The following is a 124769-nucleotide window of genomic DNA, read 5'->3' on the forward strand; positions in this document are numbered from 1 at the left end:
GACGGAATTGAAAATATCAACGGCTATAATTATGATGCTGGTGGAACTCGCACAAACGGCTCACACTAGTACACACGGCTGATAATAATCTTCTCAACCCCGCACGAAATGTCCTCCTCACTTGCAAATCCTCAAATCATCTTAAAATGTCAAAACAGGCTTTTAAATGCTGGCATGAGACGGCTGTTGACTACTATAGATGCACTAAACAGCCTTGTCCAGCTGGGGAGGCAAAACCTCAGTAAAGTGCTTGTGCTTGGGTTTTACACTTTATCAAAGCCTCTCAGACATGTTATTTTATATAGTTGTACATGTGTAATGTACATCGGAAAGTCTTTGTATTTATTTAGTTTAAATTGCGGTCAGGGCCACCAGCGGTCAACAGAGGCCACTGGGTTACATCACTGGTAGATGTCATTAGGATGAATGGAGGCACTGGAGCAAGCTGATATCTTTGGAGTCTCCACTCCCTAATGTGTTTTTCCTACAGTTGGATATTTGAGCTTCACTGTACAGAATGATGCATGTGGAGAGTTTGTTTTCACATTCATCTGCTGAAAGAGGAAAGTTTCTGTTTTTTAAGGGCTGGACATACAAACATGATTCCAAATAGTTTGGAAGCCAATTCTGGTCCAATATTCAGCTTACACAAGTGTGATGTGGAAATTGAAAGCCTGCAGTGCACAAACACTGAGGATGAACTTTACAGTGAAGTAGGAGACATCTTGTGTCCAGCTGTTAAACTTCTAAAATGAAATATATTTGCATATTCATAGATTCTTTAATGTTTAATATGGGAGAAGGAGATGTCATTTTAACATGATAATTTAACCTTTTTTTGTGTGTGGATAAACCATATGAGACACATTATTCAGAGTATTTTATATACATCTTAAAACATGCCTGGAGGGGATCTTTAACTAGAATAGATTCTAGATGAGAGGGCAAGAAAGAGGACTGCAAAACTGATGTAACTGTCTGCTTGAGGCAGCCGGTGACAAAAACGAAGGCGGAGAGGAGCCAGATTGGAGGAAAGAGCTACAGTGGTGCTCAGAATGCAACAGTCAAAATGTGGAGCAGACAGTGCACTAGACCGTGGCTAACATGATGTTAAAGATCTCACTGTGCTGCAAGCAGAGTGCAGCGTGCAGAGCACCCCGGGCTTCTCTCGACAAGAAATGAAATCATCAGCTTCCTCTTCACTGCACCCCCGGATCAACTGACACATGCACAATCTGCACCTCGAGAGAATGAGAGATGCTTTGGATGGGTTTCATAATGAAATGAGGCCTGATGTATTGAATTGGCGTTCAGCTGAAATCACTGACTGAGTCTCTGCCACTGCTCTGGTGGCTAAAAGAATTCCCTTCATGTCACAGGGTAAAGGTGCAGTGCATTTCAGATTAGAGCTGAGATGATTGCATGTAACAGAAGCATACAGCTGCATCTAGATGGGCGAGATCACCCAAGGCTAGGATGTCACAAAGGACAAATTGCTCATATGGCCATATGGGTGTTTTTCATGTTTTGGCCCATATATTACAGATCAAATAAGCATACTGTACTGTTTTGAGTGCATTTTTCCCCTTGTGACTCCTGTTTCAACACAGAACTGAAAAATCTAGTCTTTAAAGTTGCTTCAGACAGCCGATTCGTCACAGTGAGTAAGATCATTAAGGATATGAACAGCTCAAAGCATGGCTTTTCTTGAAAGGATGTTGTGCTTGATGAGCTGTTCCGTTTTTTCTTTTTTTATGACATTTATGTTTTCGAAGGGTTGATTTTAACCATCAGAGCTAATGACTGCAGCTCTCAAATACTGGTGTTTTTCTGAAAGGTTCCCACAAACACAGAACCGCCATTCACAAACGACAAATCAAATCTGCACTTTCAAAAGCGTTAACGAGCAACAGCAATTGTGCCAATAATCAAGGCTCCTCAGGCATTCACTGCAGTGGTTTACTCATCACAGGAAAGTTTCAAGTCTGCAAAATGATTACCATACTGCACTGAATAGTGTGGAAACCACCGGCTGCCAAGAGGGTGTGAAGTTGCTTTTATCAATCTCAGAAATACTAGTGCTTTGAAAAATGGCTCCACAGTGTTTGAAATAGCAAGACAAAATCAATTCCGTCTCTTACTAATGAGCTGAATTCATAAGAAATGTAGCAATGCTCTGATTCGTACACTAGCATAAAGTGGCTAATGTTGAGTTAGCTGACTGAACATATAACTTATCATCTCATGCTATTACAGTACAACTTACTAGGTCACAGAGAAACATTTAGTCACAAAAGTAAAATAAAACATTTTACATCACATTTGTACCAGAAATAGAGGGAAATTCAATGTGTCGTCCTGTAATTACCACTTGTGGCCATAGTAGTGCTGTTTTGCAGACTTGTCAGTGATTTAACTACCCACAATTTGTATGAGAACACCAGTATATTCCCTTTGACAATGCCACTGATGCAACTCAACCCCAAACCAGGCTCACTAATTATCAAGAAAAGCAACAGCAGCTTGAAACTGAAAATGTACTATGTGCAACAGTTGCCACCTACAGGCAAAGAAAGGAACTGCAGCTGAATTTTTGATACTCCACCTAATTGTAATTTTGGAGGCCCACCAGCTATAGAAAAGGGGGAAAAAAAGTCTTACGGTTGGCGAGTGTAAAACTGTTCTGATGATGAACCGATTCCTCTTGTGGAGAATCTGCGAACTGCTAAACATGAATAAGTGAGTTTGTGAATTTTTGAGCCGCTTACCACACAGGTGTATGAAGTATGTCTAAAAATATACACCACAACGGATTCTCATTTTTTAATAATTGCATTTTATTAATTGAAAACAAAACAAAAACAAAAGAACAAAAAACAAATGCAAATTTTAAAAAAAAAAGAGCAAAAACAAAAAAACAGTATCATTAGGTAAGACAAGGCGAGAGACACTTAAATAAGAAGAGTTCCACGTTGGTGAGGACAAAGGTGGAGGTGGGTTGATGTGGGAAGGGGGTAAGTGAGGGGGGGGGGGGGGGGGTTGTTGGATGTGACAGGTTGTATTATGTACACTGTTTCTCACTGTAGGACTGGCAGGCCCCGGAAAAGGGAGGAGGGGTTGGGGGGATGGGGGGCTCAAAGTAGCAGGTCGGAGACACTGAAACACCAGAGAGAAAGGCACTATCCAGAGAGAACAAGAAAACAGAAACCATTAACACAAACACGGTAAACAAACACACAAACACACTGGACCAGAGCAGAAATCAAAATGTTTGACACAAAAGGAAAACAAAGAAAGAAAAAAAAGTGCTTTAACACTAGCCACATTGGACAAAAGAAAAGAAAAAAGGGGGGGGGGGGGGACGACAAAAATCTTTTACATCGTTTAAGCTGATCTCTCAACTTTTAGCATAAAAGACAATCTCTCAGTTTTCTGAACTGTTAATCTGTGCCAGTGGCAGATCTGCACTGGTGATTACACAACGTGATTATCCAAACTCCGCCTCTTTGCTACGTGCAGGTATAACAAAGGAGGCGAGCATCTGCGTATGCATGCATGTAATGAATGTGTTTGAATATGCATGTTAACTACCTGTACATTATCATCATACACCCCTTTATGAATGAATATCGACAACATTACAATTTCAGCATGTCTTTTGTGTTGTTCTTTTTGTTAAATCCCTTGCATGGTTGTGTAGTTCAGTTCTCCGACCGTGCTTCCCTCATGTTAATGTCTACGGACTCAGTCAGCTACATTCACTGGCCAAGTAAAATGGCTGCAATAAATACATTGGCTTTGAAACAAAAAGGTGGCTGACCTTACACAGGGCTTCGTAATACAACAGCTCTTTGCAGCATTCATGGCTCTACATGCTGGTCAACGTTAGCTTTCTGACAGACCTTGTTTCTTCTCAGAGGACCCACTGGACTTTTCTCGCATCATAAGGCGAGAGAAGCCTTCTCCAAATGGAATTCATGACCCCTTAAATATCATGCTGTTATTATCTGAGAGCCCTCAGATAGATTCAGAAAAAAAAGAAAAAAGAAAATTGACTGACAATTCAGCACATTCTAGAGCTACTAGGTCTTATCCAGACAAACAAAAGATTGAACATAATTTACAAATGGAGAAAAAAAAAAAAAAATACATTTTGTGATGAGAGGTAAAACAGACAAACACATACAAATATATAATATATATTCTTAAAAAATGGATTCTCTCTATAGTTGATTTATTTATACAGCCAAAGGCTGATGTACAATGCTCACGTGCCAATGATCTTACACATGGAAACTTGCTTGTAGATGGCATCGGGTTTTTTTCGCTCTTCTTTTTTTTGTACATTTTTAAAACCACTTCTTTTTTATCTTTTTTTCAATATTTTTCTCTCTTTTTTTCTTTAAAACAGTTAGGATTTACCGGTAGGCATTTCATTTAGGTGATTAAAAACAACATGCGGCAACGAAAAAGAAAAGAAAAAAAAGAAGAAAAAAAACACAAAAGAAAAAAAAAAGGCAGAATGTTAAGAAGTTAAAGGAGAAGACAGAAGCAGCTGTGGGACTTCTAGCGGTTGAATCATTTGGTTATCTTCACGGTTGGTGCACTACACTTAAGTTTCTCTGCATTTACATTTTCCCTCAAAAGACAGTTCAATCCTCGCCGAGGCGTTCACTGGGGAGGTGAACGTTCTCAGCGCGAGTTTAAAGTTGATTTTTTTTTTTTTTTTTTGCTCAGCTGCCACCCACACAGCGCCGCCTACGACAGCATTACTCCTGTTTTATCTCTCTCTCTCACTTTCAGTTGTTTGCGTTCTTCCTGTCTGCTCCTGTTATCGTGGGATGGCCGAGAGGAGGGGAGGAGGAGGAGTAGGGGGTGGTTGGTTGGTTGGTTGGTTGGTGGGGGTTTTGGATGGGGGGCTGATGAGATCAAGAACGATAATGATGATGGTGGTGATGGTGATGGTTGCTGTTTGTTGTTGTTGTTGTTTACATGGTCTGACTGTTTACATGTTCCGATTGACGGGTGTGACGTAGTTGCGGGGGAACATGCCCGTCTGGCCGTGGCAACCGCCTTTCCACCAGTTGGGGTCGGAGTTGTCCAGGACTTGGATGAAGTCACCGCGTCGGAAACCCAGCTCTCCTTCCTCCTGGGGGTCGAAGTCAAAGAGTGCCTGCACGTATGTGGGATGCTGTGCAGAATGAAACAAGGAGAGAGAGGGTTAACAGGGGTTAGAGAGGGCGGAATGTGAGTCATGAAAAATAATTCACAAGTTCAGATGCTGACTTTGAAATGTCACTGATTCTACGGAGGCTGACACTGAGCTTAGAAGATTTATACAATAAGTGACTCTTCTCAAGTTGCCTCCATAGTTCTCTCTCACTTCTTCCTTCACTTACATGTTATATAATAAAACCATAACGCTGATAATATAGTGCAGGTGAGGAAGTAAATAATGCACTTCTGTGCCTGATGCAAATAATTAGGATAATGTACCTGAGCAGTCTGATAAAATGTGAACATTTACTTTATTTATTTTAATTCGTTGTGACATATTTTTTCATTCTGAGGTCGAATTTGAACAAAATTAAAAACACTGTTACCACAATCAGACTAGTGGATCATGACAGTTGTTCATATGAACTTATTAAGAACAACATTGTGGGTTTGCTTCAGTCACTCAGATAACACTGAGGGTTTTCTGATGAACAATAATAATAGCATCATAGTATCAGTGGAAGCATCACCTGATCAGACACAAAGATCCTCACTTTGATTAAAATAAATCAAATCTATACTGTATAAGTCTCACCTGTTTATTTTCTCCTAGTTAATACTTGAAATGTTAAGAATACACTTAAACTGATCGAGTATGCTGTTGGCCTGTGTTGTCTTTTAAAACTTCAAGATGAAACACATTAAAAGGAGTTCGGCTGAGAGTGGTTTTAAGTGTGAGGGAGGAAGCATTGATTGTGCGTCTCTGCTGCTCACCGACCACAGTTGAGACTAAATGTGGCCAAAGACATTCTTGCAAGACGTGCTGCTACAATAAGCTAACATGTGGTTAAGCTGACAACCAACATGCTCTATTTGGTGTGATCGCCTTTGCCACAAGTGATCTCAACTAGTGTGAAAGGAGCACATCTATATGAGCATGTATGATTATCAGTTTGAAAAGTACATCTGGGTATTTCCTCTTAATGAGTTCCCTTTGAAACAGTTGTGTTCAGTGTTAGGGGGTGTAAGTCTTACCTGGGGGACCTGCTCTATGTCTCGCAGAAAGATTTGCTGATTACGGGAGACTGAGGTGGAGCGGTGGTAGTCCACCAGCTCATTGAGCGAGTTAAACTTCACCACCCATAGGAAATACTTTCCGGCCCCGTCACGAAGAACCTTGAAGTGCTGGACGTCATTTCCAAACCTGCAGGAGGTCACAGAGGAGGAGGAGGGGGGGGGTGAAACTTTGAGAAGGTGGGATCTTCAGAAATATTTCGGACAGACGTATCAAAGCTGTGGTTGAAAGCGGTTGTGCAGATTTAAACAAATGTAGTGGAGGACTCAGACGTTAAGCTCACTTATCAAACGCATTAGGCGTGTCTGTGACAGACTGCTAAGTGTTTAATCAAATGAATCAGTCACAGCGGTAACAGACTGACATTATTACCAACTGACTGGAGTCAGGACGGTCCAGACAGTTGTTAAGATCCATATCTTTACAACTTTACATGTAACCTGCTGTGAACCAACGTGTATTTTGGGAAGGTCAGAGCGGAAAGGCAGAAAAGAGGAAATGAGCTCTTTTACTAAGTATTCAAAATGCTGATTAGGAAAAAAAACACAGTGGTCAGGAGAGGGCAGCACTGAGACTTCACAAGAATAAGGAAGTGGCTGTGCTGATGACTCAGACAGTGTGGAAACTCATGAACCTGATCAATTGGCAGGAAACTGTACACTGATGTAAAGATAATGTGAAACTGTATTAATAGACGACAGTGTGAGTGTGAATCATGTGTGTTTTTTTTTGTTTTCTTCCCTTGAGTGATACATCTCTGTGGTGCTACTTACTTCACAGAGAGGGAGAAGTCTCCTGGTGCACTCTCGCTCTCTCTAATGAGGAAGGCCCCGTCGTGCCTCTGTTTGTTTAGCATCTCCTCTGCTTTGGCCCGGGGAATCTTCCCGAAGAACCACCTGGAAGGAGGAAGGAAAGAAACAGGTATGAGTGAGAGTCCACCAGAAGCCGCCACTTAACTGCCTTTATCTTGCAAACATCTGGCTGGATTCATTTAAAATCGATCAATGGCCGACACTGTGAGACTGTAAACACTCTAACTCCTGCACACAAACACTCACATTACACCTAAGAGCTTCAGAGTTTCACTTCAGCTCACGTGTCAGTTTGTGGATTATGAGCATGAAAATATCACACTTCCTGTTGGCCGACACGTTTGAAGTGAGGAGACGGTGCTAACCACGGATCCACCAAACTGCCCGGGGTTGACGCGACATAAAACGTAATGCAGCATTTACTCTGAGTGATGCAAATACAATGAGTACACAGCAGGAAGGAAGGAAGGAATAAATGACACCAGTATGTTGCTGTGATGAAGCTGCACTGTCCCATCTACATACAAGGAAGTAGATTAGTTATTAACATATTATATTATACATTTTGTTCTGTGATTCTTCAACTGTGCGCTGTGAGTTCAAGTCTAAAAAGTGAGCGGCGTCATCTTCAAAAGAAAAAGATCAGATTTCAGATTGAATCCAAACACTTTTTAAGCAGCGTCATTTGCATACTTGCGTTGCGACTAAAACATCAGTGAAAACTCTGACAGAGGGAATAACAGAGTGATGAGTACCGACGGAGAGGAAGAGACGAAGCCGCTGAAAGCTCTTTACTAGTGTTAATAATTAAAAAGTTACAGTGAGCCAAAAAGATGACATCTTGGCTCCTTTACACGGAGGTGAAAAATCAATAATGAAATGGCCGACTCTTAATCTGCTCTGGATCTGTGCCTGACAGCGTGGCGGGGCCCAGTCTCTTTCCCTGTTTGATTAAAAAAAGTGATAGTGGAGCAATTAATGGAGCCAAGGAAACAAAACAGGAGGAGGAGGAGTAGGAGGAAGAGGAGGAGAGTGACATGGCATTATCATCAGCCACACACACACACTTTACCTCAACAACAGGGAACGGTCTAAATCATTCATGTTGTTAGCTCTATTGCTCAGATTGGCAAAGCATTAGCCTCAAAACTCAATTGTGGCCTGATGACTGTGGGTGTGGAGAGAAAGAGATATGTGTGTGTGTGTATGTGTGTGTGTGAGAGAGAGAGAAAGAGAGAGAGAGTGGACTCTGACTTGGAGCCGAGCCACACTGTATTGTGGCCCTGCTGTATAGCACAGCTGTGGGTGCATGGGTGCAGGAGGGCTGTGCGGGTGCCTGGTGCTTTCGGGTGGCACTTCATTGTCACCACAACGGGAGACAAAGGCACTTCATTGCCTCGTGACCATTACTGTGCTAGATAGTTATCCACTGTAACTTCAACACCTTCTACCCATAAACTACAATTATTTCACTAAATCACCAAATCATATGTTTAATGAGCTAATTAAAGGAGAGTTTCTAGAAGAAAAAAACAAACAGGGGTGTGGACTCTCTCAACATGAGACATTGGTCTTAGTGGAAAATTGTCCTGCCTGTATCACAATAAATCATCTTTGCTGGAAAGCTTTTATCATGACGAGCAGGTGCTGGAAGTGCATGAGTTTACATTAAGAGCTTAATGCATCAGCTAAATCTATATATTTTTAAATTCTACTCTGATGTTAAAGTGCATAAAAGAAAGCCGTTCAGAGAAGTGCATGCGAGCACACTAATTGGAATGAATGGCTTGATTAGTTCTTATAACTGTGTTTTCACGGCTGCTCTGCATATTGCCTCGCTTTTTAAACATTTTTCCTTCCTCCAACTTCCTGGCGTTGTTCTTTATTTGTGACTTGCCAGCTGGTGGGGAGCAAAGACATGATGCAGCATTCTTTACAAAACAACCACGCACGCACAGAGGAGCCCGGGGAGGGAAGGGAGGGTTTTGTTTTTTTCTTTTCCTTTATAAGCAAAAAAAGCTTTGGGACACATGACATGAACCGTAAGCACGCTGACAAACTGGATGGTAATGAGCATATGAAGATGGAGAGTCAATAAATAGTTTTAAAAAGGTGCATCTGTCTAAATTTCTAAATATTCAAAAAAAAAAAAAAAAGTTAGCATCACCCTTTCATGAAACACAGTAGTTGCAAAACTTAGCAGTATTTCACTACGTAAGTGCCAGCGTACAGGAAGAAACATTAAGCAGATCCCTTGTTGTGTAGAAATGTCAGATCCTGCACATACACAGCCTGCTAAATGCCACAGCTGTTCCTGCACTCTTTGATGTGGTTGGATGAGTGGCAGGCAGGAAAATTAATCCTAAACCTCCGATGAGGAAGTAATATTAAAGTAATGGTCAAATTGAGGGGTGAAAATTAGGCGGAGATAACAGCTCAGCACAAATCTCTTTGTTGGGAGTGTGATGACGATGGACCGCAACATGACAACATGTGTGACGCATGGTCTGCTAATCAGATCCGTCTTTTCAACTAATCGAATTCGATCGTTTTAATAGCCTGTTTAACATTAGACAGGCTTGTAAACCAAGGAACAACAATGCTGCCCTGAATACTGTGTTTGTATTGATATTATTGAGCCAAGAAATCCAAATGATTCAACATGTTTGAGCTGTAACACATCAATGCGAATGTTAATACTGACAATGATGCCAAATTCTTAAAAAAAAAAAATCAACATTTCATGGGTTGAAAATAGACTCAACACACCATCTACTGTTTAAAATCAGCCTGAACCCTGTAAGACCAATGCTGACATAGAGTCGACTGTTTGGGACTTTTCTACATCATGAAATTTATTTAAAAAAGAATGTTAACAACCTAACGGCTATGTACTGATACACCAGAGAGCCTCTGGTAGCAGAGCTCAGTAACAACAAAGGTACCACACAGTAACTCTTACAAAAGGGACAAGGATGTGTGTCTAGGGACAGTCAAAGCTGTGGCCGACTCCAGCGTGGACATATAGAGTCTCACAGCAGCTGTTCATGGTACCAGCTCTTCATCCATGTGGCTATTCATGCTAAACTGAGCGGCGGTCAGTCGGTGTCTCCTCCCGTGTCACACACTACTCAGCCACGCTCCCTAAAGTCTGCTGCTTTTTAAAAATATGCTGGGAGGGTGGCTGTGTAGCTACTCTTTAATATTTTGGTAGATGCTATGCAAATCAGTGCTAGCTTTCTTTTGGGTTGGGCCGATATAAAAAATGTCAAACTTGTTTTTGATATTAAGCCAAATACTGGACTGGAGCGGTAATACCAAATTTTACCACAGGTGTCAGATATGACTCAGCTTCTCCTGAGTGGAACGTAATGAGAGCCCATATAAGAGCGTAATGGCACCACATTTAGGACAACTGAGTGCTTTTATTTCTCACAACAGCCACTTAATATAACTTGTGTTCTTGTGCCTTGGTACTGTTGTTTAACCAGCATGGCACAGCAGGACTGTGCTAGGGATGCTAGCCATGCTAACTAGCTGCATGCCGCCGAGGAGGCTAGTAGAATGATCTGTTGCGTCCCTTTGTATCCATAGGTTGTTTTCAGAGGTCTGTGCCGTTAGCCTGGGTCAATCTACCTCCTCCAGCTCGTCTTTGCCAGCAGCTAAGTGAACAGCAGTACCTGGCCTCGTCTGTGTCAGAGCCTCCGTGTGCAACGGTTAAGACGTCTCATGATGTCAAATGCCAGTTCAGTCGGTTCTAGGGCTAGGTATCTTTAAAAAAAATGACGATACCAGTATCAATCCCTTAGGGTGATACCGATACCAGTTGAGTACTTCATTCAATACCCATTACACATTTTGTGCACTTGCTTTTATCTGGCATAACAGGTATGTAGTGTAGACACACTTTAGCGCGTTTAGGTGGCATCTTGGCTGCTGAACTGCTAAGCGCGCTAACTCAAATTCACCACGACTTCACCGCCACAGACGAGGTGTAGCTGCTGTGGCAGTGGGCCAATCACATGTCGCATTAAATCAAAGAATGTTTGTGTTGATTGGCTGTGAGCAAGTCCGTATAAATAGTCATATTTTCCAGCTCTGGGTGGTAAAAGGATGGATTGCAGGTATTGTTTGACGTTTCGATACTACTTGGTATCGATTTATTTCGGTCGATAGCTTAAAAGGTATTGAGTACCGAAACCCGGCCCTAGTCAGTTCGCATAAAATCAAACCAGTTTAAAATGGTACACAGAAATAACGGAAACCAAGCCAGCTTTCACATGTGCATGGATATTAATTTGCAGGAAATATAGTATTAATGTGTTGAACGCTTAATAAAACCTTCATTATAATGATTATGAGAGGTTCAGTGTTACAGATGTGTGAAACCCAGGTGAATATTGATTCACATAACCATAATAAAGACTGCAAACACTTAAAATATCACTACCACACTGTTACAAAGTGGAGGCAATAAAAAAACGACAAAAAAGACACTAGAAAGCTCAACACAGTGACATCTCCCCGGAGAAAAATAAAACTACATCTGACAGCACCCGAGCAGTGATGCAATAAGGTCAATATTCAATTAAGCGCAAGAGGCCTTGAGCACATTAATAAAGAGAGAGCTAATCTGGCACCGAGCGCAGGTCCAGAGGTAATGTCCTTTAAGGATGCTGCCAGGCTTTCTCTAAAGTGGTTTAACACACACTTACACCAACACACTTCACCCTAAGCATTGCGGACAATCAAGTCTCACAAGAGTGGACAGGACGGCGAGTAGTTTGAGCCTTCTCAGCACGAGCAAGTTCACATGTCCGAATGAATGTTTAAGTTCAGACGGAGTAGAGTACCTACCTATACCTCAAGTACAGTATAGAATAAGTAAACACTGTTTCCTCCTCTCACTTAAACACTCTGTTACTCTAATGGATGTAGAGGTTCAGATCCATTAGAGTAGCAGAATTGATATATTGTATGGCCTGTATGTAGCACACTTTGATAGATACACATGTATGTACACGGTTATGCAGAATACTTACGGATGAGCTTTCATCTCTATGTAATTCTTGGGGATGAAGCCGTCTTTTCCATTTAGCTCTGCCTTGTACCAGTTCTGATCACACTCTTCATTTAATACCTGGTGTTGACAAAAAGAAAGAGAGAGAAAGAGGAGACAATCATGTTAGTGCCATATAAAAATGTCAACAATCAAACCAAACCAAACTACTAAATTTAGCTTCAGAGCATTCAATTTAATTTCCTGTGACTTCGGGGGGTGCGTGTTCTGCATGTTAGATAACATGCTAGGTAAATATAAGAGAGTAGAGCGGCAGGCAGATACAATTACATGAATTCAGTTTGAAATGACGGCTTCTTATTAGCAAAAGGAACAAATAACGTGCCCGTATGTGAACAGAGAAGTCGAGGCTGTACTCATTTAATCAGTATGCTTGAGTGACACAGAGACAGCTGTGAGGGTGTTCATGTGTGAGACGGTGCAGGTGTATGGGGCCAGAGGTGCATCAGTGTGTGTCCAGATCAATATGACTGCCGGTATGACCTATGTGTGAATGTGCTTATAAGAAGAGTTTAACCTCCACACTGCAGCAGCTGATTTATTTAGATACATCTCAAATTCATAATTTGAGTATGTATTGGGTGATTTATAAAAAATGTGTTTTGGTGAATGTCACGTCACCCTGTAGGTGTTTGTATTACTGGCAGAGAAAGAGAGAGAAAGTGTGGGTATATGGGTCAATGACGTTTTTTTGTATCCATGTGGTTTAGGCAAATTTAAAGCGGTTAAAATTTGCAAATAAGTGCTGGAATAACTTGCACACATTCTTTTTTTGTGGACCCAGCATAACATTTCTGCTTTTAATCCATTTTGAGAAAATATATGGCAAAAATGTCTAAGTGGTGTAACCATAAAAACTTTATACCAAATAATTAAACCTGCTTTAAAACACTAAATTCTCAATAAAATACCATATCAACTAGTTTGGCATGATCTTACATTATACATTTTTATATTAAGTAAAGGCAATGGAATACAATTGTTAAATTTTATTTAATCTGGGGAATCATGGAGATCAGGAACCATTTACAAGTCCACTTAAATACACTGTAGGTGGATAAAATATTTAATATTTATCTCTGGTGTAAACACCACTTAAAAAGAAGACGAGGGTTATAAATCCAGTATAATTATTGGATTATTGGAGGTTAAGTGTGTGATTGGGTTATGATGCACATAACTGGCATGCTGAACGTCTCATAGTGCGTAATGTCTTGTGGGAAATTGTTCCATTTCTGTGTGTTTCTGCAACGTCTAGGTCTGTACACATTTCTGAGGAAAACTAAGCAACGGCACTTAGTCATGTAACCTCCATCTGAGTGATATTGCAAAAAAAAAAAAAAAAAAAAAGCAACCAAAGCCCATTCGATGTTTTGAGCCACCGCAGACTGGCACCATTATAAAACCTGAAAAACACCACACACACACACCCCAAAAAAAAAGATACACATGTTGCACCACCAAGCTGTTGGAGGAGTCTGCATTAAAGCAAGGGTTGGCATTAATCTGACTCCTCAGACAGACAGACAGACAGACAGACAGACAGACAGACAGACAGACAGACAGACAGACAGACAGACAGACAGACAGACAGACAGACAGACAGACAGACAGAGTCCTGCAGTGAAGAATGACTCAGTTTTACTCAGACAAATTTCATGAGTCAAGTGTGTTAACGTTTCTTTTACTAATTCACATCCCATCTGCATTATTAAAAGACACTTTTTGTTTGGGGGGGGGGGGGGGGGTTAATGCAGCATCACTACAGTTTCCTGATGACAGCTGACAATCTTAATCACATCACACTAAAACTTTTTCTTATTACATCCCTCAATTTTCTCCACTATTTCACCCCTTTCCCTCTCCCCTCAAATTTATAATTTCCCTCCGTAGCCCAGCCCGAGACAGCTGTCCGATTGGCCCGTGTGCAGTGCGAGTGGCCTGGGTTTATTTGCTCCAGTGAGCTTGCTGAATGCCAGCTGTCACTGGCCTTCCCCCCAGCTGCTAGCCCCGCACCAGACCAGCATTACGGGGCGAGGGAGCGGCTTTGGCCCGAAAACGTGAGTTAGTGGGAATCATCCGTATGACACACAGACACCCAATGACCAACACCTTAATATGCCTTACTGATACCGTGAACTCCAAATGACCTCTTCGTCCCTTCCTGCCAACCCACGACACACACGTGTTCTCCGTGTATCGAGCATTTCTGTCACATAAAGTGTTTGATTCAATTAAGTCCTGCATGTGTTGTGTGTTGTTGTGGCGCTAACCGCTGACTCACAGGAAAGCTCATTTGGTAGACGCTAGAACAGCGCCCCAGGCTCACAGTCATGAGCTGCATGTGATGGTAGCGAGTGACTGATTTGCTTGATCTATGTACGCTGGAGTAAAACAGATCCAAAGGAGTCAGGCTCACCGCACAGTGTGCTTGAAACCCCCCCCCCCCCCCCCCCCCCCCCCCCGGGAGGCTTTAAGTGGAAGGACGAGGTGGCGTTAAGTTACAGTACCCACTTTCACAACTTGTAACTGAGATACTTTAAAAACAAATCTTAAAATCAACAAAAACTGTGGGAGTAGAAAATATGCTTCTTCTGCAGTATTGTAGGTTGCGGAGTTGCTGAGCAGTCGGAGACAATGCTTCATCCTCGCAACACCAACCCAGGTTCAAGCCCACTTGTTGGCAAGCATCCACTCCTCCCAAGTGCCCTTAAAAAGCCGACCAGCTCCGGCGGCTCTGCTACTTGATGCTGCACTCTGACCTTCCTCCAGAGAAGCAAACAACTTCTTAAACTTGATGAATTATCCTCAGGAAAATTGACAACAAGTATGCACGATGTCATAAAGCAGAAATGACTTCTCTGGAAATAAGAACAAGATGTTACATTTCACAACATATCATTGTATTGTAGGGGATGGTGCTCACTGATCAATAGAAAACTGTAAGGGAACCAGATGTTATTTGTCAGTCTCTGGCACCTTGAAAATGTTGAAGACACTTAGGGTAATATTAAAATTAGCTACAATAGGAACAAATCAATCACCAGCATGTGCACGGAAGAACAGGGGCCAAAAATAAGAGAGGAGATAAAGTCCGAGTGTTGAATCGACTGACTGAACAGAAAACAAAAATGATTAAAAAAAAACACAAGCCAGATGTTCAAATGCATCTTGGAATACAATACATTACTTACCAAGAAGATTAAAACACACTGTCTATTATAATCTATGCTTAAGAATAGATATGCAGACAAAACAGCAGCAAAGCAGGAGTCAAAACAGAGATGGCACCTCTTTTCAACCCATCAAGGTCTTAAAAAAAAAAAAAAAAAAAAAGGAAAAAAGAAAAGTGAAACAAATGTTCTGCTAGTTAATACAACATCAGCGTTATATCTCGCGCTGCTTCCCTGTTGAATCATAAACCTGCAGGAGAGACTGTTTGGCAGACAGCACAACATGAACTTGGGTAACCTTCCATAATTACTCCGTCTACAACCAAAGTTAATAATAGAGCACAGCAGGTGCTGCATTATTCTGTATGCCTAAAGCTTATATGAATTGCTAAGATGCTTATGTGAAATTTCCAGCAGATTGAATAACAGCCGCTGTTTGCGTCGGGGGTATTCCAATCAAATTTTGTCAGTGTTACTGATATCTGAATTAGAATCACTTATTATAGATGCTTGAGGCCGGTTATTGTAGTGCACAGTGAAACTTAGCTGAGTAGGTTAAAGTAGTGTGTGGCTGCTAAAGCTCTGTTAAAGAAGTATGACACTCATCCACATGTATGAACACGCAATCAATCCATCAAAGTTAGAACTTCATATATAAAACGTATCACTCATTCTTTGTATCAAACGTGGGAGGAATGAAGACAGGAATGAGGACCGCATTTCGTAAAAATATTGGCTGGAGCGCGTGTTCGTTTTGGAAGGGAGTGAAAGAAATACTGTTTTCCTTTTGCAACCAGGTAGCGTATCTATTTGTGGCTGTGTAAGATGAATAATAGTAATACACCTAGAGTACACGTCAGCCAAATCCAGTGATGCTGCACCTTTCTTCTGGCTGGTGTGGAGGTGTGGGCGTCGGAACAACAAAAATTGCTGTGCTTTGCTGGCTCTCTTCATTCACAGAGAGAAATGACCTCCCTTCATCTTAACGCTCCCTCATGCTACTTGTAATTTAAACACGGGTGGGGAATCTGTGTATACGTATGTCACAGAAGGAGGAGCACAAATAAGAACATTTATATGAAAGTGCATTACCACCTTCACATTTCCTCCTATGACAACAGGAAGGGTTGTGCTGGGGCGATGTGTGAAAGCACATATCTTCCACTCAACCCTCTTATTCTTAAACATTTTCACAACTGTGGTGCCATTACTCGAGGTCCTTCTTCTTTTTTTAACCTCCAGCTGCGCTTTAATTAAAAAGGTGTTTCAGTGAGCCTTAGCTCAAATAAGTAGTTGCATAATTAGCTCGACTGATGCCGCCTTTTTAAGAATATCATCATCATTATCCGTTTGCTTTCGGTTTCCCTTTCGAGTCGCGTCTGGCATGTTCGGAATGCACGGACTCGAGACTCAAACCTCTCTCGTTACTCAATAAAGCGCTCTTGCCAATTGTGGCAACAGATTTGAAGAGATGTCTTCTTCTTTTTTTCCCTTCCATGTGTTTAAAAAGATAAGGCAAAAGCCAGAAAGTATATTAAGTAAAGCTCAGTGAAAAACGGTTGGATTTTCAGATTATATGCTCACAGGTCTATCTGGTGGCTCTCTAAACTGAAAGAACCGCAGCCCGTGAGAAAAAAAAAGAAGGAGAAATTAAATATTTGCTTGGCTGGCAGTTTAAAAAAAAAAAACGTACAGAAAAGGAGACAACCGCAGCATTGTGCCCATCAGAGCTTGGACTCTGTGTGTGTGTGTGTGTTGTTGCACTACTGTGGATGATATGTGTTCCCTCCCTCTCACTGAAGACTTTTCTTCATTTTTTTTTTGTTGTCTTTTTAATCTGATTGAGCCACAATAGTTGTAGGAGTTTCTATTTGAGAGGCTAAGGTCCAGGCCGGGGATTATCTCCTCCACAGCTGCCACTGTAGATACTCTCCTCCCCCTGTGTGTGTATGTGTCTCTCTCTTACACACACACAAAAATATTAAAGCACTTACACCCACAAACTCTTATGTGACACTAAACACGGATAGCTGTCATTGACACGAAACCCACCCCCTGACATTAATTCAGCATGTCTGTGTTAAACCATGAAAATCATACAATACTTTATAATTCCCTCTGATGAACTGATGAACTGATGAACGGAGCTGCTGAGTTTCAACGTCATTATTAATCTTCCTGGCAATGCTGTCTTTAAAAGTAGAGATTTATTTAGGCAGATGTGGAGAGACAATGTGATTTCTTCTCCTTTATTCTGACATCTTAGGAAAAGCCAACTCATTTTTTATAATCATGTTGGAGTAATGTTTTCATTATTTAACAGAAACTATGGCTGAAAAAGATAGGAGTTGCTGTCGCCAACTACCAACTATTTTTTTTATAATAGTATGAACTGATTTTAGTTAACTCTCTCCTTCATGACCACCTAAAAAGAGAATATCTTTTGCATAACAATACATTTCTCAATAAAATAAATAGTCCTTATTGGATACACATAGATATACAGATATAGGACTCATTCATGGAACAATGCCTGACATGAGATGGGAGGTAGTAAGTGAGGTACACATGGAGAGCGACAGCGGGGGCAGAGAAACAAAAAAAGAAAAAGAAAAAAAAGATGCTATATAAACCACGTTTGCACAGTCCACATGGGATTGTGATAAATCAGGAGCAGGGATTACACTGGAGTGTGAGTTAATCTGAGCGTGAGGCAGGTCAGACAGAGAGAAAGACAGACGAGCTAAAGCTTCAGCAGAACCTCGCAGGCCAAAAAAAAAAAGCCTGTTGGGTATGCCACTGGTTTTTTAATACACCTCGAATATTCTGCTGTCTATCTGCACACCAGACGGTAACCGTGACGACATCAGACACCGATCATCTAAAATCACACCACAGAAAATGACCAGTCATAACAGTGTACTTGGTAATATGTAGGGACTTACTGATACTGGAAAACGTAAAAAAATTTCTGCATATTAGACAACATATACGCTAATACTGATTGACTAATAATGACTAATATCGACCAAGCGGTGTATCAGTCAGGCTCTAATAATGTGGAAAGTAAAAGTCAGCAAGTGGAAAGAAGAGAAGACTAAAGCTGAGAGGAAACATACGTTTTAAAAAGGAACCAGAGCAGCACACACTACACACTCTTCATCTTTAACCAACAAATTTGGTTAACAAATTGAATTTAAAAAGGTTAAAAAAATAAATAAAAATCTAACGCAATTCGACAGACTCAGATAAGGAAGTGGTTTTTCGTGCGGTTTCTCAATCTGCCCCTCGGTTCATGTGCAGGCACACACTGAGGAAGGTGAGAGACGTAATGAGTCACCTGAGATGGCACGAATCTAGCACCTATTTCTGGCAGAGAATGAAGATGTTCAAAGACTTCAGAGTTTGTGAATGATCAAACGTCGGTGTCTGTGTGGAGGCAGAGAGGTTGGTCAGTCCTTAACAGTCTAGCAGATATCACTGAGCCATCATGTGGGCCTGGCTCACACCCCAGAAAAAAAAAAAAAAATGAAAGTTGTAATAACAGATGCCTGGGCACGTCTGTGTGCGTGTGTGTGTATGTGCGTGCCAAACGCGTAGCTGTCCTGCAGGAATGGAATTTGAGGCCTGGTATTTTGACATACTGACGAAAGTGGTGACCCCTGTTGTGGCACCAGGTTTTACACGGTGGACAACAGCCCTAAACAGCTCGGTACAGTATGCAGGATAGTACGCAGGGACTGAGGAATCGAACAAAGGACGAAGTATTGAAGTATTGATGTAATGATTTAGGTAACCCTCATAGAAGTGAATAACTGTATTGCCTTTAACAAATGATATGATGAGAGATTTGAAATCACAGCAGGTCTGGGGGGGGGGGGGGGGGTACGCTGAGGTGAAGGGGGTGCATGGTGTAAAGACCCAGACAAGTAAGCTTTTTTAAATTGTTGGTTTTAAGTAAAACAATGCTACAAAAACAAATAAAAGCGCCACCTAAATGTCTGTGACCTCCTTTGCTCCCAGCAGGGAAGCAGCAGCAGCAGCAGCAGCAGCAGCGGCAGACTTGCTTCGGGACAGACCCAGAGCCAGAGAGGCAGCCAGCGCCGCCCGGATTCAGAAAGACACAGAGGATGAGATTAGACTAGATTCCAGTAAATGAAGCCTCCTAACGCTCTTCTAATTAAAATAATGCTCCGGGGCCGTGACCACATGGGGAGCCTCCCCCTCATAGAGCACGGGCTGCTGTTTCTAAACACACAGTGCACCTCTGACCCAGGAGACCATGCAGAGGAGGCTGATCATGGTGCTCAAACGTGAGGTAATAAAGTAAGCCCCCCCCCCCCCACTGCTGGAGGCATAAACACGCTGAAAATACATTTAATGTCTGCATTAAAAACACTTGAACCATTCTGTGTAACATGTCTGTGAGACTCACAAGTGGGCCACACTAGTTGATTATTTCTTATAGAAGAAGAAAGCTGAGTAGTGAGAGTTTACATGAATTGAGAGCATTATTTTAATCTCTTTATAATGCAATTTAATATACTGAGCCGCTGGAAAGGTTCACATTGTACGTAAGTAATAATGTATTTATGATGTGCCGTTTTTAAAATAACTACAGTGCACAAACCAAGCCAGACTGAGTATTTTAAACTACACAATCAGGGAAATTGGATGCAAGTAGTATCATAATTAATCAATGAATCAAAATTCTGCATTTCACGCTTCCAACTAAAAGGTCATTCCTGTAAGTCATAATGCCTGAGAAAAAAAAGAAGAAAAAAAAAAAAAAGGACCCAGCAGCCAAAACAGACAGGTGGTTAACTCTAATTAAAACCGAGTGTGATCACTGATATGGAGGATAATGTTGGCACTCCTTTCTTCTTCCAACATCAATTTGACTACAGCAGCTTGGGGGGAGGGAGGGATAGTGAGTCCTCACTTACATCATGTTGTTGTTTATCACAGCTTGACTTCTCGGCACAGTTTACTTTGGCAAAACCCTCTAATGACTCCGGCTTAAAAACAACAACAACAATAATACTTTGTAAAAAAAAAAAAAAAAGCGACAAAATCTGTTGTGCAGTAAACAGATGTGGAAGTGTGTGTGCGTGTGCGTGTCAGTGTGTATTGAGGAACAACTGTTGCGGTCGTGCCGCCTGATTCCACTGTGAGCTCCGGCAGCTGTTACTGAAGATATTAACCACCTCTATGGAGCGTGTGTTTCTGCTCGGAGTGCCACTAAATCTGCTCTATCACCTTCTCACTTATGTCTAATTGATATATCAGATATGTATTTATGACGTGCTGAACACTCGTACGCTGCGCAGAGAGATAACTGGAGTCTAGTAGAGAGAGACAGAGAGAGAGAGAGAATGATAAGGTTTGGTTTAAATTCAACTGTCAGTGTCTTTATGGCACATCAGGAGGGAGTGGTGTGAAGATGAGAAGCAGCGAGACCTAATTACAGCTCTCTGACACAAAACTCTGCTACACAGGCAGAGAGGCAACGAGAAGAGAGGCAGAGGGAGCCAGAGAAGAAGGAGAGAGAACAGTGACGGAGGACAGATTGAGAAAGAGAGAGAGAGAGATGAATTGCAAAAGCGACAGAAGCTGCGAGAGAGTGAGAGAGAGCGAAAGAGGGAGGGAACGAGAAAAAGAAGACAGAGATGCACTTTGAAGAATCACACTCTTTGTGATCAGCTTAGGAAAACTCCTTGAGGGCAAATAACATAAAATGAGGGCATCTCTTTTTCAGAGGAGCCAAACTAGCTATGTTTTATTCTGTGGAGTGCACTGTCCTCCATTTGCGGTAGCCGGCTAGCTAAATGAGCCTTTTTTTTTTTTTTATACCCCTCCATCAATCCTGCTCCCATTAGAAGCAACATCCAACCTGCAACCTTTTTTTTTCCCTCTCCCTTTTATTAGGTCTTAATATCTGGAAATGACATACAAAATTTGGGTTGCCTCCAGATTCAGAACAATCACAAAGTTTGATCTCTGACTTGTGTGAGTGTGAGTGACATCGATCAGGATGTTTATGTCCGGAGATGGTGAGAGATTAAACAGGAAACATGGAGATTACAGATCCTAATTCCTGCTTTTAGATGGCTGATTTAATGAGTCTCACAGCCTGTCTGCTGTCACACAAACACCCGTCATCTTTTAATGATTAGAGAAGCGTTAGGAGGAAAGCCCCCCAGAAGCTCTGTCAAAACTGTACTTTATACTGTAAGCTTTATCTAGGGCATCTACGTGCCAGTTGACAGGTCTAAGAAAAGAAAAAAAACCCCCAAAAGAACCCACTATCTCACACCATCACCCAGCTCAACTACCTGTACACAAGCTGTGAGCATCACCTAAACTGGAAAACAGTCGCCAGGAAACATCTCACCTTCAATAATATTGTCAGAAACTCTGCCCTGAAGTAACACTTGTTAATCACATTTCTTCTCTGCGCCTCCATTTCTCATCTCAATAAAAAGACCTGAAAAAGAACCTGAGCGCCCACCTGTACCGCTGCTACTCTTTCCCTAAGAGTCTCCAGGCCGACCCCGGACACAGACTACTTTCTGCTCTAACAAGCTGTGAGCAAACAAAGCCACGGGGGCATATATATATATATATATATATATATATATATATATAGAGAGAGTGTGTCAATTTAAGAGGGCATGTTTTTCTAACTTCCGCTGACATATTAAACCTTGCCCGGTTAAGCAGCTATTAAGCTCGGAGTGGATAAGTTGCCGGGATAAATAAGTGTGTGCCTGCTCGGCCTGCTGCCGCTTGTTGACTTGAAGCCGGTGCCTCAAACGTGCAAACAGGCGTATGAAATAGGACAAAAAAAAAAAAGAACGAGAAGAGTGGGGTTCATGCAAACACACTTTCCTCCGTTTCTAAGCTAAGGCAATATTTGCAGTTTCCACATCTCCTGCCACTGGCGCTGTGAGCAGAAGCATGCTGGTAGTGGCGTCACCGGGTGGTGATAGAAAAAAAAAAAAAGGGTTGCAATTCTTGCTATTTGAAAGAAAAGGCTACTACTGCTTTTATGAAAATCCATCTACGAATGCAGGTGACCACAAAAGCGACACGTGTGTTGCAGGGATATTACATTAGATGACTGAAATACTGCGGTACACTTTAGTCTGGCTGACTTTTAAAGTTGCATGTAGTTCATTGTAAATCTCTGCTTCCTGCTCTGTTTAGAGCCCACGTTTTACCTAAAAAAAGTACCTACCTTTAGGAGGTTTGCACTATTTACAGTCCCTCATTAGTCATAACACAATCATCCCAAGCGTCCTCTCATCTGATTTTGTAGGAAAAGTCAGCATGACCTGTTTTGTGTAGATGCTTTGCACAGTCTATACTTATTTTTTCTTATATATATATAAAAAAAAAGGACACACTGTTTGAGTTAGATTAAAGACAGAAGATGGAAAAAACTGAGTCAGAGAAATGTACTTATCTGCGCTTTCTCTCCAGAGACTCAGCCCTTAATTAGAAAATGAGTGCCAATCAGCTGCTATGCAAATGTGACTGGAACACACACACAGTCTGACTGCAGTGATCTTATAAGCCTCTGGCAGTGTAACTACGGTGAGTCTCAGATGTGCTGCACAATGAGCAACATAGCAGGGATTTATTGACCCTTCAGCTCCATGTAGTACATTGCAGTGCTGCTTTTCACATGGCCGAGACATCGGCAGAAAAAACGCTGCTGACTTGAACTCGGGAGTGTTTGGAAGTTAAAATCAAAACAATGAGGTTTGGATCTGGGTTTGGAGCTCAGAGAGAAGTCCTCAGCAGCTCTCGTGAGAGGCTTACAAGTCTTTCAAGTCTTTCAAGTAAGGTTTGCATTTTCAAGATGTTCAAGGCATCACAAGGCAGCGCTGATAAAGCTCTTCCTCCTCGCGGTGGGCAAGTGGATGAAGAGAAATCAATACTCAGAGCAATAATGGGCGATGAGGGAGCAATTAATCGGGGGAGAGGTGGGGGTGGCTAAAAGCTCTGTGCTTTACTTGGAATTTAAAAAAGAACGTGATCAGGTTATACACAATAAATACAGCTGATAAGATAACACTTCAACTGAAATGAGGAAACAAGAGAGAGAACGTCACAAGGTGAGTTCTTGCTGAAACCTTAATGATTTTACTGCCATCATATTCCAGTTGTCTAAAAGGACGGGGCTGAGTAAATCTTAGGCTTCTCTGTGTGATTTCACTGCTGTAGCTTGGTAGGTGCAGCCTACAGTCGCTGGAGTTTGCTGTGGAGACACAGGAAGTTACTGGGGGGTGGGAAGACACATCAAACAGGATGTGAAAACAGCTAAGCTGTGGCATTAAGTTAAGCGCACACAGATACAAGGACACCCTAATGTTGAGACAGACTAGACAACTTTACCGCACGTTCTGGGCCCAGTTTGACTCTGGGATCGAGAGAGGTTTGGGACAGCAGCAGGATGAGTGGGTGGTGGTTGGTTACACTTCTGCCTTTTTTTTCTCAAGGAAAAGGCTTGTCTAGTCGTTTTGCACTTTACGTCGTGTCTCGTGTTCACATTTAGTTCCATCGAGAGTTATGTCAATAGACCTTTTTCCATGAAGACATGTCATGTCACAGCAGGAGCGAGTACAAATAATAAAACAAATGAATTCCATGTAGCTGCTTTGCTCTCAGGGTCCTGGTTTCCTGCATGCACTGTCAGGACTTACTGGGACACTTTAATAGAACAAAGCTTTGTTAATGTGATCAGTCACACCTGGGATTATCTCATATGACAAGCTGTGAAAAAGACCTTTCTTAAGTTTGAGATATTTTTGTTTTATTAAGGAAATTTAATTAAGAGACTAACTGAGACTGAATTTAAGACCAAAATCTCAATATTTGGTTTCATCAGTCTAACCAACTTTTACCATTCTGCAGCTATAATATTTTCTAACCCCTGCAGGCTTTCAAAGTTTTAATGTTTAATAAAGGTTTTCAAGCAGCTACATGAACCATCAGGCCTGCGTGTCCTGTCTAAAATCGTCTTCTGCATTTCATTCAACTGCGCCAAAATGTTTTATTTTTTTAGCCATTTCTCTGTGAGACATTATTTCATGTCTTAGCGTAGCACTAGCTAACACTTTCTCTTTTATGAGCTGACATTTACCTCCCATAATGTCGACCGGGCGTCTTAATGCTCCACAAAGGCCAAGCTTCTATTGGCGATCTATTGGCAAGCTCTTACTCAATTCCTGAGGTGACTCTAAATTCATGTTTTATTGCTATGCTATTTCATTAATGGCTGCAGTATAATATTGACAGAGCCAGTGTGACTTCAACACATTTTGTACAACAAATGCTTTCAATCTGCAGGCAGCAGTCTGAGGAGTGAGGTGGAGAGGCGGATCTTAGATCATGCAACATGGGCAGAGTTCAAAGATCTGTTGATGGGAGCTAATTCTGCCAGCTAGCAGGCCTGTTAATCTTTATTTATTTAAGGAGGAAATGAGAACAAGTGCACAGCGCTCTGGGCAATGGCCAGGCTCTAGTGTGGCCTCCACATGCCTGCCGCTTTGCCTCCAGATCTGCTTTCTGACACAGAAAATGAGCAAAATAAGACGAGATTGTGCTACTATGGCATTGGTTGGCCATCAGAGTTACTTGGATAGATGGATGAACTACAGAAATCAAAGAGGACACAGAAATAGCATTTTGCAGCTTAGTGGATTAAAAAAGTTGGTAAAAAACAATGTGATCCATAACAGGAGCAGCTACATGCATATTGCTGTTGTAGATTCAATTTAAGACCTTATGTTGAATCATTTGACATATCAATCTACACATTTCGGCCGAGAAACAGCTGTGAATATGATGAATGATGATTCTCATAGTATCATACTGTCTGCCAAATGCAACAGTACCAGGTCATGTGAACGAGACTCTCATACTCCTGAAACTCATTTTAACAATAGATCAGATCCTCAAACACAACCAAGGACAAACATTAACATTACTGTTTGAAGTAATGTGTGCTATTCCTAAGAATCATGTGTGTGCCTGTCACATGTTGAGACTGAGGTCAGGATTCAAATAAAAGAAAGACTTTTCATAAGAAAAAAAATCTTCTAACCACCAGTTGCACCTTCCCCTTTTCCCTTTTTGTCTATGCATGATGGGAAATTGCTTTGTGAAACTCGACTAGTCTGCATTATGCAAATTTGTCATGGGCCCACACTCCACACTCGTACCGTAAGATATTTACATGTAAGTTGTCAAATGTTTTGTTTTTGTCGGCGTCTAACAAATCTGGCTTTATGTTTAGGTGAAGAAAAAAAAAACTGTTAAAACTATTTGAAACTGTCTGGAAGAAAACAGGAAGGTAGTCACAACAGCTCGGCATGTCCTTAACTGATAAGGAGCAGAAAGTAGAGTTAAGGCGCGCACACCTTATTCTAACTTAGATATTATTATATTAAATCGGTGTGTACACAATAAAACGCCTTTGACAATAAACTGACGCTGCAAACCGCTGCTTAAAATATCTCAAATGAAGGTAGGCCGCTGTGACGATGTGACACTTTGCTCGGCTGCTCGTGAAGTGGCAAATGAGAGAACTAAATGTTGGTGGATGACTCAAGGCTGCAAATTAGAGAGGAGCCTGAGTCTGGTCAGCCAGCTGTGTGAGTCACGGTGACACAGTGCCTGCGTGCCGGCTCACGGCGGTGGAACCTGCTTCCCTTACGTCTAATAAAATGTCCCGTAACTATGCTGTAATGTTATGAATGAAAGCAGCTGAGAAGAGCGAGAGAGCTAAAACATGCGTAGGGTGAAAAAAACAAGAAAAATCAGTGATCAGTGAGTCAAATTAAAACACAAACAGTTAGTAATCACTTCTCAGATGGATTACACATTTCTCCTGAAAGATTTGCACACGAATTCTACTGTTCGGGGCAATCCTTATTTGACATTTAATAAAAAAAACCCACCGTTATCTAGTTCTACTTATTTGAGGACAAACTGTAATCTCCTATTTGTAATCGCACACTTTTGTGGGTATTATGACAATTGATTCGATTGAGGATATACACATATTGGATTGACTGGATGGACGGGTGAGCGCGACAGGGTTTCATGTCCCAGTAACAACCTTTTCATCCCCTCGGTGGCAGACCATTAGATAAATGCTTACATAAAAAAGCCTTTCTTTTTCTAAAAGCAAGTGCAACGAGGAAGAAAACTTCTGTGTGGCTGCGTGGCACCGGGCCAGAGACGGAGCTGCCTAATATTTGGGCTTCGACTTCATAGTGAGTTTAATGAGTCACTCTGATTGTCGCTTTAGCTGTGCTGCTGCTGGTGTCTCCCATACGTGTTAGAGAAGATTCAGAAGATGCAGGAATTATTGTTTTTAAAAAAGGTATTAAAATTGCTGCAAGATCAACAAAAGTGCATTAAATCATTCATGAATTCATCCTAACCTTATGTGGTAACAGATATTGGAAACGTGGAAAACTGAGAACCTCAATATAGCAGTCCTGAATGGCAGAAGGAGAGCTGGTGAAAGTATAGGATGCTCAAATAAGCAAAGGCTGAACACGGGCCTTCTCTCTCATGAGAGGGAGCCTTTGTCCTGAGAGCAGAGCTGTTTAGTATTAGTATCAGCAGACAAGACAAGACAGCACTGGCGATGGAAGCAAAAAAAGGAGCCACGATTAACACACACACCCACACACAGTTTGTGTTTTTTTTAGATATACTACATCAAATGGTACTGCTGTCAATAGTGATGAGACTTTAGTTTAGTATTACTGATGTTAAAACAAGTGTTACGTAACCGCAAAGATTCCACGGGTCTAAAACGCAAAAGAGTGCAAAGAGCAAAGTGAAAGAGGCTAAATTGATGGCTTTATTTAGCGCTTCAGCTCTTTCAAGTTACTAATGCAGAAAAATAACCAGATAGGCAGGGAACACACAGCTGATACCAGGCTAACCGCGGCACATTTTTGAGGTATCGGTAAACTCTCCCTCACTAACCGCTTAGCATAAATATGGCTAATAAATTCCCAAAATAACTTGAAACCACAGCCTTTGGTTATAGGTTATATAAAGTGTAACATGGGTCCACCTGTATACTAGTATTTATCAGCTGGGTGACGGGAGCTTGTTCCATCCTGTTCCTCTCATATGTTACCTGAGGGCAAACATTCAGACATGAGACTAATGTATGAGTTCTGTGAGGAGGAACAAAAGAAGAGGAAAAACAGTATAAAAGAAGATGAAAGACAAAGAGGGAGCCAGAGAGGAAGGGTGGGTGGTATCTGACAGTGGGACAAACATCATGCCGATTAATTTCGTCTAAAAAAAAAATATATATAAAAAAAAATAGTGAAATAGTTCTGTGTGCTGAGCAGCCGACACAAGTGATTCAGATGAAATGTGTGGCCGGTGCTGGAGGCCACGCTCATGCAGGCTATCCTTCCCCATTTCAGACTTGTTCTCTGTCCAAAAATAAACTGCAAAGCTGTTTTTTTTCTTTTTTCGGCAGCTCTTAAGACTGTGCACTTACAGTATGTTACCCACTAGCCAGGTCAAATATGGAGTCAGGATAGATGTATATGAGAGAGTCAGATATCAGATGATTTCAGGCTATAGGACTATAAAGGCATAAAGATTACAACAAGTATTACTGATATTACATCAATCTGTTTAGTTTCTGTTGAATCTCACTGCCAACTAGATCTTCACATATGTGATAAGACTCAGCTGATGCCTCATACTTTGCATGGGACCAGACAGCTCTGGTGGACAGAGCTTCTGTATAAAAATTTAAAAAAGAGGGTGTAAAAGCAGTTTTTCAAGGAAGGAAGGAAACCCAGAAATGACATATGGGGAACAGAAAAAGTTCAGTTTTAGATTTAAAAGTAGAAGTAACTCCAGAATAATTATATAATACTGAGAATTCTCAGCTGCAGAGACCAGCGGGCACTTCCCATCTTTAATGATGTCAATTAAGAGAGGGAACAAAAATCTTTGGTATTTCCCATCAACATGTCGGCTGAAACTCTGCCATCTAGAATAAAAGCTTGAACGTTTTCCATCAAGACAGCCTGCTGTTAAAATTAGAGGAAATGTACATCACTTTCTCCTCTGATATGCAAATTTAATACGAGTTCATATTTAGCTCTGTGTTTCGTGAGCAGTCTCTCGCTCTCCCTCTCTGTCTCACTCACCCCCCCCCCCCCCCAAAGGCCCCCCTGGTGCGATAAGTCTCTTCAAAAACTCCCCACTCAAATCATTTATTCAGGGAGAAAACCACAGCATGCATCCTGTGATAGCACTGGCAACTTATCCATAACAGCTGACCTGTATATTATACATACACAAATGATTACAAGTTAATTAATCAAGGTGCTTGCATGCTGTGAAGTAGCAGCACAGGGTCACTCTCATCTCACATGGAGGCTCTTCAGAGTTAAAATCTAAATTCTGTGGGAGGAATGGCTGTAAAACTATGTGGAGTATGTATTTACTAGTCCCAATTGATCCTTTATTATTAGCTACAGTTGTGCTATAAAGTCTTCTTTTATTCCTCTTCGCAGGTAGTGCAGGTAATATGACTTATGAGCAGTAGTGGTGACAAAACTCATAGTTTAGAATATGTATTTTCTGAAGTGGATAATTGACTTAGGACAATTATATGATCATATTATTGACACACATGTATGTAATGTTGCATCACAACAATTTTCCATCTACCTGCATGTCAAAACAAAGCTGGTGTTGCCCATGAAAACAATTTATTATTATGATCATAACAGAATGACAGCTAAGGCTAAAAATACACAAAGTGGTTCTTTTTAGAAATATATCATTCACAAAAGAGGCTGTTCACTCTGTAATCAGCCAGCAGCCCTTTCTAGAAACATCTCTTAGTAAAATACTGACTGACCTTAAAGCCGGAGGGGGGGGGGGGGGGGGGGGGGGGGAAGAATACTTATAGTCATGTATTATGAGATGGATGTTTATACATCGTACTCTGCAACAACCGTTTTCCTAGAATATGGCAAGAAAATATGAAGGTTTATCTGGATTTCTGCACAGTCCCCTGAGGCTGGGAAATAAAATGATCTCAACTATTTTCATGGTAAAATCTTCCAGGATAACAATGATACATTTATGAGATTTATATTTAATAGTCATTTTTGAGTCTGTTTCCTCTACAAGAACAGCCAAGAAACAAACAACCCCTCCTACTCACGATGACCACCTGTGTGGAGTAGGCCACTATTAGGAAAATGAGCTGCTGTGGGAGCGAAAGTGCAAAGAACGTGAGAAGGTAATGAGGGACCACTACAACCTTAAATGCTTAAAACCTGCTCTGCACTACCCACACTGTCCATCACGACCAAAGGCAGAGCCTGTTTTCTGTTTGAGAGGCCACTAGCTTAGGTTTACCTAATGAGGCTATCTACATCCGTTTATAATGTCCCAATTGTGTTTTTTTCTATTTATTAAGTTAAAAAAACACAAATAACAGTCAACAGATTAGTCTTTCCTGTTAGAAACTTGTAATGACGTTGCCATCTGTTTGTTCTGGTAAACAATTGTATATTATAAACCATAATCAACCTTCTGGTTTCTTTAGGTTTCTGTCCTGAGGAAAATACTCTTCAAACTGTATTATTCATATATGACGTGATAATTAGTGTTCGACTATCTCATTAAGATTGGAGGTGGGATGTATGAATTTCAGACAACAAGACAGCATCTTGTTTCACAGAGAAAAACTTGAAACAGTTCACAAGAGCAAAAAATCTTTTCCCCTCTTTAATACTTGTGCTTTTTGCTTTGTCACATAAACATTGTTCATTTAGAACAACATATTATCATACAATGAGCCAAAGCATCTAGGCCACAAGTCTTGATGTTCTGTAGCGTACCATCGCATGACGCAGTCGTTTGTTTTGGCTTTTTGTCACAAACTTGCTGATATTTTATTGTTTTCCTCGCTTACGCTTCTAATACAAATATGTAAGATGTCTAACATTGTGTTTGGCACCTTGTTTCTCTCACTCACTGTTGACTGCTGGGAAATGTGTTTTGGTCAACTGAGGCAGCTAGCGGTCTCATTAGCTGGAGAGCTAATATCTCTGTTTGTGTGTGTGTGTCTGTGTGTGTTTGGGGGGGGGGGGGGGGAGAGGGGGGTACTCAGATAGCACTGTTTTTGCTGAGTTGTATTATTATGCCAGTTGTTTGTTGACATTAGTGAGAGAGAGGTAAGGCACTCAGGAGTGTGCAAAAATGTCACAGCCCTTTGGATTTTAGCCAATAACCCGACTGGGTCCTTCACATAGAGATCAGTCCACAGACTGTTACAGTAAAACCAAAACAGTTGCAGAAGGTCTCATTTTTTGACGTTACAACCCGTTCACTCATTGGCAATAAAAAAAAATGAATGCATAAGCTGCTTTGCATTTTTACACATAGAACCTTAAAAAAGGCGTGTGAGTGTGACTGATTAATCTAGAAAGTGTATTAACAATGTAAGATATGAATAAAAATAAATGAATTTTCTTAATCTACAGAATGTAGGTGATGGTTTGAATCCCACAGAATTCCTTTTTAACAAAAACATTTCTGCCTGGAACTCATGACTTAATATTGATGACACTTTGTTTCAACACAGGAACATTAATTACACCGGAAATAAACTTAGAGCAAGAAAGAATTTTCAGGCATTTCGTAATTATAATCATGAGTAATGCAGACAAGCCTTGACATTAAATGATCAAATGGTTTAAAACTTACCTTGAGGACTTCTCCACGCTTGAAACTAAGCTCATCATCAGCAGTGGCTTTGAAATCGTATTTGGCAATGGCCTCCATGGTGCTGGTTGCGTGCCGGAAAACTGCTTGGCTGTAGTTGTGTTTCGGGGACTGAATAAAAAATAAAAACACTTATCCAGGCTGCTGTGGCCAGATACTTTTCTCCGAGTCTCTCCTCCCGTCTATGACCCGTTCCTTTAGGGCTTTGACCTCACATAAAGGTCACAGTAGGGTACCTGCAGCCAAGAAAGAATAGGAAATGTAGAGCACGTCTATTGCACAGGGGCAGGATGGTGTGATAGAAAAGAAATGCTGTTAATTTACCCTGAGACATGAAAATCCTCATATAAAGCATAAAATTTGATTAGGATGGCCCAACAAAAAAAACACTTTTAATCTGATCCTTTTTCTGTGATGGTTTTCCTGTAATCACGAGAAAGTTATTAAGTGATCTAGGCATCACAATCTTGTTCTCTTTAGATCTAACAATATCCAAAAAAAAAAAAAAAACTCATGTTCTCACTTCTCCTACTCCCCCAAAACAGAGAACAATCACAGATCAACAAGATACTGGTGTCATTTTTGATCCTTTAAGTTAACCACAGTCCATGACAGTTCATACAGACTTTCTTGACAGCTACCCACCTGACCAGAGCAGAGATAAGTCTACTTGAGCAGAGCTGTAAGTGGCTAAACCTACAGTTGCTGGGTTAAATGGATAAAGCTACGTTATCTCATTAGGGTTATTTACTAATATGCTGCCATACCGTACAGCTCTGAGATGTTGACACTAATACAACTCTAGTCTAATAAGGCCATTAAATGTGACGGCTAACAGCCAGATGACAGATAACAGAAGAGTAACGCAACTTTAAGCAAATGATGTCCCCAATGCAAACTTTACGATTTCATTGCTTTATTTAAACAACAATGAGTCCTCTTCGTCACGGATTATCCCGTTCATGTCAGCAAGAGTCGCCGATGAGGACACTTTTTCCAGAAAAGTCTTTCTGGTCGGTAGCGACACAACAAGTCATAAAAATATGACTGAAGCCATTGTGTTTACAGTAATACAACTGACACCGACTCAACCCCATGACCACTACACTCAAGACAGGCGAACAATAACGCACATCTCTGACAGAAGTAGTAAAACAAAGTCATGAAAAAGAGGGAAGCTGACTGTAATTATCCTCTAGGAGCTAACTATAACCTCCTCCTGATGTGATTCGCGTCTGATTTCAACATCGACTAAAATGCCACTTTCAGCACAAACCGCATTTTAACCCGTTTTTTCACGCCAGCTGGAGTTGGACCGGATCGATCCCGCTCCAGCAGACAGACTGCGCCCAGTGTTGACCGCTCGAAGCTAGCACACCGGCTAACGGTCGGGTAACAATAACTGCGATGCCGAGTGATTATAAAAGTTAACCCGGGTAATGTGACACGAGTGGTAGAGGAACGCTGACATTTCTCAACACGAGAGCTCACTTCCAGATGAACACGAGATGTGTATTGAACCCTCGAGGCCTACCAGCAAGCTTCACGTTGGCAAATGTGAAAAGGAAGAAAACACCTTTTTTTTCATAGCACAAGCTGTTGTTGCTGCTAGCACCAGTTAGCCCCAGCTAGCTTTACTGAACTTGACTAGCCTGCGTCGCGAAAGGAAAACAGTACACAACTTTTATGTCAAGAGAAAGCGTCGGGAAAACTCACCACTCGAGATATTCCGTTTAAGATGTTGCCACCGTGACAAACAAACCCCTCTCGTGTAATTATCCACTCCGTGTTTCCTCTCGAGAGGCAACAAACGATGTATGTCTTGTGTCGCTTCCACCCCGTCCTAGGAGCCGAAATCTAGCTACTAGCAGAAGGTTTGCGACGTTTATTTCCGCTTCCTTCCACAGAGCTGGGAGGGACGCCTTATTTTTTTTTACCCACCCGCATTCCGTGAAGACCCGTCCTACTCTGCCTGCCATTGGATAGTACTAGTTCTCATCGTCGTTTGATTGGTTAGCTCACAACCAATCAGAGACAGAGTAAGGAGGGTCTTCGTTGAATGCGGGTGGGAAAAAAATAACGCAGCCTGCTGCTGTTGTGACTGGAGCTCCTCCCTGTCAGTCTGTTCCGCTTATCTGCCAAACCCACCATATAACTGTCACCCACAACTGGCTTTAATTATCCATGATTACCTATGCTATTATAAGAATGAATAATAATGTAATTAATAATATCTATCTATCTATCCAAGTTAATTCAAAAGGGCTTTACTGGCATGGTAAAGACATTTACATTACCAAAGTGTGTAAAAATTTTTTTTTAAAAAAGTAGCCTACATTAACAGAATAATTAGTTTGCTGTTAGAAATATATAGCCTAAATACAGATACGTTAAAAAAAAAAAAAAAAAGAATACTCAATTTATCAGCTATTCTATCAATGTCTTTTTTTGGAGGTTGTAATCTGTGGTCAATGTCTATCTATCCATCCATCTAGAGCTTGTTTACTGGTTGGCTGCGTTACACACAAAAATGTATCTAATCTTAATATCATCTCAATCTATCTCCATCTCATTAAATATTTAGTTATGGTAAAATAAATTGAAATAGGACATCAGGTAAAACACTCCTGTTAAGGCACACCCCAAGATTTATTAGTGTAAAATAATCTCAAACTGTTGCCTATAGGCTATAATAACTGACTTTACTGTGCAGGTGATAAAAATAGACGGGGTAATGCCTGACAGTGAGCCAGGTGAAGCAAACTGCCTGATGAATGTGCTGATATGCTGCTTACTTCTCAATGACGCAATGAGGTTTAAGTGACTTCAGTCAGAAAGTGTGCTGGCTGGATGAATGCTGAATAAAAAAGGCTTTGTGTATTTCATCAGAGACTCTGCTGGTTCTTCTCATTACAAAAAAATCACATGCTATTAAAAGATGTGTGCCTGGATATGTCATATGCAAAGCAACCAAATCACACACACACACACACACACACACACACACACACACACACACACACACACACACACACACACACACACACACACACACACACACACACACACACACACACACACACACAAAATGTAATCTAAATTATTTTTTCTCCACACTTTCTTCACCTTTACTCAAGTACAGTACATAGCCCATTATTTGCCATTTGGCCAATGTGTGGGATATCTGCTCTATGTTTGTTTATTCTTTTTTTTGGGGGACATCTGCTTTTACTGTAATGTTGTCCGGTATGTGTGTGACAACGGAGACAAATACCTTGACAATACTGCCATCTAGTGGACATATTTAACATTGTGGAATCAGCGTTTAAAATGCTACATAGAGAGGATGACTGTAACTTGCTCTACTGTTCAAGCAAAGCTGCAAATTATGTCAAAAGTTCCGATTAAATATAAAAAGGATATATAACAGCATGTCTTAATTAAAGGCAGTGTTAATATGAGCTATCTATAGGCATGTCTTAAAAAATACAGATAGCAGTGTCACTAAAAGTTTATAACAGGCACAAAGTAAGGTCTATATTTGAGATAGAGAAAGCATGCAGCTAAACAAAAGTGGAAACAAACTAACAAACAAACTAACAAACCATTATCCATTACCTGCCACACTGACAGACAACAAGAAGCGCTACCTTTATCCTCTGGGAATGAAAACTAACGCACGACAAAATATCTCTGCGTGCTTGACTTGGAGCGCACGTACTGCCTCCTTTAGTTAAAGTCATAGAGGAGCTTGTGTGGCCAGTTTTCGGACTGATAGTGAGTGACGAGTGTGTTATGACTCTTTTAAAAGGTTCGTTTAATTGTTAATTGAAATAAGCTCTTTTTTTAATCGACCTAAAGTTTTTCTGTTTTTCTTATGGGACCGTTTTTCTAATTGCACTTTATTTTGAAATTTGAAATAAGATTATTTTTCGCAGCACTTTGTTTCAGAGAAAGACTTTCAAATCGATCTGGGATGGACTTTGCCTATATTTCAAACTCATCTTTTTCATCCGTCATTTCACCCGAGAATGAAGAAGATGGTAAGTTGATTGTTTCCTCTTTCTTTTTTTCTTTTTTTTTCAAATTGAGTGTTAGACGAGGATACTTGAATTTGCAGTACACGATGTTAGTATCATGTCAAAGCTGTAAAATTATCATTAAAAATAAGACAGACACATCAGGTAATGTGCTGTTGTGAACTTTTTTTAGTCATTCATATTTGATATTAATCACTTGTCATTATGATCTTTACCCCCCAATATCCACTGGCTTCAACATAAAGGTATTCATGGAGAGCAATCAAAGACATCAACATATCTGTTATATTTGACAATAGCATTCTGTTTGTGTCTTTTTTGACAGATTATGAGCAGTACAACAATGTGCTCATGCCAAGCATCTATGGTGTCATCTGTTTCTTTGGGATCCTTGGAAACGGCATTGTTATCTACACCATTGTGAAGAAGACCAAGTTCTGCTCCCAACAAACAGTACCAGATATATTTATCTTCAGTTTGTCCATTGCAGACCTCCTCTTTCTCCTTGGCATGCCTTTCCTCATTCACCAACTTGTGGGAAATGGCTCCTGGTGCTTTGGAGCCACCATGTGCACGGTGCTGACAGCACTTGACTCCAACAGCCAGACTGTCAGTACCTACATCCTGACTGTGATGACTCTGGATCGCTACCTGGCCACTGTCCATCCCATCCGCTTCAAGCATGTTCGGACCCCCTTCATGGCAGGGGCAGCAGTAGCGCTGGTGTGGGTGTTCTCTCTGGTCTCTATCACTCCTGTCTGGATGTACACAGGACTCATGCATCTCAAGGATGGATCAGTTGGATGTGCCCTCCTGCTGCCTAACCCAGCCACAGATACATACTGGTTCACCCTCTACCAATTCTTCTTGGCCTTTGCTCTGCCTTTGATGGTCATCTGCGGGGTCTTTTTCAAGATTCTTCAAAACATGTCAGCTACAGTGGCTCCACTGCCCCAGCGCAGCCTGAGGATGCGCACACGGAAGGTGACCCGCATGGCAGTGGCCATATGCCTGGCCTTCTTCATTTGCTGGGCCCCTTACTACATCTTACAGTTGGCCCACCTGGGAGTACAGCGACCTTCCTTTGCTTTCCTGTATGCCTACAACATTGCTATCAGCATGGGCTATGCAAATAGCTGCATTAATCCATTTATCTACATTATATTAAGTGAAACATTCAAGAGGCAGTTCATTATAGCCATTCGGCCGTCCCACAAGGTCTTCAGAGTTGCCCCAGCTCTGGCTGATTGCAGCATGAGTCTGAGGATGGCACCAGAAAGCTCTCATCCATCTCACCTACAGTCATCGAGAGAACTACCGCAAAACATGCTGCCTGTCACTGTGGCTGTGCACTGAGATGGACAGTCTACTGGTCATAACTGCCAACCACTATCAGCAACAAACTGCCATCTGCCACTACTGACTGATACTATTTTCTCTGTTTACATAAAGACAAGAAGAAGAGTGATATTTGAACTAAACAGTACATATATAAAAGGAGTGGTCATTTGAAATGAAATTTAAAAGCATGTTTAATGTGAGTAATAGTGATCTGTACTCATTATTTAATCAAAAAGAGGAAAAAAGGAAAATTAAATTACATGTATCTGGTATGTGACATTTTTGGTCTCAAATCGGAGAACCAGGTCAACCATTTTCAACAATGAAGTGCAAATTACAGACTAAATCACAAGAGAGCATAATGAGTGACTAGGTAAAGCAGACTGGTGTTTAATGTAGGCTAACATCATGTTTAATCATTCTCATACCTCTGTATAATTTAGTTTTTATGCATATTTTTGATTTGCATATGAAACAGCCATGGCTGAATATAGACTTTATAGTCGCTTTGGTACATTTTTTGAATCATCCTTAACATTTGTAAAACAGTAAGAACATGTCTTGAAACAGACTACACAATGTACTGTAGTACCTGCAAAGGCTTCCTCCTTTGTTTTGCCCCCTTTCCCTTCTCCAAGCAGCCTCACTCCTCCTCTTCTTCCCGGGCTGTTGAACCTGTTCAATTCCTTGTTGTCCATCCACTGTCAGTGACTGTAACACTGTGTTGTGCTCTGTCTATATACTGACCAATTGAAGGTTCATGAGATGCACCTTTGAGGTCTTTTAGAGAGCTGGTTCATCATTGGTTGATCTAACGCTTCAAACATTCTCCTTCATCAGTGAAAGTCAGGATTCACCTGAGAATAATCCATCAATACAGGACAAAAAATATGTATATACTTTATACCTGACAGATTATGACAACTGGTTCACATGACATAAGCAATTGATAGTTGGGGAAACAGCATGGTATGGAGATTGAACAATTAGTTCAGAGAATTTCAATACTGATTTGAGAAATAGATGAAAATGCTAATAAAAGTAATAATAGTAAATTACAAGGTAGAGCAGAGTTAGTCCAAATCTCCATCATGCACAATTACTACGATTGTTTCATTTATATGTTCAAAGTGTAACCTTGGTTTTACACCTAAACATTTGCATTTTCATGACCTGAAATAACATTTTGAATATAAACTTCAAAAGTAATTAATCTTGTTGAAGGTTTTATGTCATTATCCTTCTTTGTTTATCTGCACACAGTACTATCAGATTACAGAATGTACTGCGCACGTCATTCTGTTTGTCTATCATACAGTTTAACAGTCATTTGATAACCACACCACTAATAGCCAGTACAGCAAACACATTATCTGTAGTAGTCTTGTATTTCATTGTGGAAATCATCAGAAACAGCTGACATTAATACACTCCATGTGCGTGGCATTTATTGCATATTTATAGTGCTGCAGCTTTTTCAAATGTTGTAAATAATTGGCTTTTATTGTTGCATAAAACAAAGTGTTCCTGTTAACAGGCTGTTTGCCGAGTCATTGCCTGCATATTAACACGTCGGAAATGTCAAAACAGTTGTATTCAGCAGTGGCGTGCCATTAAAGCGAGCACACACAGCTGTGGGCGTTGCATGTAGTAATTACTGAGAGTGTAATAATTACAGAGTGAAAGGGCTCTGCTAGTGGCCCTCAGAGGAATCGCAGCTCCTTACACACCATGTGATCGGTGTGTTTTTTTAAACCAAATTACCGACTAAGTGAAGACAGATTGCACACTTGCTAGTGATGACAAAAAGTCTGCATTACATAATGACTGCAATTTAAATGTAGATTTGTTTTTCTATAGGAAGTGACAGTCTATAGGATCTGCTTTTATGTCAATATCAAAGCCAGTCTCATTGGTCGCATTGCTCAAAGTGACATTTTACTATACATATGTGTCTGTTTGGCTTGTGATGCTGTGACAGTTATTTATCTGCAGATATTCATTGTTTATCATGTTATAATATTGTACCCTGCTCTGTACCCTCTTTACTGGTTAATTGTACTTCTGGATACACAGGAGACTGTGTTTACCATGCTCAAACCTGAAGGACTTGTCTAATCAGGAGGTCAAAATCAGTTCACTCTTAATTAAAAGGTTCATGCTTAAGATAAGAGAAGACTTTATTGATCCTCAGAGGATTTTACAGTCTCTGCACTCTACTGGAGGGATGAACACCATCTTTCCAAAAAGATATTCCCTCATTTGGTGTTTTGATGATGGTGGTGGAGAGCACTGCCTAACACATAAGTCAAAAATCTCCCATTGGTCTTCAGTTGGGTTGCGATGTAGTGATCACAGTATATGAATCACATTATTTGTATTCTCATCAAACCACGCAGTGACTCCTCGTGTCCTATGGATGAGGGCATTGTAATCCTGGAAGAAACCTCTCCCATCAGGACAGAAATGTTTCATCATAGGATAAAGATGATTACTCAGAATACTGTATTAATTTGAGTGACTCTTCCCTCTAAATAGACAAGTGGACCAAAACCATGCCTGCAAAATGCCCCCCAAAGCATAACAGAGCCACTAGATCCCCTCATGGTGTATATATGTATTATAGATTTTGGCTATCAATCTCTAGAATGACATTTATTCTTTTTAAGAACAACAATTGCTTTGTAACATTGTGTCAATAAAATGTTACATTCCATAGAAATATCTCCATTCAACTGTATTCAAGGTTGTATATCAAGCCGGAAACATTTCAACCAGACATGTATGTTGACAGATATTTCTGGTCAATGATTTTTCCTTCAGGCCTATAGAGTGAGATAGAAAAGCAATTATTTACTGTGTGAGATTACCTTGAAGCAAATTTAGTGATAGGACAAGGAAGCCCTGATCATAAAAAAGCTTGACGTCAATGGCAACATAGGTTCAACATTATTACTTTTAAAGCTGGAGTCTTTTTACATTTAAGTTTCTTTACGTCTTGCATTCAATGTGAAACTATATGGTATGAGTTCTTCTACACCACAGGTTACAATGAACATAATATAAATGTAGGTTTTTGACAGAATTGTACATAAATGTCAGGGACTCTCGCTGTGCAAAGTCCTGAAATTTCCACCTTTGAATCTGCAAATGCTGATGTTGATGTCAAGCACAATGAACAGTAGCCTAAGTCATCAAACAGTCGCTGAGCAGAGCTTTAATGTTCACGGCACATGAAGACACATAATAAAAGTGTAAAACCTAGCAGAAAAGCCCAAGGCACTGATGTAGATGTGCTTTTTAAAATATACAGAAAGTCTGCTATAAATAATGCACTGTGGATTTACAGCACATAAACGACAGAGAAACACAAATTCACTTTTCTGCATTAGGAAGGTTAGAAAAGACAAAAACACTGGTGGAGGTTAAATGATCATAGGCATCTACCTGTTAATGATTTGAAATATATATTTTACTAACTCCCCAAATTTGATTTTTATGATGAAGGATTTAAGATGTGATCTTCTTGGCACCACTATGTGTTTCACTTCCATCAGTTTATGCAATTTCCTCTTGTTCTCTCAGCATTGATCGGTAGTTTGTGACTGCAGTCAAGCTTTGCACAATTTACTTTCTTTGCTGATTTCTCTACAGGATTGTCAATTTTTATGTCGAATTTCCTTTTGAAACCCCCCCCCCCCCAACAAAACAACACAATTGAGCACATCCCAGATGATCGATAAACATAGAATTAGTCCTGCACAATGTTGCCCACCCCCCATTGACATGCCATTACCCATCGTCATCATTGGAACCCCCGTGATGAGAAATGAAAAACACAAAGCAAAGACACACGTTTTCTTTATGAAGATGACATCAGAAAAAACTATAAAAAAACAATAAAGCCTAAGGATGGCATTTCACCTGAACGTTTAGATGCCTGTTGAAGCTGATTGAAATAGATGCACGGGCATCATACTAATAGGAAACACAAGCAGGTGTCCTACTTCCCTCTGATTTTGAATGATGACATCCTTTGGTGATGGTGACAAAGCGGCAACAGTAATGGCCTCAGGACAAATAAACACCAGCCAACACAACAGATCTCGGCATGAGCAAACACAGCAATTACCCCTTTTTATAATGAGTTTGGTCCAAAAGGCAGAAACCAGTCTCCAGTTCTCAAAAAAACCAAAAAACCCTGAGAACTGTTCATCATGCTGACAATAATCATAACACTGATGTGCTTCCACCATGTCATTTTGACGAGTAAATGATGAACTCCAATCACTGCCAATCACCAATCCCTAACATGTGGAGTATCATTATAATCAACAGCAAAAAGAGTTTTATCTTCTTTCTGTCTACTTTATTGCACACACAGCTCCCCGGTGTGTATTATTCATTTGTATGTTTTTATGTTATTTTGTTGTGTGTGTGTGTTAACAAGCTGCTCCTAACAAATTGCCCCCAGTGGGATTAATAACGTTGTTTGTATTGTATTGTATCCTTAATGTAACATGAGGCACTATTTAATTAAGAAAACATTTAAACTCCTCAATATTCCAGCAGCAATTGTGTAGGAAATGACTGAAAGTCTGGATAGGAAGACTGGAAACAGCTGGTTTGCCTCTGTCCAGGGGTAATCAAATCTTCTCATTAAACTCTTAACAAGACAGTGACTAAGCGTATGTTACAAAATGTTGAACTATTCCTTTAAACTCAAACTTTTAGGTGGTTTTACACACAAATAATATGATATGATTGATTTATAGATTACAGACACATAAACAAAAATCCAAGGTAAAACAAAGACTTTCAACAGGAAAACTAAACAATGCAATCATGAAATACATAAAAAACCATCAGTACAATTTAAGAAATAAAAAAACAACCACATCAAAAAAACAAGGATGGCTGAAGTTACAGTGTCATTACAGTTTTCAGTATAAATCTGTGACTCTGCTCTATAAATAGGTCCTAATTTTACTTCTATAAACTGTCATTGTCAACTTGACATTAACACACACTGGTCCTGGTGTTATAGTTATCCGGAGTATGGACCATTGTATTGAGTAAAACCATTTATACCCTTCTAAATATTTAAAAGCACAACCAACCCTCATCCATATGCATCACTGATGTGATTGTTTATGTTGAAGGAAGCCCAATGATCAATGCAGTGGTTGAGGTGATTCACCCTTCATCTCAATGGAGGTCACATAGATAGAATTACTTATCAGCTTGAACTCATCTGCAGCCATAACATAAAACTAAAATTATTATTCTGCACAAGTTGCCCGGAAGTGGTATCAACTACATGCAGGTTGATTAAAACCTAACATAATGATTTACAATGCATGTGATGCATTCATTCTTAGGTATTAACAATACGTAGATATCCTCAGTTTTCCGCTTAAGTCATGCATTGGCACATGGAATTTGTTAATTTGATTATTTCATCATACATTTGGAGAAACAGACAATTCCTCCAATAGTTAAATAAAGAAGGGGCACAGAATTGACATCTTTTCGATTTATCAATCACGGTTACATAGAATAATTGAAAAGGGCATTACAGTGCAGAGAAGAAAAGGGAAAGCAGAGATTAAAGTGGCAGTACTGAGAAATGGGATTCCGGGAATTAACAGAAATGACATGTGTGGTAAAGTCAACTTTTCACACTGCTGCATAAAAGTGAATCCTATGTCATTAAATTGTCCAAATAGTCAACAAGGGAGACGCATTTTTAGCAACAAATCGACTGCTTTCTCCACTGACATGAAATGATGAATATGTTGCTCTAGCACACACTCTTCTTTTGTTAGGTTTCCATTTTTCTGAAAGGTCCTGAAAGCAGTTTTTACTCAATATTTACTCACAGGAGAATTGTGACTATAAAAGTACATAGCCTGTACTTCCTTTAACGACTTACCAAAACAAATATGTACATAGCCATGTTGTAACAATATATGGGACCTTCAGCATTATGTTATTTCTACCTGCGTCCGTGTTATTAGAACACAATAACCTAAGAACAGGTTGAACTTTTTACTTGCACAGCAGGTTTTCCTTATGAAGAAAACGATCTGATTAGATTTGTTGCACCTTGCAGCATAAATTTGCATATTAAGAAGGATCTTCTTTAAAATACCCTCTTCTTTTGTTTGTGTGACAAATAAGTAACCAAGTAAATAAGAAGTACAGAGACCCCCTGATTTCATGTAATGACTGACATTATAGTCTGATTAAATGACAGACTGAGCCTCTTAAAAGCTTAATGGTTTGGCTTGAGTACATTGGACCAATCGCCCAATATGCATTCTGTGCAGAAACTGCTGATGGGCAACTGATGATCTGCAGTACATCATTTACACTGAATGTGAGCAACAGTCATATAAAGCTTAGTGTAATATGTTTGACGTCATCATGGTGATTGATTCGGGAGCTCATAAAAGAAATTGAGACAATTAAAATAATGACACAACACAGCACCGCACTAATTTCTGTTCCCTACCAGTTGGTTGCTAAAGAGGAAAATCACACTGCAGCTGCTAGTAACTGCAGTAGGGAAACAATTTGACAGTGAACATCTATTCCTTAACAATTAACTATTCATTTTGATTGAATTATCAACATTCTGACACATTGACACTGCACAATTTGCCAATTTATGCTGTTTAGTATGGCCCAAGTAGCTAATCACTTGGCAGCAGGTTGGCCTCATTAAAGTTTTATTGGTCTCTATAGAAAGATAATGTAAATAGATTAAATGTGCTTGTGGTGACATTAGGTGGGAAGTAAGGCAACCATGTGGCAGAAACAAGACTAGGGAATCTGAAGCCATGCTAGCAGCTACATCAGCTCTTTTGACGTCAGCAAACATGTTCCCAATGGCAATGCTAACATGCTGTTGCTAAGTGGATGTAATGTTTACTATGTTCACCATTTTAGTTTAGTGTTAGCGTGTTAATGTTTGCTAATTGGCGCTAAACACAAAGTACAGTTGAGGCTGATGGGAATGATGATTGGTTTTCCAGGTATTTGGTGATAAACCATTACAACAAGTATTGGACAAGCTGAAAATTTAACTTCATGGTGACATTAGAGTCAGAAAATAGTCAGACATAGTGACAGTCAGATATCAAAAGTGTTTCAAGGTTACACTGATGGTTGTTAACAAAGCAACAAATGTGGTGTGAAACACTTCAGGGTCTATCTCTAAAACTTGAAATCCATTAAGGTGCTCTTAACAATGTTCTTTCTTGACAGGTTTTACACTGACATTGAATACTTTCATTTACTGCACTTAAAAAAACCTCTCAACAATCCGGCCTCACTTTACTGTAATTCAGGTTAACAAGCCGTTGCCTGGAGCGCTGCTATTCTGGCCGATGAATTGAAGGACTTCAACGCAGCACCCAATTCACTGTCAGGAGTCCTCAAAAAACAGCACAGCTGTCTGATGTCAGCCGGACATAAGTTGAATCACTCAGGCTTGAAACTCCTGTCAGAAATCAATCAGCTACGCTTCATTCATTTGTGAGAAAAGCTGTGTTTAATTTGCAATCCATAAAACTTGCAGTACATTAAGCAGACATTATAGACAGTCCAGTACAGAGACTTTTGTGTGTTGTGTCCAATTCAACCCCACTTCAACATACTGTATCAATCTTACCTTAAACAGTAACCTCAAACATATAGTTACTAATGCTTTAATCTGGTACTTAAATTACATAATTACACATCAGGTACAAAATGTAGACTTTTAAAAAAGTTAATAAAATATAATCTAGCCATATTTCCCAAATAATGTCTCAGAAACATCCTTCATTTATCATTTCATTTTGGTAAAGAGTTGTTAAACTGTAATGTTAAATGACACAACAACATGGACCACGATTACAGTGTAGGCAACCAATATTGACTCTTCTCTCATGAAGAGCACGGACACTTACATTCCCTAATAATCCCCAGTGATACATTTACAATGCATAAGTTAACAAAAGAGCATCTACAAAAAGTTGACTGGCAAATTCAAAAATAGAAACAAATAACAAATCAAGTTGGAATTAAGGAGCATTAATTCCTCCAGGTCTCAGTGGGGAATTTGAGATGTTATGCTCCTCTGATTTTTGCTCCTCTTCCTCCTCCAGCAGAAAAATTAAACGCAGTGCAGATACAGAAACGGTGATCATGACTGATGATGACTGTGAATTAAATATACATCAGATATGCCGCAGGGACTTTCAACTGCTGACTCTCTGAACGGTGAATACTTTATGAAAGTTTATGTGAATGTGACAAAACATGATTACCTGTGGGACTCGTCACTTTCCTGTGACTGTGGAGAAATAATATTGTGTGTTTGCACACGGTGTGCAACTTCTGTTCAATCCAAGATAAGAAAGCTGCTTCAAACTGAGCTTTGCTTTTGTGTCTGCTCCTGACAATATTTTATCAGGACAATTTAAAAACCCAGCATCAATGAAAGAGACATAACTTCCTGTCTCTATTTCACTGCACTGCAAGCTAATGGGGTGGTTAATGAATGCAATTTTTTGTCAGAATAATCCTACCTGTTGTTTTCTAATGCAACTGTTTATCACCCCCACACAGAACAAAGCTGAAACCAAAAGATCAAAGTCATTTCAAGGGGAAGCAGTTTCCACAAGCCCACATTTCCATTTAGAAAAAACAGACGAAGCTTTCACCGTATATTCCCCTTACATATTTAACCTCTACATCCACAAACCTCTTCTCACACTTTAGTCATCTATTTTTTACACATTGTAAATTAATTGTCTATCAGTCAGTACCTGGAACACATAAAAAAATCTCCCGCTTTTTTTTTTTGCCAGTTTTGGTACAGTGTAATCATTCCTAAATTAGAAATGCATATCAAAAGACATATAATCTTGGGTCATGTAGCAAAATATAAAAGTGCAATGATAATATAACCAGAAAATGATAATAAATGGCAAAGCAGATGATGCATGTTGTTATAGCAGCCAATTTACAGTGCAGTTAGTACTTTTTTTTTTGCAGTGTTTAAGAACATGTTTTAGCCCATTATCTGTAAATTCCACTATACATCTTTTATTCAACTCAACTTTTAGGTTGATTTCCTACCTTTATATTGGTTGTATGCAATTAAAGGCATGGAACTCTACCTTTATCTCTGTGCATAATGGGCTAAAAAACATGCAAATTCACCAAATCAGCCTCCACTTTTCAAATATTGATCTCATGAGCTCATGTATCGACAGTAGACCGCTTTGCCAAACAAACTCGGGAAGCAAAATCACATCATGTCACAGCAGTGTCTCTCCTCTGTAATTCAACTCTGCATAGATTTAGTTTAAGACACACACAGGTAAGAACTTATAACAGTACAATGGATGGTAGAGAGAAGGTATACTTTCTGTCTTTCTTCCCGGCGACGCATCCTGCCGGCAGCTTCTCGCTTCTCTGGGTGCCACGTGTAGAGATCAGTAGAGAGGTCCTAAGGTTCAACAGTCATTCTGGGCTGTCACAGAGGCACTTATGATGAAAAGAAAAACAAATAACATCAGTCACATGGTAACCACTGACTGAAGCAATATGATTAACATAATGATATATGAATAATGAATAATGAATGAATAATAAAACAGGCTTAGGTTTACACTTTGAGAAATGAGAACTGACTATAATTCTGTAAGACTGAACTCATATCACAGTTAATTAATATATTACTTATTCCAGCTGCAGAGAAGATTCCCAATTAAATCCTGTTGACCTCTTAATTATGTTTCTGTATAGTAGACACAGAGTGAATGTGTCTTATATTTGCTGACACCACAATTTTGCTTCCTAGTGCTTTAATTTGCTTTAATTTGTGCTTTCTTGTCACCAGCCAAACAGAAAAGGCCTCTGTTGAGTGATAGGTCTGTGCCTACCCAGGGAGGTGGTACTGTATCGCGTCCGCTGCAGAGTGGCGTAGCTGGGCCTGTCTGACAGCAGTATGCGGTGGGCTGGATGGGCCGCGATATCGCCGTTCCTCTGTAGAGATGCACACCTGCGAAACGTCAAATCCAGCTTAGTCTGGATGTTGCTGGAGCTGTGAGCACGCTTAATGTCTACAGGCTCGTGACTGCCGCCCTTTCCGTTCAGCAGCTGCACTTTGCCGTTTTGGCTGTCGCAGTTGGGGGTGACGTTGGCCCTCTTTTCCTCTAGTGCCACTGTGGTGAGCGTGCCATTAGAAAGGGACATTTTGGCCAAATTACTGCACGCCAGCTTTCCCAGTTGTCCGTGGCCGTTCATACGCCTGTCCTGCCCCTTGATTGGTGACCTCTGAATATCTTTTTTCATGAAACCAGTTTTGAAAAATGACAAGAGACTTTCGTGGCTCCTGCCCTCCTGACCCTTTTGACCCCTCCTGTCCTCGGGTTGAAGGACCATCTGTAGCAGGTCTTTTTGTACCCTGGAAGTCCCCCCTGTCTGCACCTTGGCTCTTCTCAGTGTGGAGTCTCTGCTTGGAGGTGCACTGTGGCTGATACGACCCCCTAAAATAGCCCCTCTCTGAAGCTGCAGGTCCAGGGTCCTGCCCTGGTCCTGTCTAGATCTCTTAGATGACCTCTGCCTCAGAGAACTGTCATCCCTGCCTTTGACATTGCTGCTGACGCTCTTCTCCGCAAATGGTCTGCTCTGTCCCTCTGGTATTTTGGGGGAGTAACAAGTGTCCGAGCTGAGTTTGTCTGTACAACTGAGGCTGCTACCACTCGGTGAGCTGCAGTCCTGTCCTACTTCAAAGGCTCTTCCCTGGGCATTCCTCTGTGGTGGGGTGGCCACCAGTTTTATGATAGGGTCTTTGGTACATCGTGGCCTGCGCCCAGACTCCAGATACTCCACCAGCTCTCCAGGCTGGGTCTGGGCTGGGTGTTTAATGCGGTCCTTGGAGCCAAAGGACCACCGCAGTGGCAGAACTTTGCTCAAAGTCTCTTTGGGCTTTGTTGGCGATCTCATGCTTACACTTCTGCCTTGAGTGCCACGAACAAACGGCTTGGTTTGAAATCCATCTACAGAAAAAGACATGATACATTAGCTGCTTCTACTAAAAATAGTATGTTAGAAAGTCAACTTGTTGTGGATAGCCAGTGAAATATTGGGATGCAGACACATTAAATACATGAGCATGATTTTAATTCACTTTGTTGCAAAAGTAAACATTTAGAGACTTAGCTTAGCATAAACACTGGAAGCAGGTGAAAACATCTAGCCTGGCTCTGTCTCTAAGGTAACAAAAGCAACCCTTCTAGCACCAAGAAGCAATTTGGCGCATAACCAGCTGTTTCACATTCAAAAGCCATACTATTTCTTGGTTGGGACCAGTTCATAGGAAAGTGTTGGGTGCTTTTAGGTGGATTTAGTTACTTTTGGACAGCTAGCTGTGTTCCCCTGTTTCCAGTCTCTATGCTTTGCTAAGCTAACATCTACTGTACAGGCTCCAGCTACAGATGTTTACTTTTTGCAAGAAAGTATTAAAGGAAATTTCCCCAAAAAATTCATGGCGTTAAACTTACAGTATATAACGTGGTGGTTGTATTACTTATGCATTATTGCTTATTTTGCTAATAAATACAATTTTACATGATTTCTATTAGTAACAATAGACTCCTATACTTACTTATGTCTACTGTTTTGGGGGGTTCGTCCCCAAACACTGGCAGCTCAGGGGACTCTGGGGCCTGTGTGGACCCTGGGGGTCCAGTGATTGGTTCTGCTGACACCAGGCTGTCCCTCTTACTGCCCCCTGTCAGCCGGACCAGCCAGTGATCAGAGGCGGATGAGCTGGTGGAACCTGCAAAAAAAAAAGAAAAAGAAAAAAGGAAGCTAATGGAAATGTGTCTTTGCTATGAATATATTTAAACAAACTACAGGCAGTCATAAACACAAACAATGAGAGAAAGAAGCCATTCAACCGCAGCATCTATTACCCAACAAAGCCATGGTGCATCAATCCACTCTGCAAAATGAAATCTACAGGCACAGGGAATCATCAGCATTTTTACCCACCTGTGAAGACCCTCATAATGCTCCTGTAAATGGCGACCTTTTGTTATGGCTTTTCTCTACAACCTGAGAACCTTATTTATTGCAGGCTATAAACATTAACTAAAAATGTGCACTGACGATGGTCAAAGTGAAAACACCAAACAATTTTAGCTGACTGAAAATGACATGTACCTGTAGGTAATGATGGCGTGCGGTGTAATGGTGCTCCTACATTCCCTCCATTATTTCTATACTCTGTCATGAAGATGTAAAAGGGGTTTCAACCTCAATGTAACAAGCTGCTACACAGAATTTCAAAGGACTAACCAGTGACTGAGGAGCTGGCAGACCAAGGGGGGATGTTGTTTCTTCTCTGATAGAAGAGGATGTATGCTCCTCGTGTGCACACCTCCCCCTCTGGAACCGGCTCGGCACTGCTGTCGTCATAGCTGTACCACTGGCCGTCCACTGAGTTCCTACAGAAAGCTGCAATTATAACAACAGTAGAAAGAGTTTATGTGAGAACTCAGGAAATGTAAAATGCCACTCATTCATTTCAAAGTGGACTTTAAAAGCATATTTCTAGTGTTTTTACTTCAGTTATCAGACCTGTGTAATGTCCGCCGTGCATTCCTCCGTGGTGGTTGCACACGGCATAAAGATCGTACAAGAAGTCAGGAGGAGTCAGGTCGGGTCGCCGGGATTGTTTCCAGCCCGGCTGGAGGGGGGGCTGATGGTTGCCGTGGTTGCGGTTCACCATGTTAGGGGTCATATCCAGACCCGCCATGGGGAAATGTACGAACGTGGTGAGCTTGTTCCTCCTCTCGCCCACCTGCCTGAAGCGCTTCAGGTGGAGGATGAGGATGTCTGGCAGCGTCCACAAGCTCATCTTCACCATGCCCTGCTGCAGCTGCTTACAGTGAGGGCACTTCCAGGCGTCATCTGGGGCGAGCTGGAAGGGGGGAAGAGAGAGGAAAGAGGGTAAGAGGGACACAAAACAGTCAAAAAATTGCAGATGGTGGAATCTTCTCTGCCTGCTGCCGATAAATCAAAAGCCAAACCTCATTTGTTTTCTAATTTAGGTTAATCATATTCTTGGAAATGATGTATGACTGAACCGAGCATATTCATTTGGAACAGGGAGTAAATTGAAGCTGTTGCCATGGTTACTGCTTTTTAAAATGTTTTTACTTTTCCTGCTTCCCTCTGATTTCCATCATGAATACTGGGCAGTGATGAGTGTTAAACAAGGTCATTTAAACTTCACAGTGAAGATTTTCTCTTAATTTTGGTGAACATCCTTTCTTCTGTAAGGATTGTGTGTGCGTGTGTGCTCAGTGAGTGTATTTTATTACCTCCATATAAAGGGAAAAACAAGAAAACAAGCAGGAACAGCAGTTATGAAATTACATCTTCATTTTTTAAGGCTTTATATAGATTGGCCTGAGCTGGTCATAAGACACACCGACCTGTTCTGACAGCACTCTCACTAATGTGCCCAAATCTGACAGATTCCACTCAGATGTCCCAATTTCAAGTAGTGAGAGAAATGTTAATGTTGTGATTGCAATATTTATGATTTGCAGTATTAATAATTTGCATAGCCTGGGATTCTTAACAGACATTTAGGAATTTCCTTCAAAATGAAATGAATAAAATTGCTGAACACCAAAGGGAAACAAACAGCTGAAGACACACACATTTTAATTTGAAGAATTATAATGTGCTAATTATACTTTTTTGTGGAAAAAGCATATCAGAAACACATGATTGTTCCAAGAGGAGCATTTTTATATGTTGTAATACATGTGTGGAAAGGATCTTAATCCATACATTATGAGCAACTTAAGTTCTCAATTAGTCCTAAATGTTGCTTATTTGGCTCATTTACAGCAACATCTGCAGAGACCTACAGCAGTGTCTCCCTCATGCCTGCAGCTCCACTGGGTGGTGACACAACGTAACAACAGCTGCAATACCACATCTGAGACATTATTAATGCACTCTATGGTCATTACGTACCTAATTTATTTTACTTTATTTAGATTTTTGAGGCTTGTGTGAGTAAAATTATAAACTCATCAACTTTGCAATTGTGCATACTCGGATGTGCCAGCATTTGCAGGCTTATTTATTACAGCATCTTTATTTATTACTACCTCCTATATTTATTACTGACATTTTTATATTTTCTTTTTTTTTATCCATAGTGTCTTTTATTTGTGTCATTGTATGTTGTTTTATGTTTATTGTCTGTTGCTGTTTTATGTGTATTAGCCACAGGGGACAGAGAATTTCACTGTACTGCTGAATGTGCAATAACAATAAAAGGATTTGAGCAGCACTGAAACAAATGGTTTTACATGACAACTGTTTGTGTTGAATCACAATCACTCCACATGATGGCACTAGACTACTCAAAACCTGTCTAACTTTGCCTGTTACTGCCCACTATGAACACAGTGATGTTTCTAAAAATAAAAGCTTTTTTATTGTTGATTCTCACTGTCATCATCGGTCAAATGAAGCACTTATCATCTCTGTTGTCCACATGTGTATCTGAGTCACACTACCTGTGGACCTGTGGAGGAGTTGTGATTGGAAAGAAATGTGTTTTCATCCAGTATACGCTGCTGCCCTCTGCAGTTGGCAGAAATGTGACAATAGTAGACAAAAACTAAGGCTGCTTTAAATATTTCTCCAAATTTATGACGTGTTCATATAATTTCTTATCTTTAACAGTTCATATAAAATTGAAAAAACAACCCAAATAAAGTAAAATATGCTAACTTCAATTAACTACCCTCATTTAACTACATTTGATATCCTGCACTGACCTGTAAAAATCTGTTGTGGACACTATGACAGAGTTTAGGCATTTAGCTCTGACCTGCAGCATCTTAATGGAGCTGCTGGTCGTCACATTTTTAAGATAACAGACTGACTACCTGTTCCTCTTTGGTGTAGAGCTGGAAGCACTCGTCCAAGGTGCAGCTGTACTGCTGGACGTGCTGCTGCTGCTGATTCCTCACGCTCTCTGCATCCTTCACCACCTCCTCCTGAATGTTACCGAACAGACTGTGGAGCAGGACACAAAGGGCTTCGTTATCGAACACACGCAGGGAGTAGTTTTATATTAGACAGGTGGCGGCCAGTGATATAAAAACAAACTCACCAGTCTTTGATTCTGTACTCCCACTCGATGATGAGCTTCACGTGCGGAGGTCCTCCTGAGCCGCAGAGCTTCAGAGCTCTAAAATACACGAGGGTGAAAGGTCATTCGGTGTCAAAGAAGTGACGTTTTAAAGTGAGTTTATGCATAAAAATGTAATGAAACATCTGCACATTGAAGCTGTCAGACATTTACTGAATCATGCATAACAACAGACCTGTTAGAACCACTGACTGAACGTGTATCGACTCTTTTTAACCACTGGGTGTCAGCATTACCACAGTGCTTAAAGAAGCATGAGCAGCCAGACACATACTTTTATAAGTACACTTTTGGGCAACACTGGATAACATTAGCTTTTTGATTGTTTATCATTGTGTGTGTGTGATAATATGAGGGATTTTACTGGAGTTTAGCACACTATAAGTAAGGGGACCATCCACTGATTTTTGTTGTAGCATTCATAACTTTACACAGTTCACATAGTTCACAGCTGAGTTTCAAAACATCAACAGTGAACAGACTAAATAATCTTAAGTCAAAGTTTACTTAATAGCTTTTTTTCTCCTGCGCTCTCAAACATATCTCAAAGATCCCCTTCAGATATGTTTCAAGACATAAAATGTCTTAGCTTGGAATAATAATATGTGTCTGCTATGTTTTCCCCCCACAAATATGTCCAATTAACTCATTAAAATCTTTACAATGACTAAAATGTAACTAACTCTATCTTCCTCATTGAAAATGACAGAATCTATGAATGTGCAAATCATTTTACAATTTACAAAGTTTAACAGCTGGATATAAGATGTCTCCAACTTCACTCAAACATCAATTTTTACTGTATGTGCATTGAATAATTGAATATTATGTAGTTTTGATGCTGGACCATGATTGGTGATGTGATGTCACAAATCATGCCCCTTAACCTCAGAGTTGTAATAAGCACAGACAAAAACTTTCCCTCTCAGCAGATGAGTATGAAAACATCTGCACAGAGAAGCTCAAACATCCAACTGAAGTAGTGATATAGCGATATGCAAAATACTTATTTTTCACATTTTGAGTGGTGGGGGATTTTCATCAGATTACATTATAAGATTACGTTGAAAGTTCAAGAAAAAGTTAGTACTTTAAATGGACCTTGAAGTAAGATTTTCTTTTGTCAAACTACAATTTCCACACTATTGTGCAATGTTGCGAAATTTGAGAAAGTACAATAAGCAAATCTCAACTTTGATTCTTGCAGAAGCATTTTACAGAACTTTCACTGCATGTATTACTCCAAGCTGCTTTCAAAGAAAACTCATTTGATACAAAGTGAAAGAGCACACTGCTTTAACTGTGATATACTTTATGTGACTGTATTCATACTTGATTACTCGTGAAAAATAAGCAAACTGTGACAACTCAATACGAAGCTACACAACAGGGATTACGTCAATATGTCGTCTGGTATAAGGAGCGGTAATTTATGTGACATTACACGTAGATACAGAGAGTTTAGCGAGGCTGATGAAGGTGAACAAAGTAGACTAAAACACTTGCACTCATACTTTCTTGTACCGTTTGATGTGGGTTGACTTGGGGACACAGCACATTTCTGCATCATTAGAGTTCAAACACTATCATTACATTAGTTTCTAGGATACAGTGCACTACACATTTGCATTTCAAAAGATTTCAAAAGGCATTTGCCCCCATCAGTACCATTCAACGAATGAATGAACTGTTCTTAGCAACTACACAAATGGAAGTCCTTTCAAGAGTCTGCCAAAATGCCCCTTTGAAACAGCAATTCACTTTTTCGAGTTGAAAGCCATCAGAGATGCATGTGCAAAAAAGGATAAAAAGATGGCACATATCAGTCTGTGGTGGAAATGTACTAACAAACTATACAGCACGAGTAGGATTGTTAGACTGTGTATCACGCTTATTAAATACCTGTGTACATGAAGTCATTCAGTGTTATGACCTATGACCTTTTCATACTGTAATCACATTTTTTTTGTCTGGAGTCGACGTCTTGCCAGATCATGTGCTTTGTCTCGTGTAAGCAAAACCAGCGTCTCGTCAGTTATGAAAGGAGAATTGAAAAAAGCTCATTTTGAAGTACACGATACACATAATGACCCCGAATCTAAGAAGTCGCTGTTGCAGAAGGAGAAGAGAGACTGACGAAGAGTGAAACTGGTGTCACGCAAAGGTCGCACAAATAAGGTTTAATTAAGTATAAGTTACTGATCATGTGTTTATTCTTCGATGTACTGCTTCCCATGTGCATATAATAAAGAAGCATTTGAGATTTTTCTTTAATTGCTGTAAAATCAGGGCTTACCATTACAGTTGGTATGATATACATTTTAATTTAAAAATATCAAGCATTCGTTACAGAATATCAGCACACACTGTGCCATTCATTAAAAAAAGGCAGGAATGAACAAACCATACTGGTGTGTAATATGTGTTTGTATGTCAAAATATCTTCAGTAACTGGCTGCCTGCCTACAGTGTCTGAAGAAAGGCTTCATTAGATTAGATTAGAGCTGATTTAAATTGCATTAAAATTGATTGCATTAGATCAAATTTGAATGAGTATGTGGGAAAACTGGGTCATTTCTGCGTTTAACATTTTCAACATAATACCAACGCAAAAGAACACATTTAGATGAATCTAATAATCCTGTAGTCTAATAATACAAGAATGTAGCGGCCACACAGTGATAACATTCACTCTGGACTGCATGCTTGCTGTGTTCACACCTGCAGGAATGTGTTTTACCTGCTCTTATTGAATGTATGCTGTATATCTACTCTAGGAATGTGTCCAAAAATACTCCTGTCAGACACACTTGCATCAGGATGGAAGACCTTTGTTTTTTTTTTTTGCATGAATTGTTTTTCACTTTTATTTGGCATAACAGGCTCTGCTGCTGTGTCTTCTCCCCAAAGGTTCAGGATTGAGATGGGAGAGCGATCAACACCCTCAAGACTGTGCATAGGAGAAGCCAGTATATATATATACTGTATCACTGAAATACTGAAATATAGGATACACGCAATGCATTAAAAAGTAGCAATCCTTTGTGTGGGTATTAGAACAGTTGGGGCTGTGGAGGAGGAGATGGAAATCAATTCTCGCACCCTGAACAGCTTCAATAGACTGTTGATGATGGTGTATGTTGGATTTCAGTCCTCCACTAGAATTAACTTTCCACCCCTTACCTGTCGACAGCAGGGTGGTAGAGCGGCCGGCCGTCCTGAGGCGACAGGTAGCTGTAAAATGCCGATCCTCCCACCACTCGGATGTTGAACAGCACTCTGGTGTTCTGAAAAGAGGAGCACAACAGAAACTCTGTGAAGAAAGCATTTGGGTATTTCAAGCTTTTTGTAACGAGACTTTAAACATCACTAAAAACTTTCAGGTCTTTCCATCTCCCACGCAAAGTGTCCCACATGCCTCTTACAAAACTGACGGTTCAAACATTGTAGACCCTTTAGATCTAATTTTCAGTGATCGTGGTCGTACTACAAACCACCCAAGCAAGCATCAGTGTCTTTATGTATCCCAACAGATGTGCAACTTTTACTACAGTACATTCAAAAGTGCACCATGGTAGCTTTTTTCCTTTTCTATGTGCGTTCAGGTTCACAAAAAAAGATGCTTTACCTCTGATTGTTAAGGTCTGAACGGAGCACAGCCAACACGCATTGATTCACCACATTTCATGAGTAATGTTGCTGCTTCTAGTTATTACTCATTCATTATGGTTTTGTACAATGATGAGATAGTTTCATGATGGCAAAATGAGAACACATAAAACACATCGGTCAGGATTTTGAAAAAGAAGCTGCAGCGGCAACATTTCTCACCATTTTTACTGAAATGAGGCAAACATGACCGCTCAGTTTGGAGACTTCAAGCCATAAAAATGTGGGTTGAAACGGTCTGATGAATCCAGCATGCACACTCAAAAGATTAAATACCATAGTTAAGGATAATGGTTTGTGTAAATACTGATGTGTTCCTGTTTTATTTTGATCAAAGCGGACGATGTTGAAGTTTTCCAGACGGCAAATCAAGATGTTCTCAACCTCCCTCTCCCCATCACACCACCTGGCATGTTTCATATGTCTGCAGGCTTCATCTTACTCTCATCATACTATATGCATAGAGAGTTTTTTTTCTTTTTACTGCATGACAGTCCACAAGTCTGCAAACAACCTAGACGGATGATGAGGTGCGATTGATGTCCTCAGGTAAAATTCATACACACTAACAGCACTGATACTATATAGGCAAAATGTTAACAGACAGGGAGAAAAGCACATTGAACCTCAGCATCAGATGAACTGAGGATGATCTGTCCCACATTTATTGTCCCCCATGATGAAAGGGAGCAACCGGGGATTGAGGTCACTCTATCTATTCATCTTTCTCAGTGGCACATACAATATGGCCAAAAGCTAGAGGATTTCTGTGGAAGGCTTGTGCCTCAGCAAATGAACTGTCATTTAAGGCTTAATACTATAAAAGAAGAGTTTAAGGCCAACCATTAAAGACAAAAACACAACTAAAAGTTGATATCCTGGCTCTTGAACTCTTGAACTCTCTAAAAATGCTGAATTGAGAGAGAGATGAAGCATGTTTTCACACTTTCAGGGTCATATTTAACACAGAGAAATAAAAAGACAGAGGAGAACAAAGTAGGCCATCGTAAAATATAGGCCAAGACCTGCGCTTGACATTTTGAGTTCACAGCAGTTCAGCTTGAATCAACATGTAGCACGGTTAAAGTTTGCTTTGCTAAAAAACATGAATAAACCCAAAGATAATCATGCGTCTCTCATATTGTTCTCAGCTGGTTTGAAAAGCCTGAGACGAGAAAAAAAAAGAGAGAACAAATAAAAGGACTAATATCTTTTTCTCTTGCTTATATTGCTCCGAGATCTGCTTAGATTGGAGGTGTTTTAGGAATGAAGGAGCGCTTTGCAAAAAAATGAAATTGATTTCCTCTCGTCCCAGTGAAGTCTTGTGTGTAGCTGCTGGCTGAGCTCAAACACAAACACCCGCTCAGAGTTCTGCGAGGAGAGCGACGTCCAGCAGGATCTTTCTGATGACAAGGAGTCCACCACAGCAGACAGCACATTCCTGGAAAATATTGATATGCTGATCACATGAACCCAATGGAAGGCATAAACCTTGAGGGAAATTACCCAATACGCTTGAATTAATGGCTCATATATTCAATATACAGGACTATTAAAAGGAACAGTAAGATAAGAGCCGGTCAACTGCAGAAATGCTGCAGACATTTTGTTCTTGCTTTCCATAGAACATATGGCAGAAACTACTGTGATGTCCAAGTAACATGTAACATAGTTAGAATTGGTCAAAATAAACAGCAACTGTAACTTAAACCTTTAGTTTACAAAATAAGATGTTCAATTTATTCCAAATTCCAGTGTGGATAAAAGCCAGGACAATAGGGGCTGAGTCATTTCATAGGATCGTTTCCCCTTATTTTGAGTGCACATGCAGAGCAGTCTAACAGACTGTATTATATTCTCTCCTGCACTTCAGCAGTATGTGTTTGTGGACACTACAGGCGTCAAATCTCTCTGTGGTGCTCTGGTGTCATGTGTTGCTTTTCTAGAAAACTAATCAACTTTTCTGTGTGTTCATTCTCAAACTACTACACACAAAAAAACAGCAACTTGGAATGCCAGATGACAAGTGCAAACCCAAAATGAGTTTACTTTTCATTACAGACTGGCTTGGGTTCACTGTGAGTTCCAGTAAAAGGCTTGTGTGTACATGTGAAGACCACCCAGAGGCCCGCTGATTCCAGCATCTCAGGAGTGGGCTTTTCCCCCCTGAAACACTGGGAAATTCCTTTAAAATATGATACAAACATGTGCACACACCCCAAAGGTCTTGTCGGGTTCAGGTTGAATTGACCATATGCGAAAGCCCTCTCCTTGACAGCGATTGTCCAATGATAGCTCTAGAAACTCGGACAAGGCACCACCTGTCAAACTTTGGATTTCTCCAGGTGTTGAAGCCATGTCTATGGGGCCAGAACCAAAAATACAAGAGTAAATGCGTGAAAAAACGGATTAAACAATGTGTTTGTCAGCCCTAATGTAAGCTGCAAATGTTAGCATGTTCAGCTATCTGCCTTACTGCTGGTATCGTTACATCCAAGAACTACTACGTTATTTTGTGAGTTACAGGTAATTGTAAAAAGTCTTGTTCAAGACTAGCATGTTCATTGTGTAGTATTTCCCCACTGTTTGGAAGCTGTTCCTGGATGCTAACATGACATCAGTGTTTAGATTAACATTAGCTGCTCTTTTGTGATTCATTGGGTTTGTGGGAGTTTACCATGGATGTATAATAAGAGCTAGACACTGAATGAACATTTCTGGGAGTATGCGACCAACAGAATATGCGCAGTGCTGGTCCTGTTTAACCCGTAGACTTCATATTGTGATGACGTCATATATTTTAAAATCATTTTTCTTGGCTCGAGGAAAGTTTTCCAAATATAAAACCTGTACGGATCAAAAGTTCATAATAATAATAATTGATATTGTTTGCAGTGGAAGTTGTCCTGTTAACAGCATTGCAGACATTTCTTTTACAATGGTGGTCCATGGGGAAAATGCTTTTTGGTTCAGTGGTGTTTTTTGCTGCAATACCGCAAGTGACCACTGGGGGAAAACTGCCCGCAAAGCTGAGCAGTTGTGCCATATCCAGATCTTACAATACATCCATGGAGTTTACAGCCCCAGTTACCTGAACCAAACTTGTTATCTGTGATGGTGTTTTGCTTGCGAAACACACTAGTTGGTCCCTCACCCTTGTAATGTTAAAACGGAAACACATTTCATATCTAGGACCCATTACTTTAAAAACGACTAAGAATTCTGCCACCATAATTATTGTAAACAATATTACAGTAACTGCAAGGTGAGAATGGACAGCTTGACAGGCCAATCAACAGTAACTAGCGTGGTAGGACTAAATGAGCAGCCGATTGTGGTTCAGACAGAAGTCTTCTAGAGTAAAACGCTGTGCTGTGTGTGTACAGTATGTACGTCTGTTTGTGTGTGTGCATGTTTATTTTCCTCCCAGTAGAGGCAGATAAAGAGGAATATGTGAGAATAACAACAGAAACAAAGGAGGTGTAAACACATTATTGGGTGTATGCGAAAGACAGTGAATGTGAGAGAAAAATATGAACAAACAAGGCATCTGAGATCTGGTCAGGCTCTGAGCAGCATCACCTCCTGTCAGTGTGATTGCTGAGAAGAGGAGGAGAAAACCTGTGAAAATTCATTTCAGAGGCCTCCATTGACGCTGGTCGACATTAAAAAGTTTGTGATGTTCCCTGTGAGAAAATCCTTGGTTTGTCTCTGGACCAATCAGCGTTCAAACACACTGAGGTTAATCACTCTGTGTTCAGTGGGGAATGTTTGCCACATTGTTTGTGCCTGACAAGGCAAAAGATCTCCAATTACAACTCAGGCAAAGAGAACAGAGTTTCATTATGTTGTGAGTATTATGTGTGTCAGTCAGTGCAAGTACTGTCTGTCAGATGCTTTAGTTGTCCCCTCAACAAAAATGTAGCACTCCTCTAAGTTTGCACCAATATGACTTGAAGCCTCGCTGGAGAAGGTGTGCATGTGCAAGAATGCTTCAGTGTGCTGTAGTGTACTGTCCTGCTAGATTTGCATTAGTGAGCATCAATCCAGCCACTGCTACCCAGTCAGTACCAGGGTAAAATGCGTGGCAGAAAGGCTGTTTTTTTTTGTATCTTTGGTGAAGCTAAAATTAGGCAGAGGCGGAAAAATCCACTTGTGAGTGTAATTCATTGATGCAAGAAACTACAGATTCTGTTTAGATGGAAGATTTAGAGCAAACATCTGCTCTGAGCGTTACTTCTTTCTTGGCAGAGGTACACTCCAGCAAACTGATTATACTGTACGAGCCTGGTTTTAATTAAATGGCTGACGGCGTGGGGCAGAATGGAGAGTACAGATCTCCAACAGTTACTGAAAACGTTGCACCTGACTCTTTTCTTCTCTCTCGCCTGGCACTTTCTCGAAGAGCGTGGAGTTATGTGCAGCACGCCGGTCGACAATTTTCCTGTACAAGCCATGCTCTATATGGGTCTTATTGCAGCTGTGTGTCAGCTGCCCCTTCCCCACACACACACAGGGAGACTGATTGGAAATCTGTTTGTCTGCATGATTAACAGCATGTCTCTGGATGCAATCATGTACTGAAATACAGGCAAGTACAACACTGCAAGCAAGTGTGCAAGCAGAAATAAGCACGAAAATGGAACCTTTGGCTTCTGCAAAGTAAATAATAAATTTGACAGTGACACGCAGCAGGGGTGCATCAAGGCAAGATGAAAAGTTAAGGTATGGATAGGTAAAACAAAGAAGAAAAAGTTGCAGAAATAGTCCTGCACAGTAGCATATCTGACTGCTGTTATTCTTTCTTTACTTTATCGCATGGGCATGATTCCTATAGCACGCATAGGACTGGCTGTTGTTAAAAAATTTACAATACCAGTACCAGTACACTTAAGGTGATAGGTGGTTACTTAATTCAATCCTTTTTTCTGCTTCATGCAACAGGCGTGCTGTATAGCCATACTTTCAAATGTTTGTGGTAAACCAGCATGCTGAACTGTCAACTCCGTCAAACACCGCGCTTGACTACGCTATCACAGACCATAACTGCTGCGGTAGTGGGCCAATCATACGTCTCATTAAATCATCGCTTGCAGTGATTTGCTGTGAGCAAAACAAATAGTCATTTTTTTCTAGATCTGGGTACAAAAAAGATTGAATACAGGCATCATTTGACTGATGTGTATAGTGCATTATACTTTTACTGCACTGTTATAAATATTACACTAGTATCATAATGTATACAGCTTATTTTTGCATTTCACGTTTTTAAAAAGAAATTCCTGTATTGTGTTGTGTTTTTTCCCCTGTTAATTATACTACTCAACGTGCCTCTGCAGATTGCCTCTCAGGGACAAATACAGTGTTCTGAATTAAATTGAAAACTTGCTTTTTGAATGTTTATCATTATGTTCCATGTTTTACTCACACAAACAGTGGCAACCAACCACACCTGTTCTTTTTACCATAAAAATTAGAGGTTTGTTCACATATAAAACGGAATATCCTGACAAATGATGGAAAATTAGGGTTTTGCGTCTCTCAAATGAGCAAAAATGAAAATATTCAGTACCCCTTAAGCTTGTATCACAGCTGGTCAGCTAACTTTGAGCTTAACTCTGGCTGTATTCCTGCATCACAGTGTCATAACTGTATTTGTATTTCTGTAGAGTGTTCAGTGTAAAAATGGCCTCACTGCAGTTCAGGGGAGATCATTTGTTAATTCAAACTGATTTTAGACTCAGTGTGGTGATTAATGTAAATAAAAAGTATAGTGGCTTTGTTTTTTTAATAAGTAAGATTAGTTATCAGTAAACTGCACACTCAGCACTGCAGGTCAAGCAATAAGGCTTGACCTGATCAAGTTTTAATGACTTGGTTACATTATCTAGTTGTTCTCTGTTGTAACAGAAACCATGCTCCTCTTAACTCTTGTAATGCCCTTATTGCTTCCATTCCTTTGCTTTGAATTTTGCCGCTGGGTTGAAGCATTTGTTTGCATTTGGATCGCTGATTGTGCCTCTGAGCGCCTAAAAGGAGTTGCCAAACTTTGCCATTAGAATATATTTGACTGTAATTTGAGCTCCACCTTGGTGAAACTCCTTGTGTTCCTTTGTAAAGGCGTCAGACCTGGCTAATCATTAATTAATTGAATTGCTTTCTAATCGTAATGTTATTTACCTACTTTAAAGCCTTTCATTTGACATTTCAGGACTTTCAGGAAAGAACTCCTTGTTAACAAGCTAAGACCGAAGTCTATTTAACAGCTTTTGACCTCCTGAGAAAGCCCAATATTTACCTTTAATACTGGCACTACCTGCCTATGCCTCAGAGCCACTGAAATGGTTTTAAACAAAAGAAGAAGCTGCTTTTTACATACTCCATGTATTAACACACAGGAAACGAATGATGACAGAGAGCAGCCACATGTGTGTCAGTCAGTGAGAGCGCTATAACCAGTGGAAAAACGAGTTAACTGACTGGTTTGGTGTGCCAGTGAGAGTAAACCAATTCTCCTCTGCCTCCAGCTGGTGCTCAGCATTCTTCCACCTGTACCACACTCTGTCATTGTGTGGGCATGCTTTGCTGTGCCCCGAGCCAATAAACCTGCCGCGGAACAGGTGCGTCAGCCGGCACGGCAGGAGGGGAACCATGTCCCGTCTCTGCCTCCAGCCGGTGCTCCAAACACACCCGCCCACACAACAAGGCTATTAAATATAAGTTTTACAAGCGTCATGGAACAAATTCTATTGAAGTTAGAGGTTGGGTCTTATTTTATATGGCCCTACTGCAACTTTAGTCCAAGGGTTTTCCATTTGTGGTTGCATTTATTTTCATTGCATTCACATACTGTTTAACGACAATCATAAATTCTCAAATACAGGCTGGTTGTGGATAAATTACTCAAAATGTGTGGGTGGGAAAATCATACTTTTAGGGGGTATTTCTATACATTTCTGTATCCTACTGCTTTAAAGGGGACATTATATGCTTTTTTTAATGTTCTGTCATTTATATACTGTTATGACGTTGGATATCTGTAGTAAACATGGTGAAAGTTTCTAAAACATGAGGTTAATATATGTAGAAATGCAAACTGCAAGTCAAAAGCCAGGGCTCCAGCCTGCTCCAATCGTTCTGTTAACAAAGTGACCTCTACTTCCTCCTCATTATGATGTCAGATTGCCATAGTTTTTGTTGCTAAGGTTTTTTGCATTGTGCACTCTAATTTTTCAGATTGGACTGAAAATGTATGGATGTATTTGAGAAGTTTCCACTTTGAGTAAAGAACAAGAAAAATAAGTGAAATCCTACTACTATACTTGGTTTATTCCAACAAGCAGCCTCTGAGATCAGGCCAATCAGAACAGAGTGGGCTAATTAGGGGACAGGAGCTAAAGCGACCTGTTTAAGACAGAGGCTGCCCTAGGAAGCTGCATGCAGGGCTAATAAGATAAATTAGGAGTTTTATGAAATCTAAATCACACGAAGATGGTCCAGAAGCCCCCCAGAATATAAATATAAACCTGATTGTGGTGGATCAAATCCATTTTTGTTTCTTGACAGCATGTGGACACATCAGCATCTGCTGTGCTAAAGAGTCTGTATGTGAGTCAATAAATCCCAGTAGCTTCAGATGTGGTGTTTTGATATTCCCCTGATGAAGGGCGAGAAAAAACTGAATTTGCTCGCATGGATTAATTATCACATTAAATTATTAGTAGCTGTCCAGTACCTGTGCCTGCGCTCCATTGATCATCAGGTAATAAAGCTTGCTGAGGATGCTCTGCTGCAGCTGGTCCCAGGAAATAGACCGGTCCTCTCTCATCAGGAATGGTGGTCCAAACCTTGAACAGGAACAGAGGACCAAAATTAGTTTAAAATAGCCCTGACCGGCTCACTCGTCCCCTTATCCTATTGTAATGTAAATAATCATTTATTATCATTATCAGCATTAGAGCAGAATTCTCATTACTGCATATCTATAGAAGGACAGAAGGAGATAATAAGAAGTGGAAATGGCAGATGAGGAGAGGGACAACCATGCGTCTGAAAAGATGGATCACATGACGTTTATTATAATAGACGTTTAATTGAGGGCAGCCCTCCATTGTATGCTGGAGATTTATTAGTATGAGACCATGTGAGCATGCATGTGCATAAAGAGACATACAAAGACACACAGGCACAGAGATGCACACAGAAATACACAGTGAATGACAATGAAGTACTATAAGCTGTAGATTTATCACTAGAAGGTTATAAATAAAAAGTAAGCTTTGCAGTGAGCTTTGCAGCATTTGTAAAGGCACTATTTTTTCTTTTCATTGTGTTTTTTTAAAATATTTCTGCAGACTTTGAAAACAAACGAGCAGAAACCAAACTGATCCTCTATCTTAAATGTTCCCATCACGTCATACGTCAATACCATCGAGATCCACAAAATAAATTAGGTTGGATTACTGTTCAGGATGGCAAACATTAACATTCTGTGGTAGCTGAGGAGCAACAGCTGCAGCGGCCACAACACACAAAGAGACAATACACACAACAAAATGGGATGGAAAATGACTCAAAATTACAATCATCTCAACTGGATACAGCTCAGAGGCAAAACAAATCCCCTTTTTTTTGCGGTAGGTTAACTGGCTTGGTCTGGACTGGATATAGTATAATTCAGAAGACTTTAACCTTGTGTTAGCAACTCTGTCCTCATTCCCATAGAGAATGTTTTCACTCTAACAACCTAAAATGTTCACACAGACTGCAGAGAATACCTTATAAATTAAATCTTGTGTGAGCCACTCCTGTAAAAGATTGTTAAAATATAAGAGAAATCTTAATTCTTTTTACAGAATGATATCATGGAATTAAAAAAGGAGAGTTTTTAAAAAATGGAATCATGCAGGATATGTATTATATGCTTTTTTAGTATGAATATTCATTTTATATTTGCCTCCAGAGATGTGAGATTCAGCACCGAGATGTAACAGAAGTGAAATGTCATCAAAGAGTTCACTTACAAGAGAAGTGATGCAAAAAAAACAAAGAACATTTACATAAAATGTGAAACTGTATTAATTCTCATCTTCTGTTGGTTTCAGAGTTTAAACGGACCGGCCGACGAAAACCGAGCACTTTCACACTTTGCTGATTTTCAGAAAATGTATCTATGAGTCTATTCTACAGAGAAGCAGAGCGAGAAGCAAGTATGTGACTCCAATGTCATTTTCTTGGCACAGACGAGTCCTCCAGCTGTCATCTGATGAGAGCGAGATAGGTGGGCGGTTTGATCAACGACGCTGAGGCATTTGAAGGAGAAACTGAGACAGCGACCCTCGTGGATGGGATTGGACTCTCTCACAGTCGCGTTGGCACCTATATTGATCTCTCTGGTGGCTGATGGATCTCTATATCGTGCCAGATGTCAGATTCCACAGTCGTCTGATTTGAAACTCATCTCGCAGTGAGATAGATGTGCGTCCTTTCTGTTACAGGGAGCTAATGTGACCTTGGCATCCTTTACCAGCCGAGCGAGGTGAGATATAAAAAGTGCACTGAATTACTCACATCTGCTGAGAAGCTTTTAATAGTGAGTAAACAAAAGCAGCCCAAAACTTTGGGTATCATCAGCTGAAATGACTGTTGCTAGAAGATCTGCTCAGCTGTAGCTGGCCTATATAAACTAATGCTAACTGTATGTATTGGTTGGCTGAAAGGTTATAAATCAAGAACCATGTAAAGGGTCCTTCATTTGCACTTGATGGCCACATATATCATATCTTTCTAAAAGACTGAGGCTAATGTTGTTAATACAATCTTATTATAGTGTAACATACTTGGACAAGCAACACAGTGGTTTAATCAGGGTACGATTTGCCAGGGGGGATGATGAGGATCCCCCCCTCTGGTCTATATATCCCTGCCTCTGCTGAGTTATTTTTATCACTGGTGGGGACAAAAATGTATCCCTCTCATAGTGATTTATTCTTCTTTACACATAGACCATATATAATATCTAAAATAATGAGCTATTTTAAAAAAAATAAGAGCTGCATTGTGAGAATAGTCAACAATAAAGTCAGAGATGGACTTTTACTGTCAACGCTCGCACTAGGGTGACAATAGAGACGACACTGTCTGTAAACCACGTATATTATCGCAGTAGTGAAATCTAATGGACCTTAGATTTGGAGTTAATGCAAAATTACTACTGCAGATAGTAAGTGAGTTAGCTCTGCATGCAAACATTTACAGCTTACATTAGAGCAAATAAACACAGAGTTTAATCCATTCCTTACAATTTTGCTGAGTATTGTTCTTCTTAGGGAGACATGCAGACCATCTCATCAGGTGGAGACAGACAAAGTTTGATGGGCTATGATTACTATATTAGTTATGGTTGCTAAGCTGTTATTGGACAATCACTGTCCAGGGGTAGGTTTAGCAAATGGTCAGTTTATGTAATTACCTAACAGTTTGTTGGCCTGCCCCTGCAGCGTTGCACACCAACAGTAGAATCTTTACAGGGACGCCCTGGTTGAGGAACTCTGAAGACAGCGTCCCAGATGCAGGTAACCTTTGACCCTCAGGACCAGTGGAGTATGGAGAGGACGGCAGGCTGTGATGGTACCCTGGCAGAGAAGAAAGAACACAGGAAGAAAGTGAGAAAGGGAAGGTGGGGAAAAGATGGAAGAAGCTTTAAAATAGAAGATTTTTTTAAACTATAGATACAATCAAAGTTGCTTGATAAGTCCTGCTCATGTTGATCACAATCTTGACAACTACTTGCTTTTACATTGACTGCATGAAAAACATGATATTTCACATTTTCTCCCTGAAAGGAAGATGACTGATTTCATGGACTGAAAATTTGATGATTAAACTTAACACCTCTAACAGGGAGTGAGGAGGAGAATTGAGATATATAAAGTGGCGAGACAGCAGCTTTCTATTTGGGGAACAGTGAATCAGAGGGGAGAACAGATGGACCAATGGCTGCCTGCACCCTCCGCAGGAGGTATTATCTGATGCAGCTTCTGCTCCACATCCTGTCCTGGTGGGGTGCCAAGCAGTCCCACTTCCCCCTCGTGTCTCTAACAACGCAGAGGACCGTGACCGACTGAGCGAAAAGCTGAGATTATAAGATTCCTGTGAATCGTGACGTCAGTAGAGCTGCCATCTCGGCTGACAACCTCTGGGCTTAGCGCGCAGGTCAGCGCCTCAAAAGTTCACGGTGATAAATCACACGGTAAATTAGACTCGCAGACGCAGGTGAAAAGGTATTGATTGGCCAGAGTGGCTGAGCCGTCTCCTAACCACAACGTTTCATACATGCTGTTGTTTGCACCTGACGCGTGATTCATCAATGCTGCCAATGGCAAATGCCATGTCTGAGCATTCTGTAACTGAGATCTTTGCAAAGTAGCGAGCTGCTGTGGTGGCACACCCCTCCTCTTATAGAAATAATTGGGGTGTTAAATTTTGCTTTGTATTAACGGCGACACTCATTCAAAACTAATCAAACTCTACATATAAACCTTCAAAGCTTTAACATTAAACCTCTGATTGCAGTGTCTTGACCCTGAGAATGAGAGTAACGATAAGTATGCGCAGCTTTTCATTTATTAATGTTGAACTAATCAAGCCAGTGATAACAGTTCCTTAAATCATGAGTTGCAATTTACATGAGCAGTGACCTCTGACAGCCCTGGGAATGATTTACGAGCAAAAATCCCCTTTTAAACGCCTAGTGAAACATGTTCATGAAACACCAGTAAAGTCACCTCCTGGTCTGTCCTGCTGAGATTTATACAAAGATGCTTGGGGGGGGGGGGGGGGGGGGGGGGAGACCTACCACTCATCGCTCGATAAATCTATTTTTTTTATAGCACACTGTCAAAAACTGAACTGTTTCTAGACATTTTTTCAAGGTTCCTTTCACTGCTCTCTTGTTTCTTTTTAACCTTATTTACAGGAAGAATAATGGTGGAGGTGTGAGGCGTGTGTGCTTGTGCATCTTCACCTGTGCTTATGGAACAATTCCCATTGATGTACTTAAAAGGGCATTTAAATACAGCATACAACCCACACACACACACATTCATACACAAAGATACACACACCACGCCAAAAATTTACTTTGTTTACCTCACATATCTGTTCATCCTAACCTCTTACAATCAAAAAGCCTCTAAATAATTCCAGGAAACTGCAGGAGGTTTGTGGATTTATCATTGCTCGGCACTCTCAGGCTTCTTTCATTGTATAACAGCCACACAGGATGAGCCAGGCAAAACATAACTAGACTTTATGAAAGCCCATAATTAAACACCTCTGCCCCTAAAGCAATTTCCAGAACCCACAGCTACACCCGCCCCCCTCCAAATCCCATTAGTTAGCTGCTCAGGCATATTCAAGGTCTTTGAAAAACTGTGGTTTGATGCACACATCTTCATGTTATCTGACTTAGCTTATTTTTTATTTTTTAATGCTGAATTATTCTTCAGTTTGTTAAAAAAGAAAAGTAATTGACTGGGGAATTTTAAACATGATGCTCATTTGCAAAACGGAAAGATGACATTATGTGACTTAACAAGCACTTAACTTATGTAAAAAATGTATTATGTTATGAGAATGTGCTTCAAGATATCTACCACTACAATCTCACTAACTGCAATATTAGGTTAGATCTAATTTGGTGTGTGCTAGTTCTTGTGCTTTGAACAGAGCAATGCAGCCGTGGGTTGACTGAATTTATGTTACTTTGACAACTGCTTCATGCACACTGAAATTGGCAGCAGGTGACAGGCTGATGAAGATAACAAATTCTATTGATAATGTTCCAGTATGAGATATCTGATTTAATCAAAATCATGTTAAAAAATCACAGAATGTCTTCAAGAGTTGTCTTAGGTAAGATTTAAAGGGGACCTATTAGGCTCATTTCCAGCTCTATATTTTTACTCTGGGACTCTACTAGTGTAGTTTTGCATATTCACAGCTCAAAAAAACTCCTTATTTATCTTACATTACCTTTATACAGACAATCAGATCCGCCTTTGTCTCTAATAGGCAGTCTTAGCTCCTGTCTCTTTAAGATCCCCTTGCCAATGAGCCCACTCTATTCTGATTGATCAGCTTTCCGGCCAGAGTCGTGTTAAGTTACTGCTGAGATTTCCTGCTTCACTGCTTCATATGGAAAGCTTTTAAATGACTAAATAACGGGTGTCTTTTATTGTTAAGAATTTACAGGAAGTGAAAGATGTTCCTCACTGATTTAGCACAGCTTTGTTAGCAATGCTAAATACCAGTCTAGACAACAACAAATGGAGATATTTGGAGCTTTTATTTTGAGGTAATGCAGGGAGGAATAGTACAAACAGAAACAGCCACAGTGATGATGATGTTAGAAGAAGAGAACCGGCGCACTTGTGTGTAGAGCAGATGACCGTGTAAAGAAATCCGTCACGAGCTGATATCAGCTCGGGCTGCAAGTAGAAAACAATGTTGGAAACTGAACATTCAGAGCCGTTTGAAGCTGGTGCTTTTTGCTCACTGGGATTAGTTCTACAATGTTTGCCTAGTTATTTGACACTTTGGTCATCATTGCAACATTACATATATGACTGAAAAGAAAGAAAAGCATAATAAGTCCACCTTAAGATGTAACTGAGGCTCACACACACAGGCGTTGAAGTAACAATGACAGCAAAACCCAAACTACAGTATGAAGGATGATCTGTTCTTACTGAAAACTGGCTGATGAATGAAGAGGAAGAAGTACCTGTTCTCTGTTTGTACCAGAGATAAAAGAATGTGAAATGGATACTTCAATGTGAAAGCCAATTATCTGTTATATTTGGCGGGTGATCCCATATTCATGTCTTGTCTTGGCACTGCTGCTCCCAACAGTGATATTGTGCTTATTAATTTCTGTCAGTGCGCCATCAAATCCCAAACAGAAAAGTCCTCTCTCTCAGATGTAACTTGCGAGCAAAGCTTAGGGATTTTATACATTATTCATTTTTAATGTAAAGCACTTAATCATGTCTGCACTGTCCTCCATTTATCAAGGAGACATGAACTGTGTCAAAGGAGTGTTTAAAAGGTCTCTGAAGTTCCATCATGACTGAAGGGCTAGTAGTTTCAAACAGGGTTTCAAATAAGGATTCAAATATCTTGGGGATCGTGAGAGACTCGATTCTCTACTTCAAAACTCTGAGCTGAGAAGGTTTGCATCGGGGTCAAGCAAATTTCAGATTCATAAGGAGCAGCATGTCAACGGAGGCTGCAAGAATGTACACGAATGCTCACATATCACACGTAACCTACTGTTTAACAAGCTGGTCACAGGGAAGTAAAACCTTAAGGCCACGAGAATCATTATATAAACATACCATGAAAACCCTTGATAAGAAACCTCAGTTTTCACCACTGCAACATACTGGAAAAATCGAACTTTCTAAACTTGCAAAAACCTGATCAAACACGCAAATATAAGTCTCATCTGTAAAACTATTCATGGCATGGCTCATCCCCCACTTAGTTGCTCTCTAAGGCAACGGGTAAATATAAATCACAGGAGTCACAAGAGGAAACTGCATTATCCCTCTTAGAAAATCTGCTTTCATTCAATCAAAGCAGCACATGAATTGAATGCTGTAGAAGCCCAATTGGGGAACTTGGCACTTACAAGGTCCTTTTCTACATAGTTAAGTACATGACTTACAAGCAACCAAATCTGTCAGCACTAGTTTGAATGCCTTCATCATTTGGCAAATGTCTGTCAATACACTACTTGTATGCTGCTAAACTGCCCCGTTGATTAACTTACCTTGGTGCCACTGTTTTCCTGCTGCTCATCTGTCTTTGCTTATGTTTTTAAGAAGCTGTTCTGTAATTGTTTGGTTTTGCTTTGTTGAACCATAATTTCTTCTGTTTTTATTGCTGCCCATGTCTGTGTTCTGCTTATGTCTGTCTGTGTTCTGTTTTTACTGTAATTAACATGCCTAACATTGTGATTATTGTTTTAAACTTGTTCCTTGATTTTAGGATGACTTTGGGCTGCCAACTGGCCAGGCACTATGGATGAAAACTAGCCTCTTGGCACAAATCTGACATATTTGCAGAAACGTTTATTAATATGCACTGTTTCTGAAAAATAAACTGAATAAAATTTAGAAAAAAACCTGTCAATCACCCAAAGATACAAAAGGCAGAGCTGTGTTTCTCATTTTATGTCATTTGTGAGACTAAACTGCATTGTGGATGCAAGCAGTGAACTGAGTTTGGATTGATAATCATTGGATCTGCTCCCAACCAGCCAACTGTTGGTGTTGGTGGCACCTGGTGACATCATAATGTTTGGTTGGGTCACAAAAGATAGTGTTTTGGACCTGGTCTTGCACAAAGAGACATTATATCTTCGACATTTAACTTGTGTATATTCTTTTCTATAGACCAAAGAATGTTAAAACAGATACGCTTAGTAAGACTGTTTGCTAAGCCCATCTGCCGAACCCTCATAGTCCAATCATGGCTTTTAGGCACACCAAGCTTGCATGTCTTCACATCTATGCTGGTGCTCTAAGATGACATTCATTTGTTGAGCGCCAAAAAAGCCCAGTTTATATACTGTGTAGTATTTCCTCACTGCTCTGTCATGCTTTTTATTGGATTTGGAGAAGTTTACACTCCCAACCCAAGCCAACATTAGCTAAATGAGATAGCTTTAAGCTTGCCAAATGCATCATTTTGTCCTCATCCTAAAAGCCTTCACTCATGTAATATTACAATTGAAACATACAGTTTGAAAATACGAACAAATGTAAACTAAGTAGCTATACAGGGTTATATTAGAATAAAATAACAGTCTGATTCTACATTTTCCTAAATTACCATATAATACAAAGTTTAGCTGTCTCTACACTGCAATGCTGTTTCTTTATTTCCATGTGTTCTGCATAGACCATCAACTGGTAAGGATGCTAACTTTGCCCGGGACATTGAGTGCATGTAAGACTCCTCTTATAAGATTCTGATTTTGGATTTTTCAGAAACTCATGGAGCTAAAGTTAGCCTAACTAGAAAGCTAGCTAAAGCTTATAAAACCTGCCACCAGCAGTTCTCATTTTGATGGAGAAATCGACGATCCTTGGCTAGAAATGAGAAGCCTGCATTGGAGGACCAATTTTTTCAATATAAAAACATTTTGAGTGATATTCCTTCTGCCACTATCATTGTGAACTGCGTTATCTGCTGTGTCACACAATGGGAAGGGGGTAACGGGAGTTCAAGGAATAAAAATTACACCAAAAATAAATTCCAGTAACCAGTAACAAAAAGGTCTTAGATAAGACAGCAGTGCTAGGAAAAGCGTGAAATTATGACTTTAATGTGTAGAGCACAGGTGATATATGCAGTGATGAGAAGATGATGTAAGAGATTAATCTTAAGCCCTACAGGGGTGGGAGTCAGGAGTGGGAAGGTCATGTCACTATTGGTTTGCCTTTGGCTTGATCCGAGGCTATGTCATTTTTTCATTCATAGAAGACACTGAACAGATTTTCACTGAGCGCCTCATGCTGTCTCAAACAGCTGGTCACATCAGGTGGCTTTAAATCTAAGTTAGGACTGTGAGTAAGTACTACCTTTAAATTCACTGAGAGGATGGCGGTGAAATTCAATCAATCATGTGTGTTACGAGTATTAAGGAAACTGAACACAAAATGTGCATCATGAATCACAATAAAACAGGTTTACCCTCAGACTTTTTTGCTTTAATTGCCCACAAGATGTATTGATATGGACTAAATATATCTATTAAAATCTAAATCCGCATTGATAAGCTTTCCTTAACATTACCACTGCACATACAATGCTTAGATTACTAAGACTTCTGGTGAGAATTTGTTATTGTATCTCATATCCAAGACTGAGTTCTTTATTTTCATTTAAGCATTTATAGATAATTGATGAAAGGCCTCACAGGGATCAGACCTTTTAGATGTAATTGCCATTCGGGCCATAAAGATCACATCTTTATGGCTCCAGACAGTCTAAGAGCATTACAGTTCATTGTGACTGGATAGGAAAAAAAATGCAATATACATACATGGTATACATGAATACAACCTTTTTTAATGGCACTCTTTAGGCTATTTTGATTTCACAACCTTGATTTATCACATATATTGAGGCATAAAACACTCATGTGGTGTAATTGTAATTGCCTTATCTGAGTAAAATTAATTTAGTAATCTAATATTTAATTTAATTTAAGGAATGCTGGTGGGATATGTATCTATCAGATAGTTAAATGCTATTTTCAATTAAGTAGAAAAACAAGCCAATGTCAGCTTTTTGGTGTCCTATTACGTTTGGTTTGCTCAGTTTTTTACCTCAGAAATGTTACATAAAGACAAAAAGGTGGGAGCAGAGGAATTAAATGCTTTTCACATATTACACTCTATCAAGTGGATATTAATTTAAAACATTAGTTTTAGTGTATCAGTGAGATCTCGTTGTTATTAATACATCTTAATGTCCATTAAATGATGATGGTAGTCTTGCATCCATATTCACAGAGCAAACTGTGGTAATGGATGTGTTGAGTGGTGATGTAGAGTCTTCATATCAACCCCAGCAGGCTGAGCCATTAAGAACCCAGCACATTTAGTCTGTGCCAGCATTCAGACCTGCCAGACTATTGAGGGGTGGAGGGTGGAGGTGGGGTTGCTCCTTTTAGGCATCACTTCTCTATGCAGTTATTGACCAACATAAATCAAAACACTAAAAGTCCCATTCTTCAGGTAGCACAGCAGTGCTGGGACCCTCCCTATATTTACAGCCCTGTGAGAGAGCACAACGGAGCCGGACCTATTTGTTTACAGCACAAAGCAAGAAACAAGGGAGTACTACACACTGAAATACTTCACAGCACACTTTTTACACCGCTAGCTGGGAAACAGATGAAATTGAGCAAATTCATTGAAGATATAAATCTGATAGTACAAAGGAAACCACACAGGGGCTATGCAATTCACAGAACTTCATGTGAAGTTATATACTTCTTAATGTGCTCCCCCAGGGCCCCCTGCAGTAAGGTGCACTCCCTGTGGGTTTCATTAAGCAAAGAAATGAATAAAACTTCTTTGTTTGCTTACAGATAAGTGTGTACACCTGTGTTAAAGTAGGGAAAATATCACTGTGGTACCACACACTAGTCAAAAAACAGTATGTGTGTTATGTTGTGATTAAAAATAACGTGTTATACCTGAGATGCGTGCAGAGCCCCCTCTGATGTAGAGGGGTGGAGCCTGGAAGGCGTAGATGACATCATTCTCAGCTATGCTGGTTAGATCCTCTTCATCAAAGAAGGAGCGCTGGAACCCTGTGGAGTAAACCTCTGTCAGGATCACCTGGAGACGAACAGAGATAACACACACACACACACACACACACACACACACACATACATTAGTTTCCTTATTGCAGCGCCATTATACAGTATGTCTCGTAATGCTGCAGAAGTGAACTTTGAGCCCACTTGATAGTACACCACCCTTTCCGCAATTATTCCCCCTAATCTCTGATCCAGTTTAAGGGAAAAGTTCACAATTTTTTCTAGTGTGTCTTAAAACAACAGTCAGGTGCCCATACGAACACTGATTCGAGGTTTGCCGTTTTCCTTGTTGTTATCATTCCTCCTGTTCATACTGAATATTAAAAGATCCTCTTCAAAAGCTTTTTCAGTGTAAGCGATGGATCCACAGTGTGTTCACATAGTCATTTTGTGTAAAAAAAAAAAAAGCCTTTTAAAGTTGATGTGAAGTTTAAATGAGGCTTCAGCAGACTGAGTTAGTCATACCAATTGGATATCTGACACATTTACAATCTTTTTAGCATCAAATTCCCTCTTTGTGTTTCCCTGTTGAGCTGTGGTGGAAGTCTAGTAACAAAAAGAGGTACTTTGGCGCTAAAAACACTAACGTTGAAAGATATCTACTTGATTTGACTCATTTGGACACCGAAGCTTAATTTTAGCTTTAGATCAAATTTTAAATACATTTTTGCACAGAAGGAGGACTTTGGATTTTGTCCCCCATCACTTATATTGTAAGTGCATTATGAGGGATTTTCCATTACATTCCAGTATGAACAGGAGGATTGATTACAGAAGGGGGAAAAAATCTATATTCATTTGGGCACCTAACTATTCTATTTATTTTTGTTTAATAAAGACAAGTGAACCTGTTCTTTAATGCATTTTTGCTCAGCGAGTAAATTGTGCCAATGGCATACAAGAAAATATCCACATTATAATCATATTCATGTGCCAGGCAATGTGAGCTGTGCTGCTTTGTCACTGTAGTTTATACTTAAAAACAAAAGACAGTGGACACACAACTTTGTTTATTCCTGCTTTTTTTTTTACCTGGTCTGGGGAAATTTTCCCCTCGTCAGCCACCATCCTCCTCAGACAGGCCATGGAGCCAAACAGAGGCACACCCAGCCCGACTCGCAGAAACCTCTGTCCTTTGGTGCTGAACACCAGAGTCACACACAGCGGCCTGCCACAGATAAAGACACATGATCAGGGACGGTGGGATATAGCGCAGCCTCTATTTCGCCTCCTGTGCCATTTCTAACTGCAGCTTCCTCTATGGCCAGGAAGGGACAAAAGAAGACTTTCATGAATAAATCAATACATTTTAACATTAATAATAGATCATTAGGACTTAGTTTTATGTGTGCAAAATAATGGAATCTCTATTGCATTTTTAAAAATGGGGAGCGCTTGGCTCTGACCTCTCCAGAGGATGTGCTGACATGGGCAGGGTGCTGGGACATAATGGCTTCTTTGAATAACAGTACACTGAGGAGATACAGAGGAACCCAGACAGGTACCTGTGGGAGTCTGTAGCTAGTGGCGAAGAAAGATTGTATGGAGGGATGGAAGAGTGATGACAAATGTTTGTTTTTTGTTATTTATTCGCACCTCAATATAGAACAACTAATTAATTTAAAATGAGATAAACTCTATTGAACCCTTTCAGGAAGTACAAGAACATGTCAAAGTGAAGCCAACATTTAAACTCAAATGTTTACCAATATCAATATTTTAACTGGAAGGAATGAAAAAGAGAAGAAAAATGAAGAGGGCAAATACGCACTTTTAAAGGATAAAAATAAAAAACAAAATTGCAGCTCCAACAGAAAGATTTATCCTAGAAAAGTGTTCAAACAATGAAAAACTCTATCGTCATCATCTTTGCACAGAGGAGGCTCTGAGTGATGAAGATGCAGAATGATAGCAAAGGATGAGAGATAACCTCTACTCTGCAAGCCAAGGAGTTTGGATACATCCGCAGTGTTTGGAAGTTTGTTCTGCGACTAATTGGAAACCATTTCAAAGATTTTAAGATTTAAGATCTGCATAATTCTGTTGGTTTATTGTTAGGCACGAGAAAAAATACTGTTAAGTCTGTGTATCTGAAACAAAACAAACAACAAAACCTACTGAACCGAAAGATTTACTCCTGTTCCACTGATTTGGGTGGGAAATAGAGAACTTCAAAAGGGCACAGTAGAAGAAGAGTACAGTAAATTGGCAGCATTAATCAAGCCGCAGCTCAAGGAGGAGCTCCAGTTAATGCTAATTACATTTTTTTTCCAGCAATATGGACAAAACAAATCACGGTAACCGCTCCGTAGTGGGGAGGGAATTGCATTGTTCACTCAAAGCTTTAATTTCAGCATTAATTTGAGACGATGATTATAGTTTTCAGCCGCTGAGATGGAATATTCATGTAGGAAAGGTCCGTGTCACATTCCCAAAGCAAGTTTTGCAGTAGTGTAAACAAAATCATCCAACATGCAAAGAGCACATGATTGCCAAGAGACAGAGCCCAGTGTTTGGCTTGCCGGGCACAGCAAATGTTGGTTTGGTAACAAACAGTGTGTGTTTATGGCTTACAGACATGAGCTGTGAGCTGATCTCATCACACAGAGAAATATATCTTTAAAAAAATGCTTTAAAAGACGACCCATCTGTTTTCTGCTCTGTTTATCTCTTCACAAGTGTTTTCTCTCACCTTACCTGCCACGCGGTAAAAAAAGAAAGGACGGTGTCAAATTATCTCGATTTGGCGCGCTGTCAGAGCGAAGCTTTTAAAAACAATTTCCCAAATTAGAAGGGATGTTGGCTGAACTTGTGTGAACTATTTCAAAGACTGAAAGCTAAAAGGGAGGAAATAAGCGGCTAGAGTGAAACCTGGCAAAGAGCGATCAACACACCTCTGTGTGCCAATCATGAAAAAGAGTTGAGCTTTACACACTGTATGTGGGCTGTGCTGAGTAAAAGACTAAAAAAGCTCTGTCAATCAAATGTTAAAGTTTAGATTTATATTATAGATGACATAAGACAGAAATAGTAAGAAATAACTAAGAAGTAGTCAGTAGAATTTTTAGGATATATACTTATTTTCTTTCTTGCCAAGAGTGAGGTGAGATCTATAACACTCTCAGATGTGTGAGCCTTCTCATCTAATGCTTTGCCAGACAGCCAAAAAGTGTTTTACCCAAAATATAAAACTGTCTTTAAGCTTAGGTTGGCCTCTTCAGGGTGTACTCCTGTGAATAATGACTGCAGCCTTCTCAGCGAACTTACACAGGAGAAGTAGTTTAAAAATGGACTGGTTATGGATGGTTAATGTTTTGGTTAGGGACAAGCTTTTTTGGTTTAAAGTCAGTCAACTCTATTAATACCCAGCCTGAGAGGTCAAACTCAGGTGGCACCACAGTAAATAAAAGAAGTTGAAGAAGCAAGGCTTGGAGGTAAAGGACCAGCACCCTATGTAGATATAAAGGGCTCATTCTATAGTAATGAAACACAAGGATTCTTATTTTTAGGTGATTATAAACTAATTAAATGAATATTATATTCAATTTCAGCCAAGTCTGTTCCTATAGATGCAACTAAATCCTACACACTGCACCTTTAACTCTAGTCACACAAACAGTTGCGTCAGGTAGGAGTGAGTGAGGTGTGTGTCTGTAAGTTGGTGTGTTATTGTGGGTGTGTGGGAGGATACTGCATACAGTATCAGCTCCACCATCTCAGCCCATCTCCACTAGACAGGACAGGAGACGAGGAACATTATGGGAGACAAAATATCTGATACAGTTTCCACAACATGAGCAGGATTCACAGTAACAAGCAGTAAAAAAATACTGTAATCATGTTGTGAGTACTTAAGTGAAAGCCAGTGTTTGGTGTGTGTGTGTGTGTTTGTGTGTGTGTGTGTGTGTGTGTGTGTGTGTGTGTGTGTGTGTGTGTGTGTGTGTGTGTGTGTGTGTGTGTGTGTGTGTGTGTGTGTGTGTGTGTGTGTTTGACAAAGAGACTGCCACATAGATAAAGTGAGAGTGCCTGGAAAACAGAGAGAATGGGGTCTCCCACCTTGAAAATGTCAGGATTTCCTGAACAGGCAGACCCTCATTGACCTGACATGGAAGCTGAGAGGGTGTTGTGACATAAAGTTGAATAAGACATTGTTTTTAATATTTGAGAGGGGTTTCCACCAGCTTTTCCTCTTTGATAAAAGCCTGCCAGCTCCACAATAACTCGTGTTTCTACTGTTTGTAGTGCATGAACAAACCTGGGTGTTGTCCATCTGTTCTCTTATTGTAACCCTTCTTTTTTTTATGCTTGAAGTTTAAGTTTAACGGCACGTACAGCATCAGATTAACAGTCTATAGACATGCATGTGGCTCTGTGTGGCTGCACTGAAGCATAACTATGCTTTGAGCTAAATGCTCACAGTGATAATGCCAGCATGTTGATGGATTGATTAGGACATTTTACAGAGTGTCCTTATCATTTGGTCCACAAATGTGTTAAGTTGGTGTAGCTGGTTCATACATAGTTGTTATTCTCTTTACCTGGTAGAAAATGACTTAGTAGAACATACTTTTTTTTTCATTGTTTACTTTTGTGTGTCAAACTAGCCTACATATTTGTATGTTTCTTCTCTTTAATGAATATGCTACTATATTGTTGTTGTAAGTCAATTTTTGCAAATTCAGAACTATATATCAACTCAAATAATGAGTGGGACCTTCTAACTAAACCAACTCATCACTTCTTTCTGATTTTTCTTACAATTTCTACTTAAATGAACCATTAACCGTTAAATAACTGCAAATGACTTTCCAGGAAAGTCATATAAAATGACGGTACCTATATTTGGATTCATATGTAGTTGTTATTTCTCTTAGTAGAAAATAACTGGTGGAAACAACTTAAATTGTGTACTTCTGTGTGTCAAACTACATATTAACACATTAAGTTGTTTCTTCTCTATAATGAGCACATTTCCTGTATACTACCAAACTACATAACCCTTTCCGAGAAATGTCCTGAGAATTAACAGTAACACAGCAGCTACTTTTAGTAGATTATTGGAAAAAACATAATATGCTAATATATTGTTTGACACATAAACCTAAACACTGAAAACTAAATATTTTCTGTCTCTTACAGAATTGTCAAGTCATTTTTTGCGAATTCAGAACTACATAATAAACAACTACAACATAAACTAAACCAATTCAACCCCTTTTCTGATTTTTCTTAAAAATGTCCTTAAAATGAACTGTTTAATACCTGCAAATTACTTTCCAAGAAATTAGTATAACATTTAGTACCTGTAAAATAAAGCATTACTCTAATTAGCAGCACAAAGTCTAGCAAGGAGACCAACAATGCTTGTACAATATGTCACTGCAATCAATCTAGTAGTAGTTGAGATGTTTGAGTCTGGGCCAACGTGTTGTACCGACCGGCTGAAACCAGCGGTGCTCACCTGGTCTGGCGAAGAGGAATTGGGAGTGAGATGCAGAGGAATGGGTCAAAGGTGTTGCTCTGTTTCAGGCAGTGCGGGCATGTCAGCGAAGATCTACGGGAAAGTAAGCACACAGTCACATTAGTCTTGGAAAAACCAGCTGCGCTAACTTGACACAGACTTCCAAATAAATCTCCAAGTCGTCCTGATTAAGTCTGGCAGGAATGGAGATGGCTTAATCTCGTTACACAAGTGAACAACACAGTCAAAATGAACCATACAGGACGACTTGATCTGATTGTGAGAATGGAAGAGATGAGTGATGTAACTGATGAGAACGACAGGGATCAGGGGTCGGGTAAGTAGTAGTAGAAGCTCCCCTGGGGGTGATCGGTGCTATAAACGGAAACCAGCAGGAGCGGTTTCCATCTTGTTGCATCATTCTCACCAGTGCTACTAATGCTCATGTGACGCCATAACAGGATCCCGAGGAGAGAGAAGTAGGGGAACTTTCCTAAGTGACGCCCTTTCTTCTTCTGTATCTGAGCGCACAGGACATGGATCACTGAAAGAGAAGTTTTCTGCTCAGTCCCTTTTGTCCATGATTACAGTTAAATCCCTCTCCATTTCTCAGGAGGAAAAAATTCCAGTTAGCTATACCCATCAGCACAATGACTCACAGAGCCCACTAAAGTTAATGGACTGATTGCTGGAAGCTCTCTCTCAAAAGTAAATGGAATCTTTTGTCCAATATTTTGAATTAATCTGTGAGGGATTTCCTGGATACACCTGGAAAATGCACAATAATTAATTGAATCTTTAATAGATGCTTTCCATCAACCTATTTGACTAATGGACAGAAAAGTCAGTGCACAAATTTAGCTTATTACTCCAGATTGCATGGTCCAGTGGGCACGTGCATGAATTAGAAACATCAGTGGATGTAGACCAAAATGACTTTGTACCCGAGTGGATTTAACCAGTCAGACACACAAATCAAATGTAGCATTAAATTAAAAAAATAAATAAAGTATTTCTTGGTTCAATCAATCTTCAGCACGCGTTTTACAGAGTTATATCTAGAAGCGACGGACTAATTTAATTCATCTTGGAGTTTGGGCATGGAAACTTGTAAGTTTCATTGCCAAACCAGCTGGAAAATGAAAGATTTAGTGGGAAAGGGAATAAAAGAAAAAAAGAAAAGAAAAAAAAAGGGAAAAGGGAATAAAAAATTTCCTCCTGAGTAAAGACACCCCCATTAGCAAGTGCGCAGTCTAAACATTAAAGGAGCTTGGTTGTACTTTGCAGGTCTTTGGTATGACTGTGTGTGTGTGTGTGTGTGTGTGTGTGTGTGTGTGTGTGTGTGTGTGTGTGTGTGTGTGTGTGTGTGTGTGTGTGTGTGTGTGTGTGTGTGTGTGTGTGTGTTAGTGTATCAGTGTGAAGGATGATGGCGTTGCTGATGCGGTTGCACAGCAGGCCTCTCCTAGATAAATCCAGGTAGGAACATATTCCCAACTGCCTTTGACTAGTTAGACCTAATAAAAGCAGAGAGGATCATTAAGGAAAGCTCGTCTGCTAGCACTGAAATCCCTCACCACAATGGATATCAGTGCAACATATATATGAAAATTACACTATGGATCAGCTGTAGGCACAAAGTCCTTCCTCTGATTTAGCTTTCCATTTCTTTTCTTTTATTATCAGCATGGCAGATATATGTGGGGTGAAATAACTTTTTCTCATAATGACAAATTTGATTCACCACTGCTACTGTAACTGTATACAAAGCACCATGCTGCACATAAAATGCTAATAGACTTGAGTGAAGCATAAACCAGCTGAAATACAGTACACACAGTGATATAAAGAGTGTGAGGGACTCTGGGAGGCTGTAATCTCGGGTAAGAAAAAACCATGTATTTTAATAATAATAATTGATTCATTTTAACTGCCAAAATGCCCCCCACTCATCTTCTCATTTTCCCCCGGCTCTAGTGAGGCTTTACAAGCTTTACAGGGCCTCCTACCATGGGAAATGAAGCCATAGAGGAACTGTTCAAACGTGTTCTCCTTATAGGAAGGCACCTGACAGACTCAGTGGGGGGGCGGGGGGAAAGAGGGGAAAAAGAGGGGGGAGTGAATAAAGCTCTATTCAAGCAAGCCCAGCTGACACTGGCTCTTAGTGGATCTCTCCCTCTTGGCAGAGTAGAATGGCTGCCCTACGGATGTCTTATTCTCGCCAGGAAACAGTGAGGGCAGCTGCACTCCATGCATACAAATCACACTCAGACCCCACTAAAACATAGATGCGCCCCAGCGCTGCTATAAAAAACTTACAAAGAGAAAAGCAGCAGAGGAAGAGGTGATATTCTGGCGAAGCTCTAATGGAGGAAGCGTGCAAAGGTTGAGAGGTATGTATTCCCAGTCTGTGATGCAGCCATGCTGAAGAGACTCTGAGCTTGATGTTTTCTACACTGCTTCAACTTTGAGTGTAACATTTTCCAGAGCAACACATCCCCCCAAGTATCTTTATCTACTGTAATAGATTTTCTTTCATAAGACAGGTAATTAAAAAAAAAGGAAAAAGTCTCAAAAGGTTATAATTTAATAGATCAGCAGCTAATTCTTCCCACTAAGCCTGACAGTAACTGTCTGTTGGTAGATGAGAGGGTTGTTTATTCACCACAGTAATGATCTGAAAATCGAAAAGTCATAAACCTGAATGTGCGCCTCGTGATTCACTAATTGAACTACAATAACCACAGAAAAAACAGACCAATTACTGGGCCTGTTCAGTCCGAAGTACCAGTTAACCAGTCCTGCCCTTCAAATCATAATAAATGAGGAGATACAGTACGATCAAAGCAAAAGTCACCACTGATTCAGAGAAATGACGACGTGAGGGAGTCTCAGAGAAAGTGGCATCGATGTAAGACGAGCCGCACTCCTGCTGGAACTGCACCGCATCTGTAATCTGAAACGCTCGGCTGCCCGTCACTCGGCTTCACTGTAATGACCAAAGCTGGAGACATTTTCACTGCAGCCTGTGACTCACCCGCATGAAGACAAAGATCGCAGTTTTAAGATTGACATGATTGAGTGAGTGAGAGAGCAATAGATTATAAAACATCTGCTTCTTCTTATGGAGGAAACAAAAAGGCAAATTAGATTTATTGCAAAATGATGCTTGAATATAAAAGAGTTTAGCTCTGATTTTGATCAGCTGCAGCATGTGGTGACAGATAACATAAATTAAGAATATAAAAACTCTTGTTTCGGCTCTCTCAGACAGAGATTTAACTTGTTTGGACATGTATAATGGCCGTGATGACTGCATAGTGACAAACAGGGCTATTATAATGATAATTCTCCGGTCTGTCAACTTGAGATGTTGTATTACATTGGACACTGCGTTGCTAAGTGTTACACAGGCAGTGGTGGGGCCTCGGGACTCTTCGGAGGGAAAGAGAGGGACAGGAGTCAAGAAATATTTGTCTGATTCCGGCAATTAGAGCATTCATCTCCATTTAAAACCTCACAGCCGTGTGATGCATGGTGCTGGCTGGTTCTGCACTGCTAAAATAGATTCACACTGTACACTTGTATATGTTAGAGTTCCTTTGTAAAGTTTGTGCTGAGCCAACCCAGTCATATATATTCCCTGTGTACCATCTCTCCCACTCTCCCTGGCTAGGACACTATATGAGTGGGTGAGAGGAACAAAATTTGCCTGCCAGGCTGCTGCTTCCTGTCTAGACACACCCAAGGTGTCACAGCTGAAACATTTGACAGAGAGGGTTGCAATTAAGAGATGCGCTCTGACAGATGTATTACTGGCAGTCACACGGAGCTGCCAATTTTCTGAGGAATTGGCAGATGGAGGAAGGTACAGACAAACAAGATCCGAGTGGTTCAGTCTGGAGAGAGAACTTATCCAAACTTTTATTAATTAAACATAAATTAGATTTTGGCATAGAATCTAAAACCTGTATAATCCGTCAGTTGGGTCAATGCGTTATGGATGGCGTCCTGATGGTGGTGGGGATTTGCATCTGCATCAGGAGATATAGATGGATACAGAATCGGCAGTTTGGTTTAAATATGGATTATACGTAGAAACATACTAAGTAATGTAATTGGAAACTTAATGTAGGATTAATGTAGTGCGTTTTCATACCTACGCTTTTTAGAACAGTTAAACTTCAGTTCATTTTGCCCTTTGGTCCAATTCATTTGGGCAGATCTGATCACAGTAATCATACTCAGGTATGGAACAAAAAACTGTACTATGATTGTTTAAGGGATTTGTCTCAGTACCAAACCAACACTGTAGGGATTAGTTTATGGTGAGATTAGTATTCAACCTCAATCCGACCCAACTCCGATAGCCAGGTGTGCTTTGATCCAACTAGGGGTGATCCAAGACCCAACAAGGGGTGTGCAATATATATCGTCTACAATCATATATTAACTGTTGTTTTAACAATGTGCAAGCTGACGTATGTCCTTCACTTTGCAAAAAACAACCAAAAAGGACCAACTGTTTATTCATTGTATTAAGATGTGCTATACTGCCATATCGGCTGGCCCTAGACCTAACCTGCACTAACAGTGAAGTACGTTGCCTTTGACCAGAGGAGCATCTTCAAGTCTGCCTTCATTTGTTAACTTCATAGAAACATAGACACATTATAATGTGGCTTTTAGTGATGCACGAACTATAGGTTTGAAACACCCTTTTTATCTTTTTAAATGTGGTGGCTTCTTATTGGAAATGGCACCTAGATGAGTTGGCATCCAAATGATGCTCCACTCTCATTAGGCTGCAGCTGACAGATCTATATATTGTGTAAAAAATGGAACCGCCTCTTTATCTCCTGGGCAACTGATTGATGGGAGCCACGAGGACCTCCAGCTGCATGAGAAATGTTAATAACACAGTGTGGTGAAAAGCCTGTTTTTGGGGGCTTTGCTGTTAATCACGAAAGAGCAAGAACAATAAACCATTTTGATAAAGAAGGGGGAAAAATAGTATTGGGATCCAAATGCAGCAGAGAGCTTCACAAGATGACATCCTTTTAATGTTACAACAGAACAGTGAAAACATTTGAGCACTGGCACAACTAACAACCCCAATTATTTCACCCAGCACAAGAGGTAAGCACTCTGAATAGTATTTCTATGTCCCTACGAGACACAGAGGTTAGGGCACCGTGGCAGTTTTTCATCAGACCTTTTCAGTATTACTGCTCTTGCCTGCTTGGTAATTACAGTCAAGATTTACTGAATTACTGCTCTTCTTGCCAGGCGTCTGTGTCTCTGAAGACCTCCGTGTAAAAGAAATGATGGTATCTCCATTACATCTGCTGTATCAATTACACTCCGGACCTGTCTCGACACAGGTGTTATACAATTATATTTCAGTCACTTGGCGTTGTCATGCTTGAACAAAACACAGGACTGTTAGAAACACAGGAATTAGACACTTAAACATGGGTTTGTAGGGGCTGTTAAGGCTATGACCTTTCTGTTGCAGGGCAGTATGACATTAAGATCTGGCATCACGACAGTAGAGCCGTTGTACAGTAAACTAAACTCACAAGACACAGTGATATGGAATATGTTAATTTCCACCAGACTAGAGACAAGGTTATAGACAGTACAGACAGACGGTCAGTAAATTGTTTTAATACTGGAGCAGAAGTCCTCGGTAATGTAGTGATAGCATATTTTCTTCAACCACACATTACCAAGAAAAACAGATATATCCAAAACAGGGCAGTTAAAGAATCCTTTTGTTAGGCTACATTATGTTTGGAAAAGCTGATTAATGCATGAAGTATATCTTAAAATATAACAAGCTTACTGGAAGCACAAATACCTCTTTGTTCTGCCCTGAAAAATTACATTAGGCAACCATTTTATATTTTTGAAGGGAAAATGTATAGGGTTGTGAGGAGGGAGGAGCTACTTCTTTGTCTCATTCTTTTTTTCTGTAGATAAAGTTGTGTGACTCACAGTTGCAGCACTCTTACGGCTGGGATCGGCATTAAACTCTCCTGGTTAAATCATCAGTACAAAAGATGAAGAGCTGCATTATAAAATATCTTGTACTTTGATAAAAAGTCAAAAAGTACAAACGGTACGACCTCCGGGGTATATTTCATGGAGCTTAAATTCTGTGTTGCTAAAAGCGAGCTAAAGCTAAAGATTATGATCTTGAGAACACTGACAAGACAATCTGCAGCTTAAATCAATTACCTTTTACATTTTGGTTTAGCTGTGGATTCATTCATTGACTATGGCTTGACTAGCGGCAAAGGATCATGGGTACTGTAGTATTTTGAGCCGTCCATCACGCCAAAATAACAGACAAAAAATGATTTCTCAGAAACTAATAACAATAACAAATAACCTATAGGATTGTTACACGACCTGGGAGAGTCCTGTGTTTCTGCGTTCTGAGTACATTGTTTAAAGGGAAAATTAGAAATGGGAATACAAATTGGGAAAAAAACTCTTCTTGAACCATTTAGTGACAATATAAATATTTTGTAACAGACATTTAAGCTCCTCCACATTTCTATTATGTCAGGTGTGAGTGTGATGTGTAAATAAAGTAAACTTACTTGTACTGTGCCTGGAAGTGTTCCTGGACAAAGCTGTGCTGGACACTGGGCTGCTGTTGGGACTGGGTCGGGTCAGGAGACAGCACCTCCTCAGCTCCACCGGGGCCCTGCAGCACAGAGGAGACCATCTATAAATACAAGTCTAACACTGGCAGATTCTTGAGAGATCCGTCAAATATTACCCTGGTTGTCCAGAGCCATCACTGTGAGTGGGAACTCATACAGTAGTAGTGCAACAATCATTTTGGAAATCTTACAGAGGCTCTTGTGTAATGCAGCTATAGCACATTCTTGATTTTCCTTGATAATAAAGCGAAATTCAAAAGCAGTGGAATGTGCTGACCTAAACATAACCTCCTGGGAAGCCCCCATCTTTATTCTTTCATCTACTCACCCACAACAGGGGGAAAGTTGGCCTTGGATGAAGATAAAAGAATTAAGGGGGGAAAAAGATGAAAAACTAAGACACTGATCACTGAAAGACAAGCAAGATCACAACACAAATGTGTGGGCTGGCACAAACTGGGAATGTCTCACAAACACTGCTGTGTGTATGACACAGAACTGGACTGAATAACCTTCTGCATCAGTTATTGTCTTATACTGTTTTAATGTCAGGTAATTGTCTTGCTTTGTTGTAGATCACATTTTCTTTATCTGTAGTCAACTTTAGAATAATATTCCACTTGGTAATGGGTTAACCCTTTGTGAGCCATCTAAACTTACACATAGCATTACATTTTCACCTCTGACTCAAGAAGAGATAACGTATGTAGGATGAACTCAGATGTATATGATATGCATATAAAGGAAGTGTGAGCAGCTCGTTAGCTTATATTAATAGCTTGGCACATGAACCCTTGTAAAATGACAAGGTGTCATTTTTACACTTTGTTGTATGCATTGAATAATAACATGGTAATCGGTGAGCTTTGGAAGTGCTGGTAGGCTGATTTTGTCAACTTTGGGTTGCCTAGCTAGTTTCCACCGTCTTTGTGCTAAGCTAATCTATCTGGCACACTTAATTCTGGGCCAGAAAGTTTATAAGTCAAACTTTTTTACAAATCCAGTTGTTACGGAGCAACATTACAGTTCATTTGCAGTGATGTTTGTGCCAAGTACAGTGTTTACTATCTTTTAGCTCTATTTTGGGGGAAATTTCTGGCTCTTAAGCCTCTAAATACTATGTTATGCTATGTTCACCAGGTAGCTGCTACTGTATGTTTCTTTGCCATATGGTTTTCAGAAAGTAGTGTACGTTGTTTTTTTTAATGTTTTTGCCTCTGAAAACAACAGTGAGAGTGGACCAAAACAGTAAAGCTACAGTCCGACAGCTTCATAATGAGCTAAAACTTGCTGTAAAGCTCCATAATGCTGAGGGAATCTGGAGAGCCAGCTGTTCGGCTCCTGTGCAGCTTCTCTGCTGTTTGGCTAGATGATTGTAGTAAAAATGCTGATTATCTGGTTGTAAAAGTCTAAATTAAGCTATTTTGCTTAATTGCAGAGTAGCCAAATCTGTCAGACTGAATAGACTGTATGACCAAGCTAAAAGGACGTTTTAGTAATGAATGTTTGTCGCAAATGTGTTCAACTTTATCACTGAGTTTAATATAGCGTCTTTTTCACAACGAGAGAACGAGCTGTTTCTGGCTAAATTACCTCAAGACAGTGATGCTTATTATCACAGATCACCTACACGTGTAGGGTACAGACGATCAAGGATGATGGTTTTCTTTTAGTTGTGTTTTGACCAACAACTTTGGGTGGCAAACAAGCTAACAACAGAGATGAACCATTCCTATAACATCTCCATCCAGCTTGTTTAAAGAAGGCTGCGCCCTAGTGGCAAAAAAGCTATAGCCTATACTATTTAGTTTTCAAGCCAAAGTCATATCATCTCAGCTGTGCTTTTACACCGGGCCGGACAGGCCGAACGGAACTGCGCTCTCTCTGAGACTTCTCTATTGACACATGCTCTCTCTCTCTCTCTGTTTACTATTCCTCCCATTTCCAGCGTGGCTCCTGGTCCCATACTGGCCGCCACTGTTCCCAGGCTGGCAGCTCGACCATGACCTCCTCTCACAAATGGAGCTGAAAGGAGGTTTAGAATTTCTAAAAAGGGAGACGAAGGTGGAGGGCGTCTGAGAAATCAGTGCGAGACAGAGACAGACAGAGAGGCAGGAGAGTCTTTAACAGTTCACCAGCATTTCAGGTCCTGAGTCTATTCTTCTCAGAGCATTTGAGCATTGCAAAAACCATGCGCAAGACTGAAACCTGACCTCCCTGCTGCAGTGTGCTCCAACAGGCATGTACTATGCCAAACTTCTACCTCCTCTCTCACTCTTTCCTCTTTGAGATTTTTCCTCTTTGTTATATTCCACCATGAAACGTGAAGCCTGCCAAAAGAGGAGATTCAACACAGCTGATCTTCTTGTTGAGGTAAATCATGCAATTAGATGACTTGGGAGAGATTCCGAGTGCAACCCTTCAGACTTTTTCTTTTATTAATCAAATACACTGACATCAGCTCTGTATTTTACTGCCTCCCCCACCCCCCACCCCCCTCCACATAATGGATTCCAGAGCTATCGTTATATAGAGATAACAAAGCAACATTCAGGCCACAGAGTGCAGACACAGTCGGCCTTATCACTTCTCAGAAATGCATGCCCAGCTCTCCCCTGTCAATAGACTGCGAGGCGTCAGCTGTGTGTTAACAGTAGCCATGGATGATGTGGACATTTAAGCAAGTTACATAGCCGCTGACATGTGGTTCTGATAAGTCCTCCGTCTCTAAAAAAGATCCTGGCCAGATACTGCAGAGTGGTGCTGTTCTTAGAAATTGTCTTACAGGTTGTTAGGCGACCCCTTACAGAACAGGGGGTCCATCTCAAGAAGTGCCATGTGCCGGTCTGAAATTGAGATGCTATCTTTGAAATTGGTCGTCAGAAAAAATATGCCAACGTCAAACCGATAAAAAAATTACACAGGCAGGCCACAGAGGGAGAAAAAGAAATCACAGGAGCTATTTTTAGCGTAAGGTCTGACCAGTGGTCGGCTATTACCACATGGGAGGAAAAAATGGAAAAAGCACAGCGTGTGAAATTACAATTTTTACACTTAGGCTCCAGTATTCTTCTGTACATACAGTACTTACTATACAGCACACATGCACTGAAGCCCTGTCCATGCAGTATGTAAAAATGTATCCGAACTGCCTTTCCTAATAATCATCATGAGCATTATCATCAATTTAAACAATTACCTATGAAGCTAAGTGAATAAAACAAACCTTACCCTGCAGTACAGTAGGAATCAGATAAACAGATTATCTTGTCCCCCTAAACATGAATTCATACATTTCCTATACTTCTAATGCAGCTAACCCATACGCCTCATACTAATGCATTTTGTTCTTTTTCAATCCTACTAAGCAATTGCACTTCATTTCCTATTACATCACTCTTACTTTATTGTTTAAATGCAATGAAATTACCAGCCTGTAAATCAAAAAGTTACCCTTCATAGAAAACAATCACTGGCACTCTGCCCATCTCTGTTTCGTAATACTCTGTTTATTTTTGGAGAGCTGCTCCTGCAGTACTAATGTGAATATAAATTAAATGAGCAGTACATTTTCAAAAGCATATTATTTAAATATCAGGGTAATGTCAGTCTTTTAACTTGGCTCGTCTCCCCTCATTGTGACATACTTAGAGCCCATTTGTGACAGGCAGTGGCTTGTCTAAGATAAAAATGTTTTGATGGGAGTAAATTAGCCGTAGTTTAATTTAGTCACGTTGGTAATTTGGCGCAGGCTGGTTTGGTATGTTGTTACCTCCCATGGCAGACACAGTGTTTACTGATTTGATTTGGTCTTTTTTGGCTATTTTGCTGCTATTTTGTAGCTATTCACCATACACTTTGGGAGGGAAACTTTTTTTTGTTTTTTTGGGCCAATTTCTTCCCTTCAGGTAGTTTGTAGGAGGAAGTAAATTCTGCACTCCCCCTCCTCCTTTGTTCTTTTGTCACTGTGTATTATGGTGTCAGATGGGCCAGGAGTATCATTAGCAGCAGGTTCTCCTATGACACCAACAAAACAGCTTTGAAAAGGTTACCAACTTCCTGGTTGCTTTCTTCACCCTCAAAGGTTTTGCATGCATAAGTACTCCACCTGTCACAAACTGGGTTAAAGGAGTGTATGAGTTGACAACATGACAAACCAAATCAAACACCAGATCATCATTTTATTCCAAAAGTGAGATTTACACACTGTACTGTTTAGTTCCCTTCAATTTCCACACAATGGAAAGAAAAGCATGGCATGTACAGTACTTTCTGTTGACGATCCCGTGATGCAAAGCGTGTATTTTATGCTGCATGCTGACTTCCACATTAAGCTCAATGACTGCAGACTCCTAATAGAGTATACAGTAGGTTCAATACTTGTATTCCTTAAACTGGTTTCTACAAAATGTAAATGTCACGAAAACTAGCAAGTTGTAACTTAGAATTGAAGTTGAGCATAAAAATGACACAGCACTATTTTTCAACCAATGCAACTCACATGTGAAAACATAACATGGAGAAATATGAATACAGAAATGTGCAACTGCTAATATCCGAGATATGTAAAGCCAGTGAATTGTCTACCTCTGCTTAATCCGTAATCCTCAATACCAGGAGAGGGGCGTGTGTGCCAGTGCCCAAGGAGCAAGGAGAAAATTAAAACCCAAATCCCTCACCCTGGCACCTAGCGTGCTGTAATTGATTTGTGGGATTTAGATAAATGACAAAGATACAGCGTGCAACCAAGTGGTGGTCTGGAGCCTGGCCGCTGGCTCAGCACTGTCAGCAGGAGGCCAGAGTTCACTGACAGTGAGTTTTTTAAGCTGACTGAAAGAGGACGACGGAGGGCCAGAGTGAGACATGAGAGAGAGCGAGACATGATAAGCACATTGTTGCTGAAAAATCTGACAGCTGCCACAGAGCACAGTTATTTCATTCAAACAATAGAGAATTTTGGTTGATGTGAGTGTATGTTAATTGGTTTACCATTGTGAGATCATTTTTGATAAAACGTAACATGCTTGTGATTGTGTTTAGCATCACATCTCCCTTGTTGTTATATTTCAGAGTCACGTATACTTCCACAGAAAGTCAATTTAAAGTTTTGCACAGACATTGCCCAAATTGTGTGTTTCATATTTACTGTGCCACTTTAAAAATGAAAAGATTGCTCTTTCTCAAAACATAATCATAATTTTTCCCCCAATAAAATCTAAATGAATATGACCATTAGTACAATATTGAATAAATCAGAGTGGCGAAAACAAAACGCTCATGTTGTTATCCACCAAGAAATCACGCCTTGAGGCTTTTTTTTCTCCTTCTGCTTTCCCACAATGAGATCAATGTTATTAAAAAGACATTTGGCAGCCTTGGAAACAGCGCTGCATTTACTCATTATCCGTCTCAGCGGTGAGATGATGCAGACGCAGATGAGCAGCTCGCGCGCAAAGAATCTGTTAAATCCATGACTGTCGAATCTTGGGTCGTGTGGGCCTGAAATCGCACAAATTAACGGTGCACTCTGTCCCATCGTGGAAGGTTTTCAATAATTCACCCCCCCCCCCCCAAAAAAATATTTTTTAGAAAAAGTTACTGGGAGTGATTCATCTCTGCGAATGAATCCACTGTAACTGAACTGAACTCAGGAACTGTGGTGAAAACCCAGGAATAAAAAAAAAAACCCCACTATCCTCACAGACCACCTGCCTCATCCTGATGGATTTTCAAGGATAAGGGGAGGTAGATTGTAAAGGGGTGGGGGGGGGGAGTGTTCCCAGTAATGGTCCTGATGTAAATAATTTAAACAGGCCGTGGAAACACACAGGGATGGACATGTGCTGCTGGTGAAGAAAGCACTATAGTGGAGTGATTGAGAACAAGACTCAACAGCACCTAAATCCCCGCGGTGATCGTAACACAGAGAGAGACTGAAAGATATGGGGCAGGCATGTGTGTGTGTGTGTGTGCGTGTGTGTGGACATAGACACACAGAGAGCGAAAGACAAGAAAGTGTTATTGAGTAACTGAATGATTAAGAAGTCAAAGTAGTACACAAACTGACATACAGAGCGGTGATAAATAATGGACATTCATTGCTTCCTGTCGCGTGCATACCTCTCTATAAATAGTCCCAATAATACCAGTGCAAAGGAAGCTTTTCTCTCTCATCCTACTGCCCATTATTCCCAGTGAGCGATCGCTCTGCATGGGGTGCATTTGTATGGATATACTAAGAGCGCACACCTCAGGGTTGTAACTGAATGACTGCTGCGTATGATAGATACAGTCAGGCTCTATTCTTGCCTGACAGGGCAAAAGGAAGGGCGGACTGACCCAGAAGTAGTTTACAACTGTTATCTATACAAACGCTGTTAGAATATGTGTCAATGGTGCATCTGTTATGCTACGCTCACCTACTTAGCTTAGCCTGTTACAATGATAACATTGGCCAATTAGCACTAAACACAAAGTACAGCTGAGTTCTGCAAACATTTAGTCATTAACACATTGACATTTTGACCTGAAGATGGCGTAAGATGAAATTTAAGTGTATGACTGTTCATCTTAAAGGGGACACGAATGTGTGACTGACCGACAGACTGACATTATCTTCTATAGAGCGACACCACGAGCTAAAAATGAACGTGAAATCACATTCATTTAGGAGCAATTTGGTCCCATTTCACCAACACACATACTCATCAGGAGCAATTTGAGGTTCGATGTCATGCTCAGAGATACTTGTGGTCATGTCACATGTGATCAGCGGGGGTCGGACCACCAACACTGCAATGAAAGATCGAGCGGCTCTGCTGCAGTTTTAAAACAATCCTTACTGATTCATTGTAGTCATTTCTTCTTGTGCTTTCATTATAAATGTGAATGTATAAATGCTGAATGCAACAAACTAAGAATTGTGAAACCAGACTTCATTCAACTCTAAAAATAGAATATTCCCAAAAGAAAGAGAACTAATTCAAAAAAATCAAGGTGGATCAATTCCATCTGAATAAGTAAGGAAAATGTTCAGTAACATTTCAAAATCTTGGAAAATGTCATTAAAAAGTGTTATTAAGATTCATTATATGGATGTTGGCATTTGCTAGAAGTATTACACGTTTTGATTGGTCTATACTGGTAGAAGTGGTATCCTGTTTATCATGTTTGATCCATCATAAAGGACTTATTGTTCATTAAATCACACAATCTGAAGGTGAGATATGTGAGGAGAAAGCCATTGTGCCTCTTCTATCCTGACAGCAGAACACCAGCCTCAAAATGAATTTCATCATCAGCAGATGGAAATGAAAGGGCTTTCAACAAGAGAAATGAAAGAGCGTGTGAAACCCCAACTCTGATAGGTCAGACAGACATGGTGACAGGAATAAAGACAAGAGGAAGTCAAGATGAGAAGCTGGTCAGGAGGGAGGCTCTATTCGTGTGGCCTAAGATGTCTTGATGCACTGTCAACACACTTCCTGGGTGACAGTGTGCTGCAGTATAACACACATTGAGACAGCGTTCTTGTTCTTGGTGTGATATGGATTAGTCACATTTATAAACAGGACATGAGATGAGTGTTGCGAGTGATCCTGAAGATGGGAAAACACATGATGTTTTAGCAACCGTCTAAATAATCTTACCTAAGAGTGAGTCATTAATTACGGACACCTGCTGACCGAGGTTGCGAAAGTGGTGACTTCATACATAAGAACAACATGATGACCGAAGCTTGACTCTATTGTCTGTCTGTCTGTGTTTTACATGCAATGCTGGGTTCCCACCGTTTTGTTACCATAATCTGTAAAAAGAAAAAAAAGAAAGGAGGCTCAAAATTGCTCACAGGTATGAATGTGAGTTTGACTGACTGTCTGCTTTAATATATTCTGCCTGTAGTGGACTGCCAACAGGATTGTCTTTTATCCAATGCATGCTGGAACAGGCTCCAGCTGTACGAGTCACAGAGGAGTGCTGGTAATGCATGATTCTGGGAAATATGCTTATTCGTTTTAGAGGAAGAAAGAAATAAGCAGATCGATGACATCTGTACAGTTAATATGAAACTACATCCAGTAGTCAGTTAGCTTAGCTTAGCTTTAAGACTGGGGGGGGGGGGGGACTGCTATCAGTGCAATGAAACAGTAAACTTCACTGGGAAATTAATTATAAATAACTGTAGCTAACATAACTAACTATAAGTAACTAAATAACAAAACAAACATAACAAAAAAAAACATCCGATTATATAAAACTTGTATTAAGAAAATCAAATATACATTAAATGTGGCCAATATAAAAATATCGTCACATATCAGACAAAATATACGCTGATACTGATATATCTGTGATAGGTCAATATCGGTAAAGATATATATCGATCAGGCTCTAGTTACCACTGAAGCCTTGTTGTGTCTAGGAGGTTACCAGGCAACCAGCTTTGACAGGGGGAGCTGTTTCCTCCTCTCTCCAGTCTCTATGTTAAACTGAAGTAACCAGCTGCTGGCTGTAGCCTTATATTTACTGCACAGACATGAGAGTGATTTTCTGTTTCCATCCATTCATTTGAAACTGTGACCTAATGTGAGTTAAGTTACTACTGATACTTCCTGCATTTGCATCACAATGAACAATTGAAACTTTTCTTGGGCAGAATACATTCAGTTCAGCAAAGAAGTCAACTTACAGCACGAACTGAGTATTACATTTATTAGATAATAACGTTGTCCAATACATGTAAAAGTCTCACGTGAGCTTCCATACATCTTAATCATTTGTGAAATTACAGGTTTCACATTGTGGGAAAACAGAGCACTTAAGGGTTAATTTGTTCATGTGAGTAACTTTGCAGAACAATAAATAATGCCAGATAATAAAACTTATTTTCCCCATTTGGATATAAACCTATGTGTTACACATCAAGCTATAACAAATAGATGAGCCCAGCAGCTCCAGTGGATGCCATGTTTATCTGCCTCTAGACTGCATCGTTCCTCTTCTTGTTTCTATGGAAATACCCACAGCTCTCAAAGAGAAAGAGGGCATAAAACGTGAATGGAAAAAGAACAGGGGCTTGGGAGAGATTTCATTGAAATCTAGTGTTCCGTTGGCATATTGTGCTGGCGAATATGACTTTGCGGAACGTCTCTTAAGAAGATTTATCCCACCTTTAAGAAAGCAGCAGGACAGGCAGAGGGGGGAAATTAATTCTAATGAAGGGCGGTCGGCCTCCTGAGCTGATGAGGTTTATTATTACCCTGCTGCTTCTGCGGCTGCTGGTGATGACTGCAGTGACACAGATGAGGATAAAATGACTACGCACATCAGAGACACACAGCAGCCTCTGCTACCTCTCAGTTTGTTTTAATGGCCAACACAAGCAGTAATAGGAGATAAGAGCCTTTGTTAAAGATTACATGTATAATATTGCTGGAATTGAAATGTTGCTATTGATATTTGATTAAAACGCTTTCTCTAAACTGTCCATGATGCCAGATTAATTATTATTGCTCCATACATTCACAGACAGACTCAATTTAAGTCGAGATAACACATTAAAACTGGACTTGGCGTGACAGGCATGCCTCCCTGCTTAAATTATTTCTATCAACAACTGTTTAAATCATTCCATCAAGACTGGGGCAATTTAATTGACACACTATCTGGAAAGTCTCCACTCAGCAAATCTGAATCATTTAAATTGTTGGGGTTGGTACTGTCTGCCAATCAGACCCAGTGCTGGGAATCATTTGTGCTTGAGGGAATTTCTTTATATTAAATTAAAAAATCAGTCTGTTGATATTACAAAACATACAAGAAATACTTCATTCTACTGCAAAGCTAAATCTATTCAAACAATGCATTTTGAAGCGTTGTGCTTGTGCTGCTGTTTTAAGCTTAACTGGCGAATATTAACCTTTTAAAGTAATTAGACTCACATAGCCTCCCTTAAGTAATAAGACACATACCCAGTTTATAGAGATTGTCTTTAACTGTTCTTTAAAACAGTGGTGATGCAGCAGTATCTGGAGCAGTCTGACAGTTGCATCTTAATTGTGTCTGTGCCCCAACTTTTCAAAGCTAGCTTTTTTAGGAAAACGAGGGCAGCCTCAAATCCAACCTCCATGACTGACAGAGAGAATTCTGAACACACTTGTTTTAGACTTACATCCACACACATACAGACAACTCTCACCTCAGCATCTGCGGGACGCTTCAGGCTCTTAGCCAATCAACACTAATCTGGGTCGGAGGTGAGAGAGGACCTCAAACACAGAGTGGTCATATTCGGACCCTTCCCTCCAAGCTGCTTTTCCAGCTGGGTGGCTCTGAGCCACAGGAAGCCATTTCAGCTTGGCAGGGCAGACAGAATCAAAGGCAGAGGGAGGGGGGACGCGTACACACACACGCGCGCACACACACAGAGAAAACACACAAGACTCAAAGCAGAATCATTCGCATCCATTCCTGATAGGAGCGGGGAGGAGCACTGATCACACACAGGCAAGGGTTTCGAGGTGCATTTACGGGCATGTACTGAAAAGAAACCAAGTTTGAAGCCTGGGTACAATGTCTGGGTCAGTGTCTGGATGTGTGTCTTATTTCAGTACACAGCCGCCCACATAGTACAAATCAAGTCTCCAGGCAGAAGAATGGGAAGGAGAGCACAACTAATAAACAAAGGAGGGCAATGTTGTGATTGTTGTGCTGTTACTGTGTGGGGGCGGATGAGGACCTGGCTTATCAACCCCTGTCAGGACATTTTCACATTCAGGCCTGCGTTGCTGAGAACATACAGTACAGACCTACTGACCCCGAGAGCTACCCTTATCTGCACTGGCTTATAATAAGACAGACTGTGTTTCTAATTTTGTCTTTTTGACTTTAAGTCTCAACATACAGCATCTCACTTCTACTGCCATGGAGCTGTAGGCGAGACACCTTCAAGTGCACTGTCACTCATGTTAACAACAAAGCCCAGGTAAAACTTTCACATGTATTTTCCTGTTGTTCTATGTGTGATTCACATTTTGATCCTCTGGTTTATAGAGAATCTATCCTTTTTTTCCCCATCTGTAAGACTGTGCTTAGATACAGCAGTGGCAAAATGCTCTCAATGACCATGAGGCTGATGTTAAACAAGTATAATGTTTACCTTATTTAGCGTATTAGTTTAGTGTGTGCATGCTCACATTTGCTAATTAGCACTAAGTACAATTGCAGCTGAGGCTGGTGTGAATGTCAATGAAATTATTGGATAAATGTTCATTTTGACTTGATGATGACACTATATGAAAGGTTATGAAAGTTATTGCAATTCATCCTAAGGGAGGCTTGAATGTGTTTACCAAATTCCAAGGCTATCCATCCAATAGTTTTGCTCAAAACCAAAAATCTCAACCTCATTGTGATGCAAGAGGAAAAGTCAGGGGATCACGTAGGAACAATGAATGTAAAATGTACAAAGAGTTGTGCCAATCCATCTTGTAGATGTTCCAGAGAGATATTTCATTGAATTAGAGAAAACTTTGACCTACTGGTGGTGTAGAGTGAAAACCAGAGGATCTCTCGGCACCCCTAGATGTACCCTACTGACTTTTTGGGCCCCATGAAAAGATATCACATTGGGCTTCACCACCACACAGGTCACGCCGACCATGCTCAATTTCTGTAACCAAAACTCAACTCTCTTATAGTCCAATACTAACTGTGTAGACCCAAATAAAGTGTTACTTTAATTGTAAATTAAATATTCTATTAATGTCTATTAATTATGATATGTTAAAAAAAAAAAAAAACTAACATTCTAAGTCATGGGTCAGTCATGGGTCCTCAAATCGTCAAAACTTTTCACCCCCTTATGGCACCCCTGGGTGCATCCTCTGGAGAATATAACATCAAGCAAGCCATCTAATAGTTAAAGACATTTCACTAAACAAACTGAAATATCACCCTCCTGGTGGCACCACATGAAAAGTCAGGGGACCACCAAAGTCATTTATAACCATCCATCCTCTGGGGACTATGCATGTCTGTTCAAAAATTCATGGTGATCAATCCAGCAGTGGATACAACCAAAGCAGTTAACCAATCAAGCCACAGAGTATCGCTGTCTCTCGAGCAGTGCCGCTAGTGTGGTTTAAAACAGTGCCCTTACTTGACCGGACACATTTGTAAATGAGAAACGGCCCCATTCTACAGTTTCTACAGCAATTTTTGTCATGTAGAATCAAAGAAGTAATCTCTCTCTCTCTCTTTCCTCATCTCTCTGACTGTCACTACTGCTTACTGTTCTGTCTCCTATTGCCACACTATTGCAGAGAACTCAGTCTTACCACTCTCTCCCTGTCTCTCTCTCTCCCTCTCTGAACTAGGGCTGCACAACAAGTGTCTCTTTCTTCCTCTGACTTACAAAGAGCCACATTCATGGAGCCAAGAGAGAGAGAGAGAGAGAGAGAGATTCACACTTGCACTGTGTTTCCTAAGTGATAAACGATCAACAAACCGAGAGAGAGAATGAACGCCACATGAGTCAAAGCCATGGGGAGTCAACACTAAATGTTAGAATGTGTGGAGTGTATGTCCGCTGGTGTATGCGTAGGACTGTGAACTGTCACCCTCCATTACAAACACAACCTACTCCGGCTCCAACTGCAGGCTGGTCTGACACTCTACGGTTGTGAGTACGGAGGCAGCCCCGAGGGGATTGTGGATGGAGACTTCCACATTTGGGTCCTCGCTCTATGACGCTAACAACATAGCTTAAAAACAGATCCACATGCTCTTGAATTAGCTGCAGAAGAGAATGGAGACTGCCAGCTTCTTGGCTGTGGGTGAGAACGTTTGTGGACTCCTAAACGGGGCTGACGCCCCCCAATCTGCCTGGCTTTGACCCTGCATGACTCTGCCAGCAAGCCAGCACCACCACAGCTACAACAGGGTGGAGGAGTAGGAGATTAGCGCTGAGGTGAAACAACTTAAAAACTAACCGTCACAGACCAAAACTAATTCCTGAATGGCGTTATAATGTTTAAGTGTTACATTTAGTTACCTGGCTGCATGTTAATCTAATAGATATGAGAGTGTGACTTAAGAGACTTTTCTTTCAGCTGCCCTTCTCCTGGCCTCAGTGAGGCCCTCTCTGCCCCTTCACAAAGCTCCTTTGTGGAGCAGTGATAGCGGACTGCATACCACAGCTTAACTGTACATTCTTACAGAGGTACTGTATGTAAGAGCTGTGCAGGGATGAGGCAAAGAATAAGGCCAGGGGCGCACTACGATTCATAGGGAGACAGCATTACTGGAATAATTTCCTCCCTTTCCTGATGCTGAGCAGAGGCCTATATGACCGCATGTTTCCTTACTGATAAAACCGAAATCCATGACAACCTCGGTGTCTGCAAAGAGCCCACACTGGCTGATGGCAGAAGGCCTGGACAAACATAAGAGACAACTGTCACAAGAGATTTTCTGCTCTGGACAGAGGCCATAGTGCTGCTCTCTCCTTCTCTCTCTCTCTGACACGGCAATGGATATTTATTCATATGCAGCATTTTCTATCACAGCACCGTAGCCTTCTGAAATGGTCCCTAATTAAGCACATCAGGGGTTTGCACAGGCCCAGAAAATGGCGCAAAAATTAACAAGGGGATGGACTAATCACAGTCTGTACATGGAAGACTAATACTGCAGCAGATTTGTTCAGACTTAGTTGTACCTCCTGCAAGAGCTGCAGCTTATTCCTGCTGTCTGTTGACTGAAAGGTGCAACATCTAATGCCAGTGGATTTATGACTGGTCAAACTTTGCAAACTTAGTCAAGCAATCGAGAATGAGATTGCATATATCTGCAATTTCATTCTTCTTGTCACTACATAAGGTTTCTTATTAATAAAGAAGGTCAGAATAGAGAGACAGTATGTGTGTGACGGTGAGACTGGTTAACTTAGTATCATAGCTGTGAACGTAGCAGCGCAATGTGTAGCCTGCATTTTAGACTATTTGTCATTGAATTAATGCTCCCACTGTGCATTTAGAGATGTTCCTAGTGGAGCGGCTTGTCCACCCTGCAGAGTCCCATTAATCAGCACGAGTGACAGGTAGAATTTCAAATCCTTAGTTGCGAACCAGTTTGCCGTCTCTTTTCCATTGATCTGACACCCTGCATCTCCATTTGTCCATATGGCTGCTCACCAAAACTTTGCTCTGTGCTCCAGCAGTTAAGAGTTAAGAGTATTTAATACGTCATGTTAGTACAGATTGTGACATTAAAGAAAATAATGTTAAACAGAACAGGATGGTGTGATATAATCACACTACGCACAAACACTTTTAAAAAGAAGCCCTTGCTTGAACAGAAACATTGCTATTAATTTCTTTAATGTTTAAATATTTTAAATTAAATGTTCACAATCTTTTGGAAATATTTAATCATAGAACTTTAACTGCATCGCTTTCCTAAAGCCATATTAAAAGTTTGGTTATTTCAAGGCTCCGTGAACTTAAGGTGGGCCGACCTTTAAAGGTGGACCAGCTATTCTTATTTTGTGACAGTCATCGGTGGCAGGCAGGCATCAACGATCTCACAGGTCTATTCTCAACAATCTCATCTGACTCTAGAACAGACTGACCATTATTTGAGAGCTTTCCTTCATAGTTTGGCATTCTGCATTACTACAGCTAAAACATGTAATGAGTGGTGAACCTCACAATCCTTTTCATTTTTATATGACTCATTTTATATTCAGGTGATAATGGCACTTGATGAAAAGTGTAAAATTTAACAAAATAATTACAATTTGTCCTGAGGGGGAATGAATATGTCTAAAATTTTCATGGTAATCCCATCAATATTACATACCAATATCAACTTCATGGTGGTGCTATAGTTCAAGTCACAGAACCCGCAAAGTCATCAGGAAACAGTGCCTTGGAATCATGAATGTCTGTTCAAATCCATCCATTAGATGTTGAGATATTTTACAGGTTAAATTAAAATTGGTGCTACGTGAAAGTCAGAATCCCCAAAGTCATTAGCATTTATCATCTGGGCAACATCAATGTGTGTACAAAATTTCACGGCAATCCAATCAATCAATTTGTAACATGTAATCATAAACGTGTGAGGTATAATCACAGTAAAATGAAAACGCACCAGTTCCTTCAGTACGTAATAGTAATGAATATATGTGTATGATTAGAGGAGGGGGGTGGGCAGTGACCTCATTTAGAATCTTAGTGTCCTGAGGGTACCGGGCTCTTCCTGAGCCTCTAAGTGTTCAGGAAGTCTCTTACAAACATTTCAGTCTGAACCACAAATACCAACGTGGCCTCCCTAAAGCCGCAGAGCCGCTGGCCAGGATAAGATGCACTGCTACCTGATCTCACTTACGCAGCCGGCATAGGTAACTACTCTTATTGCTTAGCTTTTTCAAACAGTATCTTATGTTTTGGTTGTTGCTAGTCTGCAAAGATCCAATAACGTTTTTGATTTAGTTCGTTCCACTACACGGTAGATTTTGGAAATGAATTCTCAACTCTAGGCAGCGGGCCAAAAGTGCTGTTGGCGAATGTTGCCACCCGGGCAATATAGGCAATCAAGTCGCCATGGATACAGGTCTCAGAGTCCCTGCTTAGTTAACACTACTCCATCCTATACCACTTTGTAGTTTGATAATCTGTATCTGAAATATGCAACAAACACATTAACATTCCACCAACCTTTCCTCCATCATGCCTCCACTAAAATAAAGTGGTATTGCTTGGATTTTAGAAATGGGACATTTAGCTTGACTGGCATCAGTTGATGTCAGGAATGTTAAAATGGAGATTTTGTATTGGCTAGATTAGAAACTGGTTGCTGGATATCAAATATGTTTGAATAGTGAGGGACAATAAATCTGAATAAGGGATAGAAAGGTCATGTCATCTGAGCAACCCTTGGGGAATGGGAGTAAATTAGGTAAAACAGGTCAGCTACAACGTAAGGCTAATTAAATCATGATAAAATCAACAATAAAAAGACTGTTAATGGTCTTTACATGTTGAAGAAGGGTTAGGGTTAGGGTAAGGGTTAGGATTAGTTGTAAAAAAAAAATATGGTGTTTTGGGTTATCATCCATACTGTTTAGATAGGTAAAAATCTCCACTTCAAATTGGGAAGGTTAAATGTTGAGAAAAAGGAAACCCAAGCAAACGTTCCGCTCCTTCAATCAAATGGTTCATGCTGCCGAAACATCATAAAACGGATTCCAGGATTAAGTCAACTTTTTTTTTGTTCAGGTTTACATTCGCCACACCTCACCGGCTCCGCAGGTGTTAACAAGGTGCTGCGACATTTTCCCCGGGGTGCTGCAGACTCATCATGACAGACCTTATCAGCGGCTCTCCAGTCCTAGCCTCCTGTCATGTCCTCTGCATGCCCATGTGCTCCCAAAAGACACAGTCCAGACTCACCCTGCCTCACTCTATCATTCAGTTTCATTCACTGAAGGGCATCTCAGCTCACAAAGAGATGGAGGTTTGTTCATGTGATATCAGAGTGTTCTGTATCAACCACAGAAATATTGGAAATTCGGTGGAGAAAAATGTTCATTGACACAGAGACCTGGACCCTGACAGAGGAGGGTCTCTGTGTTAGACAGATTTTCTATCATGTCTGTCTCATTTTATCACTCACATGCTAAAAGAGGATTGAGAGTCAAGAGCAGTCAAAGAGAGGAACTCAAGTGATACAAAAAACAGAGAAAAAGAGCAAGGTTACAGAAAACAACAAAAAGTGAAGGTTGCATGTTGGTCATACCGGTACTCATGAGAAAAAGGCATGTTATAGCTTAAATTATCCAATGTGTAGCCTTAGGAGTGTAAGACTTGCTGATCTCAATATCTCTCGATCCACAATGATGAAACAACAGAATAAATCATTGCCGTAAGCGCCTCAGGAAACAGGGGGCACTGAGTTTGAGTAGATTTATTTGCAATGACTCACCAACAGCAAGCAACGGTGTAGCACTTCTCATAAATTATGCCAGTGGTTATCACCCTGATAAAACTACAAAAAAAAGGGGGATGTCTATTTCAAAAGTAAAAACACGTTTTTAATAAAACATGAAAGTTCTGCGTTAATGGCTCACAGCAGAGCAGTTCAAAGTTCCACTCAGGGTGTATCAGAATGCACCGCGCCCACAGGCCCACCTCGAGGAGGAGACGTACTGCGAGAAAATCCAACACCGAATCGCCACACTTGTTCACAGGCAATGCATTAGACACAGAGCGAGGTTGCGCACCTTAGATTATCACACCGGTTTCGTTGGCAGGAAAACTGCACTGCAGAACACATTTTGAGACCTGGAGAGCCAATGATATAACTGTCTGCTGAATTATCAAGAACACTTCTGGACATCCTTATCAGTGAGATTAGACCTGCTGGCTTGATAATAAACAACACATACTTAGAGATATGAACTGCTGGAGGACAAACATCTGAAAACATCTGCTGACGTGTACTGTGCATTTGCATTTTTGAATATTCCTACATTCAGTGCATATCGTCTTGCACATTGGAATATGCAATATGTAAATGCATGAACAAAGAGATTTTTACATGATAGATACATGAATAAATGTGTATTGAAATTCCACATTAATTCATGTATGTCTTAAGTACAAGTTAACACTCTAACAAAAGTTGATCCATTAAACATCAGGTAATTAAATGAAGGAACAATGACTTCACCATATATCAAGCCATGGGAGTTCATGATATATTATGAATTAATTAGTGTATTTGATGATAATGAGTCATGTTCTAGCTATGCGTCGCTTAAGCACATGTTGTGAACCTTTATTACAAGATGTTACAAGTGAGACATGCTCCCTGAAATATCACGTCTCCACTGCTGCTGCTACATGGACCCACAGCCTGCTCGCTGCTTACCTTTCCAGGAGCTTTGGTCTTGTTGTTGTTGTTGTGCGAGGCCAGGCTGACGTCTTCATGGACGCGGTCCAACAGCCACAGGAGGAACTCCAGGGCGTCGTGTTGGGAATTACCACGGAACTGGGATCCATACTTGGACACTATAGTCTACAGACAGGGGAGGAAAATGACATGTTGAAAGTGCAATTTTTTTCCCACAGCTACATAATTATGATGGGTGTTTGTTTTTTTTTCTGAGCAAGAAAAATAGTTCACCTCACAGAGAAACCTTTTGAAATCCATATCTACATTTATCCTTCCCACATAATCCTTACTTTTACTTCAGTGGAAAACAAAAACATTGGTGTTTTAATTGGCTTTTATAATCTGACAGTTTGTTAGAATCAAAGCTGTCGTGTGCCACCTGGAGAATCAAAATAAAACCCCCCTTCTTTTTTTTTTTACAGAGTTCTCTTACACTAAATGTGAATCTCAAGTGCTATTTGTTTACTGGTTTTGACAGCTTGGGTGTGTTCCTTGGTACAACTGAGGCTCCTGAATGGGCAGCTCTTCCCCGACCTTCTCCACAGATCGCTGATCAGAGGAATCCTAGGATGGCAAATTTGCAATAACACTCCTCACACTTCCTTCGTCTTCACCCTGCCCACGCTTTAACTGATGCCGAGTCATTTCAGAGTTTAGATCTGCCTTTGTCTGAGACTTTTTATAAAATGCTCAATACAAGTTTTACTGTCTAAAAGCATTGCCTCTTTTTCTTCACAAGAATTGTCATTTTAGGTGTGAATAACATTCTTTTTAAAAAGTAGGTTGAAGACTACTTAAGCTCACACACAGTATAATGTGACTTTTGATGTGAATGGCACCCAACTCAATTAAGGCAGGAATTAATAGCATGAACCGCAGCTGGCAGCCTGGAGAAGCACAGGCAGTGATGAGAGATTATAGCAATGGGAACAGCAGACTGTAATCATTGCTTCATAATCCACTAATATGTGATATGCCTTTTATAGCCATTAAACCAAAACGTGATGTAGGATGTCTAATGATGGCGTTAGAGGCCTGTCACTAGAGAGCTGCTAGTTCAGTCCTCGAGAAGAAAATATGCATTCTGCTCCTTTAAAAGCCAACACTTGAAGGTGCAGTGCGTAGAGTTTAGTAGCATCAAACAGAGCAGACTTAAATTAAATATTGATAAGTATGCTTTAATTAGTGTATAATCCCATGAAAATAAGAATTGTTGTGTTGTCGTTACTTGATTGCCATGATTGTACAGTAGCCCAGAATGGACAAACCACTGGCTCTAGAGAAGGCCTTATGTGTTTTTTGTGGCCACTGTGGGTTTTACATGCTTGTAAGGGGAGGGCAAAGGGAGTGACCTCACTGCTAGAAGCCACAAAATCCTACACACTGGTCCTTTAAGTGTACTTGAGCAAAGCATATAACTGAATATTACAATGCAGCTGCTCTCTGTGATTGTGTATAGTTCTTTGAATGACAAGCATGGAACAGACCTTTAAAAAAAAAAGATTAAACTCAAGTCAATTCTCCCTTTAAATCACTTTAAACAAGAGCTGTTCAGTATGACCAGATTTATAACCTATCAGACGTGGAGCCAAGAATGCATCTTCAAAGTAGTCACTGAGATGTAGTTAAGTGACAAGAGCAAAAAGTGAACATAAAAATTCATAAACAGAGAAAAACTGCGGGTGGAGTCTTGGCAGAGCGATAAGGTTCCCTAATCTTCTCTTCTGATCTTGTCATGAAAGTGAAAGTGAAGCTTCCTTTATCTCATAGATCTCAAAGTCAAAAAGATGTGAGTGTTGCCATGTGAAACAGGATTCTTACACTTGTTTTCATATAAGATCGTAACAAAATGTGAAATGTTAACCTATACAGAGCTACTGATTTTAGCCAATAAAACTAGACAGTTGTGTTTCTGTTGACCGATAATCCGTCATCATTATTATTATTTTGCAGTACACGTTCACTGCACTTTAATCTTTGCTCTTATGGGTGACACACCTCTGATTGTGGGAGGTCTTATGTTTGCCCTGAATTTCAGAGTAAGTTATTTACAGCCTTAATCATGTGTACACTCTGGATGTTGTGGCTGTATTTTCACACAGTTTATATAGGCCTACTGTATGACTAACATCATATACTGTATAATATGGCATTTTCATTGACAAATTTAAGAACTATGATACTTAACATTACAAATGTTTTGAAATAAGACCAATTGGATATGATTCAATGTAATACAGCAGACACTTATAATTTGATGTTCTTAACATTCAGGGATGCTTTGCATAAATGCTATGATATTAAGACAGAGAGCCATGTGCATATACTAACCTAAAGCTGATGTGCAGCTAGTCATTACAGCAGAGTAATAACAGTAATTACTATCAGTCTTTTGAAGGTGGCAATTGTCTCAGCGTCATAATTGAGGTTGTGGAAAAGGTTGTGTGTTTTTTATTGCTCTGTTTGGCAGATTGGCCGTTGGCCAGTCTGCAATGTGTGTTTATTTCTGGTTAATATTGACTCAACCATCTAACTACAAGATAATTATCCTCTAAATCAGTGGTTCCCACTCTTTCTGTCAGACAAGCTCCCACAGCCTTGATTAACTAAAGTGCATCATCACCACTTGTCACGGTCCAAAAGTGTTCATTTGAATAGATTTTAAACTGGAGTTTTTTTAACACTATTAATTATATGAAAGTGGATATTGTAGTATTTTTTCTTTCATGCAATTTAACTGTCAGTATTTAGGCTAGTCAAGTTTCCATTTGTAGGCTACAAGCTAAATATTTCAACCATTTATCTGTAACTTTTAGCTAATTACTTCAACTCAATTTAGCTAATTATTTCAAGGATTTAACCATTACTTTTAGCTAACTATTTCAACTGTTTATCGAATAATGTTACTTTTAGCTAACTATTTCAACTCTTTAATACTTTTAGCTATCTATTTCAACTCTTTAATACTTTTAGCTATCTATTTCAACTCTTTAATACTTTGAGCTAACTATTTCAACTGTTTATCGAATAATGTTACTTTTAGCTAACTGTTTCAACTCTTTATTCAATACTTTTAGCTAACTATTCCAACTGTTTGTCCGTTACTTATAGCTAACTATCTTAACTGTTATACCATTACTTTAAGCCAACTATTTCAATTATTTGTCCAATACTTTTAATGCTAGTTAACTATTTCAATTATGTATTAATTATTAAGTATTTAGACTTTTCTGCTAGCTTGATAATTATTTTTCCAGGTGCTCTCAATTACAAGTACCCCAGTTGGGAATCAGTGCTCTACACCTCCGTAACCAGCAATGTAGATGATCATTCAAAATCACCATGGAGACAACAAACATTGACACATACCTGCAAGCAGAACCCACTGTCACCAAGATCAGGTCATCACAACATATTTAGCTTCCTAAATAGGCACATTAATATTCACTGAAGGAAGGATGACATTCCTGTTCAGTCATCTTGCTTGCTTACTGTAACTCCCTTCTTTCTCAGGCCTCTCATGTTATGGAAACTGATAAATTGTCTGTTGATTAACTGTTTGAGTTTCGGGGCCCTATCCCTGTCCAGGCCCCTCTGTGCAAACACACCATCCTGCGCGGGGGGGGGGGGGGGGGGGGGGGGGGGGTTCAGAAACAGCTGTCCAGATCAAAAGCCCCACATGTGCTCCCAGAGCAGGTTGGAGAAACTCAACCCTACAACTGTAACACTAGAGACACATTTGGACACCTTGTCAGATATCAAAAGCAACATAACGATCCTTAAGTGAACCTTTATGAAAGCTGCTTTCCTCCTTTCACCTCTCTTGTACTACAGGCCAGGTGGTACTGGTATGTGGCAGAGCGCCAGACATTCAGCAGGACTTTTTTTTGTTGTGTTTTTTTCTCCTGACCGGGACTCTGCAGGCAACTGACCTGTAAGGAGCCCACTCCTGATTTATTAACTTTGGACAACTTTGTCTTTTGATCAAACAAGGATACATCTACATTCACAGGTGTGGTGTACATGAGCAGCATTATTCATTTAAAAGCGCAGTGCAGTGTACATCCTGTTGAAAGGGTAATTGTCAAAAAAAAGGACATCCCTTTCAACACCTACCCTTTTATCATCTCTTATCAAAATTCATGTGATGGGAAGATGGATACTATTGTAGTCCTTTTAAGTGTGTGCAACCTACCCAGTGCCCTTCTGGCTATACACCTGACTTGCAGAGGCCTGCAACGATATAACTTACAAAAACACTTGCTTGATAGATACATGTAAGACAAATCATTTTTGGAGGATTGTTAAATAAATAAATGATTTCCGCTATCTTGAGTTCCCACAACTGGAAGCTAATTTTCGCTTTCAGACACAAACCTTAGCTCCTCTGATTATTTTATAATGCCTCCCTCCAGGCAGCTGTGGTATTACTCAAGAGGCAATTTCAGAAGGCCTAAGCTGCATGAACTCTCGGCCTCCTATGGTCACAAACCACAGCCAAGAGGCACGGCAGTGTGTGTTTGTGTGTGAGTGTCTGTGTGGGTGTGTGTGCTTCGACACAGGAAACATGACATACGAGGGGGAGTTGTTTTCTTTGAATCTGTCTTTTAATCTTGGCAAGATGTTTCCATGCTGTTCCCTCTGATTGTTGTCCCGAAAATGTCTGATCAGATTCCCATAAGATAAAGTGGAAGTGAAAGTGTTTAAATGGGGGATTTATTGTCAGTACGAATTCTAACTGACAAATTTTACTTTAACAGGGGTAGTAGAGGTTATCGGAGAGTACAAAAGATGGAAAAATGTTAAAAATGATCGTGTCAGTGACGTTAATGTTAATGTTAATGTTAATGCTGCAAAACTGACAACACTTAATTGGCTCTCAGGTAGACCGCACATCTATACGGTAGGGGTCAAGATATTCCTGTCACCATACTTATACCCTTTTCTTACAGCGTAATTAGCATTTCTCAGAATAGATTCATTGTGGGGTGTCTTTGTTCGCTGTTCCATATTATCTACTTCTTGCCTTGAACTATGGCTCAGAGAAATCCAGAGCAAAGAGCTGCAGGCAGATAAAGTATGGTTGCTCCCCCCCCCCCCCCTATATTCAGCGTGGGCAGAGGAGGAAAGCCTGAGGGTCTCCTGATAGTCACAGCTCCTGATTCTCAGGGGGGGAAGATTCTTAAGTGGAAAGTGCTCCAGTAAATTATCTCTGACATAATTCACATCACAACGGCAGCTACAATGATGCCTTTTATTTATCGCTCAAGTTTTTACAGCGTTGTAACGTTGAGGTGACCTGGTGGAAAAACTGTAACACGCCACTTGACCCTGGTGCTGGGGCTTCGGTGACACCGAGCGACAGCCTCATTATCACCTGGCAGGAAAACGCTGAAGTCACAAGGCTGCACACTTGTTATTGCCCGTGGTAAGAGAATGGTTGCTGTACTGTTGGCAATTATAACCAATGATGTAAGACTCATGACACTTCCTTTTGTCTGAGCGTTACACTCAGGCTACTCCCTGCACTTCATAGTGGTGTTTATGGCACACTGCTGTCTGCATAACATGCCATTAGGGTTTGACTCGACACTCTGCACCTGAGCATAAACTGTTCTTATTACCAAGGTACTAATAAAGTAAGAGTAGATGTTGTCAAAGGGCGTGTTCACGGTTTTACAATTGCGTCTAAAAACAATAGTCAGGTGCTCTACACTGAAAATCATTCCTCCTGTTCTCTGGCTATTAAAACTATTCAAATGTATTTTCATTGTAGGCGATGGGAGCCAAAATCCACAGCGTCCGCACAGTCATTTTGAGCGAAAAGTGTATTTAAAAGTTGATGTGAGGCTTATATGAGGCTTCAGCAGTCTGTTAGTCATATCAAGAGGATATCTGATACGTTTACAGTCTTTTTAGCATCAAATTCCCTCTTTGTGTTTTCTCAGAGAGTGTTTATCTGCTGATCTGTGGTGGAAGTATAGTAACAAAAAGAGGGACTTTGGCATTAAAAAGACTGTAAGGTTGAAAGATATCGACTTGATTTCACTTATTTGGATGCTGAAGCTTCATATTAGCTTCAGCTCAACTTTTTAATACATTTTTGCACAGGAGGAGGACTGTGGATTTTGGCTCCCATCACTTACATTGTGAGTGCATTATGAAGAGATCTTCTCATGGTCAGTATGAATAGGAGGAATGATTGTGGTCTGTTTCTAGGTTCATTTTGGGTACCAGACTGTTGTTTTAATACAGACTTGCCCTTACCTCTCACTGAACTAACCCTATTCTACAATGTGCACCCATCCTGAGCTCATATTCACCTGCAGTCTGTGTTTTTTGGGACTCTGAGTGAATTCTGCGTACCTTGAAGTCCACAGACAGCTGCGGGGTGTACTCCAGAGTCCACATAGCCCTGACAAGTGATGCCAACTTCTCAGTCACTTCTCCCTTGGCAAACCTCATCTCATCACTTTTCAGCAGCCCGTTTATTCTGGTCTCAATCAGGTCCATCTTGTACCGCTCCAGCCCCAGGTACTCCGCGAGCAGGTCTGTGTTGCTCAAACACTGGACCACTGCGTTCATGAAACACGTGTTCCCGTGGTTCTTCAACCCCAGAACACCTGGGATTTTGTCTCCGTATTGGTAAAGTAGTTTCTCTCTGCCGGTGCACAGAGATGAAGACGTGCTCTGCGTGGTTTTCGCCACCCGATCCCACGCCACCTGTATATCCTCTTTGATAATTCCTGAGCTTGCGCTGAGGGTGCAAGGTGCGCCATTCCGAAACCCCCCATCGTCGTCCTCTGCGTCCTGCGCGTCAGCGTCTCCAAAGTGGGTGAAAGTGCCCAAAGTTTTGATGATTCTGTTCATAAAACTCCCCACAGACTTCAACGATTTCTTTCGGAAAAGCTTCCCAGATTTCGGCTTCTTCTCTTTGCGCTTTTCCTCCTTCGATGTCGGCATTTCTTCCTTGACTCTGCTCTGTCTCTCCATGACAGCCTCCTCTTATTCCCTCGCCTGTCTATTCTGAGACTGATAATTGCGTAAATTCCGACGCCGGTGTGCCACTTCTCCGCCAGTGTCCCCTGTCCGGATAGCAGAGGGAAAAGCGCCCAGAGGTGACACCATCGCGGAGCCAGGAGGCACAACGGCACACTGTTGTTCCACCCTGCACTGACAGCAAACCTTCCTCATCCATCCCAGCACTTACTGAAGGCGTTCATTATTACTCCGACACCGCTGTCACAAGCAGCATCTCGTCATGCCCCCGGCGCAACACGAGCCGCCCGACCGTCCAGCTGCAGCACTGTGCGCTCCCCTCCCATCGCTCCCAAGTTCGCCCTGGAAAAAAAGGCTTGTGATTGTGTGGCTGCCTCCTCCCACATTCTAGCACATGTGGGAGATAAGAGAGCAGGGTACAGTCTGGATCCATGTAGTTGGCACTGACAACTTTCCACACATCAGTGAGTGGAATAAATTAGGCTTGTATAAACTCTAAATATATCATTCATTTTAGGTCATAAATAGGCATACGTTTGATGCTGATTACTTTATGATGGAAATCAAAAAGCACAACCAGCTCATGTTTCATACAGTAGGCTATATAATATTTAATAGCCTGTTAGACCTATTAGACTTATAATTAAATATATTTATATAATTGATTTCCTGCTTTGCTTGCATCCTCCATCAATGCCTCTTTTGCGGGGAAATCCCTTCACCCTTTGGTACCTTCAGAAAATCTTACAAAACCTTTATAGGCTACTATCTATTATGTTTTTTTTGACAGAATAAGTTATTTCTCATTGTGAGGAGACATCAGCTACCGGGGGTTTTTATATCAAAGACTTCTTTCAGTCACTTTCCTGCTCTATGTGCAGTGCCAATTTTGACCAATTCAAGAATAAAAAAAGCAAGAAAGCAATTCTTGTATGACTGACAGAGAGGAGATTCATTAACTAAGCCATTGCAGGCATATATCACAGGTTGAGGTTACAGTGTCCTGGATTGTTACCTTCATTCCTGAGCTGTGAAGTATACAAGATCGGCTCCGCTTATCTCATTTGCTCACTACATAGATATGTTTAATCACACAGGGCTGTCTTACAAACACTTAAAAAAAGCAGATTTATTGCAGTGCTGAGCAAAAGTATTACGGTTGACTCCTCTCCCCCTCACTGCTAATGCAACCTGAGGAGTGAGCCAAGAGTTGCCTCCTACTCTGCTTCTCCTCAGAGCGGTGACGCTGATAGTGTGTGGAGGACCTGTTGTTGTTGTTGTTGTTGTTGGGGAAGCAGCAGGCTCAATTTCAAGAGAGAATAAACTCAAATGCACTCATGTCATGCTTGAAGATGAAAGCTAAAACAGAAGAACTCCAGCTCCTTTCCCAACACTCTGATGTCACATAGAAGAAGGCAAATAACAACCCCCTCTCTGTTGCACGCCATGAGCCAAACATGTCACCTGTGCACGTGAATCAACACTGCAGAGGTAAAGTGCACTGACCTCTCTGACACAATGACCCCAGACCAAATCCAAGGCTACAGGTGCAACTTTGTACTCCCTTAACATCTGTTACATTGGCTCTCCTGCCTATAGGAACAAGACAGTGTGATTAAAAAGGCAAAGACTGGAGTGTTTTCATCCTTCTCCTCCAAAAGACCAGCATCCATGAAGGATACGACTTTTAAACTTTTGCAGTCGTGACCCAGGGGCACCTCTTAGCTGCTGTCATCTATCATACAGTGCAGTGTGTGTTTGAGAGTTTGTGGCTGAGCAACAATCACCTCGGTGTCTGGCAGTTGTCTCCTTGTTTTGGCCTCCACTCTCTATTGTTATTTTTAGAGCGATTCTTCATATATTTTTCACAAGGCAGGTGCTTTTTAATTATTTTTTATTTCTCTCTTGCAAAGTTGAATTCTCACATTGTTAACACTGAAATGTAAATCTATATAATGTGTTTTTGCCTCACTATAAAAAGAGAAGATGATGCATAGTAAAGAAATGCAGTTAAGTCGATTTTATTCCCCCCTCTCTATGTTTATGTGTCCTATATTTTATTGTCTTTGATGTGCTTCTAATACAACGTGCAGTCCTTTGAACATTAATGTGGTCCTATCTCTAAGTTATGATAATACAAATTAAAGAGGCAGCAAGGTGTGTTTCTTTTAGAGTGCTGCAGCACAGTTTAAGGGTTTTTTTATTGTAATATCATTATTATTATATATACACACACACATACAATTAAATCAGTGTTGCAGCATTGTGGCCTAACAGTTAAGTAATGCTGCGCCTGTAAAAGGAGAGAGAGGTAATTTGCCCGTGACGCTGTTCCCTATAAAGAGGGAAATGTCATCCCAAAAGATGAAGCAGCAACAGAGACCATCTGGTCGCCTGAGTCATATATGCCATCCGCTCCGGGAACAAACACTCCCTTAGCTGAAAGAACAATGCACTATCACTGTTAGCCATGCTGCGGCTGCCCTTCTACAGTAAAATATGTCCAGGGGCAAGAACGTACAGTGCACACATCACACTGTTTTGTAGGTTTTGCATATTTACGACCTCTTGAAAAGGTACGTGCAGTGCAGCACAATGAAAGTTGAAGCATTTATTTGCTGCTTTTTAAAGACAGTGAAGGTTTTTAACAGCTCTCTGTAGAGCTGCAATGATTAGTTGATGAATTGATTGTCAAGGCAGTTAATCAGCAACTATTTTGATAAAAGAATAATCATGTTAGTCATCTTTTTTAAGCAGAAGTGCCAAAAAAATTGCTTCACACATGCTTTTCTTTGTCATACATGCTAGTAAACTGAATATTGTTAGGTTTTGGAATGTATGCTGGATCAAACAAGACATTTAACACTTTTATGGACAAATCAATTAATGGAGGAAAATAACGGACTAATCCATACTGACAATAAAAGTTGCAGCCCCAGCTCTCTGTTTCCTGCACTAATAATGGCCTGCTGCTTTACATTTGGGAGGCGTTGTGGACTTTGCTGATCCGTGTTATCCAGCTCCATCTGACTCCACACAAAATGCCTACATAGACAGACAAGAGTGAGGAAACAGCATGGCCCCAGGAGAGAAATCAATACCGCTCCGTGTAGTTTTACAGCCTTGACTAAATACGATGTTCTACAAAAGTTTCCCAAGGTTTAACAACACCATCGCCTTCATTAGAACTCAATTGATTTAACCGTTCCTGTGATGTGACTCCGTTTCAGCAGAAAAGAAACAGAAGGGGTTGAGTGGGCGAGTTCTGGATTCCACCAGGTCCCAGATTATGCAGGCCCCATCTGAGCTGGCAGTAACACATTCCTTGTCAATGCCTTTAATTTTAATGCAGTTGGCAGAGGCCTTATGCTTTCTTGTGGACTCCAGGAGCTTGTGAGTGCTGGGCAGGATCTCCCACACACGAGCAGGAAAAACACACACACGCACCTGGACAGAGAATAGACGGCCACCGTCTACACAGCACACATGAGGCAACTGACACAGCAAGTCTCTGCAGAGACTTTGGAGCCAAAGCTACAGTTCTATTTCTATTCATGGCCTATTTCATCCACAACCAGTCCTATTTTCACACTATCTGAACTGTTATCAGTTAAAGCAGCAGACTAGACCCACACATGCAGCAAGGAACCCAGCCAGTGCCATCGCTACAGCAGAAAGGCATTTTATTCCTGTCACACACAGGCCTGCAGTCTAATCATGAATATTAATTTTTTTGTGTGTGTTAAAATCCCCTTGTAGCTCTATCTCTCCTCCCCTCCCTCATTATTCTCTCGCTATCTCAGGTGGTGGCAACAGCTGTCAATCTCCAACTGGAATGTTTCTTTGTCCTGTTCCAGCAGTAAACACATGAATCTCCCATTATTCAAAAAGACAGGTGCCGGCTGTGTGTGTGTGTGCACATTTAAATAGAGATTGTCTTTTTCTTTTCAGGAAGTTGTTGTAATTATTAACATGATCTACTAAGAATGAAGAAGTGAATGATGAACTGCAAAAAGTCAGATGGTGAGAGCCATGCCCTTATTGGACTGAAGCTTTCAATCATTAATGTTTCCATTTATCAGAAAATGTCACTGTTTAATACAAAATTTAAAAAAAAAATTAAAAAACACCAATAACATCAACATTTAACTCTATTGCTTCTATTATTTAAGAAAACTTGCTTTTCTAATTTAAATAATACACATAAACTGTCATAAATAGAGAACATACAGTACTATAGTGGAAAGGTTGCAACATTAAATGACTTGTATTAAGGCTCCCTCTACTGGTGAGTTTTAAATTTGACAGCATCCACTATTTTATGGGAAACAGCCAGATGGGACAAAACAGCAAATAGATTATGGTGATATTGATGATCACACTGACAACAAGTTGGTACTTGTGTTTACAGTCACAGTACATGAGCGTCCTTCACAAGCGACGGGCCACATTGTTCCGGCTGGCTGTTGTCTCTGAAATCTGTGCAGGTGAAGTAGGGGTGGGGGTTTAGATTTCTGCTGAATCAGTCGACCACCTACAACCACCTGGTACATTAACCATGCACCTGCTCCTGCACCTGAGCCGTCCCTACAAAAATACAATTCACGCTATCTGTCTGTTAGTGTGTTTTTCATGTCTGTCTTCCACATTTGGTACACGGTATGGTCAGCGGATCATGTTCCGTTGTCATACTTTTGAAGATTACTGGAAAATACAGACACATTGGATATGAATACTTGGCAGGGCCCTGTATGTCTAGATCATATTCAGTTCAGGTTATTTCTTGGGAAATATGAAATTCACAGTCACGTTGGTCCCCTAATCACAGTCAGCCAGTGGTGTCAAATCAGGGTTTTTCACTTTCCATGCAAAGCTTTTCATACCCACTTCAACACTTTACAGGTCAGTGACCCTATAAACACACATAAAATCAACACTAGAGTGCCTTCAGAGCAAGACTGTAAGCGTATCTGAGCAGGTCAACTAAAACCTGGTGTTGAATTCCATTAAAAAAAAAGAAAAGATTGGATGATGATGATAGCTGCTCTGCTGCACACTGTCCAAGTTGGCTGAATTTGAGCTAATCTGCGAAGATGAAAGCAAGGTAATCCAAACAAATCTCACTGCTATAGGTGCTTCCAGAAAGTATTGATTTCACTGTCTGTCACATAATATTTTAGTGAGAAAACATCAAGCCTGAACAGCATGTTCATATTACCAATGACTCAGTACACTGAGCCACCGGTATGTGCACCAAGCCAGTCAAAACTTTGGACGCACTTTCCCATTCACTTGAACTTTTGACTGGTACTGTCTGTATATGTAAAGATATTTCCTCACATCACATGATCCCTGCATTAGTTCATCAGATACAGCCTCAGAGATGCACAGTGAACTAGATATAATGTTAACCAGCCTGATAGTTTTAGCTGATATATACAGACTATGCTCTATTTATAGTAACTTCATGGCATGTTAATGAATGTGCGTCTTTGAATATTCAATAGCTTTAAGTGATTTATGTTAATGCAGTACTAATGTGAACAATTTCAACTTGCAGGCGTCTATTTCACCTCGAAAATAATGCTTTCATTTGCAACACAAAGTCTTCTTTCATCTTTCTGACATCATCTCTGGTGTGATAAACTAAAGCAATGGCTCCCAAACCACGGGTCATGAACTCTACAGAGACTACACAAGATAAATCTGAGGGGTCGCAAAACAATTAACAGGATAAGAGAGCAGACAAAACATAAATGCCTTTTTTCCCCCAGACATTGATTTACTTTTTCTTCTATGAATTGTTGGATGGGAATGTCACAACCATAGATATTACACAACTGGTGGGTGTTTTTAAGCTGTAACCAATAGTTGTAGGTTGTAGTAAAGTTATAATGTGGGGGGAAAAGAAACATCTGTCAGCTCCTAGTCTGACATAATTTTTAAAGCACCTAAAAAGTTGCCAACAATCAGAGACATGTTTTGTTAACATTCCTGATGCCAATGAAGATTAAAAACAGCGTGTCTAAATTTATTCTGAATTAACACAGATTGTTGTATTTGTATTTTTTTTCACCAGTTTGAACATCAGTACCTGTTTTTAATTAGCCTAATTTGACATTTTGTCATGCCAATAAATGTAAAGCACAGGTGTATATAATCAAATTAATGATGGCTGAATTCCATTTAGCTGCTGTAGTTTCAGGGTTCCTGGCATCGTGCATGCTGGTTCACTCTCACACTGTCATGACTTACTGGTAGAACAGACTCATCGTTAATGTTATTAGTAACACCTGTGCTTTTTCCTACTGTGAAAAAGGTCGAGCCTGCTCTTTTTGTAAATGCAATGTTCAGATCTTATCTATTAAATCTTGTTGTATTAATTCAAATACATATATATCCTGACATATACATGTACTGGCAACCTGTCAATGGTATATACATTCTCAGATATTCATCATGTGATGTGAATGAACATGATGTTATCTATGTTGTGATATGGATATAGACAGTATGGTGGATTGTTTAATGGTTCACATTTGGTTGGGTTTTGTCTGCCCCTCTTTCAACAGGCCTACAAGTCACCACACACAGGGATCCTTTATGTCCTTTATGGATAATATATTTTTTTTTATTATTACAAGAGGGAAAGTGACATTGTCTTAAAGACTCAGGTGTTTATGTACAGTATAATACCATGATACTCAAAGCTGATTTTTTTGCCTGCACTCTGTACATCACTGGGCAGGTCATCCCTGTGTTACTGTGTTCTCTTTAGTTGCTTTTTTATTAGGAAAACAAACCAAAATCTCCAGTACAGCCCAAGCTCGACTTGATGACAGCAAATAATAAAAATGAATAAATGGAGTTTTAAATCAAATTTAGTGAGATGTGCAATACAAAAAGACTGATGCAACTTGTAATTGACATCAGATGATTTGAATTTTGATGTTCTTAAAAAGAAACAATTGGACATATTCAGGTCTTGATTGTTTATCGTGTCATTTATACTGATTTAAACTGACAACACAAAACCCAAAGAAAATTTCCATCTTCATTCCAGAACAAAAAGATCCACAATAAAGTGACGTTTCATTTGACATGATAAAAGTCAACTGATGGCTTTGCGATAGAAAAAAATTCAATAGAAAACAGGCCGTCTATTTGTTCCTTTGTGTTTTGCATGTGTCGTGAATCAGTGCCCCTTGACACCTCAACAAAAGTGAGGTTCATGCCAGAGCGGGCGTTGTTCCGAGACGCTCGGCGTCAAAGGTCTTTATTGGGGTCACATTCAGCTTTGCGGACCACCCAGCTGTGTGGGTGGAGGCACATTCATGACCGTGTACGCCGAGCTTTACTGTGGTGACAAATGAGGAAAAAATAGTCATAATTCTCTCTTAGACATAAATGACCTGTGGCACCTTTGATGAAAGAGTCTTCAGTTACACTCTGCGGTTGACCTCCAGGGTGGCATCTTTGCTGGGTGAATTATGACAAACATGAAAGACACAAAACCACATTTCAAAATGCCATTCAGAGCTCCATATATGCAACATTAATCTTTGAGTAGGAAGCATGACCAAAAAACACTGTTCCCTTTTATTCACATCAATTCAAGAGTTCACTGTTCCAACCCACAGGTTCAGAGCACTTCTGCCCTGCAGAGGGCAGCATTTAGAAGAGAATGATGGAAGAATACCACTGCTCATAGAAACTTCTTTGCTGCAAATGTTAGTGGGAGTTCAGTGTAGGCTCCATGAGTGAAAATCACAGAGGTGTCCCAGAATCATTATGTGGTAGGCTCTGGTACAGCTGATCCTCTAATTATGAATGACACCAGTTAAATTATTGTAATCGATGCTGCTAATACGTCAGAGTTAGTCCAGCACAGTTGTTGCCTGGAATTACAGGATGTTTCAATGACCACTGAGTCTATTTCTTCTTTGCTGGAGTGAAAAAATGAAAGCATCAACACAAGAACCCTCTCAGTTTAGTGTGTTATTTGGGAAGTTGAGTTTCATTCAATCCTGAAACTCCAAAACAAGTTGTATCAAACAATATTTGATAAAAATAAAAATAAAAACATTGAAATCTCTCCACTCCTCATTAGAAACTTTTAATCTGCACCTATTGGATCTACCTTTTTTCTCCCTATTAAAAGTCTGTATGAGAACAATGTGAAGGCTTAAAGACACAGTGTGGGGTCTCTGTGAGCAGCAACGATATTATTCACGCTTGAATTATCTAAGCTTTCCTCTCCTCTAATACTCCTGTTCAAAACCAATTTGAGAAACATCGCACTAATTAAATATTAGTTTGTAAAAAAAAAAACAGCGGACACCCCATTATAAACAGTGGTGCCCCCATGTTTAGGCCTCTCACTTTTCTATGAAACTCTGCTGAACTGTGGGCGGCCTGGCAGCACTTCAGTGTGGCCGTGCCCTTTAGATGTGCCTGATTGGCTCAGCCGGTCTTAGCACACGTATAATTGGATAAGCTTCTAATCTTCACACCATCGCTTCACAGCTGGATCCTACATGAAGGATTTAATGGATAAAATAGTTTGTTGAATGCAGTTAAACATTTGTCATAGGTTTTCTTAATGGGAAATACCTTTTAAACACTGCTTATTATCAGCAGGTGACTCGTGGAGGTTTTTATTTGTATTGTTGACTTTTGTAAAATCATCAAAAGATGTGATGGGAGGTTAAAAAATGCAGATATGGCTTCTCAAAATATCAGACAGTTTTCTTTGGATATTCTCCCCTTTTGCATTAAAGTATTTTCTGTTATTGTGGCATGACATAAAGCAGAAACCGTATGTGTTGAGGACTGTGGTATGCGCTTGGATCGCCTCTGTTTACAAAGAATTTCACATGATGTAGTAGCAGTGCAGATGTTTTTGCAAAACCACAAAATAAGCTGTTCCTATTTTCCCCTCACTGTTTGAGTTCTGAGATGAACATTTGCCCACCATCAGTGACAAAACACAGAGATGTTTATGCCGTAAAATCCATGCATGTAAAACACTGAGATCCATAACTGTGATTGCGTCTGTGGTGTGTCCTCGGAGGGTTTTGTTATTATTACAGGCTCCGTGCTGCTACTCCCCAAATATTCTGTTTGTCAAACCTACAGATTGTGTTTTTAAGTTGAAACACTGTGTACAATATACAGTACATTGATCAATGCATGTGACATTTTAAAATGTATAGTGTATAAAAGTGTATAAAGTGTATAAAATGTAATATAACAGATAGTATGTATACTGACTATACATGCCATGCAAATAAATCCATCCTACAATAATGAGACTTGGTGGCCCTAGTGAGGTAGATAGTTGGGTTATTGTCTGGTATGTGCACCTGAACATTTTGGACTGGAAATATGCACTGCTCCAACCCAAAAATAATGCAAGGGGGGAAAAAACACATTTTAAGTCATGTTGCTAACACCATGGCTCCATGGATGGCAATGCCGGTTGGGCGGTTAGTCCACAACTTTGGTCCAGACTCAAATATCTCATAAATTATTGGATGGATTGCTGTGGCATTTTTTAACAGACATCCTTGCTCCCTTACTGACTCTGGTCTGATCCCCTTAGTTTTCCTCTAGCACGACCATCAGGTTCAAATTTGTGATTTTGAGTGAAATGTCTCTCTACAACTATTTGATGGTTTGCCATTTGGTTCACACATTCATGTCTCTTCAGGATAAATAGTAATAACTTTGGTGATCTACAGACATTTCGTCGGGTGTCATCATCAGGTCAAAACTTAAATTAGACGAATATTTTATGACCAAATACCTGAAAAACTAATGACATTCGCATCAGCCTCAGATACAGCTTCTGTTTAGTGCTGATTAGAAAATTTGCTAAAACGCTAAACTAAGATGTCGAAAATTATAAACATTATACACATCAGCAGGTTAACATTGTCATTGTGAGCATGTTAACTTGCTGACATTAGCATTTAGCTCAAAGCATTCGTGTTGTGATGGATGGGTGGGAAGGATCGTAAAGAGTCTCTTTCCCATGTTAAGGACTTATGAGCGTATATACTGTATAATGATATAGAACTTGAATTTAATAAAACAGCAAAAAACTGCATCATTGAGGCAAAAGAGCATTATCTGGGAAACATCCCTTTCATTCACTCTGAATGGAGCTAAAATGAATGCTGAATGAGTTTGTTTCTGTTTATGAGTCCAAACAAAATGTTAATAGAAGTTTTTCCTCCAACAGACTTTATTTGCCTCATTGTCAGTCATTTAAAATATAAATGAACTTGTCAAATAAATAACAATTCCCTCAGTTCTTCTGATAAATTCAGTGTCATCTTTCTCAAAGCAGAACTCTGATTTAATGAAATCTCATGAATGTTTTGGAATGTCAAACAATAACCATAGACATCTTATTTTAGTTTATTTAACTTTGGTCACAAAAGATATCAGCTGAAATGAAAAGCCTGTCTTTGGGGGAGCCATACGAAGTTATGTTTATTTTCAGAGCAACAGGCCTTTGGAGCAGTGGGCTTTTTTTCAGGATAATGTGTCGTTGGACTATGGCCTTTTGGTCTAATGGGACATTTTTCAAGCTACTGGAGTTTTGGAATAATCGACCTTTGGACCGATGAGCCATAGGGCTGGGTATCAGTACTCAATACCTTTAAGATATCACCTAACATATATAAGTAATATAGGAACTTCTCCAAACAATACCTGCATGTGATCCTCTGTGTACCCAGATTTAGAAAGAAATGACTATTTGTATGGTTTCGCTCACATCCAATGGGACGTGTGAATGACCCACTACTACAGCAGCTACAACCCGTACAATCTGTGGTGGTGAAGTTGAGTGCGGTGTGTTTGAAGGAATTGGCAGTTCAGCATGCCAACATGCCACCAAATCATTCTAAAGTATGTCTATACTGCACGTCTGTTCAATGAAGTAGGAAAAAAGGATTGAATGAAGTACTCTATTGGTGTCAGTATCACTTTAATGGTACTGCTATTAGTATTGTATGGTATGGTACTGGTATTAGTGTTAGTATTGTAATTTGCAGTTATTCCAATATGACATAAACATGGCATAAGTACAACCCCACAAAGCTGCTAGCATGGCTGTAGAATCTAAGACTTGTTGACATACTTTTATGAAATATTTTCAGCATTCATCAATGGCTGAGAGAACTTTGTTTTCAGGTCATGCTCAAGTGCTACAGTATGTGTCCATGTGTATATTTGCCTGACTGACATTCTGTGTCTTTGTTTGTGTGTTAAAATACAGTATGTACACACAAACTGCAGACACAAAAATGTATTTGTGGCACCGTGTTTCCATTTATGTGTTTACGCTGTGTGCGCTCAGGTCTTTGAGGTATTTTAGGAACATAAACCAGTCATTAATGAGCACCATTAGCAACGATCATTGAGGGAACACCAGCAGCTAAGTGGAGTAAGGCATTGCAAAAGAATGCGAGATGTAAGTCCAAGTTAATCAGCTCCTCCGCTGCTTTTCTTGGCGCTGGCCAGGCCCACCACAATGCTGCAGCTTTGGAACAGCGTAATTACAAGCTGCTATCTCACTAAAGAAGGCTCTCGCTCTTATGCAGAACAGTGATGACATGATTAGTGTTTTCCTGCACATCTAGGCCTTGTGAATGGGGATGATGACAGCTGTATGCGACTGGGGAAACAGTGCTAGACTGTTCCTCAGCGCCTTTAAACACGACAACACCTATCACAGTGAACGCGTCTTGTGTGAGCCACAAAAAATGAGTGTTAGCGGAATAACAGCAATCTGTCTGCATTCCCTTATTATTACGTTGAATTTGTGGTCCTCTGTATCAAAGGGTACATGATTTCTGTGGAGCAAATGAAGACAAATTATGTTGTCTTGTGGAGTGATGAGAGAGAGGGTATCTTCACCACACACTGTATAACTTACTGACATTTGTCATAATACAGACAAGATTGTGTTTTCTTAGTTTTAGAAAAACAGGCTGTTCCAAGAATATGAGTGAATAAAGGTCTTAATTTGATGATGAACAGACTCTTTTGAATAGCTGAGGACAAATTCTATAAACAAACCAGCAGTAAAAAAAACAGGATCAACAGCGTAGAAGAAACAGCATGAATTAAATCAGTTATTTTCAAGTTGGTCTTACAGCATCTTCAAAAAGTCAAGTTCTTAGAATCTCACTTAGCTCTATATTTTATCTCTCCCGTCCTCTTAAAAAGGTATTTTACAAAGCTTTCCATTAAAAGAAGACCTCTGTGCTCCAGAATCCCTGTCTCTGACACCTGTAGAAATATTAAAGGCAACTTTGCACTCCATTAAACGTGGGGCCCGGTAAGGAAGTGGCGGGTTCTGTCATCAGAGTAAATCCTCAGTGTAGAGGAAGGCCTTCACCCAGAAAGGCCTGATCTGCCACAGTGTGAGTTACTGGCACTCTCCTCTGTCCTGCAGGTGCTGGTTTGTGTAGCGGAGAGCCAGTGGGAGCTGGCGAAGGTCGTTGGAGGAGGTTCTCGCAAGGGAGTGAGTGATGTTAGTGGTCGATCTAAACAGCATGTACAAAGAAGTCAGAAGGAAATGGTTTTGGCCTGAGTGGTGAGGAGAGAGGCTGTTAACAGTATGTTCCAATAATATTTCCATTAACGACCTCTCATTAAACTCCCTCTGTTTTCAGCTGCTAAAAGAGGCTATAAGCTCCCTGCATTACACCGGCGCACATTTCAGCATTTTATTAAAATATAAGGGCTGGGGGTCTTTTATTATACATAACCCTTTCTATAACATAACTCATCCAATTTTTCTAACTCACACTTTCCTGTTCAGTGGATTAAATGTCTTTAAAGTGGTTTTACAGTATCAGTGAAGTGCAGAGGTATTCCATCCCAAGAGTGATTTGCTCTTGTTATTTTTAAACTCCAGAGGTTACATTGATCCATAAATCACCTGGCCCACGGTGTCTAAACGTTCCGGCTCAGCCTGCCTGTCTGATGGTGGATTTATGATCCGCGGGTGTAGCAGCGAGAGCCAGCACAGACTCCTCTGGGCTCACTGGCGCTCTCCTGTGCACTTGTGTACATATTTAGAAAAAGTGTGGGGTTGGCTGAGTGCTGTTCGGTTGTGGGTCAGACCGCCTGAGCTATCTGTTGTGATGTTGCTGTACCTCTCTGGCTGCTTAATGAGATGCAACACTAAAAGTGTAGTGCACAATTCTTTATAGGTGGGAAGAATCAACACAAAGAGCTGAAACCTGTCTATAGAAGCCTTGCTGTAGGGTCTTTTTTCAGTTTCACATTCATCTTGTGAAACTATGTGCTTTCGACAAAGCTTGGCAAAGAGGTAAATAGCAATAAAAGGGGATTGGAGTGTACATGTTTCCCTTGCCAAATGTTGGAAAAAAGATCTTCTCTACACTGAGCGTCTGGCAACAGAGCCTTGGCTGGTGATGTCATCTCCAGGTTCACAGTTTTGTTTGTTTCACCTCCATTATATGTGAAGGTTCAACAGACCTGAATCTCTTGGGGCTTCTACCCTGAGACACATTTTCCCTTGTTTGGTGTCCAGTTCAGGCCTTACAAGGCTTCACAGCTGATCTTAAAAAAAGGGAAAGGAGTACATATAAACTTAATGCTCCTCTGTAACATGTTCCTGTAATTCCATTAGCAGTAATGCCATTCATGCCTCAGGAGATTTGGAATTGCCGGCCTTATAGTGACATGTTTATTAGCCCAACAAATGAAATGACATGCCTTTCTCTCCCCTGGCAAAGATGGCAGCTCATAGCAGGCT

At 40.3% G+C, this 124769-nt stretch overlaps 3 protein-coding genes across 3 annotated transcripts; 1 reads left to right on the forward strand and 2 right to left on the reverse strand.

Moving 5' to 3' along the window:
- Positions 1-2819: 2819 nt before the first annotated feature.
- grb2b (growth factor receptor-bound protein 2b) lies at positions 2820-33013 on the reverse strand. Its single transcript, XM_062438875.1, has 6 exons — positions 32881-33013; positions 31147-31400; positions 12147-12244; positions 7066-7188; positions 6253-6421; positions 2820-5191 (listed from the first exon to the last, which is right to left on the reverse strand). Exons 2-6 carry the CDS (start codon positions 31222-31224, stop codon positions 5006-5008), a joined length of 654 nt encoding a protein of 217 aa, XP_062294859.1. The 5' UTR covers positions 31225-31400; positions 32881-33013; the 3' UTR covers positions 2820-5005.
- A 2521-nt stretch (positions 33014-35534) lies between these two features.
- On the forward strand, positions 35535-36560 carry mchr1b (melanin-concentrating hormone receptor 1b). The gene has a single exon (XM_062439465.1). It carries the CDS (start codon positions 35556-35558, stop codon positions 36558-36560), a length of 1005 nt encoding a protein of 334 aa, XP_062295449.1. The 5' UTR covers positions 35535-35555.
- Positions 36561-44139: 7579 nt separating this feature from the next.
- Positions 44140-111228, reverse strand: usp43b (ubiquitin specific peptidase 43b). The gene is made up of 16 exons (XM_062438659.1): positions 110333-111228; positions 103943-104089; positions 85940-86046; positions 79332-79424; positions 74903-75038; positions 73742-73886; positions 65936-66098; positions 63200-63311; positions 54979-55082; positions 51757-51834; positions 51530-51659; positions 49191-49533; positions 48909-49067; positions 48214-48387; positions 46487-47605; positions 44140-46088 (listed from the first exon to the last, which is right to left on the reverse strand). The coding sequence occupies exons 1-16, from the start codon at positions 110957-110959 to the stop codon at positions 46078-46080; spliced, it is 3648 nt and encodes a 1215-aa protein (XP_062294643.1). The 5' UTR covers positions 110960-111228; the 3' UTR covers positions 44140-46077.
- Positions 111229-124769: the final 13541 nt, after the last annotated feature.

The sequence above is a fragment of the Scomber scombrus genome, chromosome 18 (genome assembly GCF_963691925.1).
Source record: "Scomber scombrus chromosome 18, fScoSco1.1, whole genome shotgun sequence".
Taxonomy (NCBI): Eukaryota; Metazoa; Chordata; class Actinopteri; order Scombriformes; family Scombridae; genus Scomber; species Scomber scombrus.

What these genes read in the sequence shown, in the direction of transcription:
- mchr1b (XM_062439465.1), top strand. Translation starts at nt 35,556, where the DNA reads ATGCCAAGCATCTATGGTGTCATCTGTTTCTTTGGGATCCTTGGAAAC.
- grb2b (XM_062438875.1), bottom strand. Translation starts at nt 31,224, where the DNA reads ATGGAGGCCATTGCCAAATACGATTTCAAAGCCACTGCTGATGATGAG. An exon ending in ATAGAGATGAAAGCTCATCC is followed by an intron (nt 7,189 to 12,146) that starts GTAAGTATTCTG and finishes TCCTCCTTCCAG; the next exon opens with GTGGTTCTTCGGGAAGATTC. An exon ending in ACATAGAGCAGGTCCCCCAG is followed by an intron (nt 5,192 to 6,252) that starts GTAAGACTTACA and finishes CATTCTGCACAG; the next exon opens with CATCCCACATACGTGCAGGC.
- usp43b (XM_062438659.1), bottom strand. Translation starts at nt 110,959, where the DNA reads ATGGAGAGACAGAGCAGAGTCAAGGAAGAAATGCCGACATCGAAGGAG. An exon ending in GGAAAATTTCCCCAGACCAG is followed by an intron (nt 73,887 to 74,902) that starts GTAAAAAAAAAA and finishes GTTCGTCTCCAG; the next exon opens with GTGATCCTGACAGAGGTTTA. An exon ending in GAGTACAGAATCAAAGACTG is followed by an intron (nt 51,660 to 51,756) that starts GTGAGTTTGTTT and finishes CCTGCTCCACAG; the next exon opens with TCTGTTCGGTAACATTCAGG.